The sequence below is a fragment of the Schistocerca nitens genome, chromosome 4 (assembly GCF_023898315.1).
Source record: "Schistocerca nitens isolate TAMUIC-IGC-003100 chromosome 4, iqSchNite1.1, whole genome shotgun sequence".
In the NCBI taxonomy this organism is placed as follows: Eukaryota; Metazoa; Arthropoda; class Insecta; order Orthoptera; family Acrididae; genus Schistocerca; species Schistocerca nitens.
In genome coordinates, this window is record NC_064617.1 from 537,962,536 (window position 1) to 538,106,714 (window position 144,179).

General features: G+C 39.3%; 1 protein-coding gene across 2 annotated transcripts; it reads right to left on the bottom strand.

Annotated features, from left to right (window-relative positions):
- Nucleotides 1–9,440: 9,440 nt before the first annotated feature.
- LOC126251749 (2-oxoisovalerate dehydrogenase subunit beta, mitochondrial) lies at nt 9,441–89,446 on the bottom strand. 2 transcript variants are annotated; one of them, XM_049952359.1, is made up of 8 exons: nt 89,255–89,446; nt 78,283–78,360; nt 77,488–77,690; nt 71,014–71,169; nt 36,488–36,659; nt 29,623–29,768; nt 21,147–21,233; nt 9,441–9,847 (listed from the first exon to the last, which is right to left on the bottom strand). In XM_049952359.1, exons 1-8 carry the CDS (start codon nt 89,376–89,378, stop codon nt 9,707–9,709), a joined length of 1,107 nt encoding a protein of 368 aa, XP_049808316.1. In that variant the 5' UTR covers nt 89,379–89,446; the 3' UTR covers nt 9,441–9,706. The 2 variants fall into 2 exon arrangements, with proteins under 2 accessions (XP_049808316.1, XP_049808317.1); XM_049952360.1 differs by lacking the exon at nt 89,255–89,446 and adding an exon at nt 88,377–89,171.
- Nucleotides 89,447–144,179: the final 54,733 nt, after the last annotated feature.

The following is a 144,179-nucleotide window of genomic DNA, read 5'->3' on the forward strand; positions in this document are numbered from 1 at the left end:
CTTCTTGTTGTTGGCAGCATTTCGCTTAAGATAGAAAGAATCCTCTGCAAATTTCAGATGAAAGTGGTTTTTCATCCACTATCTAAGACTGCACACTACCTGGAACAAGTGAAGGAAATTTGTTACTGTGGTAGGCTAGAATTTACAAAATACCTTGCCAATGTGGTATGGCTCATGTAGCCCAGACAACACACACCGTTAAACAATGCTGCAGTGAGCATCAACAATGCACTTGCCTTTTGCATCCAAGCAAGTCCGCTATTACTGAACACTGTATTTCCACTAGACAATGGAATATGATAAAACAATGATTCTGACCACAGCAACTCCTCTTTTTTATTTTAGGGTTCCATTAGTAAAGAATCTGTGGAAATACACCGGGTGGAAAATCTGATGAACAGTGACAGTGGCTGCCAGCTGGACAATGCATGGAATGTTATCATCCCCACAATTTGCTCAGCTTGAGGACAACATAGTACACCAATGTGGAATTATTTAGCTCATGATGTACATTTGTAATCATCTGGTTTGCATACAGGAAACATGTCAAAAATTTATAATACAGTTTTAATGGTTTTTACACTAACAAATAATAGCATTAAAATAAATAACAACATGGTAATGACATATAAGACATTGCCTTCTGCTCAAATTTCCAGTTCGTTCTGCATAAATTCATCCACTGAGTAATAACATCTTTCTTTTAAGGGGACCTAATTTCATCTGCATTAACTTGTACCCTTTTAATTTATTACAAATTTCCATTCCCGTGCCTCCTTTCACATCTGCGACGTTTGCCATGACTGTATCAATGCACGATCGCACTTTGCTTGTAAAGCTGTATTACAAAAATGATGACTGTGCACACATTGCTCTGCAGAAGTTCTGGGCACTGAAGGGTTTGAAAAAGGCATTGGTCTGATAACTGCCATGGGTCTGGAGCAAATGATTCGGAAATTCAAAAAGACAGGTCTTTTGGTGTGCAACCTGGTAGAGGGAGGAAACGAATTGATTTGACATCATTGGAAGCAGTGGCCACAGCAATGCAGGAGGAGATGAGTGGTGGTGTGCAAATGTGTAGTGCATGGATAATTGCCCGAACATTGGACATACCCATGAGCACAGTGCATAGAATCCTATGAAACATCCTTCTATGCTATCTATTCAAAATTACCCATGTGCACGAGTTGCTTCCCATTGACCTGCCAGCAAGAGAGACCTTTCCTTTAGAATTTCTTGCTCACCTGGAAGTGGACAATGATTGGCCATGGAAGATTTTGTGGACATACGAAGCCCACTTCCATCTCACAGGATATGTCAATACACAGAATTGTCAAATATGGCCAATGGAAAATCTACACACAAATCAGCCAGTACCACTTCATCCTGAAAAGGTGTGGGTTTATGGCATGATTTATTATAGGACGATATTTTTTGAAGGGACAGGTGTTTCTGGTCCTGTTACCTGTACCATCACTGGTAAGCGCGATGAGTGTGTTTTGCGCAACCATGTCATTCCAGCTCTCCTACAGCATGGATGGGATCATTTTTATGCAAGATGGCGAACCTCTGCACATTGCAAATCCAGTTAAGAAGCTGAAGCACCATTTCCCTACAGCCTGAACATGACCCCAGAAACACTTCGATCAGTTGTGGAATGTGCTGTTTCTTGATTTCAACTTGTTGCAGAAAATGGTGGACAGTATATTGAACATGTTTTGCGCCAGTCACGGAAATTAATAATCTGATTTGATTTAGATTGGCGCTTTTCATGTGGTTTTTGGCCTCAGGACAATTAAAAACCGATGTGAGTGATACTTTTTATGTGGTTTTTGGCTTGAGGACAATTAAAAACCAATTTTTCCTATCCAATGCGATATGACCTTGCCGTGGTGGATGGGCTTATGCAACTAACAATATCACACATGTACACCCATGCACACCGAGTAGTACGGTTTGTTTAATGTCAGACATACACCTTAGGCATTGTCGTATGATTCACTTGTCATTTATAGTCGACCAGTATTAAATTATGATGCTTACAGTGCCATCTATTGTGACATTTTGTAACTATTTATTTTTCTTCTGCCATGTTTTCCACCCTCTTCTATAATATTCCGTTGCAATTTGACGTCATTCTGACCAGTGGTGTTATTTCTACAGCAGTTTGAAAGCTTAACTTTAATTATAATCGCCCTGTATATGTAGTATCCCCACTTTTTTTGTCGAGTTACCCCAAAAAACAATACCTTACTTAATAATGGATTCAATGTAGCTTGTATATGCTACTTTTTGTGTGTCCATGTCAGTTGCAGTTGATAATACTTGCACTGCAAATGCAAAGCTGCTCAGTTTGTTTGATAGGTATTCAACATGTACCTGCCAGCTCAAATTTTTATCCACATTTAAACCTAAGAATTTGATTGAGTCAACTTCATGTATATCTGTTCATGACAAACAAATCTTAGCTGTGGCAACATAGAGAACAGTCGAGTTCTGCAGTTCCACCAGTGAAGGCATTGCCTCTACATCTACATGACTACTCTGCAATTCACATTTAAGTGCTTGGCAGAGGGTTCATCGAACCATAATCATACTACCTCTCTACCATTCCACTCCCGAACAGCGCGCGGGAAAAACGAACACCTAAACCTTTCTGTTCGAGCTCTGATTTCTCTTATTTTATTTTGATGATCATTCCTACCTATGTAGGTTGGGCTCAACAAAATATTTTCGCATTCGGAAGAGAAAGTTGGTGACTGAAATTTCGTAAATAGATCTCGCCGCGACAAAAAACGTCTTTGCTTTAATGACTTCCATCCCAACTCGCGTATCATATCTGCCACACTCTCTCCCCTATTACGTGATAATACAAAACGAGCTGCCCTTTTTTGCACCATTTTGATGTCCTCCGTCAATCCCACCTGGTAAGGATCCCACACCGTGCAGCAATACTCTAACAGAGAACGAACGAGTGTAGTGTAAGCTGTCTCTTTAGTGGACTTGTTGCATCTTCTAAGTGTCCTGCCAATGAAACGCAACCTTTGGCTCACTTTCCCCACAATATTATCTATGTGGTCTTTCCAACTGAAGTTGTTCGTGATTTTAACACCCAGATACTTAGTTGAATTGACAGCCTTGAGAATTGTACTATTTATCGAGTAATCAAATTCCAACGGATTTCTTTTGGAACTCGTGTGGATCACCTCACACTTTTCGTTATTTAGCGTCAACTGCCACCTGCCACACCATATAGCAATCTTTTCTAAATCGTTTTGCAACTGATACGGGTCTTCGGATGACCTTACTAGACGGTAAATTACAGCATCATCTGCGAACAACTTAAGAGAACTGCTCAGATTGTCACCCAGGTCATTTATATAGATCAGGAACAGCAGAGGTTCCAGGACGCTTCCCTGGGGAACACCTGATATCACTTCAGTTTTACTCGATGATTTGCCGTCTATTACTACAAACTGCGACCTTCCTGACAGGAAATCAAGAATCCAGTCGCACAACTGAGACGATACCCCATAGGCCCGCAGCTTGATTAGAAGTCGCTTGTGAGGAACAGTGTCAAAAGCTTTCCGGAAACCCTAATGCAAACCGACGTCAATGATATAGGTCTGTAGTTCGATGGATTACTCCTACTACCTTTCTTAAACACATGTGCGACCTGCGCAATTTTCCAATCTGTAGGTACAGATCTATCGGTGAGCGAGTGGTTGTATATGATTGCTAAGTAGGGAGCTATTGTATCAGCGTAATCTGAAAAGAACCTAATCGGTATACAATGTGGACCTGAAGACTTGCCCGTATCAAGCGATTTAAGTTGCTTCGCAACCCCTAAGGTATCTACTTCTAAGAAACTCATGCTAGCAGCTGTTCGTGTTTCAAATTCTGGAATATTCCATTCATCTTCCCTGGTGAAGGAATTTCGGAAAACTGCGTTCAATAACTCCGCTTTAGCGGCACAGTCGTCGGTAACAGTACCATCGGCACTGCGCAGTGAAGGTATTGACTGCATCTTGCCGCTTGTGTACTTTACATACGACCAGAATTTCTTCGGATTTTCTACCAAATTTCGAGACAATGTCTCGGTAGTGTGGTCCATCTCTCAATGTGATTTTGACGCACACATGGAATACTTACAGTACATTATATAGTGCAGCATGGAGGACGTATTCATCAGTCTTTGATGGCTTACCTGGGAATGACTGGGAGGTGAACCACTGAACTATTGTGTAATGGATTTAGATGACCAGCTGCTAGCCTGAAATTTGTTTGAACACATAATCTACTTGTTCTCTGCATCTGGTGTTTGCAAGATATTATGCCTGTCTCACAAAAGCTTTGCTTCAGATGAGTGGTTTTCCTAAATCAATATTGACTAATCGAGAGAAGATGGTTTTGCTCCGGATATATTATAATGTTTGAGTTTAGAGTATACTATAGGATACTGCAACTGACAAATGTCAGCGATGTTGGTCTGTAATTCTGTACATCTTAAATATGAGCTGGGAAAGGGGCTAGTCCACAGCATTTTTAACGCAAAATCTAATTTGAATTCTGTCTGGGCCTGGTGCCATGTTCACTTTAAGCAGTCTTAAATTGTTTTCCAATACTGGTGGTGCTTGTATCAATGGCTCTCACTCATGACGATGTGTGGTGGTCAAACACTAGTACAGTAGTAAACTCATGCATAAAAATATTTTAAATTTGGAATGTAATGTTTTTGCTTTCTGTTTGTTGTCTTCAATTTTACCTCCACACAGGTCCACAGGAGATTGAATGGAAGTTGTGGATCCATTCAGTGACTTCACTTATGACCACAAATTCCTACAATTTTCTGATAATCCTTCTGTCATGCTGTGACTGTGAAAAATGTTGTAGGCTTCATGCACAGTCCATCTTACAGATGCTCGAACTGCTATTAAATTTTCTGTTAATTTCCTGTAATCTCTTGTGTAGTAATAGTATATTAGTCTGTTTTTGCAATATATCTGAATGGTAACATTAAACGGAGATGCACCTACATTTATTATTTATTACTTTACTTGGTATATATCTATCTTGATAGCATTTCATAATGAATGGTTTCAAATAGCAAGTGCTTCAGGAAGCTCAGTCTTCAGTGGCTTGGGTTAGATTTGACAAACCCAGGGTTTCTGATCTGGGATGGGTCAGTGGCATCAGATGTATGGATCATTTAGCTCTAGGCATACTTCAGCAACCACTGCAAGGCAGTGATGTAACATTGTGTGTTGCAGAGAATGGTGCCCGTGGCTTAAGAGTACAGATCACATTGATGATACAGGTATCTATATAAGAAATCTCAGTGCTTGAAAAAGCTAAATAGTGAGCAACTACTGGCAAACCTGCTATGTGCCAGTTGTAAGTTTATTCATATAGTGTGGAAATCTCTCTGGCTCAGTCTTTATTTCCCCACCTTGTGGGAACTAATAGCAACAGCCAATTAAAAAGAATACTCTTAATGATTCTGATAGACCATTGGCCATTTGAAATGCTTAATAACCAAAGAGAAGCAAGAATGATAGCCCTCCTATAGCCATTAATTAAAAGTTTCTGTGGCTGTTTGTGATGAAGGAGGCAAATTCCCTGACTGTAACTGCTGCCTGAGCTACTCAGATAAATGCTCAGTATGGCCTAGTGAATGCCCTGTGCTTAAGTAAGAGAAGAGAATACAGGATGACTAAATACACATTGTATGGACAGTTGCTGTAGACATAAAAGTCAGCCCCCCCTGCCCCTAGATCTGTAAAATATTATGGAGTCATCCACAAGAAGAAGAAGAAGAAGAAGAAGGGGGGGTGTAGTGAAAATGTGGTTATTGATGCAGATTCAGGCCATCCTTTCTAACAAAAACGTGCACCTGACAAAGAAAAAGTTGCTGATGAATCTGTAGTTGACTCTCACTGATCAGCGTAACTTCATCTGAACTTGCAACACAAGTACAACAACACATCAAAAGGAAAACTTGCCTTAATTGGAATCAGTACCATAAAAACAGGATAAAACAAAAGAGGACTGATGGAACACCAGGAAAAAAAAGACCAAATGTCACCTGCTACATTAAAGAAGAGGACTATGTGATGCAATCTGTGATCTGTTTGAGTGAACCCTCTTAAGTCTTCCCCATCTTAAATCTTCATAGAGGGAGGCAAAAACCCAATGAATAAACAAATGGAATATGAATGGGCTTCAAACTAAAATGGAGTGATTGAAACTGTAAGCCAGGGGAATCTCTGTGCTTGTGCCTACAGGTATACATTTTAAACCAAAGGACACATGTGTCCATTGATTGCATTCCCCCACTGAGGACCTCAGTTGAAATATGGCTAAAGCCAGATTAGCTACTTATGTAAATTATGCACACCACTGCACTCTGCTCATGTCTCACAACTGCTGTTCAAGTGACTGATATGAAAGTTTACATTCATCATAACATTACAAAGTGTAATATTTATTTGCTGTCCAATAAAGCTCTGGGCAGAAAAGTTCTCTTTGACCATATTTCATGACTCTTCTAAACACTTATGCTTCAAAGAGTTCAGTGCTAACAAAGTACTATGCACCTATGGGAATCCATGCAACCTGCCCCAGATGTTGAGTTGCTGAGAACTTCATGGGGAGTGAAAGATCTCGATTTCTCAATATGGATGGTGATATGTACCCCTGTACTGCAACTGGATCATTTTCTGCCATTGACATCTCATTCTGATGTGCTGCCTTTGCAAATGCTGCTGTATGCTCTAGGGGAATTTGCACTCATTTATTTATTTATTCATTCACACACTGTTTTATGTAAATCAAGGATGTGGAACAAGTCAGAGTATAGATTACCCGATTAACAGGTGTAAGCAAGGAATGCTGGTGACTTCTTTGATTTATTCACATTGATGATTGTGGGAATTACTTCTAGACTAGTTTATATAAGTACCTGGCAATGCTTCACAATTGCTAAATATGTGTGCTATTTGGATGCACATCCTAATTTCTCTCTAACATCCACACTCTGTCTATTTCTGCCTCCCCCCCCCCCTCTCTTTGTCCATCTCCTCCTATTCCTCCTTTCTCTTTTCATAATCTTCTCATCCCTCTTTTTGTCATTCTCCTCCTTCCCCCTCTCTAAGTCACTTAAAATGAACGAGCAAATCGATTGGGATCATTAGTATATGGAGTAAGAGAGAGACCTCTCAGGTTGCAGAATCTGTGACGATAGTAGCTTCAATGACAGTATATATTTATATACCTTATTAAAAAACATGTAGCCTCATGGAGCCTGTGTCTATCTGAACATTTATTACAGCATCTTGTAAAAATTTAAAGTAAATTAGTTAAGAAACTTTCCAAGATTTTTGTTAAAGACCTTTCCCTTTTATTACAAGGGTGCCCATACTCAGGGGCAAGGGGGCTGTGTACCCCCTCCCCCTTTCCAGATCTCAGGGAAAGGTAAAAAAAAAAAAAACTATAATGTAGTCAAGAAAACAAGTTAAAAGTCAGTATTTTTGCTGATTTTTAACAGGGTCAGAACTAGAACTTTTTTAAAGGTTACTTACAAGTAAATATTAGTAATTTAAAATACTCCATATCCCCAGGTCTAACACCACCCTCCCTGCCCCCCCCCCCCTCCCCACCCCAAAAAAGAAACTGCCATATGAGTGCCCTTGCCTTCATGTAATATAATATCTGCCAATGAGCTCTAAGGCAGAAGACACTACCAGGTGTACTGGTATGAAATGAGCGTTAAGATACAAATGTGTCGACAGGGAACATTTGTTGTGAACGAGCCTTAATTTTTTGTTTTGTTTGGTTGGTATGACATCTGTCAAAGATATTTAGTATACATCAAGTCATGGAACAAACAACAACATATGTTTTCATCGTGTTAACAATGTTGAATTTTGTACCAGAAAGTGATGATTTGCGGAAAGCATTAATTTTTTGTTTTAATTTGAAAAAAAGTTCTGCAGAGTCACATTGAATGCTTGTCTAGGCATATGGTGATCATGCTTTATCAGAAGCAACATGCAAAAGATGGTTTCAATGCTTCTGAAATAATGATTTTGATGTAAGAAATGAAGAACGTGGAAGACCACCAAAAAAGTTCGAAGACGCCGAATTGCAAGTAATATTGGATGAAGATAGCAGAAGCAAATAGCAGCAATGCTAAATGTTGCACAACAAACAATTTCTGACCATTTGAAATCTATGGGAAAGATCCAAAAGTGTGGAAAATGGGTGCCACATGAATTGAATGAAAGACAGATGGAAAACCGAAAAACCATTTGTCAAATTTTGCTTCAAAGACACGAAAGAATATCAATTTTGCATCGAATTGTTACTGGCGATGAAAAATGGATTTATTTTAAGAATCCTAAACGGGAAAAATCATGAGTTAATCTGGGACAACAATCAACATCGACTGCAAAACCAGATAGATTCGGCAAGAAGACGATGCTTTGTGTTTGGTGGGATCAGAAAGGTGTGGTGTATCATGAGCTTCTAAAGCCCAGTGAAACTGTGAATACTAATTGCTACAGACAACAAATGATCAATTTGAACTATGCATTGATCAAAAAAAGACTAGAATGGGCCAGAAGACATGGCAAAGTAATTTTTTTACATGACAATGCACCTGCACACAAAGCAAAACTGGTTCAGGATACAATCAAAACACTCGGCTGGGAGCTGCTACCCCACACGCCGTATTCACCAGACTTGGCCCCTTCCGACTACAATTTGTTTTCATCAATGGGGCACGCATTGGCTGAGGAACACTTCGATTCCTACGAAGAAGTCGAAAATTGGATGTCTGATTGGTTTGCTTCAAAAGATGAACATTTCTGTTGGCGTGGTGTCCACAAATTGCCAGAAAGGTGGTCAAAATGTATAGAAAGCAATGGTCAGTACTTTGAATAAAATGTTTTTACTTTTCACTTCAAAATTAGTGTTTCATTTTCACAAAAAAAAAAAAAAAAAAAAAGACACGCTCATTTCATACCGGTACACCTGGTATTATTATTCGTTTCATATCAATGTGTGGATGGAAACTTTGGGTAACACTCTCACAGAGCTGTGTAGTTTACTATGGCATTACCAAGTGCTGTTTATCAACATTTTTTGCACGGCAAATTGGAGGATGATATCTTTGCACAAAGCATGTGGTTGCGGTTTATGCACACCAATACACCTCCCACTATCTATACTTTGTACAGCTGTACCTAATCCAAATGTATAATGAGTTAGTAGGTCCACTGCAACCACGGCCAAAATTTTCAATGACAGTTACATATTATACAACATGATTCAATCCTACCTACACACACACACACACACACTGTTAATATCAACTGACTTCAGCTGAGAGAACCTTCACTCTTACATGTGTAATGCTCATTCAGTGATACAACATTCAATACAGAGGGAGGGGAAACATTATAGAGTTTTTATTTTATTGGAGTAATAAATTCATATAAAAGTTTCAGTGACAACAACAGTACAAATATATAATTTAAAATGGACACAATTAACATCTAGTTTACAAGCTTATTTTAGAGCTCAGAATTTCTATATTTCATGTATTCATTATATGAAAGTTATGGACTGAAAACAGAGATAACAATAAGAACTTTAACACAGTATTGCCAATGAATACTCATTTTCTGGTGAAGAAACAGTAACATTAATATTTGAGGACAGCTTGTACTGCTTCCAGGCAGCGCCATTTTGTGGGAATGTAAAAAGGCTCGAAGATACATGGAAATGGTGTATCAAAGCCTGTGACCCTTTGTACCGGTGCTTCCAGATGTAGAAAACACTCTTCCTGTAATAAATACAATACAAAAGATTGAAATATTACAAATTTGAAATATTACAAACATCTACTAACAGAGCAGAAACTAGTTCATGCTAACCTCAGTCTATAGTTGTCTCGTTCTGTCCACTCTCTCTCGCAGTATTGTAATGAGTAACACACATTACCATGTCTAAACTAATACAGTAATGATCCAACAGAACATCATGAAAAATGTGAGAGATTAAGAGTCATGTCATGAATTATTTAAGGCGAAAAAATGTGGAAGCCTGTCACAAAGGACAAAGCCTTAGTTGATTTCAAAATGGATCAATTTTGACAAAGGAATGTGTACTGAAATGAGGAGAGAGGAACAAGGAAAATGAAGAAAAAGAAAATCCTGAAGTGAGATGACAGTAGAATGTCTTTATGCTCACATGTGGCTTGAGACAGAAGAGGGAAAATAAGGTGGATAGAATCTCAATGACGTGACTGACTTATTCATAAGAAGAAACTTAAGTGACTAACTACCAAATAAAAATTTAGCTCTCTCCTCCTCCTACGGAGGCGAGTGAACAATGACAGTAACACCAGGTGACAGTGCAATTCCAGTTAATTTCAGGTTGGAGGGAATGACATTACGGCTGCACAACAAAAGGTGGGGTATTGAGATTCATGGTTTTGCCTGTATAAGAGTAATTCTGAGTAAGGTGTTATGTGTGAACAAGCCAACAATGGTGTCGTCCCTAGTTAGTGGTTGCTATAAACTCTAGGCTAGAAAGATGTTAGAACTAGCCGAAATGGTTGTTTAATAGGTGAAAGGAACTGAGGGGATGGCCCCCTCATACGTCAACCTATTTATGGGTCGCTTAGAGGAAGCCTTCTTGGTTACCCAGGCCTGCCAACCCAAAGTTTGGTACAGATTTATTGATGACATCTTCATGATCTGGACTCACAGTGAAGAAGAACTCCAGAATTTCCTCTCCAACCTCAACTCCTTTGGTTCCATCAGATTCACCTGGTCCTACTCCAAATCCCATGCCACTTTCCTCGACACTGACCTCCATCTGTCCAATGGCCAGCTTCACACAGTCCACATCAAACCCATCAACAAGCAACAGTACCTCCATTATGACAGCTGCCACCCATTCCATATCAAACGGTCCCTTCCCTACAGCTTATGTCTTCGTGGCAAACGAATCTGCTCCATCCTGAATCCCTGAACCATTACACCAACAACCTGAAAACAGCTTTTGCATCCCGCAACTACCCTCCCGACCTGGTACACAAGCAAATAACCACAGCCACTTCCTCATCCCCTCAAACCCAGAACCTCCCACAGAAGAACTCCAAAAGTGCCCCACTTGTGACCAGATACTTTCCGGCACTTGATCAGACTCTGTTGTGGCTCTCCAGCAGGGATACAACTTCCTCAAATCCTGCCCTGAAATGAGATCCATCCTTCATGAAATCTTCCGCACTCCACCAACAGTGTCTTTCCACCATCCAACTAACCTTCGTAACCTCTTGGTTCATCCCTATGAAATCCCCAAACCACTTTCCCTACCCTCTGGCTCCTACACTTGTAACCGCCCCCAGTGTAAAACCTGTCCCATGCACCCTCCCACCATCACCTACTCCAGTTCTGTAACCCGGAAGTTGTACACGATCAAAGGCAGAGCCACGTGTGAAAGCACCCACGTGATTTACCAACTGACACGCCTACACTGTGAAGCCTTCTATGTGGGAATGACCAGCAACTAACTGTCCATTCGCATGAATGGACACAGGCAGACAGTGTTTGATGGTAAGGACGATCACCCTGTGGCTAAACATGCCTTGGTGCACAGCCAGCACATCTTGGCACAGTGTTACACCGTCCAGGTTATCTGGATACTTCCCACTGACACCAACCTATCAGAACTCTGGAGATGGGAACTTGCCCTTCAATATATTCTCTCTTCCCGTTACCCACCAGGCCTCAACCTCTGCTAATTTCAAGTTGCCGCCCCTCGTACATCACCTGTCATTCAACAACATCGTTGCCTCTGTACTTCCGCCTCGACTGACATCTCTGCCCAACCTCTTTGCATTTACACATGTCTGCCTGTGTCTGTATATGTGCAGATGGATATGGGTGTGTGTGCGAGTGTATACCTGTCCTTTTTTCTCCCCAAAGTAAGTCTTTCTGCTCCCGGGATTGGAATGACTCCTTACCCTCTCCCTTAAAACCCACATCCTTTCGTCTTTCTCTCTCCTTCCCTCTTCCCTGATGAAGCAACCTTGGGTTGCGAAAGATTGAAATTTGTGTGTGTGTGTGTGTGTGTGTTTTTTTTTATTGTGTCTATCTACCAGCACTTTCTCGTTTGGTAAGTCACAGCATCTTTGTTTTTATATATATCATTCCCACATGGGATGTTTCCCTCTATTATATTCATATCATTAACTTAAGTGTGATTTTTATACAAAGGCAACAAACTCTGTTCTGACTGTAGAAAGTTTATTATAACCACATCCAGTTTCACGGCAGTTTAGGCGCATCCTCAGGTGATCTTTTAATTAAGCCTGTGTACAAAGAAAAATTGTGAAATACTTCCTTTACAATCCCTGTTTACATCACCTGAGCATGGGCCTAAACTGCCATGAAAATGGTCATGGTTTCAATAAACTTTCTACAGCCAAAGTTGTGTTTGTTATCTTTATATAAAAATGTGGGCATTTGGATGTGGCTGCCTGCAATTCAAGATATGTACTTATGTTTGAACTGGAAAGTAATGATGCAGATATACTTTTTCATGTAGGAAGTGGTTACACCTCTATATTCATGGGTTGTATTTTCTAGCTTTGATCACTGAATTATTGACTTAACAAAACACATTGTGAAGCTGGTTGGGGTTCCATTCCACATTGTTATCTGCACGACATACCAACCTCATTCAACAAGCAGTTAACGAATAATGTACAAATGAGCTCTGATGAGCTTAATTCTCAAAACAAAATTGCAGAAGGAACAGAGAAGATAATATGAGTAAATATCTAAGCTTCAGTATGGAGCCACTGACAGTGACTAACAAACTAGGATGAAATGCTTCTACATCATCATCAATGCTCCACAAGCCACCATCCAGTGTGTGGCAAAGGGTACCCTGTACACTAATAGTCATTTTCTTTCCTGTGCCTTGTAAATAGAGAGAGGGAAAAATGACTATATATACGCCTCTGTATGAGCCCTAATTTCACGAATCTTGTCTTTGTGGCCCTTACACGCAATGTATGTTGGTAGCAGTAGAATTGTTCGGAAGTCAGCTTCAAATGCCGGTTCTCTAAATTTTCTCAATAGTGTTTCTTGAAAAGAACATCCCTTCAGGGATTCCCATTTGAGTTCCCGAAGCATCTCCAGAACACTTGTGTGTTGTTTGAATCTACCGGTAACAAAGCTAGCAGCCCGCTTCTAAACTGCTTTGATTTCTTCCTTCATTCCGACCAGGCGTGGATCACAAACACTTATGCAGTACTCAAGAATAGGTAGCACCAGCATCCTATATGCAGTCTCCTTTACAGGTGAACCACTCTTTCTTAAAATTCTCCCAATAAATCGATGTCGACCATTCACCTTCCCTACCACAGTTGTCACAAGCTCTTTCCATCTCATTTTGCTTTGCAACATTACACCCAGATATTTAAACAACTTGACTATGTCAAGCCAGACTCTGGTAACATTGTAACTGAACATTACAGATTTGTTCTTCCTACTTGTCCACATTAACTTACACTTTTCCACATTTAGAACTAGGTGTCATTCATCACACCAACTATGAATTTTATCTAAGTCGTCTTGTGTCTTCCTACAATCACTTAACTTCGACACCTTACCGTACACCACATCATCATCAGCAAACAACCACAGTTTCCTGCCCACCCTGTCTGCTTAATCATTTTGCTCGTATTTTTGTTAACAGCCTGCAATGGGACACTATGTCAAAAGCTTTGCAGGAATCTAGAAATATGGAATCTGCCTGTTGCTCTTCATCCATAGTTTGCAGTATATCATGTGGGAAAAAGGCAAGCTGAGTTTCGCAAGAGCTATGCTTTCTAAAGCCTTGTGATTTGTGGACATTAGCTTCTCAGTCTCAAGAAAGTTTATTACATTCAGACTCAGAATATGTTTAAGGATTCTGCAGCAAACCAAAGTTAGAGATACTGATCTGTAATTTTGCAGGTCGGTTCTTTTACCCTTCTTATAAACTGGAGTCACCTGCACTTTTTTCCAGTCGCTTGTTGGGATTTCGTGCTGGGTGAGAGATTCACAATACATGCAAGCTAGGTAAGGAGCCCATGCCATAGAGAACTCTTTATAAAACCAAACTGAGATTCCATCTGGGTCTGGTGATTTATTTGTTTTCAAATCTTTCAGCTGTTTCTCTATGCGAGGGATGCTTATTACTGTGTTGTCCATCTAAGAGTCTGTCTGATAGTCAAATGATGATACGTTTGTACAATTCTCCTGTGTGAATGATTTCTTGAATGTGATAATTAAGACTTTGGCATCCATTTTGCTATTTTAACTGCCACACCAGATTGGTCAACAAGGAACTGAATGGAAGCCTTAGACCCACTAAGCGATTTTACATAGGACCAGAATTTTCTCAGGTTATCTGACAGATCTTTTGCTAAGATACGATTATGGTTTCGTGCATAGATCTTTTCACAGATGAATGAATCTCTACTAACCTTTGCTTGTCATCATTTGTGTGTTCTCTTTTGAACCTGGAGTATAACAGCCTCTGCTTCCTCAGCATCTTCCGAAACTTGTTATTAAACCATGGTGGGTCTTTCCCATTCTTTATACACTTACTAAGCACATAACTCTCCAGACCACAATTTATAATTTGCTTAAACTTTGCCCATAAATCCTCAAACTTTGCCCATAAATTCTATACATCCATCTTACTGGGACTAAGCAATATCAGTTCACTGTCTAAGTGAGATGCTAACAACCGCTTATATGCTCTATCTAGCAGAAATGCTGACAAGGTTTGGCCTATTTGTAGCTACACGAGCTATGACATTTCTATTGTGTGTGAGCTGCAGAGCTAGCTGTTACAGACAGTTTTCAGAAAACTGCATTCAAAAGTATTTCACATGACTGTCTGTCTGTACCTCCCGCAATGAATCCATAATCTGTCTCTACTCAGAAGGTTAACGTCGCCTCTAACTAGTATTGCATGATCTGGGTACTTCCACATTACCGACTGTAGACTTACTTTTAATGACTCTATAACTGTCACATTGGAGTAGGAATTAATCTGTTTTCGCTTACACCTGTTATATGTGGCCAGATAACTTCACTGTCACGCTCAACTTCGACCTCAATAGAGACAATGATTTTTATCAAATGCAATAACCATTCCCCCTCCTATGGCCTCTAATCTTTCTTTGTGATATATGTTCCATGACTCACTAAATATCTCGGAGCTTTCCACTTTGAGTTTCAGCCAGCTGTCGATCACAAGATAATTTGAGAGCAAGAAATTTCCTGGATAGCAATAAATTCGGAAACTTTGTTATTAATACTTCGACAGTTTACTAATAAAATTTTGACAGTCAAAGTGTCTTTACTCTGAACATTGTCTGGCTTCCTTTGCTGCGTATCAACTGGTGACTGTTGATCAGAACACCTCAAACTACTATGTAGCCTAAAAAACCCTTATGTGCACTCCAAGTACTCTGCTACCTGAGTAGCTGCTTCCATTGTGTAGCGCACCCTCTGATCAAGGGGAGTCCTACAAATCCCCACACGACAACGTAGTTCTAGAAATCTGCAGCAAAGACCATCACAGAGTCAACGAAGCCTTTGGTTGAGACCCTCCACTTGGCTCCAAACTGAAGGACCCCAATCAACTCTGGGAACAATGCTGCAAATTACGAGCTCTGTTTGCGCCCCATGCTCGAAGCCAGCAGTCTTCAACACCTCCATCAGCCGCGTGTATGAAATGAGGATGGCCTCAGAACCTGTGTGATAGGCATCATCGGTGCCGATGTGAGCCACAACTTGCAGAGGACTGCACCATGCACGCTCGATAGCCGCAGGCAATGTCACCTCCACATCTCAGATGAGGCCTCCCTGGCAGACATACCAAGTGCACATTGGCTTTCTTTCCAGCCAGGAATCCTGTCTGCCTAAGGGGCTCCATAACTTGCCCATCACTGGAGCTCCTGATAAGTATTAACCCCTCTGCCCATGTGCCTGCTTGGACCCTGCCGAAGGAGCAGCCGCCTGTCCATGTCAGGCCAGGCAGCCAGTCTCTACATTGTTTCTCCACCTCGAGCAACACGAATGCATTACCACCCGTCACTCACCCTGCTGTGAGGGCAGATCCATGGCATCGGGTACACTAGGAGGTGCCTCAGAAGCAGAGCCTGTGGGCCATGGCATGGCACAGTCCGAAGCATGACTGACAAAGAATGACTCCCTTCTAGATGGATAATTTCTGAGTGGAAATCAAATTAGCTCACAAGACACCGACTGCAAGCCTGAAGGCATTAGACAATGAAGGATGGAGGAACAGGCAAGTTTATGGAAATGGGGGCCAGCCGGGTAAAGCTGCCACCCATCAATCCGCTATAGTTGAGTGGTTGCCTTTCACTTATTTTACTTATTGTTCCATCCAGGAATTTCCATTATTGTTATACCAACAATTAGAAATATAGCAGAGCACAAGCATCATCTGAAGGGGAAACAATGACTGTTGAAATTAAGTTTACCAGGACAGCCACAAGTTGCAATCAGTGGGTTTTATTTTTTACCAGTTTTGATCCATAATTTTACAAGAGACATCATCAGAAACTGTTTGAAATACAGTAGTTGGCTGATTACATTTCCAACAATGTAATCACCCAATTATTGTGTTTTAATCAGTTTCTAATGATGGTCTTGTAAAATTATAGAGCAAAAGCAGTAAAAATAAAACATACTGACTGCGACTTGCGGCTGTCCTGATAAACTTAGTTGGAAATACCACCAGAGGACAGACCTTTACACATGTTTGTTGTTAATGGGTCAAAAATTACAATTACTTTATAGTGCACAACATTGCATAAAGTATGCCAAAATGGAGTATTCAAACTTTTAGACACAATACTAAGAGATAGTGGGGACAGCTTCATTCAACCGAAGAAACATGTCACTTGTTAAACAAAAGTAATAGTCTTCTGATTGGGGGTTCCTACACACAGCTCTTTTTCTTTAACAAATTAATTCCTCTTCATACAAATATTAAGTATGTCATTTATACATAAATATGGTAATATTTATTTTTTGGTAACAACTGCTTAATCAATGATATCTTCTTGGGTTAAGAGAGGTTCTTCCCACCATTTTTAGCATTGTGCGTAAAAATATGCATTACAGGCTTCAACTTTGCTAGGTTTTAATTGTGCCTTATTTTCCAGGGTAGGTTGTATTTCCATTGGCTTACAGTCTATGTATGAAATTAAGTCATTCACTGCCATACAAAATGCAAAAAAGATAAGCTTAGTTAAACTTGTTTCTTTGCTTTGAAAAACTTACTGAGACATTTTTGATTCACTATCAAAGTGATACAATCCCTGCTTCCATTTCTTGCTACAGATTTGACAACTATGATCTGTAATTTACTGTCAACATTTAATGTGTTAAAAGAAGAAAAACTTACAGTAATCAGTTCTTCAGCAAAATTAGCAGAGTTCACATTTTAAAAAGTGTCTTAGAATGACACATCAAAATTTAGCTTGGGATTTATTGGGAATCGATTATTGAAGGAACTTCTAAATAGCAACGAAGTCACAGAGAGAGGCACATTGGAAGTTAAACATGAATCTATGAAGTTTACAGTTGCATTTATTAAAAGATTGTAGAAAAGTGTCCAGAAACTATCCTCTAGTTAGACTTATTTGTTGTCTGGGTCCAAGAAATACTGTGTCAAATGAAAAGTCCTGTCTCAAGAAAATGGGGATGATTTTCATCAACTTGGTGGACAGCAACAATGATTGTTCCGATGAATGTGACAGCCTGCTCCTGCAGTATAGAAATTTTGTAGATTCTGATCCATGCACCCCTTTTTCCACTTATGATTCCATATCCCAGAATTCTAAATTGGATTTTTTAAAATATATTGTTTGAAAATAGCAGATGTTGTAAAAATTCTGCTGATATTGTCACATGGACAAGCCTCCATAGACAGAGGATTCTTAGTAAACAAAATGTTGGAAGATGTAGAAAACCTAAAGGAGTGCTCTTAAATTTCATTGAGAATAATCAAATACCACACCAGTCTTTGTGATGGCTTACTAAAAGTGGAAATATCAAAAGAGCTTGTGTGTCCAGCAAGTAACACTAGGCAGAGATACATGCTGTATCTTGAGAATAAAAAAAGGCAAGGAAGCTGAAGGTGTCTCTGAAAGAAAGAGAAAACTGAAGAAGAATTTAAATCATTAAACAAGCAGTCAGCTTGTTTAGAAACTGATATTGTAAAGCTAACAAAATCGGCTGATGAGTTATTACAGAGAGCACAGAAGACAGTGGGTATTGCATTTTGTTGTCAGTGAAACACTTTCCAAAGAACAGCTATGGAAAAGATGGAGGAAATAACTGAAATTGAGAACCAAATCGAAGAAAAAAAGGAAGAGTCTAAAGAACTAAGCAAAAATTTCACTATGATCTAAAAATCAACATTGCTGCACAAGAGGATGTTAATGCAAGAAATTTCAGATTAACCGAAGAAATATTTCAATAATAATAATAATAATAATAATAATAATAACAACAACAGACATAATGTCTGAGAAAGGAAAGAAGATAATAACAACAATAATAGGGAAGTAAGTTATTCTTGTATTTTATGTGAAAAATATTTTATTGAGCCTACAGTTTATGAAATTGCAATTGTTTTACTTGTTTAAGATTTTTATATACTCTTTATATACTCTTTAAGAACTCCTTATATTTATAAGCTTCTTATAGATATATATTCATTTTTCCAAAGAAACAATACCAGAGAAGGAAAGTTGCTACTCACCATATAGTGGAGATGCTGAGTCGCAATAGGCACAACAAAAAGATTCACTCAATTATAGCTTTCGACCATTAAGGCCTTTGTCAGCACACACGCACACTCACGCAAATGCAACCTGCACACACACACCTGAAGTCTCAAAGAACTGAGAATGCAGACGTGTGAGCAAGTTGCGTTTGCGCGAGTGTGTGTGCACGCGTATGTGTATGTGTGTCTACTGCTGACAAAGGCCTTAATGGCCGAAAGCTATAATTGTGTGAATATTTTTGTTGTGCCTATCGCGACTCAGCATCTCCGCTATACGGTGAGTAGCAACTTTCCTTCTCTGGAATTGTTACATTCCATTCTGGTTTTCCATTGTTTGATTTTTTCCAAAGAAAAGTGTACAAACAATGGTATATACAAATGAAAAGATCTCGTTTTGATATGTTGGCAAAAGTACACCATATTTGGATAAGAATGAGGAACACACTGTGTCTGCCAAAGCTACTTTACATCTAATGGATTCTCTATTACACAAAGGCTATTCTGTAAGAACTGACAATTTTTACACATCAGCTGGATGTCCTGATTATTTGATCCAATGCAGAATAGATATCTGTGGAGTTCTTGAAGCAAGTAGACACAATATTAAGTCTCAGTGACCACACCTGAAGATGGCGGCCAGATGGATCGCCGAAATATCGTGTATTGAAGATACATACTTGTGAAGAGCATAATCATATACGATGCCGGGAAAATCTACGGGATCGCACCTACTGACTGTGTTTGCAGCCATAAAACTTAAAAAGGGAGAAATCAGAGCTTTTCAAAGAGGCAAAGTCATGGTCCTAAAATGGCAAAAACAATTTGCACTTTGAGCACTGTACTCAACCCATCATTGAATACAATAGAAACAAAAGAAGACAATGAAATAAAGTAAACCTCAACTGATATCTGATTTCAACGATAAAATGGGAGGATTGACAGAGCTGTTCAAGAACTTTCTCATTACAAGACAATGGCAGAAACAGCAGAAGAAATATTACAACAAAAAATTTGGCATCTCATTGATTAGTATCTATTTAACAAATTTATTATATTCCAGAAAATTCAAACATGAAGAAAACGATTTTGGTATTTAGGATGAAAGTAATTGAGATTTTTGAAAAAATACATACAAGCATTACTTCAACACATACAAGACAGATAGAAAGGCACGTCATATCCCACATACTTCTGAGCCCAATACAAAAGAAACTTCGTAAAAAATGTGTTGTATGCTGTTCCAGAAGAAATTCTGATGGGGGCAGGATAGAAAGATATCAGAATATGGTACAAAGATTGCAATGTGGGCTTGTTTACAGAACCTTGCTGAAGCTTTATCATACCCATAAATATTTTTTAGTAAGTTTCTCATGCATTTACAATGTTGAACATGATTTGCACATTTTCCACGTTATGCAAGTCATCTATCTATTAAAACTTGCTTCTAAATTCAGTTTTTTTCCTTGTTGCATTCCTTTTAATACTATCCTTATAACTATTCTAATTATTGAATAAGAATACCCATAATTTCAGACAGAAAGAGTGGAAAATCACTTGCAGTTGGAGTGTCAACTAGGGGTACAGAAATAGTTAGTTCTCCCACAACCTTAAACCTTATAAATTTTTTTTCCTCTTACTATTCTCTCTTCTACCAGATAATGCTCATGTTTCTGGAAATCAGCAATTTTATGCATTTCTGTGTGTTTTCATATACCTCCATTTTGTAAATAGATTTTTATCAGCTTGATATAAATTTCCTCAAAATATGTAACTACAAACCATTTATTTGTGACATTACGAGAACTTGAAACTAATTTTCAAATGTCAGAAAAATCACTTGATGTGAAGTAATTATTAAAACAAATTATAATCTGCTCTTGTACAGAAACATTCAGGTGGGTCATATGAAGAAGACAGCACATCTAGACATCAACTTATCAATGCTATAAGCTGTGTCAATCATGCAATTCGGGTGTTCAACAGTTGAATACCATGTACCATACATGAGAGAGTTATGATGTCAATGAATGGTTTAATGGTGGATGTTCGGAAAAATTTATGTCAAGTTCCCAAATTTAATCAGCCATGTGACCTGTCTCCAAATTGATCTCCATGATGAATAAGATCCTAGGAGTAGCTTTTTCACTATTCATTTTATAAGTATGACTAACTGACACTTAGATAATTCTGAAGTAATATTTTAAAATAATAAGCAGAAAAAACAATGTAATTAATAACTAATTCTTTACCTGTATTGTTGCAGCTAATTCAGCACCAAAGCCACACGTCAGTGGAGCTTCATGTGCAATAACCACACGGCCTGTTTTCTTCACAGACTGAAACAGGAAATTTTCAATTTCAGTTGTTTTTAATGTAATGAGAAAGTCCAGTAACTAAAGAATGTCATAGGTAAGTGGAAGTCCATGCTACAATTCTAACAACAAACATACACGAGTTCGAGACTCGCTCCGGCACACAGTTTTAATCTGCCAGGAAGTTTCACATCAGTGCACACTCCGCTGCAGAGTGAAAATCTCATTCTGGAAACAAACATACATGTTCTATCGCCCCCACCTCCCGCCCCTGTGCAAATCTATCAACACATTATTCATACCATATTACATGCAAATTCATTATTTGAATGATTATTTTCAGTATGCTGATTACAATGGCACATTAACTTTTCTGGAAACTAGGTTAATTAAAAGTAATGAATAACTGAAATTATCATAACGGTATGTAATGGCAGATATTGACTGAGCTAATTGGGAGCCTCAGATATTCTGACACCAACCATTAGGAAGTTAAGACTCCAGATTTTAAAGTAACATTTTCATTTTCCTGTAACTAATTAACTTAACAGATAATTGGTATTGAAACTAGATAACCCAAAACTACCATTTTTTGTGCCATTATACCAGTTTAATTCCCAAGGTTACCTCTATACTTACGTTGCCCTGAAATTTCTCAACAATTAAGCCACTAATTAAGAATTAGCACAATTTATCATAATTTCAAATATGGCAATTGTACTCATAAACAGGTAATTCACAGCATAGGCATACAGAACAGTTCTGTGAAATTTTTTACTTTATTAGCTAACCATTTATTATGTAATAGAGGGAAACATTCCACGTGGGAAAAATATATCTAAAAACAAAGATGATGTGACATACCAAACGAAAGCGCTGGCAGGTCGATAGACACACAAACAAACACAAACATACACACAAAATTCAAGCTTTCGCAACAAACTGTTGCCTCATCAGGAAAGAGGGAAGGAGAGGGAAAGACGAAAGGATGTGGGTTTTAAGGGAGAGGGTAAGGAGTCATTCCAATCCCGGGAGTGGAAAGACTTACCTTAGGGGGGAAAAAAGGACGGGTATACACTCGCACACACACACATATCCATCCACACATATACAGACACAAGCAGACATATTTAAAGACAAAGAGTTTGGGCAGAGATGTCAGCACCAACAACCTGACAACAGCTTTCGCATCCCGTAACTACCCTCCCGACTTGGTACAGAAGCAAATAACCAGAGCCACTTCCTCATCCCCTCAAACCCAGAACCTCCCACAGAAGAACCACAAAAGTGCCCCACTTGCGACAGGATACTTTCCGGGACTGGACCAGAATCTGAATGTGGCTCTCCAGCAGGGATACGACTTCCTCAAATCCTGCCCTGAAATGAGATCCATCCTTCATGAAATCCTCCCCACTCCACCAAGAGTGTCTTTCCGCCGTCCACCTAACCTTCGTAACCTGTTAGTTCATCCCTATGAAACCCCAAACCACCTTCCCTACCATCTGGCTCCTATCCTTGTAACCGCCCCCAGTGTAAAACCTGTCCCATGCACCCTCCCACCACCACCTACTCCAGTCCTGTAACCCGGAAGGTGTACACGATCAAAGGCAGAGCCACGTGTGAAAGCACCCACATGATTTACCAACTGACACGCCTACGCTGTGAAGCCTTCTATGTGGGAATAACCAGCAACTAACTGTCCATTCACATGAATGGACACAGGCAGACAGTGTTTTTAATGAGGATCACCCTGTGGCTAAACATTCTTGGTGCACGGCCAGCACATCTTGGCACAGTGTTACACCGCCCGGGTTATCTGGATACTTCCCACCAACACCAACCTATCCGAACTCCGGAGAAGGGAACTTGCTCTTCAATATATCCTCTCTTCCCGTTACCCACCAGGCCTCAATCTCCGCTAATTTCAAGTTGCCGCCACTCATACCTCACCTGTCATTCAACACGCTTTGCCTCTGCACTTCCGCCACGACTGACATCTCTGCCCAAACTCTTTGTCTTTAAATATGTCTGCTTGTGTCTGTATATGTGTGGATGGATAAGTGTGTGTGTATGTGTGCGCGAGTGTATACCCGTCCTTTTTTCCCCCTAAGGTAAGTCTTTCCGCTCCCGGGATTGGAATGACTCCTTACCCTCTCCCTTAAAACCCACATCCTTTCGTCTTTCCCTCTCCTTCCCTCTTTCCTGATGAGGCAACAGTTTGTTGCGAAAGCTTGAATTTTGTGTGTATGTTTGTGTTTGTTTGTGTGTCTATCGACCCGCCAGCGCTTTCGTTTGGTAAGTCACATCATCTTTGTTTTTAGATACATTTATTATGTAAATTTTATTAGTGTGTATAGCTCATCCAGTCCAGTAAAATTTCAACCACACAGTTTTATAAACAAATATACAGTTTCCAATGTTCCAGAATATCTTTATGCTAGTTTATAAATAGCTCTTCCCTCCCAAAAATCTGCAGTCTGCTGACAGCACCCATAAGAAACTTCTCTTTGTTAGCATCCACAATCACTTAGTAAAGTTGATGCAGTTTTTTCAGCAGCTGGATGCAAGTTTGTGTTTATTTTGATCAAGTTTTAGATTAAAGGATATAAGAGCCTGTTGGCCATCATATTCGGGAACAATATTTATGCATTGTTTCTCTTGTTGACAACGCATCTGTCTGAAATAACTTTGCAAACTTATTTGGTTGTTGGGAGCATAGACTGTGTTTAACAGACTTCACTTCGTAAATGCTTTTTTCAGTGCCACATTAAATGTTTGTGGTGATCTTAATAACGTACACTGTTTAACTGCTTGCTTTTATAAATTTGAATTATCAGATGAGTTTCACAATAAAGAGTTACCTTTGAAACTCATTGATTGGGTGGTCTAGCCTGGTTATCTTGATATACGAACAGAAACTTTAGTGAACTAGTCATTGTCCTACTGGTTGACAAAAAGTAATAAATGTGTATCCAAGTGAAACTAAAAAACAGTGCTGCTGCACCCATTATTGCATAAAATTGTTCAATAACCCAGAAGTTTACAGTGTGGAGTCAACGAACTTAGGTGCTACTAAGAACAACAACGCCATGAGGGTCAAACATGGTTAGTTCTGTTTCACACTTATTCAGGATGACCAAGTGATTACAATAGACACCGAGAATGATCTCCAATGAGAGCACAAGATGAATATAAACTGAACATGTCTACAATGAAGACTGAAGCAGTGGCGTTGAAAGGAAGTGAGCAAATTTGTGCCATGGCAAGTATTGACAACAAAATAACACATGTTAACAAATTCTTATATCTCGGTTGCAACATGATGTTGCTTCCAAGCTACAAAAATTTTTGTATGGTACAATAAAGAGGAACTTCCAGAATAACAGACAATAGACACTTCTGAAGTTTGTTAAAGTATTTTTTATTTTAACAAATATAACAAAACAGTGATCTACAAATAAAAAAGATGCCCTCTTTCATAAAAAATAACAAAATTCTGCATGGCAGTACCAATATTGCTTTACTGAAATAAATGTTGGACACTAATGAAACAATAGACCAGAAGAGCAGAAAGGACACAAATGAGATTTCTTAGAAATGTGGTGAACTATATCTAACTGGACAGGAACTGATTTGACAATATCAGAAAAAAACCTAGTGGAGAAATAATAAAATGCAGAAAGAGTGGGAGAACACGTGGCAGGATAAGAAGGGTCAGGATTCCACAGATTTTGTTAAACTATGAGTTGAAACATGGTTATGGCATGGTGTCATATGATTTTTAACTCTAAATTCTCTTTTGTAATTCTTTTTCCCAAATAAAATTTAAGCACACACTTTCAGTATTCTACACAATGATTTTCACCTTCTACAGACTCACATTCTGGCAGTCAACACATCTTTCAAGTAAAATTCTGGCCCTTCTATTTTAAATACAGTCCCTCTTAGAAAAGACACTGATGACATTAACAGTGACTTTTACAATTACTGCACACAATTATATCCAGAAACATTATATGGCCATTTCCAAGAATATTATCCTGAGACTTGAATTTACAAACTAGCTTTTTTACCAACAGTTACGTTGCATACTGACATGAAATTCACTGCTGCAACATACTCTGTCAGAATTCTCTTATCTGTTTCATTTCTATAAGGCTTCTTTCTGTTGTTAGTAAGCCAGCAGTTGTCACTGAAATGTCATACACTATAAATATAACCTCCCCTTATTGTTTCAGTGCATTTCATGCTTTGATTAAACCAATTCTGTAATTAATATTTTTGCAAGTTGCGTGGGAAGAGAAGACATCATCCATTCATCCTAGTAATCATCCAAATGCATGGGCTTGATATGTTTTTCCATCAATATTACGAATATGGCCAAAGAAGCATACTGTTCACCGTATGGAAATATTGCACTGTCCCTCCTTTTATCCCTCCACAGCTTCCCATCATGACCAAAATTATTTAACTCATTGTATAACACATTGCAGCGTGTCATTTTCCAGTAGGAATGTATAATTTATTCACTTGATGGCCAGAGCTAGAGGATATTGATGAGTGCAATCGCGTGCGCACATGCAGGTGCGCGCGCGCACTCGCACATGCAGGTGCGCGCGCGCACTCACACATGCACGCGCGCACACACACACACACACGCACACACACGCACACGCACACACACACACACACACACATGCACGCGCGCACGCTCACTCACACTCACACACACACACACACACACACACACACTTGGAAAAACAAATAATGACACAAGCTGCACAGCATTCAGTATGTAGTAGCAATCAGTGTTGCTGGCTGCCATGCTGTGCGCCGCCAGTTGAAATATGACCACCAACAAATGTTTGTTATTTAGAATTTATGATTTCTGGAAGGTTCTCAAAAATTGTTGTGTCTGTCATATTTGCATAACCTGGAATATTCTGTGTTTGTATAAATGGCGGCAGTCTCTGTCCATGGCAGCACTCTCCATCTAGGAGGCAGTTTTCTTCTGTCTGTTCACTGGCACTGATAATAAACGTACTTTCAGTGCTATGTGCTGTACTTTACTGATGACCCTGCTTTCAGTGTGACCACTGCTTGGTGGAGGTGCTGAGTATTCATAACACCTACATCTCTGGGCTCCAATTAGGCAACACCCACTGTGGCACTAAATACAGAGAGCATAAAGTGATATTTTGCCTCACGTGAACTGTAAGGGCAACAGCTTGCAAGTCAGTAACCAGGGATAGAGTACAAGAGTGTTGTCCACATTATTGACACACACAGTTAGCACTCCCTTGGGTGTCCCCAGTAAGGTCATCCTAGTGGTGGAGGGCATATACCTGTAACACACTAGCACCAGTCTGTTTAAAATGTGTTTCTTGTGAACACAAGCACATGGGACATTCCTGGGCTAGGAGTTTCAGTTCCTCCACATGTGTGCTGTACCCACTGATGCTCCACTGTAGTATAAGGGACCATTTTATTGGTGAGGTTCTTCTTTCACCCTTTTTCTCTGCTGGAGTGGGGATCCTGTGACAGATGGAGGCTTAGTCTGGGAAGTGGACATTTTTCCCAGGCAGGCTCCACATTCCATTGACCCAAAACTGAAACTGTCATGTAGAATGAGATCTATATGACCTTACAATTTATGACCTGCTTTCTTCTTTGGTCAGCAATTTCCATTTGGTTTGACTGCTAGGTGAACATCTGTGGCAGTGATAGTGCCAATGCTGCCCTGTTTACTAGAGTCTGCTTGTTGAGTTGCTGGAAACTCTATAAAGTCAGGAACTGTGGCCTTATCTGATGTTATGGGGGGAGCTATAGGCTTCATAATAAAGCACTGCGGAACAGCACTTATATATGCAGGTGTTAGTGGTAGCACTATGAACCTCTGTTGTGAAAAGGCATTGGCTTTCTGAGAGCTGAAGCACGTACAGGTCTCATTGTTTTATGGATATCTTTTGCCTTGCCTTATGGAATACGTTTTGTTCCTTTTATCTCCTGCATCTTCCATTCTTCAATGTAGACACCGCAGGGTACACTCCAGACACGAAGATCCATACAGCAATTAACACACTTCAGAGAAGATGAGCTAACAAATCCTTTGTGGGTTTATTACATTTACAGCAAGTGGCTTCTCTTTTACATTCTATATTGGTGCCCAAAACATTGATGTGTAAAACAGCACATTGGGCTGGATATAGAAAACCCCACATTCAAGCAAATGAAATTGGTCTTTATGTGCTCTGTAAGTGTTATTCTTCTGAAAATAACAATAAAGTTATTGGATTTTACCAATTTGACATCTTCCCTTTTCGCACATCAATCACACCAAGCTTTGGCCCAATCATCCTATAAATTTCTTTGGGAATACCTGTTCCAGCTCACATGCCCACTGGCGGTCATAAGGCACAGGTGGACAGACAAGCGACACACTGGCTGTCAAACTGCTAGGCCATAGTCTACACCATGCTACTTCACTGGTAGAGCACACGCAGAAAGGATTGGCCACATATCTCATGCACGTGCAGGATGCGTATAATTGGACCACCTGGCGAGAAGCTTCTCTTAGCTGCATTTGCCCACAGGTGAGCTGATGGGTGCCAGGGAGTGCCCGCACCCTATGGGGCAGAGTTAGAACAGCTTTATCTATAATACCCCTGCACAACACAACATCTTTGCTATAGTTTAGGGTACTGTGTAGCTCTGTTTCGATGGCATATTCTCTAGGTCATTTAGCTGTTTTGAGGTTTGTTGCTTGTTCAGAACTAGATGTTTTAACTAAAAGGGCTTCATTCCTCAATCATTTAGTAGATTAAAAAACATTATTTTTTCCAGCAACTATATGCTGAAATATTTAAATAATTCCTATAAAATGGGGACTGGAAATATGAGCCCCGTCGTTGAGTTGGGCATTGATACACACCAGCAGTGCACCTATTCCGCTAGGAGGTAATTTGACTTAGTTCAAGGGTTTCACCTCAATCCCAGGAAAAGCTTTGGAAACAAGGGTCCACCGAGAGTTCCACTTGCTAGGATAGATAGAAACTGTCTGAAAAGCTTGTAAGGGTGTCGCAGGGTACGTTATGCTGAGAAATAACTGTCAAGAAAAACAATTCAATATGTTGCGCTGTTTCTGAGCTAATTAGCATTAAGTTAGCCAATCACTACGTTGCGTGCGCAAATTCAAATGGGCCGCCAGATATAATTCGTATCAGATGTTCTCATAACGTAGATGGTTCGATCCTTACTACTGCCCCATTTCAATTTTTGTGTTGCTTTCTCGTTAGGTTTTAGGAGACCAATTGAAGAACAACATTTGGTGACACCATTTCTGGCGAGCCACTTGATTTGCATGCGAAACGACTCGATTGGTTAACTTCAATGCTAATTACTAAGAAATGGCACAATGCACCAAATTTTTTTCTTAACAGTTATTTCTCACCATAGTCTGCTCTGTTTTTCAAGCTGTTTCTGACCACACTGTATAACTGAGGTGTTGCAAGTTTCTCTAGAGATTGCCTACTAGTGACTGTTCAGCCTTAACAGCCATGCAGCCCATTGGCATGCAGCATACTTTGAGATTGAAGCAATTTTTTTTAAAGGTTCATACCATCCTCACAATCTGGGCGGCTAAGCCAAGTTCCCTGTTCATCATGACATACAACATTCCATTGCTGCATTGTATGGTGGTTGCAGAAGCTTGCCCAAAGCTTACAGTTACAGAGAACTGGTGGCACTTAACACTTTGTAGCTCAGGAAACCTGTGTTCGTCAAGCCTATATTCAACAAACGAATGGTGAGCTCCTGGAGCTGCTCATCATTTAGAACAAGCTGGGAGTAGATGAGGCTTTATCAAAAGTACCACAGATGCAGTGAGCATTACCCCCCCCCCCCCCCTGCACCCTCACACACACACACACACACACACACACACACACACACACACACACACACACACACACACACACACACACACAAGAATCCTTTAGTCATTTTTACTGGAAACTTCTGAAACAGCATGTCGTTGCGTGCCGAGGAGGAGGAGGAGGAATGCTGTGAGTTGTGCTGCACACACTGTAGGAAACCAGTTGGCATCACTGGTTGCTGTGCTGTGTGTTGCCAATTCAAATCCAACATCAGGAAATATTTGTTATTTAGTTATCAATTCTGGAAGATTCTCAACCTTTCTTATGTCTGTAATATTTGCAGATTCTGGAATATTCTATGCGTGCATAAGTAAGAGCACTTTCCATCCAGGAGGCAGCTCTGTTCTGCATGTATGTTGGTGTCCATAATGAATGTGTTTTCAGTGCTAAGTGTTGAACTTAACCAACTACCCTGATTTCAGATTTGTTCTTACTTGTAGCTACAATGTGACAACATACATTACTAATGAAGGACTTACCTTGCTTACTGTGTCCACATCCCAAGGAAGAATGGAAACTAAGTCAATGACTTCACAGTTCACATTCATTGTTTTCTTTGCTATTTCAGCTGTCTCCCTCAGAACATGTATCTGAGTACCCCATCCAATTAGAGTCACTGCATCCCCTGGAATGCAATAACCACGAATTCAAACATTAATGATACTACAAAAAACCATCAGTATATCAGTTCTAAGACAAAACATCTCATTCAGAACAATTGCAACATTGCCCCTGTTTTTCTTTCAGTTGATACTGAAACAGACAAAAATATGCTGGAAAGCATGGACACTGTTTGGACCCTTTTAAAGAGAATGCACAACTTTGTCACTGTACAGGAAAAGTGGATTTAATACTTTCTGCTAGAAATAAAGAGCACTAGAATGGTGACTACGTCACTTCTGCAATGGATTACTATTTCATCTGATGGGTCACTGGATGTAGGTCTGTGATGTTCTATATACATCTGGTTCACATCACCCACTGATTCAAGCCAATCGAAAGATAGCAGATAGAAATGTTTGAAGGATAGTGGGTTAAGAGCAGAGAGGGAGTAAGTGCCATGGCAAATAGCATGAGAAAAAAACCTCTGCTACAGTCAGGATGAGCTATAAGGGCAGTTGGTGAACTTGCTTGCCACCTGCGACAGATCATCCTCGTATCATGAAATTGCTTTTTACTATTGTCATTGCTCATGTTTGTCACAAAGATGTCAGTCAAATCATTGCGACAGAGCCATGCAGCATTGTGGATACCTCTTGCTGAGCTCTTATCTGACTTGACTAAGCACAGCAGCAGACCCGGGTTGACTGTGGTGTCTTTTCTGGCATCGCCCCTCTTTGGCTGAGCTACGAGCTGTGCCTCCACCTCCCCCTCCCCACCTCCAGCCCCTCCTCCCCATAGTGGTGGCAGAGCTTGACTGGTGCGACTTCGCTGTCTGCTGAGACATTCGGCTGCTACTTCTTCCTATGTCACATATTCTGTGGGAAGTTGTCAGACGCTACAGGCAACTGTGCGATGTCCCACATACTTCACTGTGGACATCACTCGTCATGCCCTGTTGCCACTGATGGATTTTGGCCGCCATTTGAGCCTCCCACAGTGGGGCGACTGTGGCAGCTGGTGTCTTCTTAACTGGCTGGGCAGCAAAGATAAGCATCTCTTAGTTGGCAGTGCTCTCGCTCTCCTTCCACTCTATGGATGGAGTGGTGGTGGGGGAAGGCTCCCCTTCTGTTTTGGCATAGAGACTGTGTGTAAGTACTGCACACAGTTGCCAGCAGGTCACCTACATTCTGCACCCAGCGCATCTATGAAAGCAGCCCCCTCTCCCACTACGGCAGCTGTGAAGCTCGCAGTTACCTTCTCGGCAATTGCAAACAATGTGGTGTGTTTGTCGGACACAGGCAGTGCCTGCTGCCTTGCTGCTTGCTACTGGTCCTCCCCACCATTGTTACTGGTGAGATATTCCAGCTGTTTGTGGTCAGTGGAAGGCACTGCTGTTGTTGACTTATTTCTCAGTTGTGCTGTCTACCGAGTCCATAGGCTGCTGCCATTTTCCACTTCATCAGCATATCTTCTGGGCTGGAGCCATGGTCTCTTGTCTGAGACTCGCTTGTGGCCCAAGAAGGCCTGGCTGCCATGTCAGATGGCAACAAATGGCCCACTACAGCAGGTGTAATTCTGTGCCGTTTCTTTTCTTCTGTCACAGGTGTGGCCATTGTGCTCATGTGAGCACTTGACACACCTCAGTGCACTGTGACGATACTTAGCCACATGGCCCTCACCTTGGCACAAGGACTGAGGTTTAGGACCCAGGTCTGGAGGGAAAACTTCTTCTCTGATGAGGAAGCCCAAGAGCTTCCACAGCTTGAACATTTTGTCAGAGTTTCCTGCTGTTTGAGCAATGATGATAAACAGTGGTGGTCTCTTCTTAAGCAAGCACATAGCAACCCTTTCTAGACTGGCTTTTCGCCGCAAATCCAAGGCAACTCCCAGAGGCATGTCTAGGTTGCCTTCTCTCACTGCGTTGGTGGCGGGTTGTTCTTCATAGATGGTGCCATGGTGCGAACAGCCACAACACTTGAATGTCATGAATTCCGACAACTCACTGCCTGCAGCTTGAGCACGGCATCCAAGTCAACAGATCGCTGAATTCAAGCATGCAGCAGTCAACCATCTTGTCGTACAGTTCTGTCCATCCTACACCTCTGCACTGGGTATATGCAGAAGGGACACGTGTACAATCAGCTGTCTTCTTGTGTCAATCGGCAAGCTTGTTGAGGAGCACTACCGACAACTTGTTAACTGAGTCAGCTTTCCCTTATCTGGCCCCTTCCCTCCGCCCATACTACAGTGAAAAAATGACAAATTTTCCTTTCATCATAAGAATGACATTAACAACAAGTTTGTGATCACCACAGAGTGAGTGTGCCTTCTCAGCTCAGCAGTGGAGTGTGGTACAGCTGTTGGTGCATCTCACTATGGCTACTCACACTGAATTCAACCTCAAACTTTATCAGCAGCTCTCCCAAGTCTATTGCACAGTTGAGTTTATATACTGCTGTTTGTGGTCAATGTTTCAGAAGACTGGTACATGAGAGTTAGAAACTTGATCTATATCATAATCTTTGCCCAAAGGCAAAATATAGGTTTCAGTTTCTGCACAGAAATCAATAGGAAGTTTAAAACACAGCTTCAGTGATTCTTGTAATATGTCAACACCTTCCCTGGATGTGACATACCACTTTCGGTTTAGGCGGCAGCAGTAGTAGTGGAGAGTATATAATGCATGTTGGAGGGGAGGCAGAAAACAGTGCAGTCATTGCCATAATGTGGAAAGAGTGTGTGTGATTTATCCAAGTTCCAAAAGGGCATGATCATTAGCTTTCAGGCCAAAGATGGAAGCATTTCTAAAAAGGCTATATTTTTAAACTGTTCGAGTGGCACTATGTTTCAAGTATACCATGCATGGCAAAACCAATGCTGAGCAACTGCGGTGCACTAATGCAGACTGCTGTTCATAGGTGAGATGAAGGTTGGAATTTGCACACCAATACCGCAACTGGTGGCCTTTCCAGATGACAGATAAATAATGGTGTGTATGGTGTGAGATGTATGAAACAGACACATTGCAACAATTGTCGGATGGGGACTAGGCCGGACAGCATTCCCTTGGTGACCTCTTCATTCTGGAAGACACAATGGATCAACAGAAGTATGCATCTATCCTTGGGGATCATGTCCCCCCAACGTGAAGTTTGTTTTCCCTCAACACGATGGCACCTACCAGCAGGATGATGCGATATGCCACACAGCTCGCACTGTACATGTGTGGTTCGAAGAGCACCAGCATCAGTTAACTATAATCCCTTGGCTACCAAACTATCCAGATTCAAAACTAATCAAGAGTCTGTGGGACCACCTCAATACTGCTGTACGTGATGTGGATCCTGAACCAAGAAACCTAGCACAGTTGACCACAGCACTGGAGTCAGCATGGCTCCACATCCATGTTGGTACCTTCCAGAACCTCATTGACACTCTACTTGCATGTCCCACAGCAGTCTCTGCTGCAGAAGGACGTTATTCAGGCCTTTGACAGGTGGTCACATAAATGAGACTGGGCAGTGTATATTGGTGCGAAGTACATTAATTATTTTCCTGCTTAAAAATTTTATAACTTTGTTCAAAAACAGACAGATAAAGTTTGATTTGTGGTGCACTCAACTGCCTGTATAAAGTCCTAATTTTTTCCACAGTCCGATTTTTTTTTTCTTCGTAGTCCAATCTAGTCACTTGTCATTGATGATGATGATGATGATGATGACAACACAAACACCCAGCCCCGGGCAGAGAAAATACCCAACCTGGTTGGGAATTGAACCTGGGACCTCGTGAGCCAGAGGCAGAAACGCCAACCACTAGACCACGAGCAGTAGGGAGGGGAGGGGGAAGAAAGAAACCATAGGCAGAGAATCTGAGAATATCGAGCGAAGTAACCAAAAAATTTATTCCTTCATCTTTATTGAGTGTGCAAAGCTGTAGAATATGAACCAGTTTAAACTACAAATAATGTATCCTTTACTATTTCGAAAGAGAATGGATTATGAACCCTTTTTCTTCCAAGAACCTATGATCATCGGAATGATTTCCATGGCGTATTGGGAAACTGGCTAACACTACATCTGAAAGATGATGATAAGACAGCACAATGGCTGTATGACTTACTACCACAGAGATAAGTGGGAGTATCTCAATCACAGCTTCCCACAGAGGCAGTTAGAATGCAGAGGATGCACTAATGTAATGCCTGCCTAGATTTCCTGACTTAACCCACTGTGAGTTCTTCCTGTGGGACTTTCTGAAGGATATCTTGTCTATGCAACTATTTCCCACATATCTTGATCTTCACCTGTAGCTCGGGTGATTTACAACATGTCTAGCGGAATGGTGCAACCATAATGTTTATAAAATGTTGTATGTTTTCAATCTTCACATAGATTTGCAAATATAAGGAGCAGTCAAGTGAAAATATGACAGATGGAAAAAAGTAACTAAGCTATATACTATTTCAAAATTAACTGCCATACCTGTTAATACATTTATCTCACAAGGCAGCCAATGTCTTCATGGGAGAATGTTTGCAATTGCCTACGGAACCATAACTGTACCCAGGTGTGCTGTTCTTTGGCCAAAGTAAATTGACAGCCATGAAAGTCTTTCTTCGGGGTATCAAAAATACGTGAATTACATGGGGAGAGATGTGGACTGTATGGAGGATGTGTATGGGCTTCCCAGCCAAACTTCTGCACGATGTGGGCCTGCCCACAAGTTGCCAAGTTTGTTTTGTCTACAATGGAGAAGTTTTGCTGGGAAGCCCTTACACATCCTCCAAGAAAGACACCTGTAACCATCGATTTGCATCAAACAAAGAGGTATAGTCTGTGATACCATCATCGTTCTGTAGGCAACCAGAAACATTTGTCAATGAAGGCACTGACTGTCTTCGCTCACAATGGGATAAATGTATCAACAGTTATAATGATTACTTTAGAGTTTACTTACATTTTTCCCAATTGTCTTGTTTCCATGAGACTGCTCCTTATAATTACAAGTACTGACATTATGTAAGACACATTTATGGTAAAATATAACTTGTCACTTAGAGTGAAACTACACTACGACAAATGGCACACAATCATGTAATTACTTCTGAAAGACAAGTTATTTATCAAGCAGCGGATGGCAAATGGGCTGTAGTGATGGTAATGAACTAATTCTGTAAACTTTTGTTATGTAGAGAGTAACAGATTAGAATGCCTTATGGCAACTGATTAATTCTTCCCATATTCATCTCATGAGGAAAAAAAATTGTATTTGAAGGAGGTATAATTGACTCTGACTGAAACTTTCAGACACATCCAGGCAAATTCCTTCTGCGAAATACGACTCATCCAACTAAACTGGTTTCTTATGTTGCTCCATAGTCCAGGTTTTATGACTTCCACACCACATTTTTCTGTTACAAACATTTGCAACACTGGTAAGTGGTGTTGGAACTCCAGCTCGCCATGAAATTCCCTGCGTCTGGAGCTCCCTTTATGTTATTTTGGGGCTGAAAGGCTCGCAAGTGTGACATTCAGTTCTGCAGTGACTTTTGCAGTTGTTGTCTTCTTATTGTTCATCATGGTCCTCTTCAATGACCATCTGGCAAGATTACACGAAACACAATTCGTCCATGTTGTGACTTTGCAGATGATGTTTTTCCACTTTTTTGGGATATGGTATAAATCTTTGATACAGTGCCTCTTGAAATACCAAACACTTCGGCTACCTTGGCTACAGATGCATCTACCATACGAGCACCAACAATTTTCCTATGTTCAAATTCACTTAGCTCTGACATAATGCACTCGCAACTCCACAGAACACTTGCAAAGGATTGAGGACATTGGACATGGGCCGTTCTTGGTCAAATACTACAGTGCAGCCTGCAGGCTTGACTAGCACATTCATTTATGTCCAAGCATGCACTTCTCTGGTGTTTCCACATTTTTGTCCAACCCCTGTATGTATATGGTACCAAAATGATCATAGGAGATGCTTTATAATTAAAAGCAAAACATGAATGGTAAAAAGTATTCTTCAACTGCAGTAATCTTAAGACAGAAAACTCAGTAACAATTTATATTTTTAATTTCTTTGTATCACACACACGCATAATTTTTTTATACAACAACTAAAAGGAGATAAAGGAGATAACGAGATTAGATGCTGACATTTCCCTTTTGGGGAAAAAACGGTGTGCATAGGAGCTTGATATTGCAACCATTTCCAAACAGAGTTAGTGAGGTACATGTTATGAAGCGGTTGTCAAACTCAGAAGTAATAAGTTTTCTTCTGCTGTAGAATGTTGCTGATTTTATGCTTGGAATAAATGTGATGAGGTTAAATTGCATTCAAGAGTTCACCAGACTGAATATATGTCCCGAGGCAATCCATTTGAAATTACATACCTTTATATACAAAATAAGCAATGATCAAAGTGAAATACAAATTGCAAATACTTTTATTGATGATTTCACAACTGCAATACCATCTTGAGCAGGAATCACTAAGTTTTACAATGATGAGCAGAAACCATCATTAGGTGTTACCTACACAGACAGACAAAATGTACCAAGATTATATGAAACGACAGTTTCTTAGAATACTGCTCTGTTTAGCAACTTAATTAGGCAATGTGATATGTAACACATCAATTACGAGAAAGTAAAGGATTAACTGAAAACATAATTAAATGTGTGTCAACAATGACATATCATTCCCCATCCCCAAGTAACTAACCTTCCAACACAATATCTGCCTTCCCCAGAGGAAGCAGGTACTCATCAACCTGCACATCTTCAACTGCTGACCGATATAGCACCTTGGGTTCCAGAAAGATGCATGGATCATTGTCTCTTATGCAGGACGCCAACAAACCTTTAGCCTTCGCTGCTCCCCGTGGCACCACCACCTAGCAGAAAGAGAACGAAAGTGAAAAGAGAGAGAGAGACAGACAGACAGACAGACAGACAGAGCGAGCAAGTGTGTGTGTGTGAGAGAGAGAGAGAGAGAGAGAGAGAGAGAGAGATATTCAGTCCACCCAATAGCTACATAAGCAAGGAATTTGGATAGGGTAAGAAGTGAGAAGATATGCACAGGACATGACATGCCAGATTCTGTGATAACTTAAGTTCATTTCCTGTGTGCTCACACTCTACACATTATCAGAGGATAGATCAGTATTCTACGATGTGATACCGACATAATATGGACATGTCAATTAAACTAACTTTTTTGCTACACGATTAAACCTGACCTCAACATTTGAGTGGCAACCCATAGTAATAATAATAACAATAAATAGAGCCTGCCTTTTATGTAATAACATATTCTGTTTCTTTATATGTAGTTACAAGAAAGATTAAAATTATGGTGAATTATACCGAAAGGATCCTTATTTCAAAGTTTTAAGTTACATATTTTGAGATATAATACATATTTCACACTATATTACATAATTTCTCATATTTTATTATTATTATGGGTTTATTACAAATTTTATAAGTCCTATACATTTTCATTACATAGCAAAACAGGAAAAAAATTAAGTTTTATTATTGTGTTTCTCAGACTGTTGTCTATCCCATAACCTCAAATCTAAATTGCACCAGTCCAATACAGACAACAATGAATTGTTTTAAATGCTTTCCTGCTTTCCTTTCTTGCTCTCAACACTTCACAACGTGTGACAGTCATTTGCATGTAAATTAACCATAGCTCCGATTGCGTTTTCATTGTCATCAAACATGGATTTCTACTGACAGTGCTTTACCCACTGATGATGACAAAGTCCTCTGTCGAACTTGTGATAAACGTGTAGGATATACAATGAAATTTCAAATTAAACAACATTTACAAAGCAATCTACATATTAGGAGTAACAACGGAATTCTTCAAAGAAACAGATTCCACTTAACACAGTTGCAGGGGCAGCCTATATCATCTAACAGTGAATTTTACAAAGAACTGTGTTTTGTACTGGGCAGGGAACATACCCTGGAACAAACGTCGGGCATCTGAATTTAAACATTTCTTACAGAAATATTGCAGCTGCAACATTCCTGATGAGCCCACTCTCATAAAGAACTGCCTAGATTCCTGCTATGCTGACATATTAGAAAACAATTGGGCTGACGTTGGCACATCACCTATATGGATTTCTACTGATGTAACAATAGGCCATGTCATCACTAATCTAACTGTGAGTGAGTTGGACTTTGAGGCTGCATCTAAATCCTATTTAATTTATTGTAAAACAAATCTGGAGGCAACAAATAATACAATAATTGCTAGATTCATTAATCATGGACTTTCGGTACTATGATCAGATGGCATCAATGGACATAGGGTCATATTTATGTACACAGATTAGTTCCATACATGGTGAAAGCAGGGAAATCATTTAATACATTTTATCCGAACTTAATGTTACAAGCATGGCTCATGCAGTCCAATGAGTGACAGGGAGAGTTAAACATCTATTCCCAGAAGATACATATCAGCAATGGAGAAGGTTTTCTTGAAATGTCCTTTTCATGTAAAATGCTACAAGGAGCGGCTATATGATGTACCTCTGCCTCCAGAGTCATTGACAAGAAGGTGGACAACATGGATTGAAACTGTGATTTTCTACCATAAGCACTTCGAAGCTGTGAAGTCAATGATGGAGAACACTACTTCTGATCCTGCAGTGTCTGTAAGTGAATACTTGTCAGCATTCAACAGTTCGGAAGCACTCAGTTCAGTTTCATACGTCACAAGTCACTTCAGCTGGTTTACAGACACTATCAAGAAACTGGAGGCTTCAAGTATGCCTCTCCGAGAGACTGTGGGAATAACAGAAGATGCAGTTCAGGTCAGTGTTATTCCAGGTAAAGTGAGTGGTGTACAAAATCCACTGAGAATATTATTCCTAGCATAATCTCTCTGTATAAATATGTGCCATTGACTTCTTACAAAGTTGAGCGATCTTTCTCTACTTATAGAAATATACAGTGGAACCTTGCTTAACAAGCATCTCCCGTAACACACAATTTGCATAACAAACAAAACAAACTGTAAAAAAAGGACTCGTTTAATGAGTGATGAAAATTTCGTGTGATGTCACTAGCCATTCACGCACAGTGGGTGAAATGTTGAACAATATATTAGCAGCGGCACATGGAAAATGTCTTTAGTATGTACTGCAGTCTGGGTTTAGTGCTCTTCCTGCTACTGTCTTCATGCAGCTTGTGATCACAAAGTTTTCTAAACTTGTGTTCACACAATGTCTTTTTTTGTGTGCAAATTTTAGTAATCTTCTTAGAAATGTCCCAAAAATAAAGCTGAAAGAAGACAATCACAAGAGAAAGAAAATGACATTAGGAATGAAACGTAAAATCATTGAAAAACATGAACGTGGTGTGAGTGTTGTTGATTTAGCATGCACAATCTGTCTACATCAACTATTTGCACTACCCTTAAGAACAAGGACAAGGTTAAGGAGATAGATGCTTCAAAAAGAGTGACAAGAATATCTCAACGACGGTTTCGTATTCTGGACAATGCCGAGAGGTTGCTCCTTATAAATGAATAGCAATTGTAAGGTGACACTATTAACATCATTTGTGAGAAGGCAAGAATGATTTTCACTGACCTCGTTAAGAAGATGCCAGGATCATCAGTGGCCGAAGAGGTGTTTAAGGGAAGCTGTGGGTGGTTCAAGAAATTTAAGGAAGAACCAGCATCCACAGTGCTGTGAGGCACAGCGAAGCAGCCAGCTCTGACACAAAGGCAGCAGAGAACTTCATCAGCAACTTCAAGATGCTCGTGGATTCTGTGGGTTATCTGCCACAACAGGTTTTAATTGCGACGAGACAGGTCTATTCTGGAAAAAGATGTCGAAGCATACCTTCATAACAGCAGAGGAGAATGCATTGCTTGGTTACAAGCCAATGAAAGACCACCTCACACTGCTATTCCGTGCCAATGCAAGTGGCAATTTGAAAATTATCAACTGCTGCTTGTTTACCATTCAGAAACTCAAGAAGCCTTTAAGAAGAGTAAAGTCCAGAAGATTTTTTATGATTGGATCAATGAAGTACTTGGTTCTTTGGTGAGGAAATATTTGCTCGAGATGAATCTGCCACTCCATGACTTGCTTGTTATGGACAATGCTCCTGCCCATTCTTCAGGCCTACAAGACCACCTCCTTGAAGAATTTCAGAAATATCACTTCAACATTATTGTCTGCATCAAGGTGATCAAAAAGGCATGGGAAGGGATTACCAAGATAACTCTCACTTCTGCTTGGAAGAAGCTTTCGCTGGAGTGTGTTGTTGAATGTGACACTCAGAAATTTGAGTTAGTACCTATGGAGCCCCTAGCCAACAAGATTGTGTCTTTGACAAAGAGCATGGGACTAGAAGTGGATAACAATGATATCGATGAGGTTGCGAAAGATCACAACCAAGAAATGATCACTGAAGAGCTTATGGAGTTACAGTGCATTTAACAGCAGAAGTTGTGGAGAGGTATTCTTCAGAGGAGGAGGATGCGATATCAGCACAGCAGAAATCTTCCGGCGCAATAAGAGAAATGCTGAACGCATGGAAATCAGTTGGACTGTACATTGAAAATCATCACTCTGATATAGCAGTGGCAATGTGCGCTACAAATTTATCTGATGATAATGCTATGTCGCATTTTCGCCAAGTCTTGAATTGTTGGCAGAAACAAATGACTATAGACAGCTTTCTGGCCAAAAAGAATTAGTTGTGTATCGTGAATAATAAATAACGTACATAATACTGTACATATAATTTTCTTTGAATAAATGGCATAAACGGGATAAAACTTTTAGTACTTTTTCTGCATGGAGCGCATTACTGTATTCTATATTAATTTATATAGTATAAATTGTTTCACTTAACGAATGTTTCACACTACGAGTAAGATTCTAGGACAAATTATACAAGGTTGCACTGTACTATCAGACAAAGACCATGTATGGTAACAGAACATTTGGAAAAGTACAAGGTGTACAACTTTGCTTCCGCCGTTTGCCAATAGGTGGCGACAACGGTAAGTAGCGGTCGAAAGAAACAGATAGCAGACGTCAGGCAGTTAGCTTGGACCTCAGTCAACATAAGTTCATTCAAACATTAGTCGACTGGTCTCTGAATCATAAAGTTGTTCTTGATTGAAAATGTCAGTTTACGAGCCTAATTCTCGTCATTTGCGGGAGGTGTTACTGTTTTATTTCAATATGAAGAAAACAGCGGCTGAGTCTCATCAAATGCTCTAAAGTACGTATGGTAAGGACGCTATTAGTGAAAGAATGTGTCTCGGGTGGTTTCAACGTCGTAGACCAGCATAGTGGTGGAAGAGAGAGTGTTTTTGAAGATGCAGAATTGGAGACATTGCTGAGTGAAGACTCGCATCAAACTCAAGAAGGATTGGCACAATTAGTGGGTGTGACACAGCAAGCCATTTCAAATCATCTCAAGGCTATGAGCATGATTCAGAAAGACAGAACTTGGGTCCCGTGTGAGCTGAAACCAAGAGACGTTGAGTGGCGTTTGTGAACAGTTGCTTCAGAAGCAAAACCGGAAGGGATTTCTGCATCGCATTGTGACTGGGGATGAAAAATGGGTTCATTACGATAACCTTAAATGCAAAAAATCGTGAGGATATCCCGGCCATGCTCTCACGTCGACGGCCAAACCGAATATTCATGGCTCCCAGATCATGCTCTGCATTTGGTGGGACCAGCTCAGCGTCATGTACTATGAGGTGTTAAAACCAAGTGAAACAATCACAGGTGCTCGTTATTGAACACAATTAATGTGTTTGAGCAGAGCATTAAAAGACAAACAGTCTCAGTACAGCAAGAGGCATGATAAAGTGATTTTGCAGCACAACAACACTCGACCCCATGTTGCAGAAGAGGTCAAAATTTACTTGGAAATGTTAAAATGGGAAGTCATACCCCACCCACCGTATTCTCCAGACATTGCTCCCTCTGATTATTACCTTTTTAGATCAATGGCACATGGCCTGGCTGACCAACACTTCCTATCTCATGAAGAAGTCACAAATTGGATAGATTCGTGGATTGCTTCAAAAGATGAACAATTTTTTCAATACAGGTTTCGTACACTGCCCGAAAGACGGGAGAAAGTAGTGACCAGTGATGGAAAATACTTTGAATGATACATGTGTAACCAATTTGTTTCATTAAAGCCTCAAATGTTGGGGAAAAAATTGTGGAAGCAAAGTTGCACACCTTATATATTATAATTAACTGTGCAGTCTGTTACAGTGTGACTTAAATATTTGAATAGGAAACACTTATACTTCAGTTCTTTGTAGCAGAGGTGAACTGATTAAGAATTAATGCAGATAGTTGACTAGTCTATCTGTGAACTTACACTTTTCCAGAGGGGGGGGGGGGTTTATATACATATAATTGCTTCTTATAAGTTTGTTTATAAATTTCAACAATTTTGGTTACATATTTAAGTACATATTTCCTAGTTTGATATTACCTAAGACCTGGGCTATAATAATAATAATAATAATAATAATAATAATTGTTTGCATTATTACAAACTACAGATGGCTCCAAAATGCAAAATGAGAACTAATGAGGAGATCTACAAAAATATACAGAAAATATCAGAAGTAATGGCTAAAAAGAAGATTAATATTTTTTGGAAACCTCTACCGAATGAATGGTTCGGCTCACGACACAAATATTCCTGTATTTCTGGAAGAAGAAATTGACAATAGCACGGATTTACAGACATAAGGAAAGAACTAGAAAGAAACAATATCAAAGAATCAGACATAACAGACAGAAACCTTTTTAAGAATAAAATACTAAATTTAGAAACTTTCAATATAGAAGAAATAAGAAATCGGCAACAACATGGATAGAAGAAAGGAAAAGACAACATGGGGAGAAGATGAAGGAGTACTTAAAAACTATAAACAACAATGAAAAAAGAGGAATTGTTTTTTCGTGAGCCTAGGTGGTAAATATGAAAACAGTAATAAACTGATCATGATGGTTCAAAAGACCTAGATCTGTGAGGTTGGACTTTAAACTGGTTTGCAACGGCAAACATTAGTCAAAACCAATGAAATTGGATAGCAAATAATAACCATTAAGTGAACCATTTTCCACAGCCTTTATGGCACTTGCATGAACTTCCAGAATTGAATAAACATGATTTTCTCGCAATTTCTAGTGACCTCATGGCTGTGAATGTTCCTCAATGTGTCCTCAAAAATAGAAATTTTCAATTAATGTATCAGCCTGACAAGTTCGGGAATCTGGGAACTTCACAATAACTGATTTGATCTAGAAAATAAAAGCTATTTTTTTTTCCAGGAGTTAAAAATCTTTCACAGAGTATAGTCTATACTAGTTGCCTCAGTAAATGCTCATGAAGATTATATCCTACTGGATGAAATCAGTACATCTTATGTTTCGACTCCTATGTTGGCCAAAAGAAATAAAATTTTAATCCACTGCCTTTAATGAAAAGAATTTTACTACTGAAACATGCTGTAGGTGGGCTTGAATCTGGGTCTGAGCTAGATGTTGCAGTTGCTAAGAGACTGGACTTTTATAGGAAAAAAGGCTTGCAGATAATAACCCTTATTCGGAGTGGCCGAGCGGTTCTAGGCGCTACAGTCTGGCACCGCGCGACCGCTACAGTAGCAGGTTCGAATCCTGCCTCGGGCATGGATGTGTGTGATGTCCTTAGGTTAGTTAGGTTTAAGTAATTCTAAGTTCTAGGGGACTGATGACCTCAGCAGTTAAGTCCCATAGTGCTCAGAGCCAATAACCCTTATTTGGGTATAAATTTCCTCCACGTTTTCTAGATCAGTTCGGCCAAATGCTGGGATGGTTCCAATGATAAAGCCACAGCTAATTCCTTTTCCTGTTCTCCAACTTTAATTAATGTACTGACTGTTGCTATCTTACAACATTAACTGACCTTTTCTTGAAACCTCTATCTCCAGGTCATACAAGTAAACTTCCATCAAGGTTCACTCACCACTAAATCGACACAGCAGAAATTTTTGGAAATTTGTGGTAAGGTCTTATGGGACCAAACTGATGAGGTCATCGGTCCCTCGACACAGCAGACAGTTGGCCTCAAGCTCCATTTTGATACACATTTTATGTCTGGAAGGTTCAACACCACTCTAATGTGAAATTTTGAATATCGGAAGAGTTTCCATAATTCTGAATGTTTAACTTATAGCTAAACTACATGCTATATGAGGCCTGTAACCGTGAAGCACATGTGATTGGCAAATAAATATTTCCTTGAAATCAATTAATAGTAGTTCATGTTTCACACCTAAATCTGGCATTCCATGTCCAACATAACATTTGGAACACAAAAATCCAAAGAATATAAGTACTACTGTGTTGGAACGTTATTAATGAAAAATTTGACTGCTATTGATGAAATATCAAAAATCATTGAAATTAAGTTCACCCAACACCATTCAGCACTTATAAGAAATTAGTGTTTTCTCACTGTCAGAAGCAAGCAATATAAATAAATGTTAAAGTAATCTTACCTTAAGCCTGTGTACTTGTTTTATTTCAGAGATATCTTCCATCGTCCAAGGTTGTCACACATGTGACGCAATAAATGCCACAACATATATTTAATATGGAAGTTAATTTCTCAGTCTCTTTGTTTCATATCACAAACATTGCTATTTAGAATCATCCTATGATATGTAGCATCATCATTAGCAGCTTACACTATCAACTAGTACTGCTTTTACATAGTGATCACTGACCTCTTAATACCTGCTGGACGTATTCCCTTCCTCCAACCACTTTATCCACAATATGTTACCATTTGTTTTGCCCATTCTAAGCCCGCCATCAGTGTGAATGTCCCTACTTAGAGGGGGGAAAAGAGAAGAAAAGTAGCAAGAAAGACCAGGATTTAATATCCTGCCAACAATGATGGTTGGTATGGTTGGGTGATTTGGGGCAGGTGACCAAACAGCAAGGTCATCGGTCGCATTGGATTAGGGAAGGATAGGGAAGGAAGTCAACCATGATCTTTCAAATGAACTATCCCAGAATTTGCCTTAAGCGATTTAGGGAAATCATGGAAACCATAAATCAGGATGGCCGAACGCAGGTTTGAACCGTCACTCTCCTGATTGTGAGTCCAGTGTGCTAACCACTGCGCCACCTCACTTGATCAACAATGATATCAATGGACTCTGATAACGATGGAGAAAGAAGTCAGATTTGTGCTCTTCCAGGTAGTCATTCCAGCATCAGTATCAATAAATTTAAACAAGCCTGGGCAGCTGAAGTGGCATGGCATTGTTAAAAAAAAATCAATACTCCTTATTTAAATCCAAGACTTCCACAAAAATCAATTCACAGAACTTGAATAATTCTTTGTCCTTTCACAGCAGATATCTGCTTAATGTAGCTTTACTGTATGATTAAATGATGATGGCGTCCTCTTGGGTAAAATATTCCGGAGGTAAAATAGTCCCCCATTCGGATCTCCAGGTGGGGACTACTCAAGAGGACACCGTTATCAGGTGAAAGAAAACTGGCGTTCTGTGGATCGGAGCGTGGAATGTCAGATCCCTTAATCGGGCAGGTAGATTAGAAAATTTAAAAAGGGAAATGGATAGGTTAAAGTTAGATATAGTGGGAATTAGTGAAGTTCGGTGGCAGGAGGAACAAGACTTCTGGTCAGGTGAATACAGGGTTATAAATACAAAATCAAATAGGGGTAATGCAGAAGTAGGTTTAATAATGAGTAAAAAAATAGTAGTGCGGGTAAGCTACTACAAACAGCATAGTGAACGCATTATTGTGGCCAAGATAGACACGAAGCCCATGCCTACTACAGTAATATAAGATTATATGCCAACTAGCTCTGCAGATGATGATGAAATTGATGAAACATATGATGAGACAAAAGAAATTATTCAGGTAGTGAAGGTAGACGAAAATTTAACAGTCATGGGTGACTGGAATTCTACAGTAGGAAAAGGAAGAGAAGGAAACGTAGTAGGTGAACATGGATTGAGGCTAAGAAATGCAAGAGGAAGCCGCCTGGTAGAATTTTGCACAGAGCATAACTTAATCATGGCTAACACTTAGTTCAAGAATCATGAAAGAATGTTGCATACATGGAAGAACCCTGGAGATACTAGAAGATTTCAGATAGATTATATAATGGTAAGACAGAGATTTAGGAACCAGATTTTAAACTGCAAGACATTTCCAGGGGCAGATGTGGACTCTGACCACAATCTATTGGTTATGAACTGTAGATTAAAACTGAAGAAACTGCAAAAAGATGGTAATTTAAGGAGATGGGACCTGGATAAACTGAAACACCAGAGGTTGTACAGAGTTTCAGGGAGAGCATAAGGGAACAACTAACAGGAATGGGAGAAAGAAATATAGTAGAAGAAGAGTGGGTAGCTTTGAGGAATGAAATAGTGAAGGCAGCAGAGGATCAAGTAGGTAAAAAGACAAGGGCTAGTAGAAATCCTTGGGTAACAGAAGAAATATCGAATTTAATTGATGAAAGGAGAAAATATAAAAACGCAGTAAATGAAGCAGGCAAAAGGGAATACAAACGTCTCAAAAATGAGATTGACAGGAACGGCAAAATGGCTAAGCAGGGATGGCTAGAGGACAAATGTAAGGATGTAGAGGCTTATCTCATGAGGGGTAAGATATATACTGCCTACAGGAAAATTAAATAGACCTTTGGAGAAAAGAGAACCACTTGCATGAATATCAAGAGCTCAGATGGAAACCCAGTTCTAAGCAAAGAAGGGAAAGCAGAAAGGTGGAAGGAGTATATAGAGGGTCTATACAGGGGCGATGTTCTTGAGGACAATATTACGGAAATGGAAGAGGAGGTAGATGAAGATGAAATGGGAGATAAGATACTGCGTGAAGAGTTTGACAGAGCACTGAAAGACCTAAGTCAAAACAAAGCACCGGGAGTAGACAACATTCCATTAGAACTACTGACAGCCTTGGGAGAGCCAGTCCTGACAAAACTCTACCATCTCGTGAGCAAGATGTATGAGACAGACGAAATTCCCTCAGACTTCAAGAAGAATATAATAATTCCAATCCCAAAGAAAGCAGGTATTGACAGATGTGAAAATTACCGAACCATCAGTTTAATAAGTCACAGCTGCAAAATACTAACACGAATTCTTTACAGACGAATGGAAAAACAGGTAGAAGCTGACCTCGGGGAAGATCAGTTTGGATTCTGTAGAAATGTTGGAACACGTGAGGCAATACTGACCCTACGACTTATCTTAGAAGATAGATTAAGGAAAGGCAAACCTACGTTTCTAGCATTTGTAGACTTAGAGGAAGCATTTGACAATGTTGACTGGAATACTCTCTTTCAAATTCTGAAAGTGACAGGGGTAAAATACAGGGAACGAAAGGCTATTTACAATTTGTACAGAAAGCAGATGGCAGTTGTAAGAGTCTAGGGACATGAAAGGGAAGCAGTGGTTGGGAAGGGAGTGAGACAGGGTTGCAGCCTCTCCCCGATGCTATTCAATCTGTATATTGAGTAAGCAGTAAAGGAAACAAAAGAAAAGTTCGGAGTAGGTATTAAAATCCATGGAGAAGAAATAAAAACTTTGAGGTTTGCTGATGATATTGTAATTCTGTCAGAGACAGCAAAGAACTTGGAAGAGGAGTTGAACGGAATGGACAGTGTCTTGAAAGGAGGGTATAAGATGTACATCAACAAAAGCAAAATGAGGATAATGGAATGTAGTCGAATTAAGTAGTCGGGTGATGCTGAGGGAATTAGATTATGAAATGAGACATTTAAAGTAGTAAAGGAGTTTTGCTATTTGGGGAGCAAAATAACTGATGATGGTTGAAGTAGAGAGGATATAAAATGTAGACTGGCAATGGCAAGGAAAGCGTTTCTGAAGAAGAGAAATTTGTTAACATCGAGTATAGATTTAAGTGTCAGGAAGTTGTTTCTGAAAGTATTTGTATGGAGTGTAGCCATGTATGGAAGTGAAACATGGACGATAAATATTTTAGACAAGAAGAGAATAGAAGCTTTTGAAATGTGGTGCTACAGAAGAATGCTGAAGATTAGATGGGTAGATCACATAACTAATGAGGAGGTATTGAATAGAATTGGGGAGAAGAGGAGTTTGTGGCACAACTTGACCAGAAGAAGGGATCGGTTGGTAGGACATGCTCTGAGACATCAAGGAATCGCCAATTTAGTACTGGAGGGCAGCGTGGAGGGTAAAAATCGTAGAGGGAGACCAAGAGGTGAGTACACTAAGCAGATTCAGAAGGATGTAGGCTGCAGTAGGTACTGGGAGATGAAGAAGCTTGCACAGGATAGAGTAGCATGGAGAGCTGCATCAAACCAGTCTCAGGACTGAAGACCACAACAACAACAACAACAACAACAACAACAACAACATCTGCTTAATTATCTTACGAGCATCATATACCAAATTATAAGAAACAGATGACGAGAAAAGTAGGATATTTTGCTCCGGAGCAGTTTTCAGTTCAAATGACATTTACATATTTACTACACATTGACTCTATTGCATCTTCTCTGTTTGTAAGTTCATACAGAGGTACTGTAAAAGGAGAAAAATCAAAATATGTCCATGTACAAATCTAACAATGGAAAATTCAGGGTGGAAAGTAACAGTATTATTAAAAAGAAAGTTGCTACTCACCATGTAGCAGAGATGCTGAGCCGCAGATAGGTACAACACAAAGATTGTGACAAATGAAGCTTTCGGCCAGTAATGCCTTCATCAAAAATAGACGACACACACACACACACACACACACACACACACACACACACACACACACACGACTGTAGTCTCAGGCAACCTGTGTGCCTGTCATCTATTTTTGATGAAGGTCTTAATGGCCGAAAGCTTCATTTGTGACTGTCCTTTTGTTGTGCCTATTTGCAAGTCAGCATCTCCGCTACATGGTGAGTAGCAACTTTCCTGTTCATACATATCTAGTTTGTCTTGTATTATTTAAATTACTGTCCATTAATGTATGCATTTTTTCAGCAAATGATTACTGATGTGACAACATGTAGCATCTAAGGTGAATTTATTGTAATTATCACTGTATCTCCTGCCCCATTATCAGCACAATGTTCCTTTCTCTTGTTATTATGCTACTTTGTTCTGGCTCTTAGCTGTATTAAGCCACTTCCTAGAATGACATCTGTTCATTTTATTCTGTGGGTGTTTTATTTAATTTCATTAAAAGTTCACTGCACAAAAGACAGAAATGTGGAGAACACTCAAAAGTTATCACAATAAAATCAGACTGCCAATTTTTAAAATTTAGTATGTTTAGTTATAGAAGGGGAGAAAAGGATGACAGCACATTACATTTGAGTACAAAATGGAATCCGTCATTCAAGGCAACATCATTGGAATTTATCTGTTGTTTCTCATGTCACAATGCACCGTTGCAATTCTCAACTTCGTTTCATTATGATTGGCCTATTACTGTGTAGTGTGTTTGCATTACATAATCATGAAATGGAAGGCAAGCAGAGAAGATCATCATATGAAGCTACTTTCAAGTGTAAAATCATTCTTTACACTGAAAAATAAGCTAACAAGATGATGGGACGAGTCCAGTGTAGCCGAGAGTAACATTTGCTTATGGAAGAAACAAAAATTGGCATTATTTGCAACTACTGTTACTAGAAACGAATTCACTGGTCTACACAAAGGAAGACATCCTGATGTTGAAGTAAAAGTTTTGGAATTCATCAATGAAAGGAGGAAGAATGGGAAACCAGTGACTTGAGATACCATTAAAAACAAAGCAAAAGAGGTGACTGCAGTTCTTAATATGCCGAGGCATGAGTTTAAGGCTAGCTGTGGATGGGTTAATCGTTTTATGAAATGGGTGGGCTTACTTTATGATGCTATACATGCTAAAAACTTCCACACAACTCTGAGAAAAAACTTCAATAATTTCAGCAGTGTGTCATCACATTTCGGAAAGAGAATAATTTTTTGATGGGCCAAATAGGTAGCACTGATGAGACACCAATATGGTTTGATACGCTACATAATTACATGATTGATGAGCAGGGGACGAAAGAAGTTACCATCAAAACATCTGGGTGAGAAAAACAGCATGTAATTGTAGCACTAGGGATCACAGAGATGGGCACAAACATCCACTTTCTTAATCTTCAAGGAGAAAACAAACCTCTAAAACCCCTAAGAATGAAAACCTGTTTCCCAATGATGTCATTTTACGAAATCAAGAGAAGGGATGAATGATAAACTTTCATGCTTGACTGGTTCCAAAATATATGGGAATTCTATCCTGGTGCGCTTTCCAAACTATCATCCATGCTTTTACTTGATGCATTTCATGGTCATCTCACTGATGATGTAAGAAAGAAGATCCAAAGTCAAGCCTGACCTTGTTATTATTTCTGGAAGAATGACTTCTGTGTTACAACCTCTGGACATTAGTCTCAACAAACCTTTCAAAGATTATGTTCAGAAACAGTATGAACAATGGTTTTCCAAACAAAACTGTGAACTGATTCTGAGAGAAAAGATTAAGTGTGCTGTGCCCCACACAATTACACACTGGGTTTTGGCTGCTTGGGGAAGCACTGAAGCACCAGCGATCATAATATATTCCAAGTACTCTAGATGACAGTGAAGCTGACATGCTCTGGAATGATACTGAAGATGATGGGGAAAGAGGAAATGAATCTGTTTCTGTTGTAGACTCCTCCAAGGATACCAGTAATGATAACATTAGTGAATAATGATGAGTAATACATCTTACTTACAGTACGTTTGTTTTGCGTATCATGCAGCTAATCAAGTTAGTTGTGATTCTTGATTTTCTCCCGGCGTATTTGATAATCAAAATATCCATAGGTGTACTGCCGGTCTACAGTGTCCAACGGGCACAATATTTCGGCGATCATACATGTCGCCATCATCAGGTGAACTGATGGACTGAGCTCCTGGGAACGTGCCGGTACGGAGATCCGTACGCTATGGCTGCTCAGGCGGAACTGGGTTCGGTCGCAGCGGCAGCCGATTTAAATACCCTCCGCCCGCGGCGCACTCCCTCCGCCGTCCGCGCCACGGTTGCGCTATGGAGTATGAACGCACGAGGATTCTGGTACAGACGTCGAGATACTGGGACAGCGTTGTTAGAGAGGCCATCGAAATTCGCACCAATGACGACCTCATAAACCATGACTGTGGCTATAATCTTAGCAAGGCTTGGGAACCAGCGATTGGGTTAATCAAGAGTAAATCGAGCAAACGTATAGTTGTGACGACCACGGTGGACAGAGCCATCACACCGACGTCACCTCAGACGCTGTCGCAATCTGTGCCACCGTGCAACCGTGGCGCGGGGAGCGGACGGCGGAGGGAGTGCGCCGCGGGCGGAGGGTATTTAAATCGGCCGCGGCCGTGACCGAACCCAGTTCCGTCTGAGCAGCCATAGTGTACAGATCTCCGTACCGGCACGTTCCCAGGAGCTCAATCCGTCAAGTTCACCTGATGATAGCGACATGTATGATCGCCGAAATATTGTGCCCGTTGGACACTATAGACCGGCAGTACACCCGTGGATATTTTGAGTAAGTTAGTTGTTCTTTTCTAATAATGACTGTTTCACTCATCAATGGGTCATTTAAAATTGGTGTTCTTTTCATAGTTCACTTACACATTCATTGTTGTGTAAAATAAATTTAGCCTACTAGTGATGCACCAACAAACTCTTTTTTTTATTTTAATTTTTAAAATTGTGGTACATAAATATGGTAATCAAAAATTTTATATATTAAAAAATAAAATAAAATAAAAAAAATAAATTAAAAAAAAAGAGATCACAAGTTATCAAAACACATAAATTAGCGCAGAGAAATACAGAGAGCCTAGTACAACAGCATTGAAAGAATGCATATGTTTTCAAAATGAAGTTAGGTTGCCCGACTATAAAATAAGCAACACGACACCAATTGTCTCTTAGATAGCTGTGATAGGACAACAATCTCTCTCTCTCTCTCTCTCTCTCTCTCTCTCTCTCTCTCTCTCACACACACACACACACAGTTGCACCTACAAAAAATACTAAAAACACTCATTAGAAGGTTATGGACTGCAAAATCCATTGAAAATTCTCAAGTGTCAGATGGTTTTGCAGACTCTCACAATACATAAACAAAGCATCTCAGCATTAAAAATGTCTGCTGCATGAACTAATTGTTTTAAGTGACCACCACAGATGATAACCAAAATGATTTAAGTTGAGCATATGTTCAGACCATTGGACTGGTCTTCTCGTATCCTAAATCCTGTAACATAACGAAATTGTTCAATAATGACTCTCAGGTCTCTCGCTGGATCATGTTGTGTAAACCTTACAATATTTCTTTGACACAACTTCAACATTCACAGGCAGTAGTTGCCGTAAGTAGCAATGGCAAGTGCCCACATTCCGATGGAGTTCTTCAAGAGGCCTCATAGAAAGTTGCACATGTATGACCAAAGTGATTTTAATGTGTCCAGAGTCAGCCACTAAGCTGTGTTCTTTCACAAGTGCATTATGTCGCTGTCGCTGTTCTGCTGTCAATTTTGGTTAGCCACCTGGCCACAATGACACTTGACAGCAGTACCAGTTACCTAGTGCACATGCCCAAAGCCACAGCTCTGTTTCTGGTAAGGGGTTTGGAGATGATACCATTTTCTATGTGGAAGCTTCTCTGACAGGCACACATTACTCTCAGATGAGGATTCTAGAAGAAGATTATTGCAGTTATCTATATGAAGTTACTATCTGAAAAAAGCTGCATAAATAATCAAAAATAATTTAAGTGGATAGATAAAAAATCTACTGACCAAGCAGCAGCAGAACACACACAAAAGATGGTTGTAATTAGGCAAGCTTTCGGAGCAAGTGGCTCCTTTTTCAGGCAGAGGGGTTGAAGGGGAAGGAAGGGGGGGGGGGGGGCTGACGGAAAATGAGGTCTACGAAAAGGGGAAAGTCACCTAGAACTGAGGGCCAGGGGGGACTTACCGCGCGGGACGAGAAGGAAAGACTGATTGTTGGGGACGGCATCGGATGAGATTTGAAAACCTTACAGAGTAAAGGTGGAAGACAGAGTAATATGCAAGACAGAGATTACTGCCTAAGCATCATGTATGAGTTAATAAGAGTGAAAAGCTAAGTGCATTGTACGAACAGAGGTGGGAGGGAGGGAGGGGGTGGGGCGGTGAAAAATATACTGGTAAGACAATGAAACTTGTAGAACACAAAAACGGAGTGAAGAAAAGAGTAGTTACTGTGAATAAATGCGGAGATAGAAGAAATTAACGTAAATTAAGGCCAGCTGGGTGACAAGAACCAAGGACATGTTGTAGCACTAGTTCATACCTGTGGAGTTCTGAGAAACTGGTGTCTGGGGGAAGAATCCAGATGACATGTGTGGTGAAATAGGTGCCGAGGTCACGGTTGTCATGCTGTATAACAGCTGGTAAATGACATGTCATTTCACATGTGGCTCTCCCTTTGATAGTATATGCTTTGCTAGTTAGGGCTGCTATAGGTGTTGGTAGGAGGGTGGATGGGCAAGTCTTGCAGCAGGGACGGTCATAGGGGTAGGAGCCATAGAGTAGGGAGATGGGTGCAGAAGGAGCATAGGGTCTGACAAGAATATTGCAGAGTTTGGGAGGGTGACAAAAAGCTATTCTAGGTGTGGTGGACATAATCTCAGAATGGATCTCATTTCAGGGCACGATTTTAGGAAGTCATGGCCCTTTTGAAGTATCTGATTAATACATTTCAGACCAGGATAACACTGAGTCACCAGTGGTGTGCTCTGAAGTTGTTTTTTGGAATGATCAGCAGTACCAGGATTGGATGTGATGGTGTGATATGCTCTTGAACTAGGCTGGTGGGGTAATTATGTGCAGCGAAAGCTGAGGTGAGAATGTTGGTGTATTGGTGTAAAGAGTCTGCATTTGAACAAATATGTTTGCCTCAGATGCCAAGGCTGTATGGGAGGGAACTTTTGACATGGGAAGGATGGCAACTGTCAAAATGTAAGTACTATTGTTTGTTGGTAGGTTTAAGTACGTAGTTGGCCTTTGGTGAGGAAGAGATCAACATCAAGGAAAGTAGCAAGGGCTTCGGAATAGGACCATGTGAATTTTATTGGGAGAAGGTGTTCAGCGATTCGAGGAATTTTAGCAGGTCAGCCTCACCATTAGTGCGTATAGTAAAGATGTCATCAATGTATCTAAACCAAACCAGAGGCTGAAGACTTACGGATCTCAGGAAAGCCCCCTCCAAGCGACCCATGAAAAGGTTGGCATAGGAAGGAGCCATCCTCGTTCCCATATGCGTACCCCTGATCTGTTTGTATGCCTGCCCCTCAAGGGTGAAACAGTTGTTGGTAAGTATAAAGTTGACTGAGGTGAGAAGGAAAGATGTCATAGATTTGGAATCAGATGGGTGTTGACTGAGGAAATGTTCAGCAGCAGACACACTATGTACATGGGGGATGTTGGTACAGACGGATGTGGCATCAATGATGACAAGCAAGGTGTGTGGTGGAAGTGGGATAGGCACACATTTCAGACGATCTAAGAAATGGTTGGTATCTTTGATATAGGAGGGGAGATTTTGTACTGCGGGTTGCAGGTGATGATCAACTAAGGCAGATATATATTCTGTGGGTGCTTTGAAGCCAGCAACTATTGGATGGCCAGGATGACAGGGTTTGTGGATCTTAGGAAGAAGGTAAAAGGTGGGGGTGGGTGGTATGGGTGGGGTGAGAAGTTCTATGGATTGAGGTGTTAGTCCTTGTGAGGTTTTAAAGAGGGACTGCAGGTCAGTTTGTATCACAGGGATGGGACGCTGATGGAAGACGCTGTATGTAGAGGTGTCAGACAGCTGACGTAGATCTTCACTAACATACTCCTTTTGGTCAAGTACTACAGTGATCGGAGGATAATGACGGAGTCAAAACTTCCTGGCAGATTAAAACTGTGTGCCGGACCGAGACTTGAACTCGAGGAACTTTGCCTTTCGCAGAGAAGTGCTCTGCCAACTGAGCTACCCAGGCACGACTCACGACCCATGCTCACAGCTTCAGTTCTGCCAGTTCCTCGTCTCCTACCTTCCAAACTTCACAGAAGCTCTTCTGCAAGCCTTGCAGAAATAGCACTCCTGGAAGAATAGATATTGCGGAGACATGGCTTAGCCACGGGCTGGGGGATGCTTCCAGAATGAGAATCATATCAGCGCACACTCCGCTGCAGAGTGAAAATCTCATTCTGGAAACATCCCCCAAGCTGCAGCTAAGCCATATCTCCGCAACATCCTTTCTTCAAGGAGTGCTAGTTCTGCAATGCTAGCAGAAGAGCTTCTGTGAAGTTTGGAAGGTAGGAGACAAGGTACTGGCAAAACTGAAGCTGTGAGGATAGGTCGTGAGTCATGCTTGGGTAGCTCAGTTGGTAGAGCACTTGCCCGCGAAAGGCAAAGGTCCTGAGTTCGAGTCTCGGTCTGGCACACAGTTTTAATCCGGCAGGAAGTTTCATATCAGTGCACAATCTGCTGCAGAGTGAAAATCTCATTCTGGAATGATGGAGTCGTCAGCTTTTAGTGAATGAAAAGCCTTGAGTTCTGCAAAGGACAGGTGAGGGTCATGTTGTAGGGACCTGAGGAAGGGTTGTGAAGCAATTCTGGATGTGAGGAATTCTTGGAAGGCTTGCAAGGAATGATTTTGAGGTAATGGTGGTGGATCAAGTTGGGATTGTGGTCTGAACTGTTCAAGGCATGGTTCAATGTCAGGTCTGCTGTTGGAAAGGTTTTGGTATTGGCTTTCAAAGTGATATTACCAATTGATATTACATGTGAAAGAAAGTACATCTTCTACCGAAGCAGCATGATCAAATGCAGGTTTAGGGCTGAAAGTGAGACCGTTATATAATACAGATACTTCAAGAGGGGAGAATGCCTTAGAAGAGAGGTTAAGGGCACCGTATTGTCATGACTAGTTCTTGTGATTATGGGTTATTCTTAGTCTGGGAGGCAGTTGTGAAAGCTGTGGGATGTTAAGGAGGTTGGCGAAGCTCGGTTTGTAGGAGAGTGGTTGTTGATGGTGTGGCTGTTTATGGGGCTGCAGAGGGGCAGGTAGGAAAACACCATTGTTCAGGTAGTTTAGGAGATGGTGGGATACCTTTCTGAGGAGAAGTCTGACATGTCGTTGCAGTTTGAAGTTGGATGTTGTTGCAGTTTGAAGTTGGCTTGATGGTTGATACCATCCAAGAAACATGAGGGGCAGATAACTGCAGGATTTTGTAGAAGGAGAGAAGTCTGGTGGAGTGGAAATTGGCTGATGAGGTATACAGGTCACAGATTAGCAGGGAACGAGAAAGAGATTGCTGTATTTGAAACTGTAAAGGAGCCTGGTGTAGAGTAGGATTACATAAAAAACAGGGGCTTTCAATGTTAGGACATTAACAACAATTACACTGTTACTTATGAATTTGCATATAACAATTTATGGTTCATTACACTCCATGGACTATTCCCGATAGCCTTTCACTGATCCATTTGCAAATCTGACAGCTATTTTCTTTCTCGCCCTCCACTTATCTTGTTTACGCATAATTATTTCAAATTTTTGTTGATTTGTTTTTCAGCAAACCACTAATGTCGACTTTTATTGCCGTCTCTTACATCACTTTAATTGCCAAGCTAAGTAGTTTACATTTTCTTCTATGACTTTTGCTTTCTATTTACCCAGCTTTTAAAATTTTGTCTGTTTTCAGGACTTCCCAATTAATTTTTTTCCCTTTTTTCTTTTCTTTTTGTATCATATAGATTGCCCGCACATTACCTCTTATTAACGATTTTCGTAAGGATTTTTACTGGTTTTTCCAAATTTTTTGCTTGCTTTTCTTCCATTTTTCTAACTTTCCCACCCTCTCCTTCTCCTTCTTCTTCTGCAAACTCTCCTCTGTTTCCATGATGAATCCCATCTCAGATTACATCCGTTCTTTTTGAAAACATGCTTTTGCTCTATCAAAACTAAGATCCCAAATTCTGTTTCTTGAAACCTGCTTCCTTGGAGTTACTCTAAAAGGTTTAACATTGAAAGTACCTATTTCTGGATGTAGGCCAGCAACGCACTTGTCCACATTAAACCTACCAACAAACAACAGTACTTACATTTTGACAGTAGCCACCCTTTCCATATCAAACGTTCCTTCCCATACAGCTACCGCTGTGACTGTCCCCACTGCATAACTTGCCTATGCACCCTCCTACCATACCTTTAGAAGCCTGGTAATTGGCAAAACATATACTATCAGAGGGAGAGCCATATGTGAAATGACACGTCATATACCAGCTGTTTATAAATACTGTTCGGCCTTTTACATCAGCATGATTACCACCAAATTATCAATTAGGATGAATGGGCATAGGTAGAGGGTGTATACTGGCAACATGCAACATCCTGTTGTACAGCTCTACAACATGACAATCGTGACCTCGATGTCTGTTTCCCCACACTCGTCCTCTGAATTCTTAACCCAGACACCAGTTTCTCAGAACTCCACAGGTGAGAACTAGCACTACAACGTGTCCTTGGTTCTTGCCACCCAGCTGCCCTTAATTTACATTAATTTCTTCCATCTCAGCATTTCTTCACAGCAACAACTCTTTTCTTCACTCCGTTTTAGTGTTCTACATCTTTCATTGTCTTACCTGTCTATTTTTCATCACCCCTCTCCCACCTCTGTTCGTAAAATGCACTTAGCTTTTCACTCTTATTAACTCATGCATGATGTTAAAGCTAATCTCTGTCTTACATATTACCCTATCTTCCACCTTTAAGTTCTCAGGTTTTCAGATCTCGCCCGATGCATTAGACGATTGTCCCTAACAATCAGTCTTTCCTTCTCACCCCATGAGGTAAGTCCCCCCTGACCTGTGGTTCTGGGCGACTTTCCCGAAATCTACCCTTGTTTGTAGATCTCTCCAGTCCTTTTGTTCCACCCCTCTTCCTTCCCTTTCAATCTCTCTGCCTGAAGAAGGAGCCACTGGCTCAAAGTGCCTAATTAAAACTGTCTATTGTGTGTGTGTGTGTGTGTGTGTGTGTGTGTGTGTGTGTGTACTGTCTCCACTTGGTGAGTAGATTTTAATCTATCCAATTAAATTATTTTGCCAAAAACTGATGGTTTTCATTGTTATATTTGCATAAATATTCAGTCAGGTCCGATAAGGTTTTGAAGTGGTGCAAGAACTGGCAACTTGCTATAAATGTTGAGAATTTTACAATTTTGCACTTCACAAAATGAAAAAAATGTAGAATCCTATGACTATAACATCAATGAGTCATTGCTGGAATTGGCCAACTCATACAAATACCTAGGTGTAACACTTTGTAAGGATATGAAATGGAATGATCACATTGGCTCACTTATGGGTAAAGCAGATTATAGATTTTGGTTTACTGGTAGAATACTGGGGGAGTGTGATTAGTCTACAAAGGAGATTACTTATAAATCACTTGTGTGACCGGTTCTGGAATGTTGCTCAAGCGTGTGGGACCTGTACCAAATAGGACCACCAGGAGATATTAAATGTATACAGAGAAGGGCAGCATGATTGGTCACAGGTTTGTGTGATCTATGGGAGGGAGTGTCACAGAGAAACTGAAGTGGAAGACTATTGAAGATAGACGTAAACTCTCCTGAGGAAGTCTATTAACAAAGTTTCAAGAACTAGCTTAAAATGATGACTCTACGAAAATACTACAACCCTTGTGATTCACTCAGACAGGGATCGTGAGGATAAGATTAGAATAATTACTGCACGCCCATAGGCATTCGAACAATCATTCTTCCCACACTCCATACACCAATGGAACAGGAAGAAACCCTAATAACTGGTGTAATGGGACATACCCTCTGCCATGCACTTCACAGTGGTTTGAAGAGTATGGATGTAGATGTAAAATAGATAGAGAGTTACAATTAAATGTTATTATTTTTTATGTTTAGAACAAATATAGCACACAGAGCAGTTTAAGCAGTTACCTTTATTTTCTACTTTACTGCTATACTTCTTAAGTCATTTTACATTCCTAAATGTTCACCTTGTTGAGTTACTCTTTGTGACATTGACTCCACACATCTGAACTGAAAAAAAGGTCTCTGTTATAGAGATTTGATGCAGGGGTTTTTCCTTTTGTTTGGAGCAGAGATAACCTTCCTTTACAACTTCAGAATTAAGAATTACTTTTCTCTCTACCTTACTCTCCTCATCAAGATTCTATTATAATATTGACAAGTTGTACTGCACTAACTGTTGCCTGTTAAGAAATAACTTTTTGGCTCAATTTTCAATCAACCAAGGAGTTAATTGAGGAGGTGGATTAGGCCTCTATGCGATGTCCCAATGAGGATAATGGTTAGAATTTTTCAGCACTCGTACTACCGCATGTTTAATATGTATCTTACGTTGCAAGTAGAGGATGTGTCAAGTTGCAGACAGGCACAATGCAAAATAACACTAGAAATATTTCAGCTTTTGGACAGAGCCCTCCTCCGGAATTACAAAAAACAGACACAATTGTACAAGAACAACTCACACACACATGGCCATTGTGTGACCGATGTAAGCAGCAATCTGGTTGGGATGGGTAGTGGGGGTAAGGAAAAGGTGTGGGGCAGGGAAGGTGAGGGATAGCAGGGTACAGATGGGGGAAGATGCTAGTGCTGCCTGTGAGTGTGTGCAGTGGACAGTCCAGGGCTGCTATGTGCAGCATCAAGAGGCTATGCTGGGGAGGAGGGCAATTAGACTTTAATGTCCCATTGACAGCATGGCCATTAGAGATGCAGCACACGCTCGAATTACGAAGGATGGGGAAGGAAATTGGTCATGCCCTTTTTCAAGGTAGCCATCTCTATATTTGTCTATAGCCATCCCTATATTTGTCTGGAGCAACTTGGGAATCACAGAAAGCCTAAATCAGAATGGCTGGATGGGGATGTGAACCATCATCCTCCTGAATTTGAGTCCACTGTGCTTGTCACTGACCCTACCTCCCTCAATGGGAGGGGAAAGGGAGAGGAAAAAAGTATAGAAGAGGAAGTGTAATACCACAGGGAGGAGTGGGGAGAATAGTGGGAAGATTATGTCTCATTTCAGGGCACAATGAGAGGTAGTTGAAACCCTAGTCAAGAATGTGAATCAATTTCTCCAGTCCTGGATGGTACTGAGTCATGAGAGGTGTGCTCCTTTGTGGCCGGGCAGTGGGAAGGTGAGAAACGGGATTGGTGAGACAAGCCATGGGTGATCAATTAATGAACAAGGTTGGGGGTACAGTTACAGTCTGTGAAGGCCTCAGTGAACCTCTTGGCTTATTTAGAGAGGGGCTGCATGTTGCTACATATGTGACGACCATTGGTGGTATGCTGCATAGAAGGGACTTTTTGGTGTGGAATGGGTAGCAGCTGTCTAAGAAAAAGTACTGTTGACGGTTGGTAAGTCTATCCAGAGGTCTTATCTTTTGCACCATTTCTAAATTCAATCATGTTTGACTTGTTAAAGACCTTCTCTCCTTCTCCTGGTTCCTGCAGTGGAAATACTTTTTCGTTACTAATCCCACCAATCACACACAAATCAAAACCAAAACTAAATCCTGCCTGACTCAGCTTACTCTTCCACCCTACTGTGATCTACTCCCCAAATCACCCCGTTACCTTTCCAAAATTTCTTAAACTCGAACCTTGCCTCGCCATCATTTCCGTAATCCCTCTGTGTGAAAACCACCCTTCCATCTGCAGAAAGAACTGCAATCCATTACCTAAAAACAGACCCCAATTTTATAATCTTACCTGCCATCAAAGACTTTACCACTGTGTCCTGTTGAATGGCACAGACATTTCCCCTGTGCCAGAGATTACGGTCACTGGTGTGTGGCACTGGCACTGGGTGGCCACCACAGCAGACCATATGAGTGCTGTGAGTGCTGCCATGGCGCAGATGGTCGTGTGAATGGATGTTGGCAGAGTCAGTTGAAGCAGCAAGTTTTTAGTAAAGACAAGTCCGAGGGTCTGAAGACCTGGTAGGTAAGGGATGGTTGCCAGATGAAACGACAGTCACCACAGTCAGGGCTGCCATGTGGGCAACAATCTGACAGGACCCATAGCAATTACAGAGATAGCAAAGGAATGGCTTCTGCTGGTCGTAAGAGAACTAACTGAATGCTTTCACAACTGATGGTGGTAGCCTGATGGCTTTGTGATTTAAGTGGTGCACCGTATTGAGAAGTTTGAGTGTAACCACCTGTAAAACAATTTCCTGAACAGAAGTGGTCAGTAACATCTTGTTTGTATTTAAGGTACATAAGGCACGAGGGGCATGTGGCAGGGAGAGATTTTATACAGAACAGGTATAATTGTCAATACACATTGTAGGCATGATTAAGCAAATTGAATCAAAGTTGACTCTGTTCACCAAATGTATGAATCAGTTGTTTATCCCATGGTTTTGAAAGTTGATTGTGTATTACGAAGTTTTGCATAAATAACCATGGGTAGCTTGATAGAGTTGTTTGTAGCATGTGTCTTCGTTCTCAAGTGTCTGTAGTGATTGTAGAACAAGGTATAGGTGGAAGCTATATTACTGATACTTTTTTGGCATTTCTGGTTACGGCAATTTGCAAGAGATTTTGAAGTGCACATTGCTGCCTTGTGGCCCATTGTATTGCCAGATTGAACTGATCCATATATGATCTTATTCTGTTGTTGTCAAAAAGATATTTTTTGCTTGTGTATATTTTAGCTCTACCTAAGTTCTTTCGGGCTACAGAAAATTATATTTATTTTATTGTAAGTGGTTTATGCCCTGTTAATTGAAAATTTTGCTGCTACATAAATTAATTGTTAAACTCCACATCTCCACAATCCCAACCCTAACCCCACTCCACCTAAATCCTATGCTACATCATTAGTTGTGCACCTGTAGCTTCTACTCCCACTAAACCCTTCACTCCTACTATCTACATGCTGCATAAATTTTGTAATCCTAACCACCCAGAATGACCTACTGCAACTGGTTATTGTGCTCCCCACCAAATTTCTACCATTGTGGAATGACCCCACCAGCTTATTGCCTATAACATACCCTCCTATATAAAAGATACCAAACATTTCCTCCACTGCCTCTCCACAGATCCTGCTTCTGGTTTTTTTATCACCTGCTCTGCTCATCACTGTCAATGCCACCTCCCTCTACACTAAAATACACAATGCCCAGACCTTGGTGCTATTTAACATTATTGTTGTTGTTGTTGTTGTGGTCTTCAGTCCTGAGACTGGTTTGATGCAGCTCTCCATGCTACTCTATCCTGTGCAAGCTGCTTCATCTCCCAGTACCTACCGCAACCTACATCCTTCTGAATCTGTTTAGTGTATTCATCTCTTGGTCTCCCTCCACGATTTTTACCCTCCATGCTGCCCTCCAGTACTAAATTGGTGATCCCTTGATGCCCCAGAACAAGTCCTACCAACCGATCCCTTCTTCTGGTCAAGTTGTTCCACAAACTTCTCTTCTCCCCAATCCTATTCAATACCTCATCTATACTCGATGTTAACAAATTTCTCTTCTTCAGAAACGCTTTCCTTGCCATTGCCAGTCTACATTTTATATCCTCTCTACTTCGACCATCATCAGTTATTTTGCTCCCCAAATAGCAAAACTCCTTTACCACTTTAAGTGTCTCATTTCATAATCAAATTCCCTCAGCATCACCCGACTTAATTCGACTACATTGCATTATCCTTGTTTTGCTTTTCTTGATGTTCATCTTATACCCTCCTTTCATGACACTGTCCATTCTGTTCAACTGCTCTTGCAAGTTCTTTGCTGTCTCTGACAGAATTACAATGTCATCAGCGAACCTCAAAGTTTTTATTTCTTCTCTGTGAAAGATGCCATCCGAAACGTTGCAAGGCTCTTCAGTGATCTTGAACAGTTGTTACAATGTCTTTGGTCCACCATGGCACTGACTGGAAATAGAGGGGACCTATAGCAAAGGGAATAGCAATTCCAGCAGTGTGGGTGATCACATTCAAGTGTAACACAGCCTCGCTGATGCACTCTGACGAAGTGGGGGATGAAGGTAATAGCAGAGCCATACAAATGCCAGCTGGCTCTTCGAAGCACCTAATGTGGTAATTGGTCTCGTGGCAGCAAAGAAGTCATAGGATCATCAGAAAGTGGTCACTTCACAAAGATTGTCATGTAGCGAAGCCATGAGAACGTGGGAAGAGATCGTTAGACTGATAGCTGAAAAGGTACAATGGGTGTCACTGAAGTGATTAGGAACCAATGTTCCTTGTAGAGTGACACACATTGCAGAAGAGGAGGAAATAAGGTGTTGTAGTTCTGGCAGGTTCCTCTTAATGATCACATTATGGGTGTCCAGGTTAGGCGTGAAGGGACCAGGAGGGCTGGTTAAGCCCAGGATCTCTGTCTGCCACCAATGGGAACAGAATTACATAAATGAGCATTGGTTCAGAATCTGACAGTGTGGGGCAATATGGTGGCCCTGTGGTCCCCGGAGTAGCCTTGTCCCATTCTCCTCCCACTCCTTCGCAGCCTTTGATGGCTTGAATTCTTGCAAGGGCCTATCCGTGACGGGTGTGGGGACAGTTGAAGCGTGCAAACCCTTGAGTCTACAGGCTGCAGTTCCTTCAGCCATTGACTGCTGTCAGGCCTCTTTATGAGGGTTTCTGGGGAGAGGAGTCCCAAGAGGAAGAGGCAGTCAATAGATTTATACTCCTGTATTTAATTTTCTTTCTTGAAGACTGGGCAAACCAGTGAACGTGGAGGATGGTGTTCTGCGCCATTGATGCACAAAAGTGATTGTTCTCGCACACTACCTTCATGGAGCGAACATCCGCAGTTACCGCACTGTGGGTCCGCTGTGCAGCAGGATGATACATGCCAAAAGTGTAAGTTTCAGAAGTACCTCATGGGTGGTGGGACCTAAGGTTTCCCATCACACCTGCACATTATGACTAACTGAATATAGCTCCTGTCTGTCTGGAATGTAAGGTCTTTGTGAAAGATGAATCCTTGGACCACATTCAAAGTTTTGTGTGGGTCAATGGTCACTGGTATCTCACCCAGACGACCATATGGCTGAAGAGCTGTAGACTGTGCACTAGAGGGCACTTCAATCAATAGTGATCCAGTGCACATTTATCCCAATGTCCGCCTCCATATCTGAGTGGTCAGCGAGGCAGAATGCCATGCAGGAGGCCCATGTTCGATTTACGGCTGGGTCGGAGATTTGCTCCGCTCTAGGACTGGGTGTTGTGTTGTCCTCACCATCATATCATCCTCATCGACACGCAAGTCGCCGAAGTGGTGTCAACTAAAAAGACTTGCACCAGGCGACTGGTCTACCCAATGGGAGGCACTCGCCACACATCTCATTTCATTTTTTCATCCCAACTAGTCAACTTCTCCAAATTAATCTTCAGTATGTTCCCAAACCCCCCCATGAACCATGGACCTTGCCGTTTGTGGGGAGGCTTGCGTGCCTCAACGATACAGATAGCCATACCGTGGGTGCAACCACAACGGAGGGGTATCAGTTGAGAGGCCAGACAAACGTGTGGATCCTGAAGAGGGGCAGCAGCCTTTTCAGTAGTTGCAGGGGCAACAGTCTGCATAATTGACTGATCTGACCCTGTAACACTAACCAAAACGGCCTTGCTGTTGTGGTACTGCGAACGGCTGAAAGCAAGGGGAAACTACAGCCGTAATTTTTCCCGAGGGCATGCAGCTTTACTGTATGATTAAATGATGATGGCGTCCTCTTGGGTAAAATATTCCGGAGGTAAAATAGTCCCCCATTCGGATCTCCGGGCGGGGACTACTCAAGAGGATGTCGTTATCAGGAGAAAGAAAACTGGCGTTCTACGGGTCGGAGCATGGAATGTCAGATCCCTTAATTGGGCAGGTAGGTTAGAAAATTTAAAAAGGGAAATGGATAGGTTGAAGTTAGATATAGCGGGAATTAGTGAAGTTCGGTGGCACGAGGAACAAGACTTCTGGTCAGGTGACAACGGGTTATAAACACAAAATTAAATAGGGGTAATGCAGGAGTAGGTTTAATAATGAATAGGAAAATAGGAATGCGGGTAAGCTACTACAAACAGCATAGTGAACGCATTATTGTGGCCAAGATAGATACAAAGCCCACACCTACTACAGCAGTACAAGTTTATATGCCAACTAGCTCTGCAGATGACAAAGAAATTGAAGAAATTTATGATGAGATAAAAGAAATTATTCAGGTAGTGAAGGGAGACGAAAATTTAATAGCCATGGGTGACGAATTCGGCAGTAGGAAAAGGAAGAGAAGGAAATGTAGTAGGTGAATATGGATTGGGGCTAAGAAATGAAAGAGGAAGCCACCTGGTAGAATTTTGCACAGAGCATAACTTAATCATAACTAACATTTGGTTAAAGAATCATGAAAGAAGGTTGTATACATGGAAGAACCCTGGAGATACTAGAAGGTTTCAGATGGATTACATAATAGTAAGACAGAGATTTAGGAACCAGATTTTAAATTGTAAGACATTTCCAGGGGCAGATGTGGACTCTGACCACAATCTATTGGTTATGAACTGTCGATTAAAACTGAAGAAACTGCAAAAAGGTGGGAATGTAAGGAGATGGGACCTGGATAAACTGAAAGAACCAAAGGTTGTACAGAGTTTCAGGGAGACAGGGAGAGCATAAGGGAACAATTGACAGGTATGGGGGAAAGAAATACAGTAGAAGAAGAATGGGAAGCTTTGAGGAATGAAATAGTGAAGGCAGCAGAGGATCAAGTAGGTAAAAAGACGAGGGCTAGTAGAAATCCTTGGGTAACAGAAGAAATATTGAATTTAATCGATGAAAGGAGAAAATATAAAAATGCAGTAAATGAAGCAGGCAAAAAGGAATACAAACGTCTCAAAATTGAGATCGACAGGAAGTGCAAAATGGCTAAGCAGGGATGACCAGAGGACAAATGTAAGGATGTAGAGGCTTATCTCACGAGGGGTAAGATATATACTGCCTACAGGAAAATTAAAGAGACCTTTGGAGAAAAGAGAACCACTTGCATGAATATCAAGAGCTCAGATGGAAACCCAGTTCTAAGCAAAGAAGGGAAAGCAGAAAGGTGGAAGGAGTATATAGAGGGTCTATACAGGGGCAATGTCCCTGAGGACAATATTATGGAAAAGGAAGAGGAGGTAGATGAAGATGAAATGGGAGATATGATACTGCGTGAAGAGTTTGACAGAGCACTGAAAGACCTAAGTCGAAACAAGGCCCCGGGAGTAGACAACATTCCATTAGAACTGCTGATAGCCTTGGGAGAGCCAGTCCTGACAAAACTCTACCATCTCGTGAGCAAGATGTATGAGACAGGCAAAATTCCCTCAGGCTTAAAGAAGAATATAATAATTCCAATCCCAAAGAAAGCAGGTGTTGACAGATGTGAAAATTACCGAACTATCAGTTTAATATGTCACAGCTGCAAAATACTAACACGAATTCTTTACAGACAAATGGAAAAACTGGTAGAAGCCGACCTCGGGGAAGATCAGTTTGGATTCCTTAGAAATGTTGGAATACGTGAGGCAATACTGACCCTACGACTTATCTTAGAAGATAGATTAAGGAAAGGCAAACCTACGTTTCTAGCATTTGTAGACTTGGAGGAAGCATTTGACAATGTTGACTGGAATACTCTCTTTCAAATTCTGAAAGTGACAGGGGTAAAATACAGGGAACGAAAGGCTATTTACAATTTGTACAGAAAGCAGATGGCAGTTGTAAGAGTCTAGGGACATGAAAGGGAAGCAGTGGTTGGGAAGGGAGTGAGACAGGGTTGTAGCCTCTCCCCGATGTTATTCAATCTGTATATTGAGCAAGCAGTAAAGGAAACAAAAGAAAAATTCGGAGTAGGTATTAAAAGTCATGGAGAAGAAGTGAAAACTTTGAGGTTCACCGATGACATTGTAATTCTGTCAGAGACAGCAAAGGACTTGGAAGAGCAGTTGAACGGAATGGATGGTGTCTTGAAGGGAGGATATAGGATGGACATCAACAAAAGCAAAACGAGGATAATGGAATGTAGTCGAATTAAGTCGGGTGATGCTGAGGGAATTAGACTAGGAAATGAGTCACTTAAAGTAGTAAAGGAGTTTTGCTATTTGGGCAGCAAAATAACTGATGATGGTTGAAGTAGAGAGGATACAAAATGTAGACTGGCAATGGCAAGGAGAGCTTTTCTGAAGAAGAGAAATTTGTTAACATCGAGTATAGATTTAAGTGTCAGGAAGTTGTTTCTGAAAGTATTTGTATGGAGCAGTAGCCATGTATGGAAGTGAAACATGGACGATAAATAGTTTAGACAAGAAGAGAATAGAAGCTTTCGAAATGTGGTGCTACAGAAGAATGCTGAAGATTAGATGGGTAGATCACATAACTAATGAGGAGGTATTGAATAGAATTGGGGAGAAGAGGAGTTTGTGGCACAACTTGATTAGAAGAAGGGATTGGTTGGTAGGACACGTTCTGAAGCATCAAGGGATCACCATTTTAGTACTGGATGGCTGTGTGGAGGGTAATAATCGTAGAGGGAGACCAAGAGATGAATACACTAAGCAGATTCAGAAGGATGTAGGTTGCAGTAGGTACTGGGAGATGAAGAAGCTTGCACAGGATAGAGTAGCATGGAGAGCTGCATCAAACCAGTCTCAGGACTGAAGACGACAACAACAACAACAACAACAACAACATGTTGCGCAAAACATGGTTTGAAACTTTTGCTGTTATTTCTGTTTGTTTCTGGGTAGCAGAGTAAAGACACTCTACAACTGGCATTTGACAGACACATGATACAAGGTCATCCATTCAAATTTGGTCTTCTACAGGTCAGCATATGGAAAACATAATGACAAGCAGCTGAGACATTAAAGACTTGATACACTTAGTGAGCATAATATTCCACAATCGCAAACCGTATCACTAAAACTAAATTTTGAATAGCTGTTAAAAGCTGGTGATGGGGAATCATTGTAGTTAATAGCATTGAATGAATCAGAAGAGAGGAGGTATATGTGGAAAATGCTGGGTGACATGGGAAGATTTCAATTCGATTACATCATGGCCAGGCAGAGATTTTGAATTCAGATACTGGATTGAAAGGCATACCCAGGAGCAGATATAGACTCAGATCACAATTCAGTTGTGATGAGTAGGCTGAAGTTTAAGAGACTGATCAGGAAGAATCAGTGGGATATGGAAGTGCTAAGGAATGAAGAGATACACTTGAAGTTCTCTGAGACACTGTGATAAGGAATAGCTCAGTAGGCAATTCAATTGGAGGAATGGACATATCTAAAAAGGTCCATCACAGAAGTTGGAAAGAAAAACATAGGCACAAAGAAGGTAACTGCGAAGAAACCATGGGTAACAGAAGAAATACTTCAGCTGATCGATGAAAGAAGGAAGTACAAAAATGTTCAGAGAAATTCAGGAATACAGAAATACAAGTCACTTAGAAATAAAATAAATAGGAAGAGCATGGGAGCTAAGGTGAAATGGCTCCATGGAAAATGTGAAGAAGTCAAAAAAGAAATGACTGTCAGAAGGACTAACTAGCATAAAGCAAAGTCAAAACATCCTTCGGTGAAATTAAAAGAAAGGGTGGTAATATTAAGAGTGCAATAGGAATTCCACTGTTAAATGCAGAGGAGAGAGCATATAGGTGGAAAAAGTTTACTGGAGGCCTATATGAGAGGGAAAACTTGTCTCATGTGATAGAAGAAGAAGCGAGAGTCAATATAGGAGAGATAGGGGATCCAGTATTATAATCAGAATTTAGAAGAGTGTTGGAAGATTTAAAATCAAATAAGGCAGAAGGGACTGATAACATTCCATCGGGATTTCTAGAATCAGTAGTAAAGCCACTTTATAAAAAGGGAGAAAGGAATAATGCACACAATCTTAGACCTATTTCTATGCCATCAGTGTTTGCTAGACTTATTGAAAAGGCTGTGTATGTAAGTATAATTGATCATTTTATATCACATAATTTGCTATCATATCTACAGTTCGACTTTAGAAGTTGTTTAACAATTGAAAATACTATATTCTCTTTTTTCTCTGAGGTACTGGATGGGTTAAACAAAAAAGGCATATTTTTTTTATTTTACTAAGGCATTTGATTGTGTTGATCACAAAATATTGCTCTAGAAGTTAGACCATTATGGAATACAGGGAGTAGCTCACAATTGGTTCACCTCTTACTTTTACAACATACACCAAAAGGTCACTATTCACAGTGTTGAGAATGGCTGTGATGTGGAGTCTGAATGGGGTACAGTCAAATGGGGGGTGGGAGCCACTCCTATTCCTTATTTATAAAAATGATATGCATTCTAGTATTATGGGTAACTCTAAAATATTTCTGTTTACTGATGACACTAGACTGGTAGTAAAGGATGTTGTGTGAAACATTGGTTCAGTTCAAATAGTGCAGTTCATGACATAATTTCATGGCTTGTTGAAAATAAACTAACACTAAATCACAGTAAGACTCAGTTTTTACAGTTTCTACCACACAATTCAACAAAACCCGACATTTTAATTTCACAAGGCTAAATAAAGATCAAGACACATTTATAGGATCTGTCGACCTGGAAAAACTGTTCGACAATGTCAAATGATGCAAAATGTCCAAAATTCTGAGGAAAATAGTGGTAAGCTATAGGGAGAGATGGCTAATATACAACTTGTACAGTAACCAAGATGGAATAATAAGACTGGAAGACCAAGAACGATGTGCTCGGATTAAAAAGGATGTAAGACAGGGACGTAGTCGTTTGCCCCTACTGTTTAATCTATACATCGAAGAAGCAGTGATGAAAATTAAACAAAGGTTCAAGATTGGAATTAAAATTTCAAGGTGAAAGAATATCAATGGCAAGATTCGCTGATGACATTGTAACCCTCAGTGAAAATGAAGAGTACAGGACCTGCTGAATCGAATGAACTGTGTATTTAGCACAGAATATGAATTCAGAATAAATCGAAGAAAAACAAGAGTAATGAAAGTAGCAGAAATGAGAACTGTGAGAAATTTAACATAAGAATAGATGATCATGAAGAAGATGAAGTTAAGGAATTCTGCTACCTAGGCAGCAAAATAACCCATGACGGACGGAGTGAGGAGGACATCAAAAGCAGCCTAAGCACTGGCAAGAAGGGCATTCCTGGCCAAGAAAAGTGTACTAGTATCAAACATAGGTCTTAATTTGGGGAAGAAATTTCTGAGAATGCACATTTGGATCACAACATTGTACGGTGCTGAAACATGGACTATGGGGAAACCGGAGCAGAACAGAATCAAAGCATTTGAGATATGGTGCTACAGATAAATGTTGAAATTAGGTGGACTGATAAGGTATGGAATGATGAGTTCTGCACAGAATCAGAGAGGAAAAGAATACAGTATATGAAAAAACGGACAAGAAGAAGGGACAAGATGTACGACATCTGTTGAGACATCAGGGAATAACTGCCATGATACTACAGGGAGCTGTGGAGGGTAAAAACTATAAAGGAAGACAGAGATTGCAATACATCCAGCATATAATTGAGGGTGTAGATTGTAAGTGCTACTCTGAGACAAAGAGAGTTGACACAGGGGAGAAATGCTTGGTGGATCGCATCAAAACAATCAGAAGACTGATGACTCAAAAAGTGAACCTTTACACTCAATAAAGAAATACTATTCATTGGCAGTGTGACATAGTATTCTTACACGAAAATAAGAACTGACAGCATAAAGAATAATCAATCAACAAATTACCTGCATTTGTTTACGGAAACATTGATTCCCCTATGATCAAAGATTCAAAAACTAGTTGCGGAGTTATAAGCAGTAAATCCAACTGTCTGCAAAATTCCTTTGTATGAATTACAAATTCTAGATGAACATGGCAACAAATAGTCTCAGAAACGTAGATAAACTGAAAGAAAGTGTGGTGAAAAAAGATTAGAGAAGCAGTATTATTCAACATGCAGTATCAGTTGTGTATTATATTACCTTAAGTCCTGGTGCATGTGCGAAGAATGCCTCTGGGCTTTGGGAATGATAAAGTCCACCATGTCCAACAGCCCCGCAAGGTGTTCTTATAGTAAGACTGCCACAATGGAACTGATTGCCACTGCGATACCGACACTTTGCAGCCTCATTTACTATCTGAAAACATAGAGAAGCTGCATTTACTTTCTTTCTTAAAAATAAAGAACAAAAGTTGCAACGAGATCCACAGCCAAATTAAATCTTTTTAATGACAATAATCTGCCATACTGGCATTTGTACTTTGCATCAGAAGACCCTTTTAGTTTGTCTTTTTCGCAAGTGGCCAGTTTCAGTTGTGTACTTATTTTAAAGCACATGGTATAACCTCCCATATGGACACATTTAGGTTACCGTCAGAGAGAGAGAGAGAGAGAGAGAGAGAGAGAGAGAGAGAGAGAGAGGAGGGGGAGCGAGAGCGAGATATACTGGGCTCTATTTTATCAACAATGTTCAAAATACACAGGCTGATATCTATCACATCAAATGAATGAATAGGAGAGGAGCAGTTCCGTAATCTGAACACTGAACATACCTTCAACTTCAATCATATGTATTATTATCTGAGGTGGCCATCTAAACAAATAGTTTATGCAGTAGGCTTTTTTAACACAGAGATGAATTCATCAGTCTATCATGGAAGTCTGCAAAACCATATGACACTAAATTGAGGTTTTTCATTTGACAGTCCATAATCCAATGAGTATCCATGTTGTTGTTGTTGATGTGGTCTTCTGTCCAGAGACTGGTTTGATGAAGCTCTCCATGCTACTCTATCCTGTGCAAGCTTCTTCAACTCCAAGTAACTACTGCACCCTACATCCTTCTGAATCTGCTTACAAGGGAACCTCCCCATCGCACCCCCCTCAGATTTAGTTATAAATTGACACAGTGGATAGGCCTTGAAAACTGAACACGGATCAATCGAGAAAACAGGAAGAAGTTGTGTGGAACTATGAAAAAATAAACAAAATATACAAACCGAGTAGTCCAAGTGTAACATATCCAACATCTAGGACTATATAACACGAAGAGCGCTGTGGTCCCGTGGTTAGAGTGAGCAACTGGGAAACGAGAGGTCCTTGGTTCGAGTCCTCCCTCGAGCAAAAATTTTACTTACTTTATTTTCGCAAAGTTACGATCTGACCGTTCATTCATTGACGTCTCTGTTCACTGTAATAAGTTTAGTGTCTGTGTTTTGCGACCGCACCACAAAACCGTGCGATTAGTAGACGTAAGGACGTGCCTCTCCAATAGGAACCGAAAACATTTGATCGCAAATTCATAGGTCAACCGATTCCTCCACAGGAAAACACGTCTGAAATATTCTATACGACACTGGTGATGGCATGTGCGTCACATTACAGGAATATGTTGTCGACCCACCTAACTTGCACACTTGGCGAATGGGTAAAAAGATTCTTCTACCTTGCCCGATTTAGGTTTTCTTGTGGATGTGATAATCACTCCCAAAAAAGTGATGAAAACATTGAGTTTGTCGCATAAATGGCAAGAAATGAATGCAACAGTTTCACAGTCGCACAGTTTTCCCTGTGCTCTGTCAAAACAAACGTTTTTAATGTTTTCAAGTTTTTCCGTGTGTAGACCGTCAAATCCTGCATGTGTCCAAGCAAATCTGAACATGTCCTGGAATTTTGGAGAGCAAAGTTGATCATGTCTGAGTGCATGAACTTTGATAATTGTCTGAAAATAAAAAATTAAAACTTTTCACTCGAGGGAGGGTTGAACCAGGGACCTTCCGTTCCATAGCTGCTCACGGTAACCACGGGACCATGCTGCTCCTCAGTGAACAGGTACCTTAATGTGACGTATCTTGCACACGGACTACTCAGTTTGTGTATTTTGCTTATTTTTTTCATAGTTCCATACAACTTCTTCCTGTTTTCTTGATTGATCTGTGTTCAGTTTTTCATGGCCTATCCCTGTGCCAACTTATAACTAAATCTGAGGGGGTTGTGATGGGGAGGTTCCCTTGTTAGTGTATTCATCTCTTGGTCTCCCTCTACAATTTTTACCCTCCACGCTGCCCTTCACTACTAACTTGGTGATCCCATGATGCATCAAAACATGTCCTACCAATCGATCCCTTCTTCAAGTCAAGTTGTGCCACAAATTCCTCTTCTCCCCAATTCTATTCTGTGTCCCCTCATTAGTTATGTGATCTACCCATCTAATCTTCAGCATTCTTCTGTAGCACCACATTTCAAAAGCTTCTATTCTTTTCTTGGCTAAACTATCTATCATCCACGTTTCACTTCCATACATGGCTACAACCCATACAAATACTTTCCGAAATGACTTCGTGACACTTATATCTATACTTGATGTTAACAAATTTCTTTTCTTCGGAAATGCTTTCCTTGCCATTGCCAGTCTACATTTAATATCCTCTCTATTTCGACCATCATCAGTTATTTTGCTCCCCAAACAGCAAAACTCATCTACTACTTTAAGTGTCTCATTTCCTAATGTAATTCCCTCAGCATCACCCGACTTAATTCGACTACATTCCATTATCCTCATTTTGCTTTTGTTGATGTTCATCTTTATCCTCTTTTCAAGACACTGTCCATTCCGTTCAACTGCTCTTCCAGGTCTTCTGCTGTCTCTGACTGAATAATGAGGGTCATTCAATAATAAAAGTGACAAATTGGTCTGGAGAAAAAAGCATTTATTTTTACAAAACAATACTTTTTCTATTTTTCAACATAATACCCCTTGACAATTTATGCACTTGTTCCAATGTGCTACAAGCTCTTTTATTCCGGCTGCAAAAAACTCGGTATCTTGATGTTTGAACCAATTCCCCACAAACTTTTTCAAGTCCTCGTTGTCCTGGAACCTCTTCCCACGTAACTCCTCCTTCAGTGCACCAAACAAATGGAAGTCACTAGGTGCCAAACCAGGACTGTAAGGGGGTGAGGCAGTACTTCCCGGCCCATTTTGTTGATGGTTTCACGGGATACTTGAGCAATACGAGGACATGTTGTCTTGCTGGAGAATCACACCTCTCCTCAGAGATCCATGACATCTCTCTCTCATGGCTGGCTTCACCTTGTTAAAAGCAAATCTAAGTAGTATTGGCTGTTCATTGTACGCTGCTCTTCGAGATAATCACAAAAAACTGGATCTACAGCATCCCAGAACACTATCAACATGACTTTTCCTGCTGATGCTTGGGTTCTGAATTTTTTCTTGACAGGTGAGTTGGTGTGCTTCCATTCCCTGCTTTGTCTTTTTGATTCTGATTCATAACAGTGAACCCAAATTTCATCACAAGTTAAAATTTTGTTGAGGAACTGCTTGCCATCTCTTTCATAATGTTCCTTTATCTCTGTGCACACTCCTCAAATTTGCTTCCTTGTGTAGCTGCGTCAACTCCTTTGGGATCCATCTTGAACATGTTTTGCGGTACTTCAGCTTGTTACAGATAATGTTATGAACTGTACTAGCACTAACTGGAACCTTATCAACTATCATTTGCACAGTCACATGGCGGTCGGCACAAATAATGTCATCAATTCGACTTTCAAGCGAGGGAATTCAAACTGCAGCTGGTCAGCCAGAACAGTGTTTGTCAGTCACTGAGTCATGAGCATCTTTGAACTGCTCTACCCACTTGTAAAAATTTGGATGATTCATAAAACCTTCATTATAGACTTTAGACATTCTACAGTATATATTCACTGGTTGCTCGCCTTCAGCAAGTAAAAAATGAATAACAGAACGTCGTTCGCATAATGTTGACGTTTCAAGTGGACTTTCCGCCTTGAAATGTATTTTTGAGGTTATAAACTAAACAATGCTGATACATCAGCTGATCAGGGCTCATCCCAGTGATGCCAACTTAAAGAGCTGTGAAAGTACCAAACTGTCCCTACTAACAGTTTTCCCCCCAGACCAATTAGTCTCGCTAATTATTGAAAGAACCTCGTACAATGTCACCAGCAAACCTCAAAGGTTTCATTGCTTCTCCATGGATTTTAATTCCTACTCCAAAATTTTCTTTTGTTTCCCTTACTGCTTGCTCAGTATACAGATTGAATAACATCAGAGATAGGCTACACCCCTGTCTCACTCCCTTCTCAACAACTGCTTCCCTTTCATGCCCCTCAATTCATAACTGCCATCTGGTGTCTGTACAAATTGTAAATAGCCTTTTGTTCCCTGTATTTGATCCATGCCACCTTCAGAATTTGAAAGAGAGTATTCCAGTCAACATTGTCAAAAGCTTTCTGTAAGTCTACAAATGCTAGAAACGTAGGTTTGCCTTTCCTTAATCTATCCTCTAAGATAAGTCGTACGGTCAGTATGCCTCACTTGTTTCAACATTTCTATATAATCCAAACTGATCTTCCCCAAGGTCAGCTTCTACCAGTTATTTCACTCGCCTGTAAAGAATTCGTGTTCGTATTTTGCAGCCGTGATTTATTAAACTGATACTTCGGTAATTTTCACACCTGTTAATACTTGCTTTCTTTGGATATTTCGGCTGTCTCATCAATCTTGCTCACCAGACGGAAGAGCTTTGTCAGGGCTGGCTCTCCCAAGGCTATCAGTAGTTCTAATGAAATGTTGTCTACTCCTGGAGCCTTGTTTCGACTTATGTCTTTCAGTGCTCTGTCAAATTATTCACGCAGTATCATATCTCCCATCTCATCTTCTTCTACGGCCTCTTTCATTTCAATAATACCGCCCCAAGTACATCGCCCTCATATAGACCCTCTATACACTCCTTCCACCTTTCTGCCTTCCCTTCTTTGCTTGGAACTGGTTTTCCATCTGAGCTCTTGATATTCATGCAAGTGGTTCTCTATTCTCCAAAGCTCTCTCTAGTTTTGCTGTAGGCAGTATCTATCATACCCCTAGTGATATATGCCTCTATATCCTTACATTTGTCCTCTAGCCATCCCTGCTTAGCCATTTTGCACTTCCTGTTGATCTCATTTTTGAGATGTTTGTATTCCTTTTTGCCTGCTTTATTTACTGCATTTCTATATTTTCTCCTTTCATCAATTAAATTCAGTATCTTTTCTGTTATCCACGGATTTCTACTAGCCCTCATCTTTTTACCTAATTGATCTTCTGCTGCCTTCACTACGTCATCTCTCAAATCTACCCACTCTTCTACAGTAATTCTTTCCCCCATTCTCCCTAATGCTCTCTCTGAAACTCTCTGACCACAATCTATTGGTTAGTAACTGTAGATTAAAACTGAATGAACTACAAAAAGGTGGAAATTTAAGGAGATGGGACCTGGATAAATTGAAACAACCAGAGGTCGTTTCAATTTATCCAGGTCCCATCTCCTTAAATTTCCACCTTTTTGTAGTTTATTCAGTTTTAATCTACAGTTAATAACCAATAGATTGTGGTCAGAGTCCACATCTGCACCTGGAAATGTCTTACGATTTAAAACATGGTTCATAAATCTCTGTCTTACCATTATATAATCTATCTGAAACCTTCCAGTGTCTCCAGGCCTCTTCAACATCGACAACCTTCTTTCACAATTCTTAAACTAAGAATTAGCTATGATTAAATTATGCTCTGTGCAAATTCTACCAGGTGGCTTCCTCTTTCATTCCTTACCCCCATTACATATTCATCTACTACTTCTCCTTCTCTTCCTTTTCCTACTATTGAATTCCAGTCCCCATGACTATTAAATTTTCATCTCCCTTCACTGTCTGAATAATTTCTTTTATCTCATCATACAATTCTTCAATCTCTTCGTCATCTGTGGAGCAGTTGGCATATTAACTTGTATCTTGAGAGTATCCATATGAAAGTGCAATTTGTACATACTTTGAACATTAGTTATGAGTCTGTGGCCTCAGAACTTTATAAAATGTTCTTTCTGTTAACAACCTAAAAATGAACGTTTTCATAGGACATAGTTTAATATGGCACTTTTTTGTTTATTTCAGTGTGAGGAATATGACCCAAGCTACACCCTGTGGGATATGGAACAAAACATCAGGATGAAAACAGTTTTATTTTTGTGTACTTACACTGTGAGACAAGTAAGTACATGAGACGCAAATGTTATTAAGTTTTTTCTTTTTATTATTTCACTTTTCTGCTCATCATTTATGAGTATACCAAAAAGTAACTAGTATTCCAGTTATTCTAGCTCCTAAACAGAAGAGAGTCTGATTATCTGTGCGAAGTCCCATCACAAAACGGATAAATGGTGGCACTGCATTTTGTTGATGCATGACAACCGATTAATACAACACTATCACACACACTCTCTCTCTCTTCCAAAAAAGTATATCAATCTTAATGAGTGTTCCCACTCATCCTTTGCACAGAAAAGATCATCCATGTACACCATTACCAAAAATGCAGGTAAACAGAACAAAAACATTGTATAAATTGGCCACGAGCATGTGAATAGTTCTTTATAAATACCTGATCAAAAGCGGGTAGGATGTAGTCAGCAAACTGTATTTCTGCAATTGCTGTTGCACCAACATTTGCAAGACCTATTCCAAAACCTACAATGCCCTGTTCACAGAGAGGAGTGTTGAATACTCTATCTTTGCCATACTTTTTTTGTAGGTCCAGTGTGCAACGAAACACTCCACCAAATGCAACATCTTCTCCAAACACAACTGGGGGGAAAAAAAAACAAGAAAAATAGTAACTGCAACATGTTTAAGTGAACTTAATATTCACTTTGTAGTAGTAACAGGTAAAAAACTTAATACAGTTCTCTTTTTGTTTTAAAAATTACCACAAGATATGATTACAACTACTACCAGCTTCAGAAACAAACTGGCTATCTTCAGAATCTGTATTTAACAAGCCGGATAAGATGAACAAAGCATCCATAACAAGCAGTGTCAAGTTCACAAGAATTGAATTTTACCATTAGCAATAAATGCCATTATGATATATGAAGAGATGACTGTAAAATGTGAAGTTGTTTTCTTTACATAATACACAACACTTTAGCGCCATTGCTGCATGCGAGAATTGCATATTGTTACAGGGGGTAAAAAAATAGAAAATAAGACACCACTGTCTTCAAGTCTACACAATGTGAGAGACTTCTACATGCAAACAATGCTATATTTTCTTTCTTAATTTTATCTAGAAGTTGCTCCATTTTAGCTTATTATCTTCAGCTAACATTAGTATTTAAACAGTCATTTAAAGTAAACTGAAAGTAATTTATATAGATTAAGAAGAGGAGAGTCATACCTGCAGAGGGATCCTTATCGAGTGTTATATCCATCGCATTGTTAATTGCCTGGAACATATTCATCTTCAGCGATTTCCCTTTTAAGAAAAAAAAAGTGAAATAAACACGACAAGTCAGTACAGTACGATAAAGAACACTGTCATCAATATCCTAAAGTTTGCCTGTTACGGAATGCCAAATAATATGAAACAAAATTTTCCATGTATGTTTAGTGAAGGCTCTTAATTTTCCTACAAAAACAAAAAAAAATATAAGTTATAATTATGTAATTAGTAGAGACTTGGTAGTGTTAACTGTGTCTAGACTAATGCAAAGATTCAGATTTCAGTCCTTGGTGGGTTTTGGGATTTCTTCCTAGCTGTCTACATCTAAATATATAATCTGCAAGCCATCTTATTGTGTGAGGCAGAGGGTCTTTTGTGTACCAATATCACTTCCCCGTTTTTCCACTCCTGTCTCACATGGTTCGCAGGAAGAACAACTGCTGATAAGTCTCAGTGAAGCTTGAATTTCTCTAACTTTATCTCCATGGCCTTTTCACGATATATAGACAGGAGGAAGCAATATGTCGTATTCACTCTTCTAGGAACACACATTCCTGGAATTATACCAGCAGACTATACCATGATGCGGAACACCTCTCTTGCAGTGTTTGCCTATGGAACTGACTGAGCATCTCTGTGACACATTTGCGACTACTAAATGGACATGTAATGAGATGTGCTGCTCTTCTTTGAATTTCCGCTATTTCCTGTATCAATCCCATCTGGTACAGATCCATGACTGATGAGCAATATTCAAGTATTGGCCAAATAAATGTTTCATATGCTGCTTCCTTTGTTTATGGACTATGTTTCCTGAAAATTCTTCCTATATATCTCAGTCTGTCATCTTCCTCACCCACAATCAATTTTATGTGGTTGTTTCACTTAAACTGGTCCATACATGTACTCCTAGATATTTTATGGAAGTAACTGCTTCCAGTGACTGTTCTGTAATCACATAATCATACAATAAACGGTCTTTTTATCTATCTATATGCACTATGTTACATTTGTTTATGAAGGAGGTCAATTACCTCTCCCTACGCTCCAATTTTTTCATCACAGGAATACTGCAACACACCATTTTACACATCAAGAGGTGCTCGTCTTTCACTGAAACTGAAGCTGAGCCAGTGGGACTCACTTCGCCTGTTTTGGGGAAAACTATTTTTGTCTGGTGTTAGGAGGAGGCAAACACAACGAGGCAAGCACAAAATAGTATGGATCTAATCTTTGGCAGTTCACACGTATGGCAAATGAAGGTACCCCTTAGGTAAATCGCAGCAAGGGGCAGGAAAGAACACCAGATGCACTCAGTGTTTATGACTAGGGGCCTCATTCAGGATGTTGAAGAGGCTATTCCAGCAGCTATTGAGGGAACAGGGTGCAACCAGCTGTAGATTATGGTGCACACTGGAATGAATGATGCCTGTTGTCTGGGCTCTGAGATCATTTCCTGTGTTATTCCAGCGATTAGAAGAGAAGTTTGAGAAGACCAGCCTTGTGTGTGGAGTTTCAGTGAAGCTCACAATTTGCAGCACTATCCTCAGGCCTGATCATGGCCCTTTGGAGTGGAAGGACTGAACCAGAGACTTCAAAGGTTCCGTGAAAAGCCAGGCTGCGGCTTCCTGGACTTGTGCCATAGGGTTGAGAATTGTAGGGTCCCCCTAAATAGATTGGGTGTGCACTACACATGCGAGCTGCTAATCAGGTAGCTGACTTCGTATGGGGTGCACACAAGGGCTTTTTAGATTAGGCGGCTCTCCATCCAATCCAGATAATGATATCTGTAGGAAACCCAGAAGTATCAGTGTAAGATTGAAAGAAATGCCTCCCACAGGTGAGAGTATTAAAATCCTAATGGAAAAGTGCCAAAGCATTCACACCACAGTTTGAAGCTCTCATGAAAAGCAGTGAAAGCTTGCGTGATACTAGGTACAAAAAGCTGGTTGAAATCTGAAATTGATAGCAGTGAGATTTTTGGGGAAAATTTAAGTGTATATCGAAAGGATAAGCAAATGGGAAATGTAGGTTGTGTATTTGTCACTGTAGACAAGAAACTCAAATCCATTAGGTAGAAACTGAAGCTGCATTTGAGATTTTTTGGGCAAGACACCGTATCAGGGGTGGGCATAAAATGACAATTGGATCCTTCTATCGCACACCAGAGTCATCTTCTGATGTAACTGAAAACTTCAGAGAAAACCTCAGTTCACTTATACGTAAGTTCCCCAATCATACTAAAATATCGGTGGAGACTTCAATCATCCAACAATTAATTGTGAAAATTACAGTTTCGTTGGTGGTGGGCGGGATAAGACATCATGTGAAACTTCACTAAATGTGTTCCCTGAAAACTACCAAGAACAGATAGTTAGGAACCCCACTCATGAAAGAAATATATTGGATCTAAAGGCAACAAACAGACCTGACCTCTCTTGGGGTGTCCACATTGAAACTGGTGTCAGTAACCATGAGGTGGTTGTGGCAACAACGATTACCAACGTATGTAGGACAACTAAAACAAGCAGAAAGATATGTATGTTCAGTAAACTAGATAAAAAATCTGTAGTGTCATATCTCAATGAGGAACCTGAAACTTTCAGCACAGAACAGGGGCATGTAGAGGAGCTTTGGCTCAAGTTTAAGAGAATAGTTGACCATGCAGTGGATAGATGGGTATCCAGTGAACAGTTCATAATGGGAGGGATCCTCCATGGAGTACAGTCACTGTTAAGAAACTTGTAAAGTAACAGAGATTACTGCATAATAGGTGTAAAACAAAGCAAGGGGCTATAGATGGAGAGATGCTGAATGAAATGTGTTTGTCTGTCAAGAGAGCAATGTGTGATGCCTTCAGTGACTACCGTAGAGAGAATATTGTCAAGTGATCTTTCACAGAACCCAAAGAAATTCTATTCACAAGGTAAAGGCTGTTAGTGGCACCTAAGTTCATGTCCAGCTACTAGTGAATGAGACAGGAACTGAAATTGAAGGTAGCAAAGTGAAAGCTTAAATGCTTAATTTTGTTTTCAAATGTTCCTTTATGAAGGAAAATCCAGAATAATTATCCCAATTTAATCCTTGTACCACTGAAAAAATAAATGAAATAAGTATAAGTGTCAGTGGTGCTGAGAGACAGCTGAAATCATTAATCTGAACAAAGCTGCAGGTCCCCATGGACACACTGTCAGATGCTGTACTGAAATTGCGGCTGAGTTAGCACCTCTTCTAACTGTAATCTAGATCATAGATCCCTCGAACAAAAAACCATAGCCAGATTTTGGAAGAAGGTACAGGTCACACAAGTCTACAAGAAGGGTAGCAGAAGTGATTCACAAAACCACCATCCAATATCCTTGACATCCATTTGTTGTAGAATCTTAGAATATATTCTGAGCTCAAACATAATGAGGTATTTCAAACAGAATGACCTCTTTAACCAGGATGGATTTAGAAAATATTGATCACATGAAACCCAACTCTCACTTTACTCGCACAACATACTGAAAGCTTTGGATCCAGGCAACCAGGTAGAGGCAGTGTATTTTGATTTCCAAAAAGCATTTGACTCAGTACTGCAGCTATGCTTATTGTCGAAAGTATGACCAAATGGGGTACCCAAGTGAAAATTGTGACAGGACTGAGGACTTTCTAGTAGGGAAGACACAGTATGTCATCTTAGGTGGAGAGTCATCGTCAGATGTGCACAAACAGACCTGGGGTGTGCCCCAGGGCAATGTGTTGGGACCCTTCCTGTCATATTGTATATTAATGGCCTTACAGACAATATTAATAGTAAAATCAGACTTTTTGCTGATGATGCAATTATCTATAAAGAAGTGCTATCTGGAAGAGACTGCAGAAATATTCAGTCAGATCTTGATATGGCGCAGAGATTGGCAACGTGCTCTAAATGTTTAGAAATGTAAAATTTTGCACTCCACAAAAAGAAAAAAAATATGCATTGTCCTATAATATCAATGAGTTGCTGTTGAAACTGGCCAACCCATACAAATACCTGGGTATAACACATTGTATGGATATGAAATGGAATTATCACATATGTTCAGTCGCATGTAAAGCATATTGTTGACTTCGTTTATTGGTAGAATACTTGGGAAGTGCAATCGGTCTACAAATGAGATTACTTACAAATCACTTGTGCGACCAGTGCTAGAATATTGCTTAAGTGTGTGGGACCTGTACCAGATAGGATTAACAAGGGATATTGAACATATACAGAGAAGGGCAGCATGAATGGTCAAAGGTTTGTTTAACCCATGGGAGAGTGTTATCAAGATACTGAAGGAACTGAGCTGGAAGACTCTTGATGATAGATGTAAACTATCCCGAGAAAGTCTGTTAAAAATGTTACAAGAAACGGCTTTAATTGACAACTTTAGGAATACACTACAAACTCCTATGTATTGCTCATATAAGGATCATGAGGATAAGATTAGAATAATTGCTGCACACACTCCATACGTGTATGGAACAAGAAGAAACCGTAATCACTGGTACAATGGGACGTAGCTTCTGCCATGCACTTCACGGTGGTTTGCAGAGCATAGATGAAGATTATAAAATACCCAAAAGCTCAAAAGAGGGTTTGGTTAACAGGTTTGTTTGCACACTATTCTATAACTACAGAGGGTTTTAAAAAATTGTTGTATTGAGATCAAGACTGTTTTAATTTTAATATATTCCATAAAGATTGCTGTTTTATATTCCACACAAATGTCTTCAAAAATACATATACATGCTGCTCCGCAACTCTGACAAATTTGAATGACACCCTTGTGTTTCATAATTTGACAAAAACTGCACAAAAGGCTATTTATTGACAAACAAGCCAGACTGGCACCCATCTTTGGCAGCAAATAGCAATATTTTGAAACTTTGTACTTTTACATTTTGTAAAATGGTTAATGTTACAGTTTGTAAAAGCTTCAAAACATTCTCATTTATTATATCTAGCTCCACAATGATCAAACTTGTTTGTGAATAAATAACCATGTTTTGATTTGTGAATCAGAATGACATTGTTCAAATACTAATATTCAGTTGATAGGAACATTAAATACTGCAGATTCTCAGATAATATACCACTGTTACCATGTTTACTGATCTCAAATTGGGTGTGATGTGGGCAAGTGTGTGGTACTGGACTCACCCTGAAATCTCGGTTGTAGTGACAGTCTGATCTGTAGTGTAGCCCACGGCCAATGTTATATTTGAAAGGGATAATCTGGTTTTGAATTGGTGAAGCCAACAAGTGTGAATGCCAAATAAACAATGTGATAACAGTCTGATGAATGTTTATGCAAGCCATATTGGACACACCTTTCATTATAAAAATTAAAACTGCAAGGTAAATTTAGAAACCTATATTAGATTATAGACATATATCTAAAAACAAAGATGAAGTAACTTACCAAACGAAAGTGATGGTATGTTGATAGAGACACTAACAGATACAAACACACACACACAAAATTCAGGCTTTCGCAATCCACGGTTGCTTCATCAGGAAAGAGGGAAGGAGAGGGAAAGACGAAAGGATGTGGGTTTTAAGGGAGAGGGTAAGGAGTCATTCCAATCCCGGGAGTGGGAAAAAGGGACAGGTATACACTCGTGTGTGTGTGTGTGTGTGTGTGTGTGTGTGTGTGTGTGTGTGTGTGTGTGCGCGCGCACGCGCGCACGCACGCACACCCCTGCACATATACCTGGTATATGTGCGGATGGATGGATGGATGGATGGATGGATGGATGGATGGATGTATGGATGTGTGTGTGTGTGTGTGTGTGTGTGTGTGTGTGTTATCACGAGTGTATACCTGTCCCTTTTTCCCCCCAAGGTAAGTCTTTCCGCTCCTGGGATTGCAATGACTCCTTACCCTCTCCCTTAAAACCCACATCCTTTCATCTTTCCCTCTCCTTCCCACTTTCCTGATGAAGCAACAGTGGGTTGCGAAAGCTTGAATTTTGTGTGTGTGTTTGTGTCTGTTAGTGTCCCTGTCAACATACCAACGCTTTCGTTTGGTAAGTTACATCATCTTTGTTGTTAGGTATATTTTTCCCACGTGGAATGTTTCCCTTGATATATTCATATCATTAATTAGATTATAGACAAGTATACAGTGAGTGTTTTGATGAATATTATTTACATATGCTGTACATAAACTATGAAAAAAGGAGAGGGTCCACTACATTACTTCTAACATAATTTACCTATCAAGTTCAAATAATTTAACTAGGATGACACTATGCATCTTTCAAATGGTAGTAATAAGATATTCTCAACAACTAATATGGCACACTTTTAAAACAAGTCTTTCTAGCAATTATTCTGCAATTGAAATCAAAGGTTGTGTTTACTAAGAAAAATTATTATCTTAAAATATCGCTTGCATGATAAATAGTTAAGACAGTGGCATTTGTACTTATACCATATTGTTGTTATGTGAATGATCTACAGAAAACACAATTAACCAAATAATTACTAAAATACAATATAATATAAGAGGGGAAATTCAAAACAAGAATGTTATATGTCCAAGTCAACAAGACAGCATAGCTTTCATTAGTACTGTTTCCTAACACTACATGTTGCTATTAACAACAGGCATAAAGATGGCTGGACTGAAAAAGCAAAAGTCTTAACAAGCTACAGAATTTAACACATTCCAACAGATGAGACAAAACCAGGCATACATAGCACAAAATTCTGATAGTTGTTGTTGGGATGTTTAAGGGGGACTAAACAGCTAAGGTCATCAGTCCCTTCTGATAGTTAACATGCTAACTGCCACAAGGCAGTTGCCACCATCCACAGCAAAGTTTCACCAGATAACATACGCTGGTGGTGGAACTTCCATAACAATGTGTGCGGCAGTCAATGTGTTAATCAGGGTTTTTTTATGTTACAATTTCAACTGATCTTAATATGGCAGTGAAAACATGTCAAGTCATGCTGATTAACATGAAGAAAGCTGTGCAATTTGAATACGACACACATACACTCAAGTGTTGGTGCATTTATTATTGGACAATCCTGATATGAGTAGAACACACATCATGAATAGAAAAATTTACTTGGTAAAATACCTATCCTTAACAAAAATAGGCCCTACAGTACGCTTTGGTGCATGTCTATCCTTACAGTTGAATTGTCACACATCTTAGTGTCACATGGAAAATTTGGATTCAATCCAATCAATTTGCAGGATCACTAAAACAACGTGCATTCAGTCTCATGAGAGACAGCTGAGGAGCTGCTTGAAGGAGAAGGAGTTGCTTTGATTTAGAAATTTGACATTACAGGCTGAGAGAAAGATGTGATAATAACAAACAGGCCCTTACACACAGATATGGTTGAAGCACAGTTGTCAGCTGACATCACCAGGGTCCTTGCATCCCAGTTTTGTGTGTCTAGTGTGACAGTGTTCCCCTCAATATCTTTGTTGTGATAGCAGACTCATGAATAGCTGAGCCCAAGATCTAAGATAGGGACATGGGAAGTGTCCAGTTCCACTCGTCTGCTTTGAACCATATGTAATGGTATTGTGATGTGTGAAATCTTTGTGGCAAAGTGTTTTTGAGTTTGCTTCAATGTTTTTAGATGTCATGTTGTAGTATTTGGTGGCATGCTCTTATGGTGGACGTTGAGGTCTGAAGTTATTTGTGTTATGTCTGGTATTCGGTTATTTGCCTCGAAGTAATCACCGTGTGAGGTGGTTGTTGGAAGAGCATGCTTTGTCACCAGTGAGTTACTTTTATTTATGGTTCAGGGCTTTATGAGTCTGTATTTGTCTTAGGTGTGATTAGTGTTGTGTATGGGTATGATGGAGAAATTCAATGGCTACTTGATCTGTGCTGCACTGGGCAATGACATGAGATAACTATTACATTATTGCAGCAATTTGGCTTGATTGTCAACTATGTGAGGTGTCATGCTTGTATTGCAATTATGAAGTTGACTGGAGTCTTGAACTCTCGTATCAGGGACCTGTACATGTGATGGTGTCACCATGACAATATTTGGTGATTCGTCTGACAGGGGACCTAGTTTGAGAGATCTAGTTGGCCACCAGGGAGATTGTTTTACTAACATATTACTTTTGTTATTGAGCCTCTTTAAATTTTTTTGAGCATGAGACAGGAGTCAGTATAAGAAGTGTGTTAGATTGATTATTTTTTTGTAGGGGAGTATATTCTGGGCATGTAAAGTACAGGGGCAAAGTGGGGAGCCTGGTGTGTTAGTGGTGATCGTCGAATCTAAATCTGGGAAGCTCTAGCATGGGATGGGTGGTTCTTGGGTTGGTTTGAGAGTGTGGGGATTGTTATTTAGGCACTGGGCTTCCAGAATGTGTTTTCCGGGTGTTGCATAGTCAGAGTAATGTAAGAGTGAACTTGTGGGGCTGATGGAAGATTGTACTGATGAGGAGTGGATTACTGTCACGTCTGATGCATTTTCTTCTAATAGGGTTTTGGGGAAAATGGGTTTTGAGCATTTGGCAGTAAGAGCGAGTGAGTCAGAGAGAGAGAGAGAGAGAGAGAGAGAGAGAGAGAGAGTGCTGGGAGGGGGGCAGAGGAAGAGGTGGGAGGAGGAGGAGTAGGAGTAGGAGGAGGAGGGTGGGATTTGTGTGCAAGGTTTTAGTATTGTTAACTTTGTCTGATCTGTGAAGGTTATGTGAAATTTGCAATACTGGGATTTTTGACTTGTGTTTGGATTCTTGTGTTTGGGTTCTTGGTGTCGATGACTTCATTTGAACTATATAGGTAAAGTGAAAATTGTGGTTTCACTTTCTGGAGTTGTGTGTGTGTTGGCTTTTTGGTACGAAAGGCTTCGTTTGAGCTATATAGGTCAAGTGAAATTCACAATACTGCATTTTGGTTTCTTCATATCAAGGACTTCATTTCAGCAATGTAGGTAAAGTGAAATGTGGGATTCTGTGGTTTTTGTGTTTGTAGCGCTCTGTCAGGTGTTTGATACTGTGGATAATATTTGTTTTTCATATTGTCATATATTTAGCTTGTCCCTGCCCTAAACCCCCATTTTCTCTCAGTTGTCCCATTAGTATCACTGTATTCCTGGGGTGAAATATTCTCATGTCATTTTTATTTTTGGTAGCATGTGTTATGTAGTGACATTATGGTCACCACATTGGATATGCTGGAAATATGGGTGCACGCCTTGTCGATGATGTCATGGGTTATAGGAGACAGGTGGAATATGATGCTTCAATAATGCCCTACAGTGGAATGGGCAGTGAAAATCTGATCAAGTTGGTGAAACCAATGAAAGCAAAGGTGAAATAAAGGTTATGGTATAGCATAGCTTGAGGACTATGGCATTTGCTTCACTGTAATATCCTGTCCAACTAAGACAGACTTTGGTAAATTTGAGACATGGCAGGCCATCAAAGTTCTTATGTACTGAATATATTTCTCTTCTCATTAGTCACAAGATCTCTATTTCATTACATTCACAGCCCTACTCTGAATTTCACTACAGGGGGCATTTCTCATTGTATCACATACTATGTTTTTTCCTGCTCCAATTACATATGCTTTTAGATTTTTTATCAATCTCTTGTGCCTTCCTTTCACTGTGCAAATGTATTCTGAAACACTAAATTAAACAGTGACTGCAGAAGTTTAAATTGCGAAGAATCAAATAATTTTGAAACAGATCTGATCATGCATCTGTGGTGAACAGCAACTCGGCCACTTATTCAATAACATAATTTATGATATATTCTCTTATTCTGCCCATCTCCTACCTAGGACTACATGCACTAGCAACACTTTCTTGAAAGAGCTAGGAGCAATCCTCTGGAGTTACAACAGCTCATGCAGAAATTAAACACAAAGCTCATATTTATCATTACTGTTCAGTTAGTTGCTAACTAAGTAATGTTCGAACACAGTGAAATGAAAGTGTCAATTCTACCAAGGATTTAGCAGTTTAATGTCAAAACATTTTTCAGAAGTCCTGATACAAGAACGAAACAAAATTTACACAGATTTGCATGAACACCAACCTGCTGAGGTGATGCTCTTCTCTTCAACACTTTTTCTGTTCAGTTACCTCTGCAAAAATCAACAGTTCACATTGCCAAGCCTATTGTCGGGAACACGTCACACGAAGAGCCAGTCGTGCAGATGCTGATTCAGTCGATAAATCTACCAAAGTGAAGAATTACATTTCACCGACACAAAATGAGCTTTAAACTGCTGTGCTGTGACCCTCAGTTATGAAATGTACTAGCAGCTGTATGTACAATGATTACTAGGTTTGGGAGTTTGACGCATTTAATAGGAATATCTCAACTACAGACGGACTATGACCACCCTATTTATATTTTCATTCCTTGTATGGAAGCTCCTGTGAGTAGGTACGGTTCAATGCGTAATGTCATTTCACTGCGGCAATTCTTGTTGAGAATCTCCACATAGTGAACACGAAGACGCCTCGCGGCGACTGAAACTCACGTTGGGTACCACCTCATCTAACCCATTTTTTTTATATTGTCGTTATGTTTTCCAGTTTTAATAACACATATTGTCAGGTGGAAATAGCAGAAGACGATTCTTCTGTACGATAAATCTCAACGATGTTAATGTTAAAATTACATTCCCTGCTGGTGTCTTCCTAGATTACTAATATTTACAAATTAACTTTGTTTTTGTTATGTTTCAGGCACGACTGCATATTCCATTCTGCTATTCAGTTACATTTACGTATGCTATGTAAAAATCGAGCAGCTTATTGTTAACAACAGCTACAATATATCTAAACAAAACAGTTCCCAACAAACTCTAGTTTTCAACACAACAAAGTGATAATTTGCTGCGTTCCATGGCATATTCATTCGTTGACAACAGTCTAACCACCATGTACAACTGTTCCGATATTAACCTTTATCCGACGTTATTCCATCAGGGTAATACTTGAAGTGCGACGACTTCCGTATAAAAATGAACTTATTGGACTGCGTTAGAAACTTATTGCTAATCGTAGCTAAACACTTCAATGCTCTCATTGCAAACACTCCGAACTGCACTCAGAAATCAAAACGTGTCGAGGACGTGGTGCTGCCCGCTGCGGATATGTTTCTGCAGCACTGAACCGCTGCCAACCTCCCAGTAGCTTACCGTTATTATGGTATTTAATAAAGTTTGTCTTGATATATATATATATATATATATATATATATATATATATATGGTGTGAGTGTGTATGTTTATTATACGAAAATGTGCTCGATATATGTTCCAAACATTTTGCTCTGCAGAAGTTTGTTTACTTGCTGATGTACAGGTGCAGAATACCATACGCCCTCCCACATTCAATGATGTCTGCGCAGATATCCGCACAAAAGGAAGTGCATTCAATAAATCGCGGCATATGTGGTGTGTAAACACAACAAAAGTTCAATCTACTGCTCGCTCGCCAACTGTCGGTGTAGAAAAGACATTTCGGGAGCAGGCGACGAGGCTATTGTAACCTCAAACTTTATTTCATTTATCAAAGAATTCGTAATGGATAAAATTCTGTGTCCTGTGTTCGCAACTCGTGTTGCAAACAGAATTCAAGAAACAGAAAGACCTATCAAAATGGTATATGTAGACAGCGGCAGCTTAAGAGAAGGCAGTTTTCGCATATAAATTTAGTTCGCGAGTTGCAGGTGGAAATTGACGATTGGCGTAATTATTTCCGGTGGAATTGGAAACATATAATTCCCCTTTGATGTTCAGAACCTGTCATATAATACTGAACAGGCAACAGAAAGAAGCTAAATTAGCTAGAATTCTCAACTGCAATTTCGAAACGAGCTTTGAGTGAAATCATACCCAACACATTAGAAGCTATTTACTCTGTCTTGAAGCAAGATTTCACGAAGGCAGGTAAAGTGTATCAATTCTGTAATAAATCAATTCTGACAAGCTATAAATAACATTTTTATAGTTAACTCAGTATATTCTTAGAAATTATAGGTGTGGCCAATGAGCTGTAGTTTAGTTTGTTTCTTAGCAGGAATTTTCACTGCCTGAAGACTACCAACAACCTGTTGCAGGCTTTTGCGCCAAAATGTAACTCCATTCTGAATTCTAGACATGGATTCGTAATCTACCCAAAAAGTCTTACTTCTAGTATTGTGGTAGTGCATTCTACAGTTCACCCCTAATTCACTCTCGTTGTGCAAACAAGGCAGCCCTTGAGTGCAAGATCGCAAGTTCAGTCTTTCGTATGGCTAATTTGAAAGTTGTCAACATTTTTTTTTTTTTTTTTTGAGTCATCAGTCTTCTGACTAGTATGCTGCGGCCCGCCACGAATTCGTCTCCTGTGCCAACCTCTTCATCTCAGACTAGCACTTGTAACCTACGTCCTCAATTATTTGCTGGATGTATTCCAATCTCTTGTGTTCCTCTACAGATTTTTTCCTCTACAGCCCTCTCTAGTACCATGGAAGTCATTCCCTGACGGCCCGCATCTCGTGGTCGTGCGGTAGCGTTCTCGCTTCCCACGCCCGGGTTCCCGGGTTCGATTCCCGGCGGGGTCAGGGATTTTCCCTGCCTCGTGATGGCTGGGTGTTGTGTGATGTCCTTGGGTTAGTTAGGTTTAAGTAGTTCTAAGTTCTAGGGGACTGATGACCATAGCTGTTAAGTCCCATAGTGCTTGGAGCCATTTGAACCATTCCCTGACGTCTTAACAGATGTCCTATCATCCTGTCTCTTTTCCTTGTCAGTGTTACCCACATATTCTTTTCCTCTGCGATTCTGTGCAGAACCTCCTCTTTCCTTACATTTTAAGTCCACATAATTTTCAACATTCGCCTGTAGCATCACATTTCAAATGCTTCGATTCTTTTCTGTTCCAGTTTTCCCACAGTCCATGTTTCACTACCATACAATGCTGTGCTCCAGATGTACATCCTCAGGAATTTCTACCTCAAATTAAGTCCTATGTTTGATGCTACTAGACATCTCTTGGCCAGGAATGTCCTTTTTGCCAGTGCTACTCTGTTTTTGATGTCCTCCTTGCTCTGTCTGTAATTGGTTATTTTGCTGTTTAGGTAGTAGGATTCCTTCGTGACCATCAGTCCTGATGTTAAACTTCTCTCTGTTCTCATTTCTGCTACTTCTCATTACTTTGGTCTTTCTTCGATTTATCTCAATCCATATTCTGTACTCATTAGACTGTTCATTCAATTCAGCAGATCATGTAGCTCTTCTTCACTTTTATTCAGGGTAGAAATATCATCAGCGAATCATGTCATTGATATCATTTCACCTTGCATTTTAATTCCACTCCCGAACCTTTCGTTTATTTTCGTCATTGCTCCTCCGGTGTACAGATTGAACAGTAGGGGCGAAAGACTACATTCCTATCTTACACCCTTTTTAATCCGAGCGCTTCGTTCTTGGTCGTTCATGCTTATTATTCCCTCTTGGCTCTTGTACATATTGTATGTTACCCATCCTTCATTATAGCTTACCCCTGTTTTTTTCAGAGTTTTGAACATCTTGCACCATTTTACATTATCAAACGCTTTTTCCAGGCCGACCAACACTATGAATGTGTTTTGATTTTTCTCTAGTCTTGCTTCCATTATCAGCACCAAAGTGAGAATTGCCTCTCTGGTGCATTTACCATTTCTAAAGCCAAACTGATCATCATCTAAGACATCCTCAATTTTGTTCTGCATTCTTCTGTATATTATTCTTGTCAGCAACTTAGATGCATGAGCTGTTAAGGTGATTGTACGATAACTCTCGCACTTGTCAGCTCTTGCAGTCTTTGGAATTAGATGGATGATATTTTTCCGAAGTCAGATAGTATGTCGCCAGACTCGTGCATTCTACACAGCAAAGTGAATAGTAGTTTTGTTGCCACTTCCCCTAATGATTCCAGAAATTCTGATGGCATGTTATCTATCCCTTCTACTTTATTTGATCATAAGTCCTCCAAAGATCTCTTAAATTCTGATTCTAATACTGCATCCCCTTCCTTTTCTAAACCGACTCCTGTTTCTTCTTCTATCAAATCTGACAAGTTCTCCCTCATGGGAGCCTTCAATGTATTCTTTCCACCTACCTGCTCTCTCAACTGCTTTTAACAGTGGAATTCTCCCTGCACTCTTAACCCTTTCAGACCCAAATTATTCTCAGCCATGAAAAAAAATATCTATTCATTGTAATAGGTAAAAATGGGTATTATAAACATAATAAATCCAACAAAATCACTGAAAACATTTTTATTTACATTTTACAGAATGTCCATTGTAATGGACAAAGAGTATCAACGGTTGTTACATCCTGCATTGTGGAACATTTTGAAACAATTCCTTCCATTGACAAAACATAGATGAACATTACATTTCTCACAAAATACATGAGTTTTATTCTTACAACTAGGCATTTTACACCTTGAAGCTTCTGTATTATCATGGTACTCAGGAAAATGGCCAGTAAGATCTCAGTTCTTGCTCTTTTTGCTTTTATGTCCTGTATATCACTACTTGGTCTGCCACGTGTCACTTTGGTACTAGTGCCCATTTTTACAAGAGCCTCTCCTATTCTCATCTTAAAACGAAGCAAATCCATTGTCTCTTTCTCTCCCACTGATTCAGTATTTCTTTTGTATTCCAACCAACAGTTCACACACACTACAGCGTGGAACAACATTCTCAATGTCCATTTTCTAGATTTAATAGAAATCCTATACATGCTAATTAACATATCTATTTTGTCAACACCACCCATAGCATGGTTGTAACGATGTACAACTTCAGGCCGTGAGACAGAAACAAATGTCTTTCTTGATTTTTCCCAGTGTTGTACTTCATCTTGACTACCACATCCTACAAAATTTGATGCCAGAACTACTGGTCTGTTGTCAAACCATTTACACATTATCACTGCTTCATGCATGCTCACCACTTCTTCAGAAAAACCACGCCCTTTCTTTTTCAAATCCTTATCACTGGTGAAAGGTACATGTGACATAGTCTTGCTGTTCCTGCTGCATATATATTTTTTATTTTTAATATTTCTAGTTGAATGTTGTGAAGAAATTATCAAAATATAAATAAGCATGTTCCCTGTTAATTCTCTCAACAAGTTTTAGAACAATAGATGCCCCTAAACCAAACTTTTTTACAAAAGTGTTAGAGATTTCTGGAGTATCTCTTTAGTACAACAGAAAGTGATAGCACAGACCACTTCTTCCACATAATAAAAACAGTTTTATACCCCAAGGTTTAGGCTTTCCCTTACAATACTGCTTTACTCCTAAATGACCTTTGAAAGGAATCATTTGCTCATCAACACATAATTCTTCCTCAATCTGTAGTTCCAAACATCTACATCTAATACAATCATAAATGGGTCTCACTTTGTAAAATTTGTCTTTGCAATTTTCTTGCCTTGCCAAATTGTCAACTACATGGAAATTTGATCTCAGTTGGAAAAATCTCTTTCTTGACATACTTTCCACAAAGAGATCTAAATGCAATGCTGAATCCCAATACATTCTACCGCTGGGGTATTTCAAGCATCCCATAATTTTATGAAGTCCTAGGAAAGCCTTTATTTCCGTTACATTTGTCGGTGTAAATGTTTTCCCATGTTGCAATGCATACATGTTGGTTTTTCCAACCATATTTTCTAAGCAAGCATGAGAAATGTACTCTGAAAAATATTCAATGGGTGTCATATCACTCTCTGATGGCTGCACTGAATACTGGTCTTCACCTATAGGTGTGCTTTGGAGTGTAGGCGATTTTCTTCTCCATCTAATATCACTTTTTTTCAGTAAACACCCACTCAGATGGAATAATAGAGTCTTCAACATTTGAGTCCTGTGCATAAGTATGATTTTGATCATCTTCTTCTGTGCTGCAACTATCGTCCTCCAGTTGTTCCTCTTCGTAGTTTGTGACTACATCAGCACCTAAAAATGACAATGCAGTATAGCAACAACCAGGTCAATATATATATATATATATATATATATATATATATATATATATATATATATATATATATATAATAGTCAGGTGAGATTGATAGTTTTATTATTACATACCAGGTCTAGTGCATTGTGGAATAGATTCTGCATCATCAGGGCCGCTTTCATCGTTTTCTGAGAGCTCTAAGTCAGTAACCTCACCTGACATCAGCAAATCCAGTATTTGGGAAGCATCCCTCTCAATATGATAAAATTCTGAAAAATCAATACGTCAGATGTAAGCAATTTCATGAACAGTGTTGAAACAAGACGCAAATACCAAGTCTGAAGCAATAACATCAAGACAACTACTGCAATATTGTACATAAATGCTTGGAATTTTATCTACTGAACCTTTGGTAACATAAAATAAATTAGTTTCGTCCCCTACGTTACAAAAAAAGTCGCAGTTGCATCACAGAAGTTATTTTCATATATCAGAGATACATTACAAGCGCACAAGTAAAAACAACCATTGGGACTAAATGTCCATTTCAATTGACATCAGTTTTGTAACGTCGATAATACAGTAATTTTCCGAAGCATGTATCTAATTTTGCTATAGAAAGTATCCAAAACCTTACTAAAACAAATAAAACTTAAAAACAAGGGGAACTCTAACCTTTAAACATGTAAAATTGGTCGAAATATGTACCCACCTTTTACATGCTTCCTCTGTGCGGCCATCTTGTCTCAAACAACGTCCAAATACTTCGTGACTTCACCACTAGATGGCAGGATCGCCCATCAGATTGAACCACAAGACTTCCATTGCGACGTACAAGCAAGCCTAAAAACATCTGTGCTCTCAGATATGAGATATTACTCTCGAAAAGTAGTGTCCATTGAAATGGACAAGGGGTCTGAAAGAGTTAATGTTATCACCCTTGCTTTTAGTTTCACTGAAGGGTAGTTTTGGCTTTTCTATAAGCTCAGTCAGTCCTTCTGACAATGATTTCTTTTACGATTGCTTCACATTTTTCATGGAAACATTTCATCTTAGCTTCCCTGCACTTCCTATTTATTTCATTCCTCAGCGACTTCTATTTCTGTATTCCTGAATTTCCCTGAACATTTTTGAACTTTCTTCTCTCGTCGATCAGCTGAAGTATTTCTTCTGTTACCAATAGTTTCTTTGCAGTTACTTTCTTTGTACCTATGTTTTTCTTTCCAAATTCTGTGATTGCCGTTTTTAGAGATGTCTGTTCACTTCAACTGTACTGCCTACTCAGCTATTCCTTATTGCTGTATCTATAGCCTTAGAGAATTTCAAGTGTATCTCATAATTCTTTAGTACTGCTCTTTCCCACTTCTTTGGATATAGATTCTTCCTGACTAATCTCTGGAACTTCAGCCTACTCTTCATCACTACTACGTCGTGATCTGAATCTATATTTGTTCTTGAATACACCTTACAATTCAGTATCTGATTCTGTAATTTCTGTCTGACCATGATGTAAGCTAACTGAAATCTTTCCGTATCACCCAGCCTTTTCCAAGTATACCTCCTTCTCTTGTGATTCTTGAACAGAGCATTCGATCTTGCTAGCTGGAATTTATTACAGAACTTTATCCTCTGTCATTTCTTGTCCCAAGTTCATATTCTCCTGTAACCTTTTCTGCTACTCCTTCCCCTGCAACTGCATTCCAGTCCCCCATGACTACTAGATTTTCATTACCCTTTACGTAATGTATTATCCTTCCAGTCCCCCATGACTACTAGATTTTCATTTCCCTTTACGTAATGTATTATCCTTTCAATATCCTCATACACTTTCTCTCTCTTTTCATCTTCAGCTTGCAGCATTTCGCATGTATACCTCAACTATCATTGTCGGTGTTGACTTTCCATCCATTCTGATAAGAACAACCCAAATCACTGGGTTGTTCACAGTAACACACTCTTTGCCCTACCTGCCTATTCATAACGAATCCTACTTCCATTCTTCCATTTTTCTGCTGCTGTTGAAATTACCCTTTACTCATCTGCCAGAAATCCTTGTCTTACTTCCATTTTTCCTCACTGACCCCTACTATTTCTAGATGGAGCCTTTGCATTTCCCTTTTCAAATTTTCTTGCTTCCATACCACATTCAAGCTTCTGACACTCAACGCCCCAACTGATAGAACGTTATCCTTTCACATGTACATCTACGTTTTTACTCCGCAAGCCACTTAACGGTGTGTGGCGGATGGCACTTTAAGTGCCACTGTCATTACCTCCCTTTTCTGTTCCAGTCGTGTATAGTTTGCGGGAAGAACGACTGCTGGAAAGCCTCCGTGCGCGCTCGAATCTCTCTAATTCTACATTCGTGATCTCTTCGGGAGGTATAAGTAGGGGGAAGCAATATATTCGATACCTCATCCAGAAACGTACCCTCTCGAAACCTGGACAGCAAGCTACACCGCGATGCAGAGTGCCTCTCTAGCAGAGTCTGCCACTTGAGTTTGCTAAACATCTCCGTAACGCTATCACGGTTACCAAATAACCCTGTGACGAAACGCGCCGCTCTTCTTTCGATCTTCTCTATCTCCCCTGTCAACCTGACCTGGTATGGATCCCACACTGATGAGCAATACTCAAGTATGGGTCGAACGAGTGTTTTGTAAGCCCCCTCCTTTGTTGATGGACTACATTTTCTAAGTACTCTCCCAATGAATCTCAACCTGGCACCTGCCTTACCAACAATTAATTTTATATGATCATTCCACTTCAAATCGTTCGGCACGCATAGTCCCAGATATTTCACCAAAGTAACTGCTACCATTGTTTGTTCCGGTATCATATAATCGTACAATAAAGGATCCTTCTTTCTATGTATTCGCAATACATTACATTTGTCTATGTCAAGGGTCAGTTGCCACTCCCTGCACCAAGTGCCTATCCACTGCAGATCCTGTATTTCGCTGCAAATTTCTAATGCTGCAACTTTTCTGTATACTACAGCATCATCCGCGAAAAGCTGCATGGAACTACCGACACTATCTACTAGGTCATTTATATATATTGTGAAAAGCAATGGTCCCATAACAATTCCCTATGGCACGCCAGAGTATACTTTAACGTCTGTAGACGTCTCTCCATTGAGAACAACATATTGCGTTCTGTTTGCTAAAAACTCTTCAATCCAGTCACACAGCTGGTCTGATATTCCGTAAGCTCATACTTTGTTTTTCAGGCGGCAGTGCGGAACTGTATCGAACACCTTCCGGAAGTCAAGGAAAATGGCATCTACCTGGGAGCCAGTATCTAATATTTTCTGGGTCTCATGAACAAATAAAGCGAGTTGGGTCTCACACGATCGCTGTTTCCGGGATCCATGTTGCTTCCTACAGAGTAGATTCTGGGTTTCCAGAAATGACATGATACGAGAGCAAAAAACATGTTCTAAAATTCTACAACAGATCGATGTCAGAGATATACATCTATAGTTTTGCGCATCTGCTCGACGACCCTTCTTGAAGACTGGGACTACCTGTGCTCTTTTCCAATCATTTGGAACCTTCCGTTCCTCTAGAGACTTGCAGTACATGGCTGTTAGAAGCGGGGCAAGTTCCTCCGCATACTCTGTGTAGAATCGAACTGGTATCCTGTCAGGTCCAGTGGACTTTCCTCTGTTGAGTTATTTCCGTTGCTTTTCTATTCCTTGGACACTTATTTCGATCTCAGCCATTTTTTCGTTTGTGCGAGGATTTAGAGAAGGAACTGCAGTGCGGTCTTCCTCTGTGAAACAGCTTTGGAAAAAGGTGTTTAGTATTTCAGCTTTATGCGTGTCATCCTCTGTTTCAATGCCATCATCATCCCAGAGTGTCTGGATATGCTGTTTCGAGCGACTTACTGATTTAACGTAAGACCAGAACTTCCTATGATTTTCTGTCAAGTCGGTAAATTGAATTTTACTTTCGAATTCACTGAACGCATCACGCATAGCCATCCTTACGCTAACTTTGACATCGTTTAACTTCTATTTGTCTGAGAGGTTTTGGCTGCGTTTAAACTTGCAGTGAAGCTCTCTTTGCTTTTGCAGTAGTTTCCTAACTTTGTTGTTGAACCACGGTGGGTTTTTCCCGTCCCTCACAGTTTTACTCGGCACGTACCTGTCTAAAACGCATTTTACAATTGACTTGAACTTTTTCCATAAACACTCAACATTGTCAGTGTCAGAACAGAAATTTTCGTTTTGATTTGTTAGGTAGTCTGAAATCAGCCTTCTATTACTCTTGCTAAACAGATAAACCTTCCTCCCTTTTTTTATATTCCTATTTACTTCCATTTTCAGGGATGCTGCAGTGGACCTTATGATCACTGATTCCATGTTCTGCGCTTACAGAGTCGAAAAGTTCGGGTCTGTTTGTTATCAGTTGGTCCAAGATGTTATCTCCACGAGTCGGTTCTCTGTTTAATTGCTTGAAGTAATTTTCGGATAGTGCACTCAGTATAATGTCACTCGATGCTCTGTCCCTACCACCTGTCCTAAACATCTGAGTGTCCCAGTCTATATCTGGTAGATTTAAATCTCCACCTAAGACTATAATATGCTGAGAAAATTTATGTGAAATGTATTCTGGATTTTCTCTCAGTTGTTCTGCCACTAATGCTGCTGAGTCGGGAGGTCGGTAAAAGGAGCCAATTATTAACCTAGATCGGTTGTTGGGTGTAACCTCCACCCATAATAATTCACAGGAACTATCCACTTCTACTTCACTACAGGATAAACTACTACTAACAGCGACAAACACGCCACCCCCGGTTGCATGCAATCTATCCTTTCTAAACACCATCTGTGCCTTTGTAAAAATGTCGGCAGAATTTATTTCTGGTTTCAGCCAGCTTTCCGTACCTATAACGATTTCAGCTTCGAAGCTTTCTATCAGTGCTTGAAGTTCTGGTACTTTACCAACGCAGCTTCGACAGTTAACAATTACAATACCGATTGCTGCTTGGTCCCCGCATGTCCTGACTTTGCCCCGCACGCTTTGTGGCTGTTGCCCTTTCTGTACTTGCCTGAGGCCATCTAACCTAAAAAACCGGCCAGTCCACGCCACACCACCCCTGCTACCCGTGTAGCCGCCTGCTGTGTGTAGTAGACTCCTGACCTACCCAGCGGAACCCGAAGCCCCATCACCCTATGGCGCAAGTCGAGGAATCTGCAGCCCACACGGTCGCAGAACCGTCTCAGCCTCTGATTCAGACCCTCTACACGGCTCTGTACCAAAGGTACGCAGTCAGTCTTGTCAACGATGCTGCTAGTGAGACTGGCATTCTTCACCAAATCAGATAGCCGCCGGAAGCCAGAGAGGATTTCCTTTGATCCATAGCGACACACATCATTGATGCCAACATGAGCGACCACCTGCAGACGGGTGCACCCTGTACCCTTCATGGCATCCGGAAGGACCCTTTCCACATCTGGAATGACTCCCCCCAGTATGCACACGGATTGCACATTGGTTTTCTTCCCCTCTCTTGCTGCCATATCCCCAAGGGGCCCCATTACGCGCCTGACGTTGGAGCTCCCAACTACCAGTAAGCTCACCATCTGCAACCGCTCAGATCTTGCAGACTGAGGGGCAACTTCTGGAACAGGACAAGCTGCCATGTCCAGCCAAAGATCAGTATCAGCCAGAGACAGAGCCTGAAACCAGTTTGTCAGACAAACTGGAGAGGCCTTCCGTTCAGCCATCTGGAATGTCTTTCACCCCCTGCCACACCTCGAGACGACCTCCCGCTCTACCATGGGTGAGGGGTCAGCCTTAATGTGGACAGTATCCTAAGCAGCCACAGCCGTAGTCTGATCGGGGGATGCATGGGACAAGCTGGCTGTCCCTGACAAACCCCCACAGTGATGCCCATTGGCAACAGCCTCAAGCTGTGTGACCGAAGCCAACACCGCCCGAAGCTGGGAGCGAAGGGATGCCAACTCAGCCTGCATCTGAACACAGCAGTCGCAGTCCCTATCCATGTTAAATACTGTTGTGCAAAGAACGTCTGAACTAATCTACAGAGAGCACAAACAATACGACACAAAATTTAAACGGTTATTAAAATACAAGATTGCCTAGTAAATGCAGTAGTGCTGCTACTTGCGCACTGCTGACACACTGCTCGGCGGAAGAAGGAGACTACGCGATTTCACACTATTCAGATACTAAAACGCGATGCTACAACTCTCAAATTTATGAATTAAACAATGCAGGTACCCAAAAACACGCGAAGAAATTAAGAATTAAACTATGTAACAAATAAGTGAGCTAAGAGTATACGACTGGCTACTGGCCGCTGCTTATCCAACGGCGACAGGGAGCACACTGGCTGTGACCAACCGACACTGGCCGTTCAAAACAAAAACAGAAGACAGACGACTACTCGATTTACACTATTCAGGTACTAAAACGCGATGCTACAATTACTTTGGTTGGTTATTCATTCTTTTTCTCTTGGTCACCTCTTCCTTGCTAGTCCCCTCCCAGAGATATGATTAGGGGACTGTTCTGGATTCTCTTCCCATTGTAGAGATCGTCATGACACTTTTCAATTACAGGCCACATGTCCTGTGGACACACTTTGTGTGTATTTAATACAGTGGTTTCCATTGCCTTCTGCATCCTCATACTGTTGATCATTATTGATTCTTCTGCCTTTAGGGGCAGTTTCCCACCCCAAGGACAAGAGAGTGCCCTGAACCTCTATCCGCTCCTTTGCCCTCTTTGACAAGGCCGCTGGCAGAATCAGGATGATTTATTCTGCTTGAAGTCTTTGGGTGTAAATGCTGGTTATTAATCAAAATTTAAGCAGTGGGTTTCAAACCCGGGACCAAGGATGATTTGATTAGTAATCGAAGATGCTACCCCTAGACCATGGGTGCTACACAGTCAATACTTGATACGGGGTCCATGACTAATTTAATGTCTGAAGCATTTTCAATGAATTAAAAAGATGGAATAAATTTCCTGTTCTGTCATTACAAAACTGCAATGTACAAACTGCTACCGGTGGCAAAACCAAGTTAGTAAAACACCAAGCTCTTATCACTATGCACATTGAACAATTTTCTGTGCAGTGTAATTTTTTAATAGTAGACAAACTTATTGTCAACTGCTTGACAGGTATGGACACATTTAGAACCTAAAAAACTCAAATACACATAGGTAATGGTGAGTGCCATTTCCTTGTGAAAGACTGAAGATTTTCTATCAGCCTGATTACCACACCAGAGAGGTATGACATAGTACACCCAGAACCCCATGTCACTGTACAGTATTCGTATCCCACCGTGTATTTTGTGAACAAATGTGATACCGACACTGAAGTTAACCAGGCATTATCAAAACTGAATGGATCAAATATTCTAGATGCTACACGACAAGAGCTTTCTAACTTGTTTCTTAAATTTGCAAGTGTTTTTAATAAGAATCCGGGAGTAATTAATGATTACGAACATAAACTTAATGTCTATCCTCACGAACCATTTTGTGTTATGTCTTACCCTGTACCATGGGCAAAACGTGAAGCAGTTAAGCAGTTTACTACAATGCCATGCCATGCACAGTAGCCGTAGCCTTTTCACGGTTCGCGCGGCTCTCTCCGTCGGAGGTTCGAGTCCACCTTTGGCCATGGGTGTGTGTGTTGTTCTTAGCGTAAGTTAGTTTAGGTTACATTAATTAGGATGTACGCCTAGGGACCGATGAACTCAGCAGTTTGGTTGCATAGAACCTTGCAACAAACTTTTCAATCCCATGTAAGATTATGGCAAAGGACAGTACTGAGTGAATGTATGTTAGCAATGCATGTTGCAGTCAACATAATGAGAGAGAATTTTGGTTAGTTATTCACATGCTAGTGGCACCTCAGTTTAATGAAATAATTTCTGTAACAATAATATAATGTCATGTGACGGGGGCCTCCCGTCGGGTAGACCGCTCGCCTGGTGCAAGTCTTTCGATTTGACGCCACTTCGGCGACTTGCGCGTCGATGGGGATGAAATGATGATGATTAGGACAACACAACACCCAGTCCCTGAGCTGAGAAAATCTCCGACCCAGCCAGGAATCGAACCCGGGCCCTTTGGATTGACATTCTGTCGAGCTGACCACTCAGCTACCGGGGGCGGACAATAATTTTTATCAGTAGCACCTAATAGAGGTAGTGGGTAAAGCACTGTGTAATTATTTGCAGTTATCTCTCTTAGTTGTTACCTGTATGCTAGATAAGTGAGTAGAGTTGTAAAAGACAAGTGTCAGTTACTGTTAACTTGAAGATGTTCTGTTCTAAACTATGTTTCATAAGATCCATCTTTATTGGAATCATCCGAAAGCAGAGGAGATGAAAAAACCACAAACTTATATAAGATCGTCGTCCCAGACAGCAGATCGAATAGATTTCGTTACTTTGCTTTACTCTCTGCAATAAACAGTCCGCAACGAATTTTTTTTTTATTTCCATTTTTCTGTTTTCCATAGGATCAATTCCTCGTAATTTCTCTGTCAAAGAGGAACTGCTTTCTTATTTAGATCGCTGTATTCCTTGCCCTTAAGTTTCCACAACATTGTGTGCCTCCTACACATTCCAGTAAATTGAGCAACAAACTCTCTAGATCACTGAGGGTATCTGCCATTATAAAATTCGCTGTGCGCATACAGATGAGAAACACAAGACTGAACAAACTGCTGATTCAAACATGGTTCGCGTTCCTGATTTGCAGCGATCTCCTGTTGACACGCTCTAACTTCTCTGGACAAATGTGATTTGAACTCTCAAGGTCCATGTCCACTAGCAAGTGAAATTCTGTAAGTCGAACCCACTTCTGCAGGTTATTTTGTGTGGAAACACTCTCAGCTAGTCGACTTGTGCAATTTCCATCTACTTGCAGAAACACTTGTGCAAGTAAGTGGAAGCATTCTTGCATCTTGTTGCAAGTACTTGCCAAACTTGCGAACTGCTGGAAGTTTTTCTCAAACTTTCAGCGGTTGCGCTGTCCGGAACTGCCGCCTACAACGTCATGTAACCTGTCATGTTGCTAGCAGATACAACCCAGCCTTACTAAGAGAAGAAAGTGAGATTTTCTTTAATTAGTCTTAAGAATTATGATTTATAATGTTAAGGAATGCAGTGGTAACATTCTCGCTACAATGAAGTTCAATTACTGGGGAACTGCAATTGAGCATACAAATGGCAGCTATTTGCGTAGAGTATTATCGATATAATTTTTAAAAATTCACAGCCATTACTCTATGCCTCAGAGAACGCCTTTATCAACTCTTGCACCCATTTTATAGGAATGCTACAAATACACCATAACTGGTGAAACGTCCCCTTAGAAAAATTTATTGAATTACTGTGCTGATAAACCTATTACATTATTTGATTTTCAAACAGCTGAGCAAAACTGAACGTACTCAGACATTTCGCTCTTTACCTATTCTGATCAACACTAAACTGACACACAATATTTTTAGCGCAACGGTATCTGACTTTCAATAATCCCTACAAAAGAATTGCCCTGACTAACATTAACCTATACCTTTCACAACTCACTTACCTCACAAAATCTTCGTTACTCGAACTACTGCAATATAGCGAGCGCCACTACTGCCAGCTAAATAAAAGATTCAAACTACTCAAGGCACTAACTACTGATAGGCATAGTTAGCAAATGAAAGATTTTGATAGAGAACTAACAATGTATTTACCTTACTAGTGTTCAAAAGTCATAATATGTATAGCAGTTCATGACATCCATTCTAACAAATGTACTGTTTCTGATGGACACACATCCAGATCATCCGCTCTCAAAAATCCGCCATCTCACTTCCCCACATCCACCACTGCTGGCGGCTCACCTCCATCTGCGCAACGCTAACCGCTGTTAACATCCAGCTGCTCAACAGTACAATGGCGAATATTACAACAATGCCAACCAGCCACTGACTGCACACAGCACAGCCAGTGATTTTCATACAGAGCGCTACGTGGCGTTACCAATATAAAAAACCTAAACAGCCTATTTACATAGCCCCCATGCTCCCCACAAAAAATTTTACAAATTGTTTTGGGCAGTGGCCAATGCAGATTTGAAAAATTTTTTCATAATTACAATAACAAAGAAATCAAATGCACACACTTATTGATACAATGTTGGTCAAAAGCTAAAATTTTCTCACAGTCCATAAAGACAGTCCTGATCATCCATCATAGTAAAATTGCAGTTTTTTTCTCAAAGTCTGAGCAGTAAAAGAAAATGCACATGGAAGTAGTGGATTTCCATGCAGTCTTGAAGAAGTAGTGTTGTCCTTCCAACGGACAGACAGTGCTGAGTCTTCACATGCACACAGGTAATGGGCCACAACAGAGCAAACCCACAGCAGAGTCAATCGAAGTTTTGAAAAATATTGGTAGGTAGTTCATCACAGAGCAGACCCACTGTAGTCCTGGTAGAGATTATGGTATTGGTGGGCCACCAGAGGTGTAGACCCAGTGCAGTCCTTGTAGAAATAATGGTATTGGTGGGCCATTAAAGATGCAGACCCACTGTAGTCCTTGTAGAGACGGCCAGCAGCCATCTGTTGCGACAGTGCAGGTGCACAATCACCATCGAAGAGTCTTGCGGACAATATAGCAAGTCCATAAACCACCACTTGTGCACTCACAAAGTTTTTTAATTGTCCTTAGAACCAGCAATGCTGTTATCCAGTCCCTTGCTGAATTATTAACACACGTGCAAACACTAACAGTCCCTACTTCTCACATATTGTCCATATACTATGACCAACAGAAACGTGTGCACTGAAATGGAACTTACAAGTTATTTAATTTGATGATCTGGTGTCAATTACAATTTTATAACATAAGAATACAATTACAAAGGTACAAAATACACCATTAAAGAACATAACAATACAGAGAACATTTGTAGTACAGGCTTTACAAAAGAATCGAAATAACATATACGTCAGTGTTACAGGAATTATGACATGAGTACATACATAAAAGATCAGAATAACTTTCGAAACATCAACTTCACACATGAGCATTAAAACAAAACAGAATAAATAATGTCTAAACATCTTTACAAAGAAAATAACATAGTATTTGAAAAATTCTACAACATATCTCTTATCAGATAAACACATAAAGACAGGAAAAACACAAATACACAAGAGTGCACAAACACATACCAGAATAACATAGGAGGAAAGGGTAGGGTTTGTTTTCAGTGTAACATTTGGTACTGCAGACCAACCCAAAACTTCATTCCATAGATCTTTCGTCTTATTTCAACATTTGTTTCCACCAAAAAAATCCTATCCAAGCATGCTTTCTGTATTTATATGTTCACATATTTCTTACCTCATTATTTATTTCCAAGAAAATCCTACCTAAACCTGTTGTCCCTAAACCCTACTTTTTTGGTTCATATCCTCTTTCAAAATACTTTTTTGGCCAAACCATTTTCTTACAGCTTCTCAATGCATTTCTTCCAATTCATCACAACTCGTTCTCTCATATAGCCTACCCCATCTTAAGCTAACTTAAATCTACTGAGCTCAGATGCTAAACTAAGGGACGAGGCAATGCAGCAGCACATAACAAATTAACACAAACAGCAAGGACAAAAAAATACAAATTGGCAAAGTAAGCAACAATATTACATCTAATATAAGGCAATGAGCAGCAAACAAGAAAAATAAATCAGTAGTAAACTGGCTTAGCAGAGTAACACAAAGTCAAATTCAGTAACACTATGCCTGGCAAACAGCAGCAGCAAATGAAATAACTTATATCTAAACATGACATAGCTCAAGCAGAAAAAAATATTACACTAAAGGCAACAATGCAGGTAAAGGAAATGTATATTCACATCTTAATGTCTATGTAATTAAAGTGGTGCACCACAAGAAGTTATTCTACCAAAAAAATTACCAAGTAGTTGAAAAGAAAATTCTGTATGCAATTCCTGTGAAGGGAAATGTCTTTTTACGCTCCTTCGTTTTTTTTGAATAGATCATAAAATTATTTACTGGCTCTGTAGGCATAAAATATTTATATTAGTACATCTATTAAATTTTATTTTCACCAATGCTGCAGTGCAGCTAGAAACTAGATATTAAACAAAATGAGTAAATAAATACATAAAGCAAGCCATATGGCATTTCTCTCAACTAGCAAGACAATAGCTGTGAAATGTTTCTCATCGTTTCATTAGGCATTTTAGTAAATATCATAAATTAAGAGCTCCACAGTATAATCATATGTTTTCAAGTTTGAGCGTGTCGTATTTGCGATGCTTTCTACAAAGGAATGTCAATAGCGAGGATAATGGCCTCCCTTTTTTTTCGTTTTTTACCTGTGGCTTTTTCTCCAGGCGTCTGACACAGCTGGGTGCCTATGACGCATTACGTGCAGGTGGTCATTTAACTTTCTTACGACAGCAGTTTCCGCTACAGTGACAGTCTCATATAAAAATATTTCACAGGTCAAGAATTTGCGTTACAAATCTGTAGAAACAAAATCCTATTGATATAACAGAGTCCAAAAAATTTTCGTCGGCATTGTAATACATTCACGCATTTACATACATTTCATAACTCTTAAAGTACGATTCTTGGTTTCCAACAACCTTTTTGACAAACCAGAGTCCCTAACCACTACTCATTATTCCTTACTTTATTCGTCGACACTTCTTCAATATTTCATGATAACAGATATGTAGCATACTCAAATAACTCATATAGCATCAGCTTATTGATCATAAACATACCGCAACAGCATAATACACATAGTCATCGTAATAATAACATCATAACACCTCAGTCAACTCTCAAAATCGTCGTTGCTTCCTCCAATAATTTCAAAACCTAAAATAATTCTCTGCTCATTTCAATAGTGTCATCTACCTCAAACGTACTTTAAAATCATGATCCCATACCAAATACATCATTCAAAGCTCTCATAGTATCACAATGGTTCCAAAAAAATATGAACAGTTCACAAAGTACAGACAAAATACAATTTCATAAGTGTGAAATTATCCAACTGTGTAATTGCGTAAACATGTGTCACTGACATAAAAAAATTTTGTTTCTCTGTTAAATAATCAGATAGCTGTGTAATTCTGTGTTGGAGAAATATGGTACCGATGTGTAAAGTTGTATAAGCAAATACCATATTAGCTAGGGATCCTTGTGCTTGCCACACACATGGTACACAAAGTAAGTGTGTACCCCCCCCCCCACCCCCGAGGATTAATGTAATTATACCCTCAGGTGTTACAGATTACAGCAACGGAATGAAATGTATCACGGAAAACCCTTGTATCATTGTACTTCAAATATCTTAAAAAAATAAATGTTTTAAGTGCGAAATTAATCACTCAAATACGTGTACTGTAGCGCTAAACTGTGCGTCGTGTTGTAAGATAATCTCTGTGGAAGTCTCGTAGTTATCGTCCTCCGAAAGCTAAGTTCTGCAGAAGCCAATGTACTTGCCTCATGATAACCAAAAGTGAAATGCTTTGCGTACAGATATCGTAGTTGTTACGCTTATTGTTGTGATGAAGAAAGTACTGTACTGTAACGTATTGTTGTGCTACGGAAAAGGCTGTCTCGTTTTAGCTATACCACAAAAGTTACTACTAAAACATGTTTTACTTTCCAGAATAAAACAGAAAATTGTGCAGATATAAAACAGAAACACTGCAAAAGCAACATTGTAAATTGTCACTCATTAGTAGCGTCGTGATATAATCGTGTAGCTGTCAAAGAAACCAAATACTAAGTCATCTTTAATCTCACAGAAAGTACTTCAACTAAAGACTGTCTTCTCAACTAAACCAAAATGTTGCATTAAAATCTCATTAGCAGTATATGTTCCAAGTATGTAAGCCTTATAGTCGTTACGTAATCGTGCAATTAACAAGCAAGAATGTACACACACAATAACACCGTGTCCTCTGTTCACTATAACAATGCATTCGTAATTTCAGTTTAAATAAGTTCTCTTGGTTCTTGACTGGATATTTAACTTCAAACATTGTTGCATGTTAACAGATTCTAAGTCTGACAAAGCATACTACTAATGTAAAGTGAAAAATTTTATAGCAAAGACTAAGTTAAAAAAACAGATTATCTCTCACTAAACTCTTTTACATGTGAAATGTGGTGTAAACCTTTACTCTTCCTAGTACGCAGAGTTTCAACTTCAACGCAATTATCATATGGTATACGTCGGATTCTGTAAGGTCCATTGTAAACTAGAAAGAATTTGTGACTCAAGTGTTTCTTCTTATGTGACAATGAATGAGCTTTAATGAGAAGTTTCTGACCAATCTATAGTTTCTTTGCATTTGCTTTACCGTGTAGTTTTCTCCTTTTGTCTGCAGCAAAATTTATATTTTTAATGGCCAAATCAATTATGTCTTTGTGTCGAAGTTTAGGGGTATTCGGAAAAGGTACGAGCTCTCTGATTCTGTTTGGTGGTTCTTCATTCTTCAGTACAAGAGTAGGTGGTAAAGCAGTGGAGTCATGAGGCATTTCATTCAGCACATTTTGAAATAAGTGTAAATATCTGTCCCAATGTTGATGCTTTCTGTGACAATAAAGTCTGCAAAGCTTATTGATTTCTTTCATAATCCGTTCAGACGGGTTACAATGTGGTGAGTACAATGAAATAAAAACAGGTTTGATTTTATTATTCCGAAGCATGCGTGACCAAACAGCAGATCTGAAATGACTTTACTAACGTGTCCAACTTCACGTAAGACCGCCCAGTGGCTTTACGTAACAGTGTGAAAGAAACAAATTTTGAAGTAAATTCAACAGCGACTAGAACGTACGAAAATCCGTTAGATGTTCTGACAAGCGGTCCCAAGAGATCAACAGCAGCAAATTCTTTTAATTTAGAAGGAATGATAGGAAACAACGGAGCACGATGGGAGATAGTAGATGGTTTTTCCTTTTGACAAAGTTTACAAATAGACAAGACTCTTCGAATTCTCTTTTCCATATTGTTAAAATAACAAGTCGTTTGAAGAATATGATAACATTTTCGAGGACCAAAATGTGCGTAGCTGAAATGAATGTACCAAATGAGCTTATTAACAAAATCGTCTGGAATGCAAAGTACCAATAGCTTGTCATCAACAGTGCAGCGTTTGAACAGTATGTTGTTTCTAACCAGATAATAATGCCGAATCTGAGTGTGTGTCTTTTCATGCCATTTACTTTTGATGTCTTTCCAAATTGGATCTTTATCTTGTTCATGAGCAATGTCTTTAAAGATGTGGTGATGAAGGCGACTTTCTGAATGTAAAGAATACTGAAATTTTTCTCGAGGTTGTCTTCTGTGTTACTTTTCTCAAGCCCAGCTGGTGCACGTGACAGTGCGTCCGCAACAATGTTCTCCTTGCTGGGAATGTAGACTATTGAGAAGTGGAATTCTTGCAGAAACAATGCCCAACATTTTAACCTGTCATGATTTAATTTTGAAGACATAAGAAATTGTAATGAACGATGATCACAGTATACTTTTACGTTCTTGCCAGAAAGAAAGAAACGGAATTTGTTAAATGCCCAAACGATAGCTAAAGCTTCTAATTCAGTAACGGAATAATTTTTTTCAGATTTTGTTAGCACTCGGCTAGCAAAAGCAATGGTCTTCTGAACAGTAGTGTCATTTTCTGTGGCTTCTTGAAATAAATGGGCACCAAGACCGACTTTAGAAGAATCCATGCTAAGACAGAAATCTTCCGACAGATCTGGATGAGCTAGCATTGGCGCGTTAAGTAGCGATTCTTTCAAGGAATTGAATTCCAACTGTGCTTGTTCGTCCCAGTTCAAAATAGTATTTTTTCCAGTGAGAGAACAAAGTTTTGGTGTAACTAGAATTTGCATATTCAGAAAACGACGGTAAAAATTTACGAAACCTAGAAAACTGCGGACTTGTTTTTTTGTGGATGGAACTGGAATGGCTCTGATTGCTTCTAACTTTTCAGGATCCGGCTGAATGCCTTCAGAAGTAATAATATGTCCCAAAAACCTCACCTTTGACCTACTGAATTCAGACTTTTCCAGGTTAACTGTAATTCCAGATTCTGCAAAAATATGTAACACGCTGTTGAGGATGCGATTATGTTGTTCCCATGAGGCTTCTGCTATCAGAATATCGTCCACATATAAGGCGATGTGACGTTTTAAGAACTCAGGTAATATGAAATTTAGCCCGCGAATGAATGCTGCCGAAGAAATGTTCAAACCAAAAGGAAGTTTGCGAAACTGATAACAAACGCCGAAACAAAGGAAAGCTGTGTATTTTCTACATTCTGGATGAAGTTCGATCTGATAAAAGCTGGATCTGAGATCAATAGAAGACAACACTTTTACACCATTAAAATTTTGAAGAAGTTCTTCCATCGTTTGCGGCCTGTCCGTTTCAGGAATGATGATAGTATTGATTTGTCTCGAATCTAAGACAAGCCTAATCGATCCATTTTTCTTCTCAACAACATGTAATGGATTGTTGTATGAGCTTACTGCAGGCTCAATAATGCCCTCGTCAAGCATAGATTGTATTTCTGTTCTAACACGGTCCCTATCATGTGCTGGAACTACGTATGGTCTAACGCAAAATTTAGTATGCTCACGAACACGAAATTGGTATTGAAATCCCTTGATTGTTCCTGTTTTGTGAGTAAAAACTGTGGAATGTGCTTGTAAAATCTCAAAAAGGTCCTGCTTATCAGTGTCATTACAATTCTCAATTGTTTGAATTTTATTCTGAATTAACTCAATACTATCAAATACGCCGTCGATATCATCCCTGTCAGTACTTGCAGAGTGATTGTTAGTGTCTAGTTACGTAGAAAATTCCGAACTGTTGTCTAACAGAAGGTAAAGCCGATTAATTTCCTCGTCATTGTTTGAGAGCCAATCTTCAAATTTCAAAGCTATTGACTTACCTTCTTTCTCTAAACTTATTTTAGCATCGTGAAAGTTTAAGATTGCTTTGTATTCATTCAAAAAGTCTGCTCCCAATATAATTTCCGTCGACAATAATGGAACAATAAGAAAGTTCATAGAGAAGCTGTGGCTTTGACAAAAGAATTCTAAGTTGGTTTGTTGGCGTACATCTACACTTTTTCCAACGATTGCACCTTGTAATTTAATCTTACGTAACGGAAGTGTGGGGCAATCGTTCGATATGTTGCATTTTCTAAAAGCTGTTTCACTAATTACTGAAATGGGACTGCCAGAGTCAAGTACTGCTGTAAATTTTACGTCATTTACTGTAATGTGAATCACAGGATATCCAATGTTGTTATGTTTTACGTCGTGTTCCTGGGGTAAGATGTCCCTAATGTCTTCCATTTTTACGTAATTATTAGCCACGGCAGCTACGTCGTCAGCTTCATAAGTACGTTTTGTGGCTGCCAGCGGTGGGAGTAATTGCCTATTGTCTCTTTGTTGGCGCGCGTCGTTATTGGGATTTGGAGATCTAACTTCTACAAATTCACCTTTTCGAGAGGGTCCTGCCCTGTTTGAATCCCGCCAGTTCTGATGAAATTCAGGTCTGTCGTTTCGATCATATCGTCTGTCGTCATGTCGGTAGATTCCATAGTTTCTTTCTTGTCGGTCACGTGGTGGAGAAATTTCTCCCTGAATCATAACTGTGCGCTGGACCGTTGAGTCTGAAGTTATTCTGTCTCCCTTGATAGTAATTATTTTGGTTCCCATATTGTCTGTTTCTCTGATTGTCTCTTTGATAGTCATTACCGGGGAGAGGTGATCTTTCCCTGTAATTATTGCTACTCTGCCAACGGTTTTCATACGGGTGGTGTCTGTTTTGGTCACGATTTAAGTTGTAAGAATAGCCTTGTCGTGTCCATTTATTATTTCTGTCATCACGGAATTGTGACGGATGTGACCTGTAATTGTTGTGCTCCTGTCTTCGCTTTCCGCGATTGTCAGTTTCAATTTCCAATTCTTGTAACAGTCCCTGAAAAGCTTCAATGTCGTCTTTGCAACGTCCTGCTTAAATAATATGTCGTAAATGTTCAGGAAATTTGATTAAGCAAATGCGGATGAGTTCTGAGGGGCTGTAAGGGTTTGGCAGGTACTGATTCTTGTGCAACATGTCTTCAAAATATTTCACAACACTGGAAAATTCAGATTGTTCGAAATGTTTCATCATTATGATGCTATGTTTTACTCGGTCTTGTGTGGCTTGAGACCAATACGCTGAGAGGAAGGCATGATAAAATTCTCCTTCACTGTGACAATCGTGAATGACCGATCGCATTCTTACAGCTGGTTCATTCTCTAAATAGCCACACATAGATTCTAATCTGTGCTCCAATGACCATTTGGGAGGAAAACAATGAGAGAATTGATGAAGCCACGCTTGTGGATGAATGTCGTTGCCAGAATTCTTAAATGTTTTGAATTTACGTGTAGTAATGAACAGCTTATAGTGAAAATCATCGTGTCGGCGAGTCGCACATCGCTCATTGCTACTTCGTTTCGGCGGTTCCATCTCAAAATTCGGTGCACCTTGCCAATTTCTTTCAAAATTTCCGAAATGCGCTGTGTTATTATTTTGCGGCTTTTCCGCATTTCTAAGTCCCTCTTCCCGTGTTGGAGCGCGAGTGTCCTCTGAAACATGTAATTCTTGTATTACTTGTGCCAACTGATCTTGTACTTTCAGGGTTTCTCTTTTGTGTTGCGTATTAATTTGATTCTGATTTTGTTTGAATTTCCTAATTTGTTCGTACTCTTCTGTGTCATTAGAGACTACCGGTCTTGCGTCATTCAGATTATCATCTACCTTCGTAGATAAATTATTTAGCTGATCCGAAAGTTCGACTACTTTCTCTGATAATGAACTAATTTCCTCCATGTGTCTTTCTGAACCAATTTTCAGAGTATCTACTGTGTCCTTTAAGTTTTCCTGAGTTTTTGCAAGTAGCGTAACCGAATCGGTAGATGCAACTGAGTCAATTTTAGCCCACAAGGTCTCATGATTTTCGTGAACAATGGTTTGCAGTTCTTTTATGGCTGCTTCGTGATTCTGTAATGCATTTTCATGCCGCGAAAAAATAGGTTGAAAATGCTCACAAATTTGTGTTTTTACGTCATTACAGACTTTTTGATATTTCGATTCAATGTTATGTAACTCAGTAGTTAAATCTTACGTGTTTGTTCAAGTGTGGTGTCTAACTTCCGAAGATTTTGTTCCATTGTGTCTAACTTTTGAAGCTTTTGCTGTGTTTGTCTCTGATTTTGTTCCATTGTGTCTAACTGTTGCTGTGTTTGTCTCTGATTTTGTGTCATTTGTTGCATTAATTGCAATAATAACGTATAAGTGTCTGAAATCTGTTCCTCTATGCTTTTCGGCAGTGCATTTGCACCGGCAACATTCACATTTTGACAAGCAGAAAATGTGTCCTGACTTATTTGAGAAAACGGTGAGGACGCAAAACCTGAAACTACAGTATTTTCAAGATTGTGTCCTGTCATTTCGGAATCCTGAGGCGAGCTGTTGCCGACCGATCGATCGATAATGCTTCTCTGTTCACTAATTGTTTTACTGTCTACACCTTTATTTGCAGCCCGCTCCATTTCCCTATGCACAATTACCAAATTACTACTTTGAACATTAGTTAATTCATTACTCGGTGGCGCTAACACACTGCTTTCGTCTTCACTGTCATTTCTCAGTTTACTTTGGAGCCTAGTATTACGTTTTTCATACGCCATTATTGTCACAATATTTCACACGATAACACACAAAAGCACAATTTGAAGAGCAAAAATAAGAGAACACATTAACAGAGCACTGAAAATAATATCTAGTTAATTGCAAGCGCAGCTGCGAAATAATTGGTGCAAATCTACATGCATGCCACAACTGTTTTACTGTACAAGAATGAAAAACTACAACTACAAAGGAAATTCTCTCTACAATTACGCGCTAGCAATAAACAAAGGCTGCACTAATTACACAAACTCCAAGAAAAAATCAGAAGATTCCAGTGAGGTATCCTCGGCTAAGGGTCGACATATGAAACGTCCCCTTAGAAAAATTTATTGAATTACTGTGCTGATAAACCTCTTACATTATTTGATTTTCAAACAGCTGAGCAAAACTGATCGTACTCAGACATTTCGCTCTTTACCTATTCTGATCAACACTAAACTGACACACAATATTTTTAGCGCAACGGTATCTGACTTTCAATAATCCCTACAAAAGAATTGCCCTGACTAACATTAACCTATACCTTTCACAACTCACTTACCTCACAAAATCTTCGTTACTCGAACTACTGCAATATAGCGAGCGCCACTACTGCCAGCTAAATAAAAGATTCAAACTACTCAAGGCACTAACTACTGATAGGCATAGTTAGCAAATGAAAGATTTTGATAGAGAACTAACAATGTATTTACCTTACTAGTGTTCAAAAGTCATAATATGTATAGCAGTTCATGACATCCATTCTTACAAATGTACTGTTTCTGATGGACACACGTCCAGATCATCCGCTCTCAAAAATCCGCCATCTCACTTCCCCACATCCACCACTGCTGGCGGCTCACCTCCATCTGCGCAACGCTAACCGCTGTTAACATCCAGCTGCTCAACAGTACAATGGCGAATATTACAACAATGCCAACCAGCCACTGACTGCACACAGCACAGCCAGTGATTTTCATGCAGAGCGCTACGTGGCGTTACCAATATAAAAAACCTAAACAGCCTATTTGCACTGGAACCCCAGCTGTTATAGCTTCAGTCCAATTGCTGAAGTCATCCAATACTTCTTTGATTCATAATTCACAGTCCTCAGAAAACACATAACTATGTTGCAAGTATCAAAATTAAATTGACACTCTGCTAATTGAAAATGCACCACTGTGATAATTCTTCAAAATAAATCTAGGAGTGCAATAATTTGAAATCATTGTATAGCTGTTGCTGCAGTCTTACTCCAAAATAGAGACATTTTCAGTCATACTTCCAAAATTCTGGGAACTTCCAACCTACACCATAATGGATACAACTGTTCAACTAATTACTATCGATAGCTAGCCACATCAGATCAAGTTAGCTAGCAAACATCAAGTACTCTCAAACTTAGTTCCTCTTAGGTGTTACTCACTGCTCTTTGATAGTAACTGCCTTTTCTTGGGCATAAAACTGTAGCTGAAACATTTCATTGACAAACGTACAGCGTCACCAATATTACTTAACAGTTATCAATGAGCAATTTACAGCCATTGGTCGTTCTTCTAGTGGCCAGCTGGTGCACGATGATCTCTGGCTCTAGCACTCTGCAGTTGTTACTGGACTGACAGGTGATCTTTGCAGCTACCTCCCGAATATGCTGTGCAAGGTACTCGACTATCTACACAAACACACAAGACATACATTTCATACATAAAGTTACAAAGTTTTATATACTCCTTTTCCACATTTTATCTTGTGCTGTTTCAATAGAGTGAAACGAAACCTAAAAAATTACATCGCTAAAACGCGTGAAATTATTCTCTCACAGCACTCATTTCATTCTGTTGTAAAGCATGTGTACCATACATGTAATATCAATTTAAATTTTAAACTTTCCAGTTTTGCATTATTCTACACTTATCATTCTAATAGTCCACCTGCTTGCTTACCATGCGGCTAGCCCAGGTTTAATTCCTGAATGGGTTGGAGATTTTCTCCACTCGAGGGCCGGGTGTTGTGTTGCCCTCATCATCATTTCACCCTCATCACGGCGCGAAAGTCGCCTAGTGTGCCGTCGACTGAAATAAGACTTTCACTCGGCGGCCGAACTCCCCGGTTGGGGCCTACCGGCCAACAGTGCCACACAATTATTTAATTTTTTTCATTCTAATGGATAATGAAATGATTATTAAATCGACACCCTAGCTGCCACCAAGCGTTGGTATACATCAGTGCGGACATGTTGAAAATGTGTGCCCCTTCCGGGACTCGAACACACGTCTTTGGGGAAGAGATACTACCTTCATATATAGCTAATAGATAACCTTGGTGAGGTATACTGCCTCCTCGCAGATTTGTCTATGCAGTGAAATCATGTTAGCCATTACTCATATCCTATAACTATGATTGGAGTTTAACTTTAATGTACATAACTTGTTCACAAGCACCAGATCTATCTATCTATCTATACACCCCCCCCCCCCCACAAACACACACACAATTCCCAATATTCCCATTAATTAATCAACAATCAAAACAAAACAGTACTAAAACTAAATGTTCTAAAATCTGGCACTTAATAATCATAGTGGTGCCCCATGGCATCAGTGAGGAGGACAACCTCCCACTGACCCACCATAATCAATCTCTTTCTAATATTCTCGAGGCCTTTGTGCTTCTATTTCAAATTATTTGAATTTATTCTTTTGGATGTTGTTACACTGCTTGTCCAAAAGCTTGCAATCATTTCCAATAGGTCTTGGCTTCTTAATCCTTTTAATTACACCCTCGTTACGTTTAAGTTTTGCACTTACTTGTTGTTCTTGGATACTATGATTAAGAACTATTCTAATTCTCATATTAGTTCTTTCGTTACAAACGAAAATAGTTCTCTGCATATTTCACCCTGTAAACTAATACCATTACAACAATCATCTCTCACATTTTCTTGAGTAGACACAAAAAAAAGTTTTAAATAAATCGACTTCCTCACCATTCTTAGTCTCTGTTGTGGTGTCCTGTTTCTCGACATGGAATGCCTGAACACAGGATACCACATACCATTTTATCTCACTCAGATGATATTTCCCAACCTCTTTATCAGAGCCAAACTCAGTTACTATTACTGTTGTGGGATGGAGCACTGCTTTTATCTTATATGATGGTATGGAAATGGTAAAACTTTTTGATGCTTCAGTTTTAGTTACACCTTTCCAAATGTGATTTCATCGTTATTAAATCCCCAGCTTTGAAGTTATGCATTCTTAATTCTCATTAAGCCTCTTAGAACGAATTCCACATTTTTACATAATTTCCATTTACAAACCTTTCCATTTCATTTTTCCCTTGTAACCCCTTAGATGGATAATGGGTTAAATTCATTAATCGATTGCCTACGATATTTCCTGAAGTTGTTTCATTGGGTGCTACCCCATTACTGTCATGTGAAAGCTCGTTTAAGATTGTTTCGTATTTATTAACAAGCGAAGGCCACTTCATGTGCCTTAGTGCACAATACGTCTTTCCCAAATGACCTAACTCTTTCATATTCTCTTGCTCAGATTAGCTTGGTGGGTAGAAGAATGCTATTAACAAATGTTGTAAATCCTTCAAAAAATGGTTCAAATGGCTCTGAGCACTATGGGATTTAACATCTATGGTCATCAGTCCCCTAAAACTTAGAACTACTTAAACCTAACTAACCTAAGGACATCACACAACACCTAGTCATCATGAGGCAGAGGAAATCCCTGACCCCACCAGGAATTGAACCCGGGAACCCGGGTGCGGGAAGCGAGAACGCTACCGCCCGACCACGAGCTGCAGACTGTTGTAAATCCTTCTTTTGTATAAAAATTTTAAATTCATCTGATACAAATCGAGCACCATTATTGGATATCAAATTGTCTGGTTTTCCTAACTTAGGTAAATAGTCTTTGTGTAGAATATGTATAATAGCTTTCCTACTTGCTGCTATCACTGGATAAAACTTTACTAATTTGGACCAAATTCCCAAAATCAGAAATACAATTTCACTCTCCCACGACCATTGAGTAGGGGCTGGTAGATGTCTATGGCCACCAGGTTCCAGACATGTTCTGGTGTTATGGGTATCACTGAATCTTATACCTTCCATTTGTATACTTTGCTACTGACAAACTTTAGAAGACTTCAGTTATTTTCTGATCTTCCTACCTATCCCCTTAAAGTAGTAATAATTCTGAATATGAGCCAGACACTTCTTTACCCCAAATTGATCATACTTTTCATGAATGTACCATATTAACTACTTAACATGCGATCTCAGAATACAAACCCTTCATCAAGTTAAGCCGTGCTTGTTCTGACTGAATAAAGCCCCATTTTGGCCTAGACATTGTTGTTTCAATTTACACGTATCAACCCCCAGGGATAACTTTTTTCTGACCCTTGTATAGGTACATAAGGAAAAGCCCCAACAAGCTACGACAAAAATTTAAAACCAATGATAATAATCAGTAGCACGACCTCTGTAAGCGTCGATGAAGATATATTTTGCTACGCTGGATGGCGAACAACAAATGATAAAAACTCCATTCAATTTTTTTATCAATTATTACATAGACTCGGTCTTTAGTTCTCATAGCTAGAAGACATACTTCTTGTGATACGATGTGTTGGCTGAATAATAATCCTATGAAAATATGAAGTCTGGGAGTTCGTTTTTGTGCAAAACCACGAAAGTTTTCTTTTCTTCCGTGCATTATCTCACTGTCATGTAAACAAGCTGCATGCATCAGAAGAGGAAGTCCGATTAGGAACTAGTATTATACACACGGCAAAGAAAGAGAAAAACTTATGGCAGAAGAAGATGAATATAACTAAGGATACCAGATTCGACGTAAGTTCACGACACCACTGGCTCACAATTAATGAAATTTGTGAATTAAAAGAAAAGACAATTTATTCACTGCAAAGTTCATAAAAACCAAATATGTCCATAGTACAATTAATTTGTTTAATTATATATTTTTATATATATAAATTTGCACAACTGTTGACCTGGTGAAATGACATTGAGAAAGCCATGAATACGGTTGTGTAAATTATTCAAAATCATTTATGACATTGTATGAGATATTTCTTTGCATGTACTAATTATTTTCAAATTTTCATTTACAACCTCACGACTGGGTGCAAAATAACCAGAGCCAAAAATTGTTATGGGTAAAGTTACCAATTCAAAAGGAAACCAAAAGTGAAACCAGAATTTACGGAAAATTTTGGAAATACACTATTTGTTTAATCACAGCAAAGGTAAGACAGCTACGCAACCACTTGCTTAGCTATGCTTGGTAGTGTCTCCTGCATAATAATTTGACATCCCTTTCCTCAATTTCACTTCCTAAATGTATTGTAATGAATTTTTCAGAAATTTTATGAAATGATTAGCGAGAGAAAAGTTTGAAGTTTTTGTGTCATAACATTTCTTGTGTCATAAAAGTAGCCATTTAATGCTTGATGAGAAGTAAATCGTGTGTTTAAATTACCTGAAGTTCTTAAATATTTTATACAACTGTATCCTGAAAAAAACTACACGGTAACAACATAATTTATCAAGCCACTATAGCTTTATACTGAATTTAATTGGAGAAATTATACTGTGTATTTGTTTACGGCTGTCAGTGCATTCGCACTGAGCGCTCGATCAGCTGTAGGTACGCTTGACGTAGGAAGTAATTATTTGCGGTCAACGACTGCCTTGTGCGGCGCGCAGACTGACTGTCGCTTTGAGTATGTGCCGCCGCCAAAACACGGCGCGGTATCCTTAAATTCTCTGCGTGTTTACGTGTAACTGCTAGTTTCTCAAAAGTATGTCATTTCACAAAAATTTTAACGTTCGATATGTGATGTATTCCCTTAGAGCGCCGTGATTTAAGAGTTTCTACTTCGACAGTGTTATCATGATTAATTTTGCGAACTCTATACGGACTGTTATAAAGCAGAAAATATTTGCGACACAAGCCTTTTCCTTTGTGAGACAAACGATGAGACTTAATTAACACCTTTTGACCTAATGACAAAGTTTTTAAACGACCAGGACGTTTAGTTGATTTCTCTCTTCTAGCAGCCGCAGATGCAATATTTTGTAGAGCCAGGTTGACAGCTTCAGAATGCCGCAGTTTCCGTGTAGGCGGAAAAGGAACGATTTCAGAAATGCGATTTGTCGCTGCTTTATTTTTCAATATCAATATAGGCGGTAAAGAAATTGAATCATTTGGGAGTTCATTCAGAATGTTTTGAAAAATATGAAGATACTGATCCCACGTTCTGTGATGATGATGACAATAAAGACGACACAATTTATTGATTTCCTTCATTTATCTCTCTGAAGCGTTAGATTGAGGATGAAAAAGTGAAATGAAAATTGGTTTAATCTTGTGACGCTGTAGAGTACGAAGCCAAATTTTAGAACGAAACTGTGATCCATTACCTGATATGACTTTATCAACATGACCCACTTCTTTAAGAAAATGTTTGATGAAAGCATTAGATACTGAACGAGCTGTTGCTTTGCGTAAAGGTGTAAAACACATATTTTGATGTCAATTCCACTGCTACCAAAATGTACGCAAAACCATTAGTAGAACGAACCATTGGACCGAACAAATCGACTGCAGCCATCTCCTTTAATTTCTCTGGAATGATAGGAAACAACGGTGCTCTGTGAGAAATAGTTGGCGGCTTAGCCTTTTGACATAATTTGCATTTGGCAAGAACAAATCGAATACGATTTTCCATATTACTGAAGTAGCAGTTTTTTCGTAATTTATGAAAGCATTTTCTGGGACCAAAGTGTGCATAACTGAAATGTGTATACCAAATCAATTTATTAACCTATTCATCAGGAATGAAAACTAACCAAACAGAGTTGTCAACCGATTTTCGTTTTAAAAAGAATATCATTGCGAACTAAATAATACTGTCTAATCGCTACACTTTCCTTTGTCATAACGCTGGTATCTATTGTCCTGTCTGTTTCGTCTGTCATTTTCAAAATTACCCATATAACGTCCGTTCCGATCATTATCCCCATTCTCTGAAAATCTATTGTGATTACCGTTACTGAAAAAATTACATGAAGTCCCATCGTCGTTGTCATACTCAAGTTCATGTACCAAAGTCTTAAAAGTTTCAATGTCGTCTTTACATCTTCTGGCTAAAGCAATGTGTCTCATCGATTGTGGCAGCTTAGTTAAACAATGCGAATTAATTCAGTCGAGCTATAAGGGTTGGAGAGGAATTGATTCTTTCGAATCATGTCTTCAAAGTATTCTGCCGGTGTGCGGAACTCAGACTGTTTAAAATTATGCTGCATAATAAGACAATGTTTGACTCTGTCTTGCGTGTTTTCGGACCAATATGCCGATGGAAATGCTTGATAAAAATCATTTAAATTGTTACACTCTCTAATAAGTGCGCGCATGAGCGTTGCCGGTTCGTTTTCTAAATATCCACACATAAATTCCAGTTTGTGACGTAGTGGCCAATTTGGTGGAAGTGCATACATAAATTGATCTAACCATGAACATGGATGTATGTCATTCTCAGAATTGCGAAAGATATTAAATTTCCGAACAGTTAAAAAGTGTTTATAGTCAAAATTTTCGCCTCGTGGCGACAAAGACCTACCCCGTCTGTCCCAGTCCGAATGTCGATTATTGTCAAGTTCACGCGCCTGGCGCTCTCTCGTAAATGAAATAAATTATTTTCTTCAAAACCCACTGCTATCGGTGATTCTAAATTTCTTCTAGTGTCTTTTCCTATGATTTCGCTTTCAGTTTGTTTAGCTTGCTTTCGTAACGCCTCAAATTCCCTTTTAACGCGTTCATTAAATTTTCCCTGATTTTCAACATGTTTATTTATATTCTGGTACTCTTCTGTTTCTGCAAATGGCAGTGGAGCTGTATCATCTGAATCTCTGTCCCCATTTAAACTAAGACTTGTCAATTTATCTGAAATCTCCTCAACTTTTTCCAATAAGTCACCTATTGGTTCTTTCTGATTATTTATGGCTTCCGTAATAGTCGCAACTCGGGTTTCAGTATTTACACATTTAGTAGTTAACTGTTAATATTGTTGTGTTAGGTTATTTATTCTGTCATTTGGTACGGATTCCTCGATTCTTTCAAATATTTCTTCCTTATCGTGTGCACGTTGTAAATTTAACTCTGAAAATTTTTGTACTATCACATGATCTCTTTCTTCCTGTTCTCTATCCTGTTACTTTTGTGTAATTTCTATTGAAATTAATCTACTATTGTGAGCATTCAAAGTCGGATGTACTTCTTCTCTAATTTCTTTCTTTCATTCATCTTTCATGTTTTTAAAACATATCCCTATTCGTGAGTCTAACCGTGTTTCCATTGTTCCCATATCAGTTTTAATTGTTCCTATTTGTGAGTCTAACCGTGTTGCCAATGTTCCCATCTGTGATCCCAAATTTAATAGAGCACCCATCAACTGCTCCATATTAACTGGTTCAAAATTCTTTTTGCTCCTAACATTTCCCATAAAACTAACTTCCTTCGTCCTAGCTGTAAAGCTATCTGTGTTCGATACTGTTCCAGAATCTTCTGTCATTAATCTCGTATTCTGAAAATTTTTTGATTGTGAAAAATTTTGAACTGGTTCCGGACTATTTTCCCGGCTTATTAAATTGTTTTCTACTTCATTATTAATGATTCTGTTCTCCTGTGTTGGCGAGGTTGCCATGTTAACAATTTAGTCATTCTGACTATCCATCATTTTTGCCTTTATCATCGATCGCGTAATCATTTACGAAACATACAAAACTCGTCACTAAATGAAAATTACACACAATGTAACACTTCATCACCAACAATACCATTCACATGAATGCTTCCCAACAAACACGATTAACGAACAATTAAAATCTTCATAATTGCATAAAATTGTGAAACCCGTATACGAGACGTCAAAAATTAAATTCTGCAAAAATACCATTAGAAGAATGACAAGACAACTACAAATGTTCAATTACCAAATCTACACATGCAATATAGACTACAATTACTAAACTACAATTACTACAACAATACTACTGTCTGCTATTTTTACTGTCAAAAGATTTCCAAGGGACGGTACTGGCTGGGTCGCCAAGTGCATGGGGGCTCATTTATAATGCAATAATTTTAGTGGCTGTGTATCTGGTTACGAAGTCTCGTAACCAGTTGGCCCTGGCTAGTATTAGTACGCAATCTGACTGCATAAAATAACAATAAAGAATGAAAAGAAATTTCCGTTAACACAATTGATTCATTAAGTCCCCTGCAACTATAAAAGCTACGAAATAAACTAATTGAAAAACCAGAAATACTATAATTGCACATAGAAACCAGAATTACATGTCTAATACATGAACACGAGCCAGATGCTTTGTTGACTGAACCTGTGGCCAAGAGGCATTGTCATTAAGGAAATGAGAAATAAAATTTTTTTTTACCTCCATATACAAGGGCGGTTCAGAAAGTAACCTCCGATTGGTCACAGTGCGGGTTGTGGGGGGAGTAGCGACGCCATCTGTGCATTCACGCACTCAACAGGTCAGTCGGCATCAAGCCATGGTCGAGTGAACGTCGTACCTGCGCTAGTTTAGTTTTTGTGGCAGTTTGAAATGTGTGCTGCAATAGAAAACCCCGCCAAATGTGAAGTGCGTGCTGTCATAAGGTTTTTTACAGCCAAAGGATATTCTGCAGCAGCTATTCATCGTGAGCTTTGTGCCGTGTACGGACCAAGAGTTATGAGTGAAGGAGTTGTCCGTGAATGGGTACGTTTATTTAAAAGTGGACGAGAAAACGTTCATGATGAAGAGAGGAGTGGTAGACCATCATTGGTGACTGACGAACTCGTTCAGACAGTTGATGCAAAAGTTCGTGAAAATCGACGTTTCTCAATGTAGGAGTTGTCTACTGGTTTTCCACAGATTTCTAAGACTCTCTTGTACGAGATAGTGACAGCAAGATTGGGTTACCGTAAGTTCTGTGCACGATGGGTGCCCAAAATTCTTACCGACCACCACAAAACTCAAAGAATGGCCTCTGCATTAGACTTTCTGTCACGTTATGAGGACGAAGGAGAACCATTGTTAAACAGAATCGTGACCGGTGACGAAACCTGGATTAAGTACGTGAACCCTGAGACAAAAGAACAATCAAAGATGTGGGCACATTCAAATTCGCCTACCAAACCAAGAAAAGCCTCGCAAGATTTTTCTGCCAGAAAACTGATGGCAACGGTGTTTTGGGATGCCAAAGGGATGTTGTTGGTGAATTCATGGAACGTGGTACGACCATTAATCAAGACGTGTACTGTGAAACAATAAAAAAGTTACGACGGGCTATACAGAACAAACGCCGTGGTATGCTGACTTCCGGTATCGTTTTTTTGCACGATAACGCCCGTCCTCACTCTGCTCGCAGGACAACGGCCCTTCTTGAGTCCTTCAAGTGGGACGTTATCAACCATCCACCTTACAGCCCAGACCTGGCGCCAAGTGATTATCACCTCTTCATGCATTTGAAGAAATGGCTCGGGTCACAGCGGTTTGATGACGACGAAGAGCTCAAAGATGCGGTCACAGGCTGGCTCCAGGCACAAGTGGGTGATTTTTATGCAGAAGGAATTTGAAAGCTTGTGAAGAGATACGATAAGTGCCTCAATCGCTATGGAGACTATGTAGAAAAATAGTGCAAAGATGTAGTTGTAAGACGTATATATTAAAATATTTTTATTTAACTTGGTGTATTTTTTTAAATCAAGCAGAGGTTACTTTCTGAACGGCCCTCGTATATTGACGAAAAATACACTGTGATGGTTGCAACATATTCCATCTATACATTACACCAACCAAACAGCATCTACTGTCTCGCCCAACAGAACAACAACTGCACATGACATGCTCTCACTAGTACTGCTCTCGACATCCTCTCAACAAGTACTGCCCACGGCAATCTCTGAACTACTACTGCTACAGGCGGCAGAATAATAATCTTCGGCGCAATCTCTGGCGCTGTGACTCAGTGTAGCCACCTTTCGACACCAAATATTTCAGCACCCTCAACCTTAAAAAATCTTACTGGCAAATAATGTTAGAGTTATGAATTTCAAGTTCTACCCTTTGGCTTAAACATTAGTGCAGGCGTATTTATATCAGCTTTGGACAGGGACTTAGGACCAGAATTGCTAAGTAAGGTCACCATTTATGTTGGTGATATGTTAATAGCCATATCAGTTTGGACAGAATACGTCAGTATAATGGAAAAAGTATGTCAGAGATTTACAAAGCAAAACTTAAAAAATCTAACTCTAGCAAAGAACAAGTAAAATTTTTAGGACATATTGTATCAGAACAGTGTATATTACCAACCCCAAAGAAACTATATGTCATACGTAATTGCCCACCCCGAAGGAACAAAAAACAATTGAAAGCATATCTAGGACTAATCTCCTTTTTTCGAAAATTTGTACCACAACAACGTATGAGTTGTGATGCCCTACTTAACCTGTTGAGAAAGAATAAACTTTGGATATGGGATGAGAGATGCCAGGAGGACTTTACCAAAATTAAAAATGCATTAATATCAGCAAACATTTTGAGTCATCCTGACATGTCTAAGGACTTTTGTTTAAGCACAGACACCTCGTCTCAAGGGCTGGGGTCATATTTGTTCCAGATAGAAGAAGAAGGAAAAACAGTACCCAAAGTCATCAGCTTTGGCAGCAGAACTTTATCAGAGGCAGAAACATAATATCCCATATCAGAACTGGAAAGTTTAGCAGTAATTTTGGCGTTTAAGAAATTCCAGTATTTTCTTTGGGGTAAAAACACTAAGGTCTATTGTGACCACCAATCATTATCTTTTCTCTTTGTAGTGGACTGACAAGGCAGCCAGTCCACAGTGATGGGTAACCGAAAGGCACGTGTACACACACGCCGACTGGCGTTAAGTCTGAAACAGGATACGTGATGAAAGCTATAAAGAAAAGAACGGAGCTTCTCGTATACTTAACTTTAATTCATTGGGGTACATTTCTCTTGATAATACAAGTGAGACTCTCTCCAGATATGGTTAATGCGCCTTGCTAGGTCGTAGCCATGGACTTAGCTGAAGGCTATTCTAACTGTCTCTCGGCACTTGAGAGAAAGGCTTCGTACGTGTAGTCGCTAGCAATGTCGTCCGTACAACTGGGGCGAGTGCTCGTACGTCTCTCGAGACCTGCCTAGTGGTGGCGCTCGGTCTGCGATCCTGACAGTGGCGACACGCGGGTCCGACATATACTAATGGACCGCGGCCGATTTAAGCTACCACCTAGCAAGTGTGGTGTCTGGCGGTGACACCACACTCTTAACATGTAAACTGTTACACCAGAGACTAGTGAGGTGGTGTCTATACCAGCAGGAATTCAATTTTGAAATAATATACATAAAAGGCAGTCAGAATAGTATCACAGATTAATGTAGAGACTGCAGATCGAGATTACTGCAGAGACTAGACGAGTTCAGTGAAGTGTCTGACTATGATTGAGAAGTCCGAACATTGTTGATGCAAAGTAACACACAAAAATCAGACTACACAAATTTTTGTAAACAGATGAGAATGATACAACACCAAGACAATAGGTGGAAAAAGGTAATACAAAATCTCAAGCAGAACACAAACCATAGGTTAGTAAATGGTGTCAGTTATACAAAGGCATTTTGTTTCACCAGAAGCATGAAAGTTCTAACCATTGGTGTGTATGCCTTCCAGAGGAATATATTGTAGAATTTATCAAACACATACACGAAGTATGGGGACACTACGAAGTAACAAAATGTATCAACAAGATTTCCAAACTTTGTTACTTTCCTAATTTACAACGGCGTGTTTCACAAATATTAAAAAAGTGTGCTATTTGCCAAAGAAAAAAAACAATCCAATATGTCAAAGTTTACAGAACTACACCCCGTACTAACCAAAGCTCCAAAGGAAATGGTTTCTCTGCATGTCGCAGGCCATATCCTAGAGCAAAAGGAGGTGTCAAATACATAATAGCTCTGTATGATATTTTCACAAAATACATAAACTTTATGCTGTCAAAACAACTACAGCCAGTAGCATCATAAGGAGAATTAAAGAGGATTATTTACGCAGAGTAGGGAAACCCAAAGCAATATTAACAGAGAATGCAGCCTATTTCGTAGGAAGAAAATGGAAACAATTCATGAATACACAGGGATTAATCACATCTTGGGAAGTTCTCTCTACCCAGAAGCAAGTCCCTTGGAGAGGGTGTTTAAAGAATTCAATAGATTTATAAGGACATATGCTCATACTAAGCACTAACGATGACGTGAATACGTGACTCCATTTATGCAAATAGTAAACAATCTCCCCCACTCTTTCACAGGTTTCACTCCTAATGAACTGATCCACTCTTTCACTGGTTTCACTCCTAATGAACTGATGTTTAACACAAAGCAAACTGAGGAATGTGAATCACCCATACCAAAATTACCTACTAAAGAGTTAACTTTACAGGATAAAATCAAACGAGCAATTACCCTGGAGGATAGAGCATAATACAGAAGGAGAATATACAACAAAAAGTTAAAACGAACTACACATTTTTTTGAAGGCCAACGAGTTCTCTTGAGAACACATCCCAAATCGACACAGATTGGTAAGTTGAATAAAAAATGGCAATTACTATACACAGGGCCATATATTATTGAAAAAATACCTTACCCTGGAACTTATAGGTTGGTATATGAAAGAACAGGGAGAGACAAAGGTCTCCACCCTCACAAAGACTTAAAAGCTTTTCACAAGTAGTGACACAATATCACAGAAATTTTCTTCTCATAAAATGTATTTATAAGTAATGTCATAGTTTTATAAGTAAAAAAAAATTATTATGTGTATTTTTTTGGATAAATGTGTATAGACTTAAGTAATTTTCTTGTTTTGTAAGCAAAGACAAGCATTTGGCTAGAAGGAAGTGTAAAAACACAGCTTACCGTGAAGCAAAATGCTAACTGGAGCAGCGTAAGACTCAGCTTTGTGCGCTCAACAATGCATGCTTACGTCAATACTAGGGAAGAGATATTGACCTTGCACAAGCACAACAGGCTAACTCGCCGCGCGTCCAAATAGAAATACGAAGCTGCACAAGTATCAAGCTCAATTTCAAAATAAATAATAACACATAACAACTATATTTACAATGAGGGAGCGAAAGAATATAATATTACATTTATATCAACATGCGAAGTTGCATCAATACTAAAATATATATATTGTAATTAGGATTAAAAGAAATCATTACAACGAAACATACAGGATGTGTTGGCTAACAAAAGAATAAGACATTGTAGGAGATGTCAAACTAACTTTCTTTGCAGGGTAAATGAATAAAAGGAATACAAATGCAAATAAAAATATGTAAACAAATAAGAATGAAATATGAAAAACGTCTGTGAATGAAGGTGATGACCGAGTATATGCATGGCCTATGAGCTATGAAACACAATTAGTTGTTAGGTTAGTTATAAGTTTTTTATATTGCATCGACACGGCGCAGAAGAAGAGATTTACAATGGGTGTTAAAGGTGTGGAGAAGAGATTTACAATGGCTGTTAAAGGTACCAAATGAAAAAACAGGCCACACCTCAAAGAAATGAGTTAGTTATTAGTATGTCTATGTGTATATTTTGGTCATCAAGCAAATAAAGAATATGAATATACATCGGTGCAGTGCAACTACAAAACATTTACCTGTACCTACTGACTAAAAAGTGCACATAAACATGGAGGCATGTGACTTCAAATAAAACTAATCAATTCATATTGCGTCACATGCGAATATAAACGACAACATTTCCACATAATCGTAAAGAGGTAAGCATGATGTAATGCAAAAACTTTTGTGTTACGAACACAAAGCTACACATAAACAATTATAAGCAACACAATGGTATATAGTACATGAATCGTTAATACGTTTCAGTTCCATGAAAAGAGAATTCCCTGATAAGTGATTTAAGAAAGGACAAATAGCATTTCCTTAGTAATCCATAAACCAGTAGAATAGTATTCCTTATTCCCTTCCCAACGCAGGAGGCAGCGCCAAAGTGTAGTTATGCCAGCAACATCTAATGTAGAATCCTGATGAAAATGTTTTTCTCTGTTTCTCCCTAGGAAAAAATGTTAAACTCTCATAATTGATGTATGCATGACTGGAAAATAAAATGTAGTAACACGATGTAATGGAATGCAAGTAAGTTAGTTGTATTTATATACAAAGGAATTTTTTGAAGCTAACAAACTAACTACTAACTATACTAACTAGCAACTGTAACAGAAAAAGGAATTTTGTAATGTTTTAGTATTTAAGAAGTTTCTACATCTGATACAAATAATGGGTGGAAAGTCAGCCTTAGATGTAAACCATTGTAATATGCATTGTTATGTCAAAATGTTCAAGTTAATTTTATGTGTATATCGAGCCATATGTAAAAGATGAACTTGAAAAACTAACAGAAAAGGAAAAAACCTCAAGGACTAAAGCAATTCTCACACCAAAGTGAACGATGAAATAGATGGTGATAACCAAACGCCTGTGCAATAGTGCATGAATCAGTTATGGTAATGTCATGCTATGCAACGTCTGATATATTAATCAGCAAACTACAATTGTGCAAGCATCACGTACCTTGATGTTGGGTGTTGATGTGTAGTATTCACCTCACTGAAAATGTGGATATGACAGAGAAGATCCTACCTGGGCCGTATCAAAGGTGAATCATCTGCCACAGCATCGATTCTTGGAGAGTAAACGCACATGCACCGCACTCACAATGGAAGACCATGCCACAGCAAATTATTCGACGGATAGTATGGCACTCATTGTAAAAGTGACACTAGAGCGGGAATGGTACCTCGAACAACCATACACAATAATGCGTTTAGCATTAGCGGCTCTTGCACAACCAACAAACATATTTTGTATGTATGCGCACAGAGACTGGAAATGTTGCCAAAAGGACAAGTAGCCACTCTAGCGGCGCTCTCATGAAAAACTTAATAAATTATCATTCCATAAGTAAGTTATGTATTTCCTGTAAGATAATGTGTAAGCAAGACAAGCTGACATCTCCAACCCAAAATACAAAGTAAAATACGCCGACAAATAAAGATCATTGTACCCCTTTGAGCAAAAACTGTACAAGTGTATACAAAACACTGTGCGCCTCCATTGCATGTCACCGCACAGTGTGGGGGCAATTGTATAGGTACATAAGGAAAAGCCCAAAGAACGTATGACAAAAATTTCAAACCAATGATAATAATCATGAGTGCGGCCTCTGTAAGCGTCGATAGAGATATATTTTGCTACGCTAGAAGGCGAATAACAAATGAAAAAACTCCATTCAATTATTTTGTCAGTTGTTACATAGACTCTGTCTTTAGTTCTCATAGCGAGAAGACGTACTTATTGTGATACGATGTGCTGGCTGAATAATAATCCTATGAAAATATGAAGTCTGAGAGTTCGTTTTTGTGCAAAACCACGAAAGTTTTCTTTTCTTCCGAGCATTATCCAAATGTCATGTCAGCAAGCTGCTGCATCAGAAGAAGAAGTCCGATTAGGAACTAATATTATACACACGGTCAAGAAAGAGAAAAACGTATGGCGGAAGAAGATGAATATAACCAAGGATACCAGATTTGACTTAAGTTCACGACACCACTGGCTCACAATTAACGAAATTTGTGAATTAAAAGAAAAGACAATTTATTCACTGCAAAGTTCATAAAAATCAAATATGTCCATAGTACAATTAATTTGTTTAATTATATATTTTTATATATATAAATTTGCACATCATTCCTAATCATTCATATTTCTGGTGATGTTCCTCTATTGTGTGCATCTTCATTCTCAATTCTTTTTCTTTTGCCAGATATTCTATCTTACACACTTTAAAATGACTCCCACTTTCTAAACAATTAATATCTCCCTCCATACCTAATGGCTGATGGGATAATGCATCTGGTACTTTATTTTCCTCCCCCTTCATGCATCTTATTTCCAGACCATACTCGTGTAAGATCAATGCCCACCTTATCAAACGAAAATGCAATAATTTCCTGGACACTAAAAACTTCAGACCTAAATGGTATTAGTATATTATAACCTGACGACCATACAATAAATATTCAAACTTATTTTCTGTCCAAACGAGATCTAATGTCTCTTTTTTGGTTGTAAAATAACATCCTACTTGCAAACATTAAGGTTATGTGACTTTTTTCACCATTTTCTCCCTGCTATCCTTGAAACACTTCACAACCAATGGCGTAATCTGAAGCATGTGCCGCCAAACAAAACTCTTTATATAAATCTGGATTTCCTGACAGCTTAGCATTACATAATTCATTCTTAAGAGCTTCCCACTCGCTCTGACATTCCACAACCACTGTATCTTTAACTTCAACAAAACACTGAAATTGACACAGTCCATAACATGACCTGAAATATAATGTCTATAGAAACGATTTCAGCTGTTTCTTATTCCTAGGCTCTGGAAATTTTCGAGTAGCATAAACTTTTTTTTCAGGATGTATACCTATTGGGCTAACAATATGACTTAAGAAGTTTATCTCACTGCATCCAAAATGTGATTTTGCAAACTTGATGTTGCTCCACACGCCAATCACCTTTGTAACACTTCTTCTATCGACTGAACATATTCCTCCTATGATCTCAACGCCATCAAAATATCGTCAACATAGACAGATACCTTTTATAATAACTTGTCTCCCATTGCCAAATCCAAGACTCTTATAAATTCTGCCACCGACACTTTCAATCTGCAAGGTAAAACTTCAAATTGGTAGGACCTCCCATCGAATAAAAATACTGTACATTTCCTAGATTCCCTTAGTAACTTGTCCTGCCAATAACTGGATGTCAAATCGAATAAACTTAAATACTTCACATCATGGAAACTCACCGACATCTCTTCTATAGGTATTGGTCGATTGCATTTGATTTCTGTTATTTTCTTCACTGTCTGTGTAAAACCGCTGTATATTGCCTAGATTCCCTTCCTAACTTCACCTGTCAATAACTGGAAGTCAAATCGATCAAACTTAAACACTTCACACCACGGAAGCTCACCAACATCTTTTCCAAAGGTATTGGTCGATCTCATTTGATTTCTATTATTTTGTTTACTGTCTGTGCATCTAGCACTAACCGAATATCTCCATTAGGTTTCTTTACCGCCACTACAGGATTGTTATACAGGCTATCCGATCTTTCTATTATCCCCCAGTCTCGCATTCGATTTATTTCAGCTCTAACTGCTTCATGAACTCTCAAAGCTACAGGGTAAGGAGATTTAAAATTATTTATACCTTTTAATTTTGAGTTAACATACATAACCAGCAATTACTCGAGGTCTCTCGCTGGAAGCCAACTCATTCCTATTAACAGCGTTTTTAATTCACCTGTTTGCTCTTTGGTTAAACCAGAACAAGCTACACACTTTTTATCTACTTGCTTTTCCGATTTACATTAAACTTTATTTTTCTTTCCTTCTTTAACTTCAACAAAACACTGAAATTGACACAGTCCATAACATGACCTGAAATATAATGTCTATAGAAACGATTTCAGCTGTTTCTTATTCCTAGGCTCTGGAAATTTTCGAGTAGCATCCCACATTCCATCAACTACACCCTGGTTACTATGGACATTCCAGCTATTCAAATTTTCTGTATACCAATCCTGTTCATTATTTTTCTTGTTTTACCCATTTGTGCTCTTTCTGTAAGTAAATCCAATGTTATACCATGCATTTTTAACCAGTCCTTCCCCAATAGTGCTGATAAGCTTATATCTACTACAACCAATACAGACTATTGCAAAATCAAGCCTGATTATTGAATAATAATAAAACCTCTTCTTCTATCCTTTTACATTTTGTCTGTGCTAATCCTATGACCTGCACATTGATTTTAGGGAAGGATGAACAATTCAAACTATCTTTGTTCCTTTCTCAGATGTCCTTTGATATCAAACTAACTTGGCTATCAGTATCTATCATAAAATCTGCTAACTGATCGTTAACTACACCTTCTGCTACAAGCTAAGAGTCCTTTTTTACCTTCCTTTTCTAATGTCAGTCCTTCACTTAATAATTGCTGGTCACTGTACCTGAGAAATGCATTACTGACCTCTTCAGTCCCCCTTGTAAGTCCTGCCATTAGAATGGGTTGATGACTAGTCACATCTTCAATAAAAATACCTCTTCGAGATTGCGCATTGTTCTAGTTACTAACTTGTTGTCTGTTGGTTTCATTACATGAATCTATTTTCCAATTATCGTTGCAATGATAATTGTTCATACTAACGTTTCTATATCGATTCTTTCCATTGAGTTTCCTTTGATTATTTCCCTGTATGACACATGGACATGTGCTTCCCACAGAAATGTATCCACAGATCAGCCCAACCATGCTATCAATTGTATTGAATGGGACGATATTTAATGTCATCTCTCCTGAAGAATTATTCTATATATTTTACAGTTATGTATTTTCAAAATTCACGAATGGGCACTAATAGCTTTTTATCTCATAAAGATTCATGTTTAAAACATCAGTTTCAAGCTACTTTTCGTGTCTGGATATATTACAATTAGTTTCTGTTGAAAAGACAATCAGAGATGCTCGCATATATTACTAAACAGTCAACTGCGCAATAGCATTAAGCATATCTCTAATTCGCATAATGTAAATGTCAAAATATTTCGCTTTTCACTATTAACTTTCAATAAACTTTAAAAACTGTCAAGAATTTTCAGATTAACTTTAACTTTTCCCACTCTGTACAGAAAAACTCACTCTCTAGTATGAGAAGAGATTAATCACATATTTAAGAAAAAACCAAACCAAATGGTTCAAATGGCTCTGAGCACTATGGGACTCAACTGCTGAGGTCATTAGTCCCCTAGAACTTAGAACTAGTTAAACCTAACTAACCTAAGGACATCACAAACATCCATGCCCGAGGCAGGATTCGAACCTGCGACCGTAGGGGTCTTGCGATTCCAGACTGCAGCGCCTTTAACCGCACGGCCACTTCGGCCGGCCAAAACCAAACCAAACTGAGCAGTCATATGAATTTCCAATGTTTCTTGGTTGCGTATTATTTAACTCTTTATCTCTCCTTTTTAGCTGATTAGGATCTTGATTCAGTTTTGTTAACCAACTTGAAGAATGCACGCTTCCCAAATAAAAAACTCTAACAGCAGGTTTTTTCTTTTCACAACAATTATCTTCTCCATTGGTTTATTGATAATTCTTGCCAACACACAGAGTACGGTATAGAACGACTGACTTCAATGGAATGCAGACATGAACTGAGCAAAATTACAATAGTAATAAGTTCTTTTTCGTATTGACAATGTTATAATTTATTCTGTGTCAAAAATGCTAGCCCAGTGACGTAGTTCTCTGGTGTGGCATGGCTGTCAGGTCAGTGCATACAGCAACCAACTTCCAAAGCTGACGTTACCATGGTGCTGCCAGTCTGCCATCGTTGTTTCAGTGTCTTCGAACACATAGAATATAAGAAGACAAAAAACACTACACAAAGTACATCTTTTACATAACTTTAACCTATTATATTTGTAAGTATTAACTACAAAACTCGTTAGCTACTTGGTACTTGATACATTATAGTATTCTTACCGCAAGATCATACATCGAACAGCAGGAAGGCAGGGCTGATCAGCAAAAAATTTGCGATATTCAGTCAATAACATCAGCACACCTGATAAACATTCCTTGCTGAGTTATGACAGTTATTACTGTAAGGGTTCAATCCATTCTGTTCCCACATATTTGCTTTATCTTAACCATTTGATCAGCAGTTATTGTTATTATTATAATTATTCTCTTTATCATAAGTGTAATGATACCCAGTTTCTTTCGTAAAAATTCCACTGTCCTTCCTAAGAGCATAAACATTATCCTTAACTACAACAAAGCTGGAAAACCTTGTCTCAGCTCTATCCATCGATTTATTTAAATGATCCAACCAGTCTAACAATTCTAATAGAGGTTGTGCTTGTACACATCTTCCCCCTGTTAAACATTCTCGAACTGTCAGGTCTCATGAACAATAATTCAATTAAGTGTACTTCATTAAAAGGTTTATCCAAGCACAATACTTAGTTAAGATGGTACTCCATAAAATTCCAAAGTCCACCCCAACTGTCCTTATACCTTCTCAGACTAAATAATTCAGCCTTCAATGTTGTTTGATCATTTGAAGACCAGTGTTACTACTAGCAACACACACATCTGACCGTTCTTTAACGTAAGTGACAGGTCTTAAAGGCACTCACTTCCGTATTGAGCTTTTAATAAAATCGCAACGAAGGTGATACATTTTGCTACCTTCATAGTTACATGTACAACCTTCATAAAAAATTCAAAATGTTTAAAATTTATTAATTTTAACAGAAGATTCAGTGATCTATTTTATTTCTATGGAAGCGCCCATAAATGATGTAGATAGAAACTGTACCTTTATGTTACAAAACTATGTTTGTAAGCTTTCAACTTTAGAACAAAAATAATCCAGTCCTTAGTATTTCCTTTACTTTTAAATATACAGCTCACTCTTAATTCCTGTGATTTTATCAGTTTAATGATTTAGAAGTTAAAATTCTTTAACTCGTAATATTTGGATTATGTATCCTGCGTTCATTTGTCACTAAAAAATCTCTGATTTTGACAATTCTCTTCTACCTGTGAATATTCCACATATTAGATCAGGCTTGTTTCTGTCATAAGGAATGATTTCTCTCAAACAGCAATTATTTGATAACATTAGTCTAAATGAGAATGCAACGGCTAGATTTTGCCTTTTAAACAAAATAACACTTTATTTCATTCTCTTTAATGACCACATACTGGCACAAATGTCCATGAGTGATCGCGTGACAAATAAAAGTAAATACCCACTCTAAAGAAAGTGAAGTAAAAAAAAATCAAACCTTAATCCTATGTGCTACAGCCACTTTTAACTCAATCTAAAACATAAACTGCAAAATTCTCAGCCACTTCAGGTGTTAACGATCCTCGATTCTGGTAACAAGACGCAATGAAAATATCACTTGTCACTGTTAACTACAGGAATATTGGTTGCAGTGGAATTCCTCTTGCATATGGTTCAGCTAGGGTTTGGACCAACACGAAATGTTACTGTTGCAACCCTGAGTGAGGTATACTTTATCAAAATTAAAAAAGAACCACTGGTCTGGGTGTTCTGGTAACAACCTTCAAATCTCTACAAAAAATCGAAAACTCCACTTCACAATAAGATAATTCAGTATTCACAAAATTCTACTCATGTATCGCCCTAAATACTAAATCCATTCAATACATGCATGGCCGTTACTCTATGCCTCAGAGAACTCCTTGTCAACTTTTACAATTAATCACAATACCCACTTTTAGGTGTGCTACGAATATGCCATAATTGGAACTCTTAGTCAAATAGGTTCAGTCTGATTGTTGAAGTTAAACAGTACTTCTTTTATTTATGATTCACAATCGCCAGAAAACTGGCAACCACATTGCAAGTAACAAACTTAAAGCCACACTCTGCTAATTGAAAATGCATCATTGTGATAATTCTTCAAAATAAATCGAGGAGCACAATAATTTTAAATTATTTTCAGTTTTTAATATCCTGCTGTATGCCTGTGCTGTAATCTTTCACCGAAATACAGACACTGTCAGCCATACTTCTAAAATTCCTGAAATTTCCCACCTACACCATAAATCGATACAACCATTCGATTAATTAATATTCAAAGCTAACCACATCAGCTGAAGTTACCTAACAAACACCAACTACATATCCCATCCTTCCAACCCTCTACATACAAACTTATTTCCTCTTAAGCATTTCTCACTGCTCCTCGACAGTACCTGCTTTTCCTCGTGCATAAAAACAGAGCTGAACCATTTCGCTGACAAATGTATAGCGCCACGGTTACTCCTTAACAATTATCAATGAGCAATATGTAGCTGCTGGTCGTTCTTCTAGCAGCCATCTGTTGGGCGATGATCTCAGGCTCTAGCATTCTGTGGTTGTCTCCAGTCTGACAGATGACCTTTGCCGCCATCTCCCGAACATACTGTACAAGGTACTCAGCTATTTGGACAAATATATATAAATTACATACAGAAAGCTAAAAATGTTTATGTATTCGTTTCCCATATTTCATTTGTCTCCTGTTTTTTCAACAGAGTGAAACGAACCCTAAAAAACTTACATCGCCAAAACGTGTGAAATCATTTTGTCCCAGGACATAGTTTTGTGTGTTCAATACAGTATGACAGTATCTGTGTGGAATAGAAGAATGATACAAAGACAGATGAACCGAAACAAATGTATCGGGGGAAAACATAAACATATATACTTGGCCACTTCCGGTGAAACAACTGCGAAAAAATTAACCAATTATGTTGTTTCACCAAAAGGGAAAGTTGAATGGCTGTAGAGACGCCTTTAAATAGTAGCTGAATTTTAATCTTAGCGGAAACATAAATGCATTATGTTTGTTATAAATAATGTTTGGAAATATCGAAGAGAAATTAAAATGAAATTTCGTGATGATCTAGTCCGTAGCATTTTTGCATCCTGTTTTTGAAGGCATTAGTTTTATAATATAAGTAATAAATATTGTTTCCAAAAGCTGAAGAACAATTAATAGGTGATGTAGCTTGGGGCATTTTGTATCCTGGTTTAGAATATTCTGTTGTGCAATATACAATAGATTTTTGCAAACTGTGTATATATTCTAGTTTTTAATCAGAGCGAAGTTGTGTGATTTTACTTCATTTATTAGTGTTTCTTGGTAAATATGTATACCTCTATATTCATTCATCTCCCAAACATTTATTTTTATCTTAACTATTTCATTTTCGTCACTATTTATGTTCTAGAGCAATAATAATAATAATGGAACAACGGTGGCGGCTGCCTAAACATCCACTTGTCAATTTCACGGCGCATCTCTTGTGGAAACACTTTTACAATTTATTGAAGCAATTCACTGAAATTAAAATGCTCAAGCAAATTGCAAAAGAAAACTTGCACAACTTTTTGTTATAATGTAAATATGTAAGCAAATTCTTGCAGAAGTTACTTGTTATCTGACACATGCATTCAAATTTGCGCAATATCAGTCAAATTTTCAACTCCTATTTACAGGTTTATGCACATTTCATACCTGCACAATTCTTTTATTCACATGCAGTATTTTTGGTTATTATTCTTATGGATGTTCTCTGGAGTTTGAAAACTGTGTTCATATTTTGTGCATTTGTTCCCCAAAAAAGAATGCCATAGCTAAGAATTGAGTGTAAAATGAATAATATGTAAATAAAAGACGCTGCATGTTACACACTGATGATAACATAACATGCTGGTAACATTCTGTTTGCAAGTACCTTTGTGTGTTCACACCACTTCAACTGAGACTCAATATTCATTCTCAGAAATTTTGCATTTGTTACACAGTCTATCTGCCATTTCCATTTAATTTATTATTGTCATTTTTCCTCTTCAAACTGAAATTCATGGCATTAGTTTTCTTTATGTTCAATGTCACTTTATTGCTTATTGACCAATCATAAACTTCCTTGAGAGTTTCATTTGATTTCTCAGCAAGGAGTTCTCTTATTTTCTCAGTGACTATAATATTGCTGTCATCAGCAAAGAGAATTTTTTTCATCATGAGTAACACTACTGGGAAAGTCATTGATGTATATCAGGAATAGTATTGGTTCTAGTTTGCTACCTTGTGGATCCCCTATATTAATGTATTTTGGTTCTGATAAGTGTTTTACTAAACGTTTAGATCTATTTGAAGTATGTGTTATCTCTACTCTTTGTACCCTATTTGCTAGGTATGATCGAAACCAGTCATTAGTACCTCTCCCTTTTTCCTAATACTTCTAATTTATTTAATAGAACTTTGTGGTCGATTGTATTAAACGCCTTAGAAAGATCCAAAAAATATGCCTGTGACACACTCATCTTTGTGAAGAGCATCAAGTACAACTTTTGTGAATTCTACTATGGCTGACTTCGTATTTTTGTCACTTAAGAAACCATACTCTGATTCGCTTAAAAGATTGTATTTATTCAGGTAATTCATTAATCTGTCTTTCATACTTGCTTGTATTATTTTTGAGAATGCTGACAGCAGAAAAATGGGCTGGTAATTTTGTAAGTCTTCTGCATTACCTTACTTAAGCAAAGGTACAACTCTTGCCTGTTTTAGCTGCTCTGGAAATGTCCCTGATGTGAAGGATTCATTTATTATATTTGTTAAGGGTCCTTTTATAATCCCTATGCATTGTTTCAGTACACACATTGATACTTCATCTAAGCCTACTGACTTTTTATTTTTTAGTTTTTGAACAGTTTTATTGACTTCATTCTCTGTGGTTGGAAGTAACATCATTGTATTTAGTGCAACTTTATTTACAGATTTTATGTTTGTTTTGGGGAATTTTTCCGTAACTTCTCTGCAATACTTGAAAAATGCTCGTTTAATTAGTTTGCTAAGTGTTGCAGATCATTTATTACCTTATTCCCCTCCCTTAGCAATATGTTATTCTGCGTTTGTTTGCTCCTCTGCATATCCTTTTTTATAACACCTCAGACTACTTTGCTTTTATTCTCTGCATTATATATTATTTTGTCATTAAATGACTTATTTGCAGCAATCACCACCTTCCTACAGATCTTTTTGTGTCTATGACGAGGACTTCTTAATACCTGAAACTTCATGGCAGATTAAAACTGTGTCCCGGACCTAGACTCGAATTCGGGACTTTTGCCATTGGCGGGCAAGTGCTCTGCTATCTGAGCTACCCAAGCACGACTCACGCCCCGTCCTTACAGAGTCTCGGACTGGTACACAGTTTTAACCTGCCAGGAAGTTTCATATCAGCGCACACTCCACTGCAGAGTGAAGATCTCATTCTAGAAACATCCCCCAGGCTGTAGCTAAGCCTTGTCTCCACAATATCCTTTCTTCCAGGAGTGCTAGTCCTGCAAGGTATGCAGGAGAGCGTCTGTGAAATTTGGAAAGTAGGAGATGAGGTACTGGAGGAAGTAAAGCTATGAGGACGGGCTGTGAGTCATGCTTGGGTAACTCAGATGGCAGAGCACTTGCCTGCGAAAGGCAAAGGTCCTGAGTTCAAGTCTCAGTCTGGCACGCAGTTTTAATCTGCCAGGAAGCTTCATATCAGCGCACATTCCACTGCGGAGTGAAAATCTCATTCTTAATACCTGCTGTTATCCATCTGTTTTGTGAGATGTTGATACAGACATGCATACTTTTGGAAATGCCTTTCAAATTTCAATTTAAACAATATGGAGAACTTAGAGAATTTGATATTCACATTGGTTTCCTTATGCACTTTATCCCATCTTTGTTTTTCTAGTTCTTTTGAAAAATCTTATATTTTGATTTCTGATAGATGTCGTTTGTAGGCTTGTAGTTTAGGGAATAATTTGATGACTGATTTTACTGTTGTTATTTGACAGAGGTGGTCTGATAGTCCGAGATCTTTTACAGCTACATCACATTTCCCCCTGTCCATATTTGTGGCCAGATGGTCAATTACTGATGCAGCCATTGTAGTAACCGTTGTTGCACTATTGACCAATAGGGATGTGCCAAAACTTTGAAGGATGTATATGAAGGTGCTGCCGATTTCATTTATGATATTAGTGTTGATGATAATGTCCCTGCACAGAATTATGTTGATCTTTGTACTTGAGACTTTATCTAGAACTTCTGTTAATTTATTGAAAAAAGTGTCCACACTACCATTGGGAGATCTGTACACACACAAAATGATTAATTTCTTGGTGATATCAAGCCCTGTTAATTCAATAGCTGATATTTCAAAGTGTTTGTCTTTACTTACTGTACTGAGGTCATGTCTTAGTTTGAACTGTGTTCCTTTTCTGATATAAATGCATTACCTCCACCCCTTGAAATAGTTCTGCAGTAAGAGTTTGCCCTTTCATACAGTGATAATACTACATGTTGGATTTCTGTGACTCTACACCAGTGCTCAGTAATACAAACTACTGTGCATTTCAAAGATTGGAGCTCAACTTCTAATAGTTGTATTTTATTTTTTATTGATTGCATGTATTGGTGGAGGATTGTTAAGTCTGTGAAATGCCCCATGTTACTCTTTCCAATGGTTTGTTTTTCTTTGTGACATCTGGTATGTGTTATATTTCTAGTGTTAAAATCTGCCTTGTGAGTGACTGTTTCAGTATTTTTTAAACTGCTGGAGATACACTTTAGGCAGGGGAAACTGTTGTCTGGATTTATCGTAAAAAAGACCTAATTTTCCTACCTATGACAACAGGTATTTGGCCATGTGTGACCCGAGATGCACCCCTTATACTTTCATGAATCAGCTGTACCAATCTTCCCTTCCAAATCTCATTTAAGTTTATTCCATGCCTAGTGAAATCCCATCTGTAGATAGTCCTGATGGGCACCAGAGAAACATGAGCAAAGTTGGCTGTCCTCAGAGCCATCCCTAACCCCACATTGATTCACCTTACAGCTCCATCAAGGTGTGGACGATCATGACGCCAGGACAACTCAACAAAGTGTACGTTGGTGCCATGAGTCAGGGAAGCTATCTTGTCCAGGTCACCACCTATGTCATATGCCCCATCCCTGTCCAAACTGTTTACCACCCCACCCACTATCACTACATGGTCCTCTTTTGTAAAGTCCTTACATAAAGACCCTAGGTCCTCTATCAAATGACTTAGCCCTGCATTGGGCTTAAAGATACTGGTGGCCTGGTACACTGCCCCTAAACTTTCCTGTAACTGAGAGCCTACACCTCGTCTATGGCTACAGCCTAGCAGCAGCGCTTTCTTCTTCCTAACACTTTGTACATTCCTAGGCTTCTTGGCATCAGTTGAAGTGTGCTGCACATTTCCTGTTCCTCGTTCTACCTGCGGCTCTTCTCCATTTAACTCTGGCAGTGGTAGATACCTGTTTTTGGTGCTGATGATAAAACTGTCAGATCACGTTCTCTTTCTTCCTATCCTCCTACCAGCTGCCACTTCCAAACCACCCTCCTCCACCCTATCTCCCTTGATCCTTATCAGTTCCTTCCTTGATTCCTCCAGCTGTGCCTGAAGGGTACAGATTTTCCTTTCCTGTTCCCCAATCAAAATGTTCCTACCGCATACCCAGCAGTTCCAGGAGAGAGCCTCTTCTGTTCTCCCAACATTCTCCCCACTGCATCACCCCCCCCCCCCCTCCCCTGTGAAAATATTTCCTACAAGATTGGCAACAAATCCCTCTACTCACTACCCTATAACAGCTCACACATGGTCAGTTTCGAAAGAATAATTGAGTTTAAAGAATGTTTTAAATTTATCAAGGACGCAAGATTGGCTGTGTGTAAGCAAAAAACGACTCAAAGGTCTTATGTGCGGTGGTTGTTGTTTTTGTACTGAATTATAGATACAATGACAGAAGAATGAATTTGTAATTACTTTGCTTTTAGAGAATTTACGTTATCAGGTGTTTTTTTAAAACGTTTATAGCTCGGAAAATTTAGGCCTAAATCGCGTCTATCTAACTAGTAAACAACACGGAATGTGTTAGTTAAATACAATTTAGAAACGTTTAATTACACTTTTATTACCACAATAGACACTGATGAAATTAGTAGCTGTCTTTTTTAAACGAATTTTGTACTATCAAGAAAACTTGAATAGAACTTCTTGCGTTTATGTCACGCAAAAGTTATGGTTATGTCGCGATTATCGGGACTTCAGCTAAAGAACAAGTTTTTTTCAAGAACAAGCTCTGCTGGGACGCTAGTATTCAGTTGTGTGACAAGAAAGGACACTACAGAAAATATACAAAACAAAGAAAATTTAAACTTGACACTATTTACTCTTAAATAATTTCTTTTAGTGGACGAAGAAAATACCTGTGATCTCGCTCGGTGGCCATCTTAATGGTCTATCGAGTCCTCCCTCTGAAAAAGTTACAAAACCTGAAATCAAATTTATTTTTTTCAGATGCTGGCGACTGAAAACGATTGGCGTGGAATAGCATAAGCGTTCTCACAAATATTTCACTTTCCCTATTATGTGGGAGCAGTTAACCAGAAGTCCATGGTCCTACAGTGGCCTGTTGCCAGTAGGAGCGAATTTTAAAATTACATAGGGTCATTTAGCATTATGCAGCTTACTGTTGTTGATGCCAGCTACAGCTTTTTGTATGCAGAGATTGGCTGTCATGGAAGAATTTCATATGGTGGTGTAGACAAGAATGGGACTGTAAGTGAACTAATTAAAAAAAATAAACTGAACTTACTACAAGCTGAATGCTTGCCTGGATGGACAAGGGCCCTGCCATACATTACCATAGCAGACGACACTTTTCCATCACAGTAATTTATGAAACCATATCCAGCAAGGAATGTTCAAGATTCAAAAGAAAGAATTTTTAATCACTGAATGGCTGTAGAGAACACATTTAGTATTATTGCTTTAGTTTTTCATGTCCTTCTATAACCTATGTTGTTGGAACCAGAGAAGGTAGGAACTGTAATCTTTACAGCCATGTGTCTCCACAATTTCTGAAGACAAAATGCTAATGCAACGAACCAATACAACATACAAGAAAAATTCCAGTGGTATGACTTACAGACAGGTGAGGTGATCTCAGGCACATGGAGACAAGATGACTCTGTATCGATTTTTACTGCACCACAGAGTATACCACAGGAACCTTCTAACATGAACAAACAAATTCAAGACGCATATGCAAATTATTTTTGAAGCCCACAATCAAGTGTAATGTGGCGAAATAACTATGTATTAATTTTACTGTACAGTATGAAATACAAAAAAAGGAAGCATAATTTTTGTACTTTTTTTTGCACAGTATCTCT

Bases quoted from the DNA above. Each gene is read 5' to 3' on its own strand.
- LOC126251749 (XM_049952359.1), bottom strand. From the start codon at position 89,378: ATGAGAGCATTGAAGTGTTTAGCTACGATTAGCAATAAGTTTCTAACG. The intron at 78,361-89,254 runs GTTAATATCGGA...TTTTCTTAAAAG, and splicing joins TGGAATAACGTCGGATAAAG to GGAAATCGCTGAAGATGAAT. The intron at 77,691-78,282 runs GTATGACTCTCC...TTTTCCCCCCAG, and splicing joins CGATAAGGATCCCTCTGCAG to TTGTGTTTGGAGAAGATGTT.